The sequence below is a fragment of the Arvicanthis niloticus genome, chromosome 1 (assembly GCF_011762505.2).
Source record: "Arvicanthis niloticus isolate mArvNil1 chromosome 1, mArvNil1.pat.X, whole genome shotgun sequence".
NCBI lineage: Eukaryota > Metazoa > Chordata > Mammalia > Rodentia > Muridae > Arvicanthis > Arvicanthis niloticus.
Genome location: NC_047658.1, coordinates 43,165,419 through 43,309,597, shown reverse-complemented (window position 1 = coordinate 43,309,597; position 144,179 = coordinate 43,165,419). Strand labels below are relative to the sequence as shown.

The window sequence follows — 144,179 nt, the reverse complement described above, 5'->3', positions numbered from 1 at the left end:
GACTAATTTTATAACTCTATTTGTCAATCCCTCTTCTATATTGTCTGGGGATAGGTTTTTTCCCCTATTATAGAAACTAAAGTCTGGTTGTATGCCTGAGAAAGTCACCCTGGGATGTTCAAAGGCATGCTTGTGTGGTAGGCCCTGTGTATGATGTATGCTTTGTCGTACTTCTTAGAAAAAACATCTGTATGCAAGTTTATTCTCCTTGTGGCTGACAACATCCTGACACAGGGAGTTCTGTGCCAGGTGAGCATTGGCTCAGTGGGAACATAGTCCCTGCTGAGGTGTAGCCTCCATCCACTGTACAGATGATTGGTAATGAGTTGAATGGTGGGCTCTGAAGAGGTTCCTTAACTCAAATGGATTTAATTAGGGTTAAAAATAACACTGTTAGGATATAATGCCTACTTCAAGTACAATTAAACTACAAAGACCGTAAGTTAAAAAGTCATACATACTTACAAAGCACAGGAAGTACTCGGTGTAGTGCTGAGGATGTGTACCACAAGCTACATAACAGGTTCTCTGCTCATTTCCATGGTGATGTTTCTGCAAATGCTTCCAGGTAGGCAGAACATCTTGGTGCTTTTATTTTGGAGGGCTAAGGACAAACAAGGAAGAAAGAAAGCTGTCAACAGTCTATGATAAAGACTATCCTATAGAAGCAGTAGAAAGTCTACAAAACATACACAGTTAAATGAACAAAAGAAATACAAGAAAACTAAAAATGACATATCCAAAGAACCACAACTCTACTACAGGTTCCAAAAAGAATCAAAAAGGGTGAAAAGCCTAACAAAGATTTCAAAAGGCTGATTGTTTTTAAAATCTCAATGTGATATGAGATGATGGTGATGGTGGTGGTGATGATGATGATGATAAACAGCTAAATGAAATTAGGATAATTTATCAAAGAGATAGAATTTTCAAGAATAAATAGGGTAGAAACCAAGAAATTGAAGAGTTCAATATGTAAAGTTAAAGTTTTAGCCAACTGCCTGAACTAGACTAAATTGAAAAGAATAGCTAAGCCTGAATAAAGGTGGTTTGAAATATTAAATTCAGAAAGGAAAAAGGAAAGGATGCAGAAGTCATTGAAGATTTTACAAGAGCATCTAGTGATCACTAAATTACCCAGACATGCAGATGTAAATAGTGAGGGCACAGGAAACCTTTACAATGAAGTGAGAACAGAAAGCACTCCTAATCTCAAGAAAGAGATGGGCATCTGTATTGAGGATGCAAAGAGTGCAAGTGGACATGATAAGAGAAGCCCTTCAACTATAAAAGATTATACATAGTCAATATTTTAAAAATTTTAAATGTGTAAAAGAAAAATGCCAAATCACATTAATGGGATATTTCTCAGCAGAAACTCTTGGAAGGTCTAGACAAAACTGAAGGCAAAACTGAAAACTGAGGGAATTCGTGAGCTTAATACCAAATCCAGAAAAGATATGTGAAGACGTTCAGAAGTGAAAAAAGAGAGCTAACTTCTGTGTTAGCATGAGCATTTAAAGTTTAGATTCTACCAGAAGAATAGATATACATAAGGGAAGCCAAGCGTTAATACAGAAGCCATCAGAGCATGAAGATGAAATTGTGGAGCAAAAACAATCTTCAAACCATCTGTAAGACAGTCAATGAAAATGAAAGGCATAAGTCAATATCTTTTAATAAGGACCTTGGATGTAAATGGAAAAAAATGTGTCCAATTAAAATTACAGAGGACTTGGTTGACTGGAAAGCCAAAGATCCATAGCCTTTAATGAATTTCACCAGTAAAGATGTCTGCAGACTAAAAGAAACAGAATAGAATATGATGTCTCAAGTACATGAACTACCAAAGCAAGGGAGCATCTACATTTGTATCTAGAAAAAGACATTTAAGAAGGTTAACTGTATAATGAGTGGGGAACAAATCTCTCAGAAAGATATAGCTGTAAACCTATATGTGCCAAATGTCAGAGCTCTCAGATATATATATATATATATATATATATATATATATATATATATATATATATATCAGAATTTGATTTAAATGGAGACATAGGTGCCAGTACAATAATAATGATTTCAATATTCTGTTTTTAACAATCGACATATTATATAGACCAAAATCAATGAAGAAACACCAGAATTATACTATACTACAGTTCAAGGGCACTCAACCAGCTTTTACAGAACATTCCACTTAACAGCTACAGAATGAGCAATCTTTGAATCAGTGTGTAAAATGCCATTTTTGGGGAGGAGTAGCTAAAACAAGTCCTCAAAAACTAAAATATATACACATGTGCATACATGCATGCATACATACATACATACATAGATACAGTTGTAATCATGACTTACAAGATTTCTGATCACAATGGAATTAAATTGGAAGCCAATCACAATGGAAACTTTAAAATCTACACAAACAATATGTAGTATACACATAAGCAGAAAATATTATAAGCAGAAAAAAATCTCAGGCTTTACTTGAACCTCCAATCAAAGCTCTTTATAAATTTTCAGAAGTTTCGGATTTCCTTAACACTATTTTGTTAAAGCCAGTGTCTCACTTTCTCAGTCACCACCAACCTCAGAAGTTTAGAAACCAACTCTCATGCTAATAAAAGGATGTGGCTGGAAGGGCCCAAAGCAGGCCAGATGGTATTTTATATGTGTAGCGTACAATTAAGTATAAGCTACACATACAAAGTCTGAACACTGTGACTGAATGAACAGGCGGTCACTGAGAAACAGAAAGGCATACTGAAAGATTTGGTGGAATAAAAACCAAACTGTAGGTTTCAGTGAAGGCAGTACCAAAGGGTAATGCTATATAGCAGAAAGCCTTCATTAGTAAGAGTAAAAGGGGGTTTTACTTTGAACTTAAGAGCACTGTTTGTTCTTCCCGAGGACCTGAGTTTAGTTTCCAGTTCATATATTAACTCACAGCCACCAGCAACTTTAGCTCCAGAAAATTCGATGTTCTCTTCTACCTTCTGCAAGCACTTGACAGTACACACACACACACATACATACATACATACATACATACACACACTTTTTAATAAAAGACATAGAAAATGAAACGTAAAAAGTCTAGAAATGGTGAGCAGCCTTCTGAACACATAAACCTACCAAATTAAACTAAAAAAAAACAAACAAACAAAAACAGAAAACAAATAATCCAAACATGAGCTGTTCTCAAACCATCAATGAAATAGAAGAACAACCTCCAAACACTGACTTTTGCCCTCAACTTGATATGTTTTCATGGTGTTTCTCTGTGATAGATTTTTCTGTGGCTTCCTTCTGATCAAAAATATTGTCTTCTACTTTCTAAATTTTTAAATATTATCTGTATGATGCTTTCAGTCTGCATTTTTATATAATAGGAGAATATTGGTGAATAAAATCCACCAATTATAGGTACCAGCTTAATCAAAAATTACCCACATAAAGTGAAAACACAGTGGAATCCACTGCTGTGGGGACTGAGGGGATTCTGGAGGGTAATGATTCTAGCAGATTCTCTCCAGGAAGATTTGAACATTCCTCACCTGGCTTGTTCACAAAGCCTTCCCATACCCTTGGCTACAGAGTGAATGGAATTGGAGCCCCATTCCACAAATCAACTAATTCACTATAGCAGAAACTAATCCAGCTTTGTTTGCCTCTTCATCTCAAATATGGTGTCCACTCTCAGTTTATTCCTGAGGCCACCCATCAAGCAGGAAAGGAAGCTGAAATCATAACACCCAGGACTCTCGACTCTTAACTTCTTTCTGAGACCACCAAGCTAGTCAGCCTCACCCTAAAATAGTTCTTTTATCCAGGGGAGGCCAAGCCTAAAACCACTGCTAATTCTTCTTTTTTTTTTTTTTTTTTTTAATTTTTTTTATGAAGTTCTCAAAATTGTGCATGCTTATCTGAAGGCTATCTGGATTATTTGTGTCTCCAGGGAGAACATAATTGGAGTAGAAGTTTCCTAAAAACAAACTGTCTTGTAACTGTTTCAGTGTGTCCTGCTTTAGGGCAGGCCAGAAACATCCTTTTATAGCCTTGTGCTGATCCCTGCACCTCTGGAATTGGTGGTAACTGAGACAGAAGTAAGACCCTGGCTTTAAACAAACTACTGCTAAGGAAATTCGGAATTTCTGGACACTTCTGAAGAAGTCAATATGCGGCCCATCCAAAGTCAGAAATAATCCTGCTTAGATAGGACAAGACTAGAAGGTCCTTTGCATGCCTCTCCAAGTGGTACCATTAATGATGAATTAACTAAAAACATTCTCTTACTTTTCCCCATAGAAAGTAATGATATTTGAATAATGCTATGTCATGACTTTCTTAGGGCTAATAACTAATGAATATTAAATAACACCAGATCTGGAGCACGGGGGTCAGAGAAATAGCATTGGGTTGTTGGAACCAGAAACCAAAAGGAAGGAGGTGGAGGCAAAAGAGAACAAGAAGAAAAGACTGAGTAGCGCCTTAACCAGCAGGGCTAAGCTATTATTTCTGAAGATTGGGAGCTTGCTAAATGATCAGCATTAAATTATCACAAACAGAATCTGAAGAAATATTCACTTGAAAATTTTCACTTCTTATTCAGAGTTCTGCATAGAGATCGAAATGGCTTCTCGGGCAGCCATTTTCCATCTGAAAGGCAGATGTCAATTTTGCTTCTCTACAAGGTTTATCGATCATTTTTCCAAACAAATATAATTCAGAGAAAATTGAGTCAGCTTTGTTTCACTGGGTCGGTATTTTCCTTTTGGCCGTGGCATGCAGCTAAGACTGCGCATGGAGGTCTCAATTTTCACGTCATTGTGTCTTACTGTTGAGTGAGGTCTGGTGGGGTTGTGGGTTATCTGTGACAGGCGAATTCCCTTTCACTGGCTGGAGTACAGAATGTCCAGAACACATTATTTAAAATCAGCCTGGATTGATGATACACAGCTAGCTTTCTTTCTTTCTTTCTTTCTTTCTTTCTTTCTTTCTTTCTTTCTTTCTTTCTTTCTTTCTTTCCTTCCTTCTTTCTTTTTCATTTTTAAGAAAGCTATTTCCCGGGGAATATATTTTCTATATGACCTTCAGATGTTTGATTCCACTCTTGTTCTTTGATATTCTGTAATTTGTGTCAGAGGATTCTGTTTAAAATGGTTATCCATTGATTTGACTTTAGATAACTTCAAAGTCTCTCACTGATACTGAAGCTCATGAGTTCTGGTAGATTAGTTGGTCAATATGTCCCCGGACCCTCCTTTATCCACACTGCAGTCCTGGGATTACAGGCAGTCGCTACCAGTGTTCAGGATTTTTACTGGGTTCTTCAGATTAAACTCAGTCAGCTCTTCATAACTGAAAGGCAAGACCCCACTTTACCTTACCCATTGAACCAACTGCTCAGACTCTGACTTATTGTATAAGTGAAGCCTGTTCCTAAACATGTATGTAGCACATACTCCTCTTTTGCTTTTATTTTTCTCAGTAATGATCACATAATTTTGTTTTCTTCACTTTGATCATCTTGCACAATGACTGCCAGTCACCTGTGACACCCTCATACCTCACTATGCCTACAATGCTAGTGGATCTGTGCAGGATTGTCCTTACTAAACTGAGGTTGGGCCAATCTGAGTGGGTTTAGCAAGCTTACTGTGGGTGCTCAGTTAATTAAGATGGAGAGTGATAGAACCTACATTTTAATGACAAAGCCAAGTAGACTCAGCCTTCAGGCTTTTAGAAGACTTAAGACCTATGCTTACTGTTGCTGCTGCTGCAAATAACTAAATACAGGCATTATTCTTTGTTAAAATAATTATCTAAATAATGAATCCAATCAGCAGGTTCACTACCTGCCACACACACACACACACACAGTCTTTATATTTTAATATGCCTTATACAGTCCAATAGCTGGACCACTGCCTAACCTCTATGCGGTCACTCCTGAGTTATGACTTACTAATTCTACGTCTCAGCTTGGCTGCTGTGGACCCAGAGGGATGCCCAACTGGGATGTGCTTTCCTGGCTCCTTCACATGGTGGCCATGCCTCTCTGTCCTGCACTATTCTCAGGCATGGCATCTCTCCTCTCTTCCACACTTTCCTGGCATGGCAGATCTCCTTCCTCTTCCAACTCCTCCTCCTTCTCCCAAGCCAGGGAATCCTAAAATTCCACCTCTGTCTGCCCTGCCTAGCCATTGTCTGCCATATCTTTATTTACCAATCAGAACCAACTAGAATAGAAGCAGTGTTAGGCCAAGTTCACTATGATTCTTGGTGTGTATGTCAGTGGTTTTCTTGACTGATTCTGTATCTTCATTTTCTATTCCTTAATGTAAGTACCAATCAGAAGTCAGTTTTAATATATAATACCCAAGCCGCAAATGAATTAGCATGAAATCAGTGTGAATTGTTGGGGGGGGGGAGAAGGGGGAAACAAGACAGAAAGAAAGAGAGATGGGTTCTCTGACACATTCCATACATCCTCAAGTCCAAATTTTACTTTGTTCCTGTGGACCTAAATCATTAAGAACATAAGGATTTCCTCCATACTATTGGGAGTCCAGTTATTTCAAACTGTGATAGAGAATACAGAGCTTAGAAAAACGCAGAATCCCAGGCCTAGGCCACACCACACCTGCAGAATCCAAATCTGCATTTTAATAAGACCCCAGGTGACTCTGTGCTTGTTTAAGTTTAAGATGAGGGGAGAAAAGCCACCTGCTTTTCTTGGTTCTTTGTGAGTGCACGTTTGAACAGGCTGAACAAATGCTTTAAAGTATACAACAATAAATAGGGTTCTTTGACGAAGATATTATTTGTGATTGACTGTGTTTCACAAACAAGTGCATTCTGATGTCAACATCGCCCCCATTCTCTAAAGACTCCCAACATAGCCCCGGTGTCACCCAGCTGTGACAGCCTGAGTGATTTCAAACACCATTGATTGACATCCTAAACGGTGCTGCTCGGAAATGCCGTGCTGTGCAGAATCCTTCATCACAAGAACACATCTGCCTTAATAGCAAGAACAATCGGCAGCCCAAATGGGATACATTGCCTTCAGAAAGCAAACATTGCCTTTCCTCTTTTCAAAGCAAATCCTTATTTTTTTTTTTTTTTTTTTTGATACAAAGAGGAGTTTTCCACTTCTTCCCAAAAACTTGAGTGCCCCTCCTAGGCCAGCATTGTCCTTCCACAGGGTCCCTATGGTCTGAATGGTCTCTGGGTGAAAGGATTACGCAGATGATAAACTTACTTGCTACCAAGCAGTGGCCACATAGTAAAGATCATGTTGTGTAAATGGCTGACAGGAAAAACCCATGGCTATCATGTTACAGGAAAGAGCTGTCATTTATTTATTTATTTTCTTCCTCTTGTAACTAATTCCAAAAACAGACCCCTGCTTGGGAGTCACAGTACAAAAGAACAAGACAAATTCTTCAAAATTCTAATTGGGGAACAGTTGACTTAATTGGTGTCCATTTGGCAGACAATGGAAAAGGTTGCCCAGCTGGGCTGAGAAAGGACTCTGGGGGAATATAGCTTTGCAAGAAGCTCCAAAGCTCTGGGGACTGATTGTTTCCTGAGGTGAAACCTGGAGACCAGAGCTTGGATTAACTCTACAACTGTCAAGCTCCATTAGGGCCAATCAGGGGAGACAGAGCATGGGTTAAACACAGGAAACCGAGCTGACAATGGAGGCATATGTCTCTAGGAGCAGAGAAGAGGGACAGGCATAGAGATGTCTAATAACAAACCTAAACATTTTTCTTTCAGGTTCAGATGAAGCACTGATGGGTCAGAGATATTCCTCCTTTCAAGGTGTTAAATGTCAAATATTTGGAAACTAAGGGTTTTGTTTCATGGGCTTATTTTCCACAATCAGATGGCATGGAGGACATTTGCTAAGCATCTCAAGTCTAAGAAGAGCTTTGCTATTGGGGAGAAAGAACATAAGGGTTAACCGTCCAGATCAAAGAAAATCAGTTCTAGTCTCTATTGTCTGCTACTAGGCAGACCCTCTGAGCACTCTAGTGTTGGTTATCCATTTAAAAACTAATGTACTGCCATTCACTTGTGAGAACATTTCACTATCAACACTCCATTATCTTAAATCCTGCCTGAGTCTAAGAGACAGACCCTTTGTTCCATATGTCTCTTGTGTAACAGGTATGTACAAAACAGAATAAAGTGTGCCATAAATGTCTAATATGGCACAACCATGTATGAATTGCAATTTAAATATAAGTAATTGTAGTAAATAAAAATGTCACCAAGAATACTGGGAACAATATAGGGTGTTTTCTATCATTAGTTAAAATATAAACACCAATAAAAAGTCAGCTTAAATGCCAATATAAAGAAAGTCTAGAGAAAAATTGGGTTTTAATTTTTATTTTACACTACTTACGTGTGAAACATCTAGAAATATTTGAATTCTATTCATATGAATAAGGCATTCTTTGTCACTTTGAGCGCCAATGATTTCATCTTCCTCAGAGCCAGGGTATGTAAACACTATAAAAAATTCTGCTCACTCACTGACCATGCGCTTGTCAAAGGCAAGGGTGGTGTTGCCAGAGCATGCAGTGTCTGAAGAGAAAAAAACCAGATATGGTCACAGTAATTGGGGTACATACACTGTTGACTGAATTTGAACACTGTCCAAGAACACACTTCAGGTCAACTGGGGCAGACGATGGAGGCCTAACTATCCCAGCAGTGCATGCAGAAAGCCCTGGACAAAAATGACCACTAAAGTCTGAGGTAATGCCAAGTGGGAGGCAAGGTTCCCTTCTGTATCAGTTCTTCCAGAATCCATAAATTAACAAATTAAACATCCTTCTGTTACCTCCAAATAGAGCCCATGACAGGAAGTCATTTTGCTGTCACAAAGGCGGGCATTTGAAATCCCAGAGAGAACAAGCAAAGAGTTCTTTTGCTTTTTCTTGTTCACAGACTTTTCCTGAATTCTGAAAAAGAAGTCGGGAGCTTTAGACTGAAAACACAACACTAGTCTGCAACAACCTTGACCTTTAAAACGGAAGGTTGGCAAAATCCATTTTGATCTGAGTTCACCTGTCTGCCTCTCCTCTTCTGAAATGTCAATCTTACAGGAGAATTTGGTTTTGTGAGATATAAAAACCTTTATAGGCAAAATGGATATTTAAATGTAATATTTTTTTTTCTTTTTCTCGTAAATTGACCAGTAAAGGAACAGAAGTAGGTAGGTGTTCTTCTTTTCAGAGGGGGTGGTTCCCCTACTTTTATCCTGACAGTCTAGCTCTGAATTAAGAGAAGTACCTTCCCTGTCCCGTGAGAAGTAATTAATTCAAGAGAGGCTTTTCTTATTCGGGTCAAGATATTTTTAAAGCAGGTGATCTATTACTGATGATGATAAGAGATTAAGAAAAAAATAGATGAAAACCTGTGCGACTGAAGATGGATTAAAGTGAAAAATAAAAGCAGTTAACAGTAAAGAATAAAAGGATTCTGTGGCCCCATTCTGTCTTGCCTGTGCAACAGAGTCACCTGGTGTTTTCTTTTCTCTGAAAATTGGAAGCCAGAGCTCTTTTTTTTGTTGTCTGGAGGTCATATGGTTTAGGTTCTCCTGTTTTTTATCATGGTTTCTTGTCTCAGTATTAGAGCGAGCAATGCTGCCTTCTCTCATACGGAAGCAGTCCTTTGCATTTCTCTACAAACCTCCCTGTTCTTGTAGACCTGTCATGCATCCCTTACATGAGGCTTGCATCAGCACCAGGCACATCATTTTTGTGATTGGTGGATATATTCCTTCTAGCCTCCTACAAAGAATGACTTGGAGTGATTTCAAAATAAGCATTCGCCTCGGTGAATTCAGGTAGGGAAACAAAATCTGTTATTGACTAGTTTCATCTCACATAACATAATCTAATAATAACACTTATTCTCAGTGAGCATTTCAGTATACGTTATCCTTTTAGAGCAGAGTGTAGATGTGGTGCTTGAACACATTAGATACAACAGTTCATTTACCACTACAATGCTGTTCTAAAAGAAATCCACTACTTTTTTTTTTTTTTTGGAGGATCCAGTTCTCCTCCTTACATGAATAGGTTCTGAGTCTGTGACTATAGGATTTAAAATTTCTTAAACACTCATTTAGCTAACAATAAAATGACCACTCAGCTGTAGAGTTTGCTGTAGTTTTTCAGGTACTTGAGTGTTTAACAATAACTCTAAACCCGACTTATTTCTAGCAAATGGACAAGAGCACTGTCCTTCATGTGCCAATAAAGTTTCTCTTTACAGCTCATGGTTTGAGTGTTTATACTTTGAAATATCCCAAAACATGGATGATTTCCAGCAGCTAAGCAGCCAGAAGCCTGGGCATTTGGGAGAGGTGATAGAAGAGGTGACAAGTGGGTCATCAGTTTCAAAGTTGATGAGAAGCATGCTGGAGGCAGGCCCCACATTGACAGCACATCTCTACCGCACTCTTGTGTGTCTGCTGATACTGAGTCTCATGTAGTTTAAGATGGCTTCAAACTTACTCTGTACTTAAGAATGACCTTGAACTTCTGATCCTTCTGCCTTTACTTTCAAAGTCCTGGGACTTTAGGCATGCACCCTTATGCCTGGCTATAGTTTATGCTCTTAACATAAATATGACTTTACTCATCTACTGTGTGCTTACTTTGTTCTTGAATTATAAGAGAAAATATATATGAAGAAGACAGCCATTTTCAAAAGTCTTTAAAAAAATAATCTACCCTTTGCTGGTTTGAGTATAAAATGACTCCAATGATCATGTGTGACATGCTTGATCTCCAGCTAGTGGTGTTGGAAAGGTGATTGGATCCTGACTCGCTGACCTTATTAGTAGATTAATCCATTCATAGCTTCATAATCTGATGGCATAATTGAGAAGTAGTGGAAGTGAAGGTTGGGCCTCTTTGGAGGAAGCCATGGAGGGGCATGTTTTTAAAGAATAAGACTAGTGACTTTTCCCTCTCTAGCTCTGCTTCTTACATGATGCTTCTCATGAAACAAGCATCTTAACTCCATCCTGTTGTTTGGCCTCTGCCCCACCATACCCTTAAATGTAACACAGCCAGCTGACTGGAGACTGAAACTTCAATAACCATTATCGAAGTGCATCTTTCCTCTTTTAAGTTGTCTTCCTGGGTATTCACCAAAGGAAAACTAGATAACATACTACTCTGTGTTGTTGATGAAAGAGGAGATTAGCCAGAGTTCATCCCATGCAACCCCCATGAATGACCAGTTAATTTAAACATATTTCTCGAAAGCCTATATTATATGTGGTGCTGAGATAAACTTTTACTTAGTTGTAAACAAAGATTGTTCTCTTTCTCACAGACTCATACATTTCCTGGATCTCACAGACTTACACATTTCCTGGATTCCATCCCATATGGCTGTCTTAATGACTGGAGGAAATCCCAGGAGCTTATAGACTCATGTCAGAGGATGAAGGTCTTCTTCCTCTCTCTACTATATAGATCTCAATCCAGGGCACATTGGTGACTACTCGGTATTTTGAAAATAAGCTAAATGTGTTCAAGGCATGATGGCTCATGTCTATAATCACAGCACTTGGGACTCAGAATCAGGGGGTTTGCTGCAAGTTTGAGACTATCCTGGCCAATAAAAAGTCTATCCAGGTGGGGCTATCTAGTAAAATCCTGTTTGAAACAGAGAAACAAAGATGGGAAAAAAATGAACTGAATTTGTCAGCTTCCCAATCTAAAACCTCTGCATTTTTAAACTTTGAAATTATAAAGGCATTTTTTTCTATGTTTTTGTAAATACATCCTAAACTGCTTCCTTCCTGAGAAGTAGGTTAAATTCACCTAATGTGTTCCTCCTGTTTCCTTTTTATATACTACTGTTCACATTTCTCAACATGTCTCAACTTCTAAGTTAACTATTCCTGTTTTGACTAGGAAGACACCCTTCATCCCTCCATAGCTATGACTTCTGATATTGTGTCTACAATGTATTAACTAACTTATAAAAATACACTCATTTCTTTTCATAGCAGGAAATCGCACTCATACAGTTCAGAGAAGGTACACTTATGATTCTAAAGTGTCAAAAAATAATTGTAATATTCATCAGTAGGAGATGTCTACATACATTATTTTATATTTGTATAATGAAATAGTGTACAGTAATTTAAAACAATGAGGCAATACTTCAAATGAATCTCCGAGATTTTCTCCATAGAAAGCAAGGAATATGACCAATTGTATTTTTTTAAAGCTTGCATGATACTTGTATCTCATGTGCAGGTCTCTTGGAAGTCTCTGGTGAAATTTATAATGATGTTTCCTCTACTGAGGAAAGAAAAAGAGACCTAATTACAAGTCATCATGTATTCTATTGAAAGCGTGCCTCCTCATCCAGTGCACACATCAGCTGTTAAAACAAGGGGTCTTTTTTGTTTGTTTGTTTAATTTTGCCTGTTTTTAAAATATTTTCTTGTTTTTCCTAACTTCTAACTTACCCAACCAGAAAATATATGCTTGAAAAAGATTTACCAAAGCAGACATTTCTGAAACTGAAAAGCAGTTGCCTTAATCGTCATGGGTTTGTATTTTAACCCCTTTAAGGCAACACTGTTAGTTTGCTGGCACGTCTCTGCAGCCATCAATACCATCCAGCTCCAGAAATATTCATTTTCCTTAGGGTAAACTGTGTACATGCTCAATAAACCTCGCTCCTCCTTCCTCAGGCCTGCACAGTAACCACATGCCTCCCTTCTGTCTCCACCAATAGGACAGCTCTAAGGACCCTATGCCATGGTCTTACAGGACATTTCTTTTGAGGTGTGTGACTCCTATTACTAGGCATGCACAGAAGCTTCAAGAGTTGAATGTTGCATCATGTTTCAGAATTTACTTCCTTTGAGGGCCGAATAATATCCCATTATGTATAATATAAGCATCTTGCCTTGAATGGAGAATGAAGCTGGCCACGGTTCCTAGTAGATAAGTCCCTTTAGACTAGTGAAGGATAAGTGACTTGAGAGTCTCTATTTGTCCTGATGCCCTCTAGAATATCTATTTCTGTTGTAACAATTGCTTCTTTAAATTTGTTATTTAGCAGCACAATTATGGTAAGTGATTATTTCTCCTGATAAACTGTATCTCTCTCTGTCTCTCTCTGTCTCTCTGTCTCTGTCTCTCTCTCTCTCTCTCTCTCTCTTTCTCTCTCTCTCTCTCTCTGTGTGTGTGTGTGAGCATGCACGTGCGTGCACACGCACATGTACACACTAATAGAGGTACTCTCAGAGTCCAAAAAAGGTGTCAAATACTCTAGAGTTGTAGTTATAGGCAATTGTAAATTTCTCAATGTGGATACTGAAAATGTAACTGGGGTTCTCTGTGAGAATATGCCCTTTAACTGCTGAGCCATCTCTCCAGTTCCAGATGGATTCCTTCATGGTCTTTGTAAGCAGGAATACCTTAGGCTGTGATATATTTAAGTACATATGTTAATACCTTACAAGGATTTTAATGTAAGAAAATTCAGATATTCTAAACTAAGTGTACTATTTCATTGCAGTTTACTATTGCCAAAATTTAGCTGCTGCATTTTATAAATTCACTGTGCATATAAAAATTATATCATTGATTTAAATGAAGTGCATTTAGAAATGTACTTTCTTCTTTCTTTGTTACCATAATTATCATCATGATTATACATATTTTACCTGGAAAAGTCATGATGTTTTTAATGTATTGAGGTCAGAACTCTTTAAAGAAAAGAAGCTTTAAAGGTAAAATACACACACAGACAAACACACACACACACATATAGCAAGTGATTAACTGTGATAACAGTTGAATGTCAGAATACATTCAGTGTTGAGTCTGACATTGCTTTTAGGGAAGAAGCAATGAGGAATTTCTATGCCAATCTGTTCCCACACCAAATATTATGAATCAACTGTGTGTTGATCACTACTTGCTTTATTAGCTGTATTAAACACACAGAGAATCCCATATCTGCTGCCTCTGGAATAAGATTTCCAGTGAAGCATTTTATAGTTTTAATTTTTTGCATGTATTGAATGAAGTCCGCTTTAAGTGTGTTGTTAGTACAGAGAAAGGAGCCTCAGATAGTGAATCCAAGAAATGGATGTTTGAAATGGGACTCTGTGGCTCATGCCTTTGCAGAAAAACACCAGATCTGTGTGAATAGGGGAAATAAAGCAAAGAGGAATCCATATGGATTTCCAAAATGCAAATGAGCCTGCAAGGTGCCCAGCAGACAAGAGGGCCAAGAACATAGTAGGCATTAAGAAAAATTGGCTTTCTTTCCTTCTTTAGTGTTTTTCACATATGACTTTATGATGATATCATTTAAGTTACTTTTACTAAAATTGAAGATGTGTAAGAGCCCCCGAACACCACTTGCTTTTGCCAAATTCAGTTCTTTGCAGTGGAAGTTTCTACAGTTTTCTACATTGATTTATAACCTTTGAGAGGAAAAAAATCTTAATTCTCCATGGTTTCTGATCACTTAGGCTTTTGTGGACTGGGGTAACACAGCATGCCACATGTTTTCCTAACAAATTGCATTCGGACACTTTCCGACACTTTCATTATTTTAACTCAGGTAATAATTAGTCACTGTCAGACAAAGGACTTAGGTTGTGCAAATCAGAATAAATTTACCTTGCTGTAGCAGCAGTCACAAATGAAGCAATAAATTAGAAATACCAAATTGTTCCGGACTTAAGAGATCACAAATCAAAATCACTCCTTGAATCCCAGGAAGAGGCAGAAGATGGCCACAATCTCTTTGAGAGCTTAATTTTTCCATATCAACTTTTGAGTTGGATCAGTTTGTAACAAATCCCAGTGAGGGTTTTGGCTAGTCACGGCAATATCCTGGTACTTAGCTTCCACATTGTGTCTCAACAAACAGCATTTTCCTTTTATACATGAATGTTCCTGAAACACACTACACACACACACACACACTCTTACACATACACACACATGAGAGGGAGAGAGACAGAGACAGAGAGAGACAGAGTGACAGGAAAAAATAGGCATCAACAGAGACTGACATACTCACACATACACATGCACAAGAGAGAGAGATAGAGATTGAGAGACAGACAGAAAGACAAACAGACAGACACATACACATATACCACATCTTTGTGGATACAGACATACTTATATTATCACATATATATGAAAATATTAAGAATTAAGAAATGTATTTTTGAATAAACAAAATTTTGTTCTGTATAAATGTGGTCAAATTGGCAAAACTTGACAACATCTATAATTAGTCTAACATCTGTTCTCACAGGTGGATAATTTGCAAAGAGGTGTCACTGACAGGAGTTATGTCTATAAAGATGGCAGGATTACCCTATACAATGCATTCTCTTGGCCTACATTGTAACCAAGGTCAAGAAGTTGGAGCACAAGATATACTAATATATACTCCAAGATATACTTGGGAGGAAATGCCAGACTATACCATAGCATAGTCTAAGCTCTTGTTACTCAGAGAAGTTCTAGATCAGTGTGGGCATCCATGTAAGCTGACTTGCATCACCAATAGAATGGCCATGTAGTAGAAACAGGTTAGCTGTTCTTAGAATGGAGATAAAGAAGAGCTTTTGGACCCAAACGGATGTAACTAAAAATAAGCATGTTCTACTTGGAATGACATCTCATTTCTCCTTGTTACTGTTACCCACCAATGTTTTACTAAAATTTTTAGTTTTCTATTCTTTTCTTTTTTTTTTTTCCCAAGACAGGGTTTCTCTGTGTAGCCCTGGCTGTCCTGGAACTCACTCTGTAGAGCAGGCTGGCCTTGAACTCAAAAATCCGTCTGCCTCTGCCTCCCAAGTGCTGGGATTAAAGGCGTGTGCCACCACCGCCCAGCAAATTTTTAGTTTTCAAGAAACAAGTCTGTACCTTCCATGGAAAGAGAAAGTTTGAGACATTATATGATGAGTGTCACAGGTATGTATGAAACCAAATGAAGACAAACTAAGTCAATTTACTATTTTTCATCCTAAACAGAAGTAGGAAAAATCTCATGAAACACTTCTGCCTGATACACGGTGTTCATTCAAGAACTCCTTTCAACAGTGCCAGTGAGTAGGAGAGGCTTAGTGCTATTTTATGGCTAAGCTGGAAAGCTATGTCTACAATTGACCATCTGATGAAGTGTGTGGTTCATTCTTCCTGCTTTATTGGAGACAACCTCAGGGAGAAGCCCTACATTCACACTGTTTAATTGTGGTAATGTGTTTACTAAAAACATCCATGTGGTTTCCTGCTACCTACAAGTTATTTATATTATTATGATAAAATCCTGTAAGCTGGTAGCACATGAGTCATGGAAATATATTTCTTGAAAGTTCTAGAGTCTGCCTTTATGTCAGCATATTTAGTGTCTGGTGAGGGCTCTTGTCCTGTGTGTAAACTCTACCTTACCACTGCACAGTCACATGATAGAAAGGCCAAGGGAACCTTTGGAGGCTCTTTACTGTACTGCTACCATGATCATAACCCACAATCCAATCATTACCTTTCCTGTCCTAACACTATCACATTGGAGGTTAAAATTTCAACAGGAGATGCAAATGTTTACACCACAAAAGTTTCAAATACAATATTGTAGGAATTCAGAGTTCTGCCTCCTCACATTTCCTACAGGCTTCAGGCTCAGGGAGAAGGAGATACATGATAACATTCAAGTTCCAGTTCTGCCTGGAATCCCTCTAACTGAGTGGTTCCTGTAGGTCTAGAAACCTTTAGGGGTTGAATCCCTTTCATTCACAGGGATTGCCAAAGACCATCTGCATATCATATATTTATATTACAATTAATAACAACAACAAAATTACAGTTTTGAAATAACCCCAAAATAATGTTATGGCTGGAGGTCACCACAACATAAACTATGTTAAAGGGTTGTAGCATTAGGAAGGTTGAAAACTACTGCTCTAACTGGACATTTTGGGCATTTATATTTTAAATATTTATTTATCTGTATGCTAGTGAGTTTGAATGTGCGTATATGTACCTTGCGAGTACAGGAATGAAAGGAATCCTGAAGAGAGCATTGAATCTTCTGGACTTTGAGTTATAGGTATCTATGAGATGCCATGTATGTGCTGGGAACCAAACCTAGGTTTTTTGCTAAAGCAGTAAGCAGTAAGCTCTCCTAACTGCTGAGCCATCTATCTAGCCTCAAATCTGACTATTAAAATGGAAAGAGAACCCAAGCATCAGACCCATGGACATTGTTGGCTTAAAGGTCTCATCTTTAGGCTACTACATAGAAAGTATATTGCCGGGCAGTGGTGGCATACGCCTTTAATCCCAGCACTTGGGAGGCAGAGGCAGGCAGATTTCTGAGTTTGAGGCCAGCCTGGTCCACCAAGTGAGTTCCAGGACAGCCAAGGCTATACAGAGAAACCCTGTCTCGAAAAACAAAACAACAACAACAACAAAAAAAAAAAAAACCCAGAAAGTATATTAAAGCATAAATAATAATAAAACAACTATTGGCATGTTTTCCAACCTGTAAGATGGAGATAACGAGATTAAAACTATTGTTTCAGAAGTTATAAGAAAAACATTGTAATTTTATACAATTTATATGTTTACAAGTAATGTGTTAAAATATACATGTATAAAAAATATTGAGGCTTGAATCTGAATATCGACCCCCCCAGATAGAGTTATTAACAGGCTGGCAAGCGAAGGATGAGTAAGATTCTGCAAAGAGCCTTACCAACCTAAGACAAAAGTGCATTGCTTTTGATAATGCATATTCCATGATGGGTAAGAAAGTCATTTTTGTCAGAACAACCTAAGACAGGCTCAGTCTTGTAATGAAATAAAAAAGGAAGAAAGGCGAACAGCCTTTGGGGTTGCTTGGCAAGAATCTGACATGGGCCAAGGACAAGAAAATGGGCTGCTTGGCAGAAATATGTTATTGGCCAAGAACAAGGAACTAGGCTTCAGGCAGGGATCTAACATTAGGCTAGAACAAAGAAGTAATTTCAGGAAGGAATCTAAATCTTAAGCCAGAACAAAGAAGTAATTTCAGCTAGGAATCTAAATATTAGGCTAGAACAAAGAAATAATTTCAGGCAGGAATCTAAATTTTAGGCTAGAACAAGGAAATGGGCTTCAGACATGAAAATGACTTTGGGCTAGGACAGGGAAGTTGGCTCAGATATTTTGGTCATCCTGATAAGCCCTTAGAAACAGTGATCACAGGAGTGTTCACGGAATTTTGTTTATTGCCTTGTGTGTTCTTTGACTATTTGTGTTTATTGTCTTGCTTGTTCCTTGACTATTTGCACTTATTGTATTACTAGTCCCTCAACCTAGAACTGACCTGAATACTTGCATATAATTCATATGGTATAAAAATAAAAAGGAGAGGGGTAATGGAATACGGGGTTCTAGGGAGGGGAAAGGGGGAAATGGAATGACATCTGAAATGTAAATAAATAAAATATCCAATTAAAATATTGAGAAGAGAAATCTGGCTAACAAGACTATGGCAGGTATTGAAGAAGAGGGTGGTGATGATTGTTTCCTTTTCTTGTTTCTTTTCTGGGTTGTTCTGCGTACTTCAGGGATGCCAAAAATATGTATATGACAGACACCCCATCTGATTAAAAACTAAAACATTTTAATACAGCAAACATGTGATATCAGGATTATATTTTTCACTAGAGCAGTTAAATTAACACATTAATTGGTAAAAGTCATCTTGTGGTATACCACTTCAAAATGAAATGGTAGAAAAAAATCAGAGCTGCCTTGATATAAAAAACCATAGGGGAGCCAATCATCAAATAACTGGCATTTATAAACAAGATAAGAAGGGAGAATTAGATAAAAAGCAAAGAGATGATCTAGAAGCAAAATAATGTGTACGTATATGGAGAGGGGAGAAGGAGAGAGGAAGGGTGACAGACTTGAAGGAGTAAGAAAAGCTCACAGTGACTCTAAGAGTTTTTATGTACAAAGAGAAATTGACAAGGATGCCACCAACTACAGGATTTAGTTAAAACATTACTGTGTAATAATAAAGAATCTTGAAAATCTATACAAAGAAATGATGAACAGGTTACTTTTTTAAAACAAAAGAAAGAAAGAAAGGAAGGAAGGAAGGAAGGAAGGAAGGAAGGAAGGAAGGAAGGAAGGAAGAAAAGGAAGGAAGGAAGAAAGAAAGAAAGAAAGAAAGAAAGAAAGAAAGAAAGAAAGAAAAAAGCAAAAAGCTACAGGGCTCAGAGTTGGATAGTCCTCAGGAGGGAGATGAGGAAGCCTTTACTGAGTATGTGAAGTTCTGAGTAGATGTGTGCTGGTGGCATGAGGTGGCTCTCTCAAAGACCAAAACCTCAGACCTATGGAAAATTGCCAAAGCCCTACTCTAGGGTGAAGCTCAGAGGGAGGGCAAAGCCTTCCTCTGTTCTAAGAGCTGATGTTGACACATATGTGCAGAAAATGCTCAGTGTAGCTCTTTCTCCCAGATGTTTAAGGCCTGGAGACTGCTCCCCTACGGAGACTGCTCCTATGGGGATTAACTAAAGCTGTGTTCTTGATTCAGTTCTATAGACTAAAACCTGTTTCCCTGATCCACTGTATGCAACAACCATGCTAAGCTTCTGGGATGCAGTGGCTTCTCCATCCCAGAGCTCAGACCATCAGTCCCTGCTTTTCTGTGTGTCCCTGCATTTATCGATTCTTCATCCCCTCACTGCCCTAGTCAGGGTTCCAAGACCTAAGCCATGCAAAGATATGTCAGTCCTTGCATGCTGAACTCCAGATGATAATGGCTGGAGCCACAGGCCTAATTACGCAAAAATTTCCCAAGACCTGAGTCAAGTAATAATAATAATAATAATAATAATAATTCATAATTCCCCAAGGAAGATAAAACCGACAACTTCCACACACAACATACCTCAGAAATCCTCCCACTTACCTTCAACCATGAAGAATTACTTAATTAACTGGATAAGACGTGAAACCTAAGCTTGGTTACATATCTTGGGAAACACATTGAACAAGCAAAGTGGTCTGAAAAAAAATATAAAGGTGAAAATACATGCTATTAGTGATGTATTTTTGCATTTATTTCTCTAATGACAGTTTCCCATTTTAGTCCAGGCTAGACTGGAGTTCACTGTGTAGGCCATCGGTCCTCGCCTCTTTATGGCAGCCCTCTATTTTCAGTCCTGTGATAGCCAAGACCTGTCACACCTATCAGCTTCTGATTCATAAATGAGAAGTCTGTGAAGGCTGATTTTCTGCTTCAGTCATAATAACCAAGCTCGCAAACTATACCTTAGGGCTTTAGATGCTCTTACTAATGTTGGCAGATCATGGGTAGCTCAAAGGATCACTTGGTTTAGTAGGTAATATTGAAGCATACCTGTGAAGTCAGAGCCATGCCAGGATTTTCAAGTGTGCAGATCCATTCCTTCCCAACTTAACTGCAAATCTTTCCTCAAAGTCTTCTTGCACTGCAGCTAAGGTAGCTGGGTTTTGGTTGGCATCCTTTATTAACAGACACCTCTTAGAACCTTTTAAAAAACCAAAGTCTTATGAGAGTAAACTTAATGTCCTGCTCCTGATTGGTGTGTTTTTTTCTAGTTTACTCCCATTCCCATTCCCATTCCCATTCTGACAATCTAAATGTGCTCAATATCCAAAACTTGCTGAAGAAATAAATAGCCCTCCATCCTGCTCAAACACAGACCTATCTTACCTCTAGCAATTCCTTGTGGAATTCAGACTTTCTGAGGACAGTTACCAGAAATCCATGAGGTAATCAGAGGCCAATAAAATTCTTGCAAAAGCGGACAGTGCTTGACTAGTGAAGCTGCTTTGTGCCGAGCAAGCTGTCATTGGTAGTCAGAAGGGGTGACCCTCTTGGCTGGCAGAGTTTTCACAGAAGGCTTCACGAATAAAGTCAAATTTGAGCTAGAGCTGAAAAACTAGGAAAGTTTCCCTCACAAAGAAATGTGAGAAATGTCTTTTAAGTGGGGAGTTTAAAACTTAAAAGATCTCAGGAGAGAAAAAAATTTCACACACCTAGACATGCGTTGTAATAAAAGTTACAAATATTAGAAAAGTGAGGTTAGGTTCAGGGGCCAAGAATCAGAGAAGACAAGAAGCCACACTGAAGTGGGTAAGGGATACCCATGGGCCTGCAGCAGGCACACAGCTCTCTACCATTCTCAGCCACTCACTTTGAAACGGCTGGCTTCTCTCTTGTAAAGTATATAAGCCCAGTTTACTCAGACTCCTTCCAGTTATACTTCCAGAAGATTCTGGTTATGAATAATACTCTAGGCATATGATGTTAATTGACAACTTATACTTACCTTTCTATCACATTCTTAAATGGCAACTGGAGATTCCCTGTGCACATAGTAATCTTTTCTTATCTTAAATATCTTGTATTTATTATCTCTTCCATCTGAGTTTATGCTCACAATTTCTTGCACAGTCTTGCAAGCAGCTGAGTGTCTATGTGGTCAATCTCTCCTGTATGTTATTGGTGGAATCTTTTATTCTAAAACATAATAGCTGAATTTTAAAGCTGGAAGACACCTCTGGCACCTGTGCCAGCATTTTTCAACCTATCTTTCTTGGGACACTGACTGTTACATATATTCACAGAAAAATGTTTCCCATGAAGTATCAGATTGGCTCTACCCCTGTGCTTTCCTTTTATACCCATGATGCCTGGCTTCCTCCAAAAGGCAGAGCATTTTCAAAAGCCTGCTGAACTTATAAGTCAGGAATCCCCCAGTATCTCTTATCTTCTTCTGAGGAGAATACTTTGGAAAAGCTGAAATAATCCATTCACCCCAATTTTGTGAACATTTACAGATGAGATGAACTTAGAGAACTCTACTCTATGAAGGCTGAGGACGGTCAGTCTGTAAAGAGCTTGTCATACAAGGATGAAGAACATAGTTCAAACTCCCAGTACTCATGTAAAGCCAGATATAGTGATTCAGCCCAGCACTCCTACATTTGGGTGGGAAGGACCAGCTAGCCTGGCATAGGCAGTGTAAAACAACAAAGAGACCTATCTCAAACGAGGTGGGGAGTGAGGATAGTCACCCAAGGATGTCACCTGGCCTCTGAGTATGTACTATGACCTGTGCAGCCACACATGTACAACAGACAAAAGCAAACAAGAATTCACCGTAGCCTTTTCTGTTCAACCCAGGATATGGTCGGGTTCTGTTTAGGTTTTCCCATTGCATCTGCTCTTTGGAGAATGCTTTCATTTTAAATTATTTACTCAATAAGTTAGAAGGATTTGTTTCATAATTACTTCCCTTCTCTAGTGGTCTCTAATTTCCTTTGAGGGCAGAGGCCTGGCCCCTCTTGTATACTGTTCTCCGTAGTGCTCAGTCCACATCTGGAATATAGAGGGCACTCTGTAATGTTGAGTAACCAACTCACTAAGGCTATCAGAGCAATGGTTTGCGGGCTTGGTCTGTATTAAAGCCAGTTGCCCCTTCGGTTTTACCCAGGTACATTCAATTTAGATTGCTTCATTTCAGAGCAAGGTGATCCGAGTGACCCATAGTCAAACTGAGGACTCAGTTTTGAGAACCAGCTGAAGAAGTTGTATCAGCTATAGGCCGGTGTAGCTGGTGTGTATGCAGGGGAGGGGCAACTACATTATATTTTTATATGCTCATGATTATTGAGTCATTAAAAGAATGAAGAGTAAATTCCTAAGGTCTCTTGGGCTGCCAGTTCCATCTCCCTTGTTAGAGACTTATAGAATGTTGAGAGGCATAATTTGTATCATATTACCCAGGAGACATCAGCGGTCCCTTTTGTTTCTGGGACAACCTGATTATACACAACTTTGCATATGCATATTACTCCTCTCACTCTTTTGTTCTCCACTCCCTCAAAGCCACTACCCTAAGTCCTGCTCACCTATTGTCCTGGGGCCCCTGTAGTCCATTTCCTTTAGCTATGGCCATGATGGTATTTGAGTATTTCAGGAGGACCCATGGCTCTGGTCTCATGGGAGGATACATCCCAAATCTTGACAGTAGGAACACTGGGGATACACATGGGTCTCTGACTTTTACAAGTATTTGCTTATTTCTGTTAAATCACCCACGATGATATCTGCTTTAAGCAAGCATGAACTCTAGAAAAGACCAAATGGAGCAGTGCAGATGATAGTAGCACGCTAATGATGAAGACTTCCACTTAGTACTTTTTTTTTTTTTGAAGATTCTAATCACGGGAGCAACTCTGGAAATGTTTCTCTGTGCCATGCTGATTGGAAATATATATATATATATATATATATATATATATATATATATATATATATATATATCTTTTCCCTCTTTTCAGATTTCCACAATGCAAGTTAGGAGTTAAAGATTTGAAAGTCTTGCAACAACTAAACAAGCAGAAACTAAACCATCTGTTTTTTGATTCAGAGATTCCCACAAGTAATTTCCTGGGCAAATCCTTTCTTTGTATGTTTAGTTAATGTAGTGACTATTATCATCTGACAGACACTAGCATCCTGCAGAACATGCTTTGGCAAATGTCTCTAATAGCTGAGGTAAGGTGCCACAAGTGCGTTGCCTTTTACCCAAAAAGCTGTGCCAGTTATGATATGTCTTAGGCAGCCTTTGCCTCTTGAGCCAATTGTAATGAGATACAGTAGGTCATTGGGTATAGTAGCGGAGATGTTTGTGAGCTAAGAACCTTTTAGGTAATAATAGAAGGTAGGCAGGCCATGCCTTTACTTGTAGGAAAGGAATTCCTAGAGTTCCCAAGACCTGTCCTGAAACCCCTTTCCATGAATGTACTATAGCCTCACTCACTCTCCCACATGCTAGGTGACAGCCCCCCATTAGCCTCTGTCATTTGCAACATCCTTTATTGTTATACGCTGTCCTGTGACTTGTTACTAACATACCCAGCCTTTGGATATGTTGTATCTTCTGCGTGGAATGTAGTTAATCTAATTGTTCTTGTAGTCCCAAATCTAACATTATAGAGTCATCAGCTCTGCTTCATTGACCTGGTCTTTCCTTGTTCTTGGGTTACCATTCTTACTACAGAAATGTGGCTGGTGTGAGGCTGGCACCGAGAGGCAGAGCCAATGCAGCTTGCTGTGTTCTCCTCATGCTTAGTAGCTAAAGCAATGCAGTTTCTCTGTAGTTAACTAAAGAGCAACCTAGACCCTTCTATGTGACTCACAGTTGTCTTTTCTCTGTGCCATCATACATACCACCCACACCCTGACAACTTCATCTAACACTAACTTAGCTAGGGTGAAAATGTCCCATCCAAACTTGTATCAAATTGACCTGCTATCTTAATAGTATTATAAGGTGGGTCTTAAGAGGTCACTGGTCAGTGACAAAGGTACCAACTACAGGATCTGACAAAGGCTATTATAAAAGCGGTGTGCTAGTTGTCATGGGAATGATCTCTATGGGGAGCGCCATCACATCAGAAGTTACAGCTTTGAAACAAGAAATGGGAGATGCACATGCACCTCATTCAGCCTATTACAGACTTATTTAAATATGTATCTCAAGCATGGCAGCAGATAGCATGGTAGTTGACACATACAGGCTAGGCATAAACACTCAATAAATTTTGTGGACAGATACACTGACAAACTAACAAACTGATTGCATATAATTAAGTTACAGAATTATAGACAGGAACGAGATGTCTCTGTATGTCCCTGTAGGTAGCAACAAAATTAATCGTTGGTACTGAATCATTGAAGAGGCCTGGAGGAGGTGGGAATGAGCAGAGGATTGTGTCCCCTGACCCATGCCAAAAGTATGCAATAAAAAATGGCTTCACTGGACATCAGAGATCCTTAAGCTTAAATAGCACATGTATTATATCTTCCTATGTACATCTAAGAGCAGCTATGTGAAATAGTTTTGTTCTCTATTTTGAGAGATCAAAAGAGCAAGACAAAACAAATGACAGGTAACAATGTTATAAAATTATTTTTCTTGTATCTTTTTTTTTTTCCGAATGGGAATGTGTACGTGCTATGTTTGTGTATAAACATGGTTTTATGTATGGTGGATGAACAAATGTGTTCAGATGTGAGTATGTGCATGTGTGTATGCATGCACATGTGCGTGTGTGTGTGTGTGTGTGTGTGTGTGTGTGGAGTTGGCCTCAGAAGTTCACTCAGTCTCCACTTTGTATAAGGATGGTCTCTTCCTAAACCTGGAGCTCACCAGTCCAGCCAGCCAGCTTACCCCAGGGATGCCCTCTGTCTTGATCCCAAGTGCTGGTATTGCCTGTGGGCTATTATGCCTCCCCAGCTTTGACATGGGTTCTGGGTACCCCCTACTGTGGTCCTCACTTTGAGAAGCAAGTGTTTAATCTTCCTCTCCAACTACCAAAAACGGAAAACAGAAATTCTCTAACATTGTAAACACAGGTCTAAAGAATGCCAAATTACAGAATACACTAATCCTGTTTAAATGAGTTTATTGGACTTGAACATTTCAAAATACAAAGAAGGAAATTTCTCAAAAATCACTGGGAAGAAAATGCCTCCACAGGACTGGATAGAGTGTGAATAAAAATGGTGAAATACACACACACACACACACACACACACACACACACACACACACACGGTCCACAGAGCCACACTACCCAGGAGAGGAGAGGTAAGTGGGCAGCATGCGGTGAGCACTGCCCAAAGGCTGTGCTGTAAGGAGTTGCTCATCTCTCAGAAATTATGAGGGTGGTCTGTAGCAATTAAAGAGGCTGGCGTCCATTCGTTATCTCCCTAAACGGCTGAAGGAGCTGCTGGCTGCTGGCTGCTTTCCTCAGGAAGCTGCCAGCCATATTTGCAAACACAAATGCATATTTACTCTCTGATGAATAATGAAGGTTATTTATTGCGTGTGCTTGAAATAATGGTTGATTCTGGAGTGCCGTTCATAAAACCTGCATCAAAAAGTGTGTTATGGCCTGACGTTTTCATTGCAGTTCAAGTAAAATAGTCCTTGGAAATTGTCTTGCTTACCAAATTGCAATCATAAAGGCAGGGGTTCGGGCTGGAGGATCACTTTATATTGTGAACTTCTGGATAATATATAACATAACGAGTTTAATTGAATCATTCAGTTGGGTTTTTGCCCAGAAAAGTGGGAATTTAAATGCTGATACAGCTTTAGCTTCCAACAACACCAGTCAGCACTCCTTAGATTGGATGTAAATAATCCTATTTGCAGATCTGCAATATGATAGGAGGATGCTTGTCCGTCAACTTGCTAGCAAAGGTAATTAAATAATTCCATCATGTCTTAATATATATGAAAAAAATCATAGGCTCCAACATAATTGTTGATGTACATTTTGCCTCTACCTCCTAGAAGAAAGAACACTGAATATTTTTAGCAGCATTTATCTGACTTAGGAACTGAAGAAACAAAATAGAATATACAGAAAGAAAGAGGGAAGAGAGAGAAGAGGAAGACGGAGAAACAGGAAGGGGAGGAGGTGGAGGAAGGGAAAGGAGGGGTACAACGTGGAATAAGGAGAGAGGAGAATGACGAGGGAGGAGAAGGAGGAGGGGGGAGGAGGGGAGGAGGGGCAAGAGGAAAGGGAGAGAAAGAGAGAGAGAGAGAGAGAGAGAGAGAGAGAGAGAGAGAGAGAGAGAGAAAGCACACACCAGCTCAGAAGTTGCCATAGCAACAGAAGCATCTGCTTCTGACCTGTGTTTGGAGAAGTTTGCCCCAAACACAATCTGACCTGCTTGGGTTGTATGATTCTTCTTTCCTTGGGATTAGAGATCCAAATTTAGTTCAGATTCTACATTTTAAAGTTCATCTTGATTTAAATTCTGAACTTCTCAAGTCTTATTTCCTGAGCTCCGGGGCTTATCATAGCATTCCCAGAAAAATAAATCAGCCTCGAGGTCACTTAGAACATTATCATCAAGTCGACATACAACTGGAATGAAATGCAACTCAAAACAAAAAGACTGCTTCAGGTTAGCGGGCTCACGAGAGAACAGCGCTCTCAGTTGCTCAGCAAAGGCTCGGCATGCAGGCATGCAGGTTCGGTATAGGAAAGAGGACGCCCTGTGAAAAGACAGAAGGGGTAGTTGGCCACCGCCCCTTCCTCCAGAAATCCTGCTGCCTAGCAGGGTGAAGCTGCACTGGGGGCTCCCACTCCTGATTTTATAGCATATAAGGAACATTTCCTAATTGGCCTCAGGTTTGTTTACACTACTGAACTCAAGTCTTCCTGGCCTAGAGAAACAAGGGCCACAATCTTGGCCCTTTCTTCCTCGCATGGAACTTTCATTTTTCCAAGGGAGGTAAGCCACTATATGGCCTTCAGTTTTCCACCAAGTCCCCTTCTCTACTTATAATTACCTCCTGAATGCTGCACCACTGAAGCAGGTGATATTTAGAAAAACCACGGAGCAGTCAGGCTAACTACCTGGACTGCCCGCCATGTTCCCACACTAGAATCGGCCAGAGGCCAAGTGTGGCTCAGCTAGAAGCAGCCCTAAACTGACTAGACTGGCTGCTGTCACTGCCAGTCACCTCCATGGAGACCATGCCCTAAGCATGGCTCTTGGGCCAACCTTGCAACTCTCATGGATCTCTGTTAAGTCCCAGACAATACCCGCCATGTTTGCGATTCCTGGTAGAATGAAGACTCTTAATGCTTAAAGATTATCAAATATATTTATGTATTTGGAAATGCTCAATAAACAAGACGTCCACACAATAGAATTGTTACCCAATATCTAACCTTTTGATATGTTTAATTACTCTAGACTTCTAGAGACATGGACATCTGCCTCCGTATTTCTTCTCTCTTTCCCCCCTCTCCCCCACCCCGCTCCTCTCCCTTTCCTCTTCCTTTTCCTCCCAACTCCTCACTCCAGCTACCTCTTCTACTGCCCAATCACTGAGCCCCACTGCAAATACAATGTAGCAGGAAAAAATCCTGCTACACTCCATACCTGAGCCTTCCCCTACACCAACATGAAACTCATCATGGTTCTTCGCCTCAGACCAGCTTCTCCATCTGTTAGCTGTTTCTCTGGGTTCCATGCTTAATGTCAGATTTCAGATTTATATTTAATTTTCTATTGCCCTTCTGGTTTTTCCTCCAGTACAGTGACATGGGTTCATAGGATTTACTTCACTAACATGTCCAGAAATCTGACCTCTATGTCATCTGATGTTGCTTTTAGTTACCACCCCCCACCCATCTGAGGGTTTATTTCAAAGATTTCCAAGCTGACCTTTCTCTCCTTCCTTGCATAGCATATTTTTTTCATTGCTCCAGGGATATTGTCCTTCAAAACTGCCCATGATCTCCCTGAAGCAACGATGTCTGCTGCCTTGGTCTGACTAATGTCTTCTCTTTATACCCACAGAAGCTCCTCCCTGTCCTCTCCATATCTTCTGCTAGGGGTCATGATCTACTCTGCCTTTAGTTATTTAGGCAGGTAAAAGACTATGAAAAATCTCAAAGACCACAGAATACTAGAGGCTCATGGAGTACTAGAGTACATAGTGCCATCTTCATTGTATCAACCTAGAAGATCAAAACTCCACTAGGGGCTGGGTGTGGCCTTTGGATGAGCTCTGTAACCTCACCCATGGACTTCCATCTGGGCATTGAGGCTTTCAAAAGATGTCAGCCTTTTCAACTGCACTTCTAGATTGGTTGTTGGGTCTCTGTACAAGTGCAATCTTCCTTCTCAAAAAGACTCTCTTTCTAGATATAGATGTAGATTAGATAGATGATAGATAGATGATAGATAGATAGATAGATAGATAGATATCTCCTAAGAAACTTGTTAATAAAAATGACCACTCGTGTTAATCAGCTTTCTACCACTGCAACAAAACCTCTGAGGCAAACCAAGTTAGAAAGACAAAGGATTTATACTTTCTCGTGGTTTTGGAATTCTCAGTCTGTGGTCAGCAGCTCTTTCCATTTTGGGTCTATAGCAAAGCAGGAAGCACCTCATGCCAAAAGCAAGTGGCCAAGAAATGCAAGGCACCTTATATCCAGGAAGTAAAGAGGGAAGGAGGGAGCTGAGGTGCCAACCTCATTTCAAAGCTGTTTCTGGTGACCTTACTTCTTCCACTAGGGCCCTTTCTCCAAGGAGTCACCTCCCAATGGCACCCCAATGCTGGTGACAGGTCTCTGCGGGATAATGAAACAAACCGGAGTGCTACCTCCAAGTCTTTCCTACTTAGGTTTCTGCCTGTCTAGGTCATGACTGTGTTAGAGCAGAGATTGTACTAAGGCTTTCAAGCAGACATTTCCTGCTTTTAAACTTGCAAACAAGTGATATAATCTAACGGTTCTATAGCATCTAGCAACTTTGCCAGCTCTCTGGACACTTGATGTGATTGGAAAAGAACCTTTCAGAAGCATAGAGAGAACATGATTGGGGGTGGGGGGTGGTTGTGGAAGGTCTTGTTCTCAGGCTCTGAGATCAGATTGAAATGAAATGGTATAACTTTTCAAAAGACACAAAAATTGAACCACCAGTCTCTGTCACAGAAACCTCCAGAATCACTTCTAATTTTCAAACATGAGAATGATTGCCCCAAATCTACTTTATAGATCACTACAAATACAGCAGGCCCCACATTTGGTGTTCCTAAGGTGCATACCAAGTTTTCTTTAATTATAGACGCTTTGTGCTTCTATGAAAGTTTCATATTTGAATTTATGGAACTGTTATATTGAAATGGAATTGTGTTACACCTTTAAACCTCAAGTGGATACTAATATTTTATTAAATACAGCTGCCACCAGGCAATAAAATCTCCAAGGGGCCAAGCAAAGAGTGTGGTGCTTTTATATCTGTTTCTTCTCCTAGCGGCCATATGCTAGCAATCCTTGTGTGCTGTCTGCTCTTCGACATGTTCTCCAGCATAGGCTGGAGTTAGCCTAGAGCATTGCAGAGCACCTGCAGAATTTCAAAACACTTCACGCTGGATGTCACAAAGCAAAACCCCAAGATCTGCTTTCAAGCACAAATGCACTTACAGTTTGGTTAATGGGATAGACAGAAAGCTGCTGCAGAAGCCAAAAAAAGTTAATTTCATTGTACGAGTTTGAGAAATAGCAACAGACTTTTGAGGACAGACACTCTGCAGCCATAATTAGCTTTAAGATAAATCCAGTTGGTACGCATGCAGGTTTTCATTAGGCCACGCATCTTCTCTCCCATGTGCAATGTTTGAAAGGTTTACATTACATAAAATTAGGGCTGTATAAACTGTGTGCTTCATCTCCTTCTCCAATGTGATTGTGCCTCCCCTTGAACACAGTAGCCTAAATGATAGCCCCTATTGTATGCCATGCACGTCAATAAATGCCGAACATGAATGTGAATCGATATTGTGTTAGTATTGGGATTAAGCAAGCTATTTTCTCCTCCTTTTTTTTCCCCCTTCCAGGGAGATGAATATGAGTAAATAAAATGAGTGTTTGTCTGAAACTGTGTTGGGGGATTAGGCTTTGTGTTTTCCTTTTGAGGAACAGCATGCCAACTGGCAGGCCTTGGCTGGCTACCTGGGCCGCATGCATAGAGAAAGAACTGCTCATCCTTGCATCCTCTGAGGCCTGCTGTTTTGAAGGACGCTGGGAGGCGGGCCTCCTCTCGCCCAGAAATACCAGGTGCACTTTCTGCAGCAGGGAAAGGTTATGCTTCATATGACTTCGCTTTCTCTCTGCAAATTAAGGGACAATTTATGAGTGTCTAGACAGGAATTAATCGGAATAATATTGGCTGCTTTTGACCCGAGAGTGCTATTACAATAAAGTATATAGAACACAAATATAGGACAAAAATCATTTATATAGCCTATTATCATGCCAGCAAGCCGGAGAAAGCTTACAATAATAAAATGATTTACAAAAGAAAACACTAACAAAAACATATCTCGAATGATGGATGGCTTTAAAAAGCAAACTTAATCTGTTCCTGAAGTTAGAGTTAGAGAGTCTGTGTAAGTGCTTCCAAGATAAGACGATTCTCAGTGATGGGGAACCATAAAGGAGATTGGTGGCAAAGGACCCTCAGATCCAGGACAAAAAGAGTTTCTGCAATTTATATGAAGTCAGAATGCAAAAATCTCAAATGCCAGCAAAGACTAAACCTCTAGAATATATGTCACGATCTAAATGTGCTAAATGCTTGTCCAGTTGGAAACAGAAACCATGTCTGCAAAACGAGGCAAGGGAATGGTTATCGTTTTTTGATGAAAAATATAAAGGAAAGGGTTTTCCAAATGGATTTTTTTTTTTTTTTTAACAAAAAATCTCCCTAGAATTATTTTCAGAGATGTCTTCTTGAATTCACTGGGTGACGGTATAAAGCATTAAACAATTGCTAAAAGTAATTGTTAAATCATTTTATTTCTGATATGTCATTTAATATTGTTGTGTGTTTCCTATATTTAAGAAACTTTTTTTTGGTAATTACGAACATTGTTGGTTAATGATTTAGTTGGTTAAATTCAAGTGTTTTCTGTAGAGAGTTTCTGAGGTGATATGTATTTTATGGTTTTAAATTGTATTTCCTATTCATTGATTATTTAAGTAACACAATGTAGAAAATACACAGGAGTATTAACATGCTAACAAGACTTATACATTGTCTCCATGTCTGGAAATAATCAGTTAATATCCTGATATATTATTTTTTTTCATAATGGTAATTTTTTTTCAAGTTAACTCTAAATAAATTTTGAAGAAAAACAACAAAACAAAAGAACAAAAAAGAGGCACTATTGATTCCTATTTAAAAATTAAACTGAAGCCCATGCCAGTTAAAGCACAGGTAAGAATTATAGTTACTATAGAGTAGCTTAGTCTTTCCCAATATTACCAATCACGAGGATTATTGTAAAACCACTTTAATTGGATTGTCTTGGTTCCAGTTTACAAAAGAAAATAAATCTATATTTTAAAAATACCTAACATTGATGTGTGTATGTGTGTGTATGATTGTGTTTATGCAAAATTAGCTACCAGAATAATATAATATTTATCCATTTTCACACATACACATTCATATATAAAGGTATGAGTTGCATATGTACATACATTTTATATTATGCCTGATTTTTTTTTTTTTTTTTGGTAAGACTGTGTTTCTACTTTTCTATATATATCTGCCAAGCCAGGAAAGACAAAGCAGGTCACAGCCAGGAGATTACACTTCTGATTTTGCTCCAGGAGCCTGGACATTAGTGAGTTTAATCAGCTGAGCCCATGGCTGCAGAGCTGGCTAGCCTCCTTAGCTCACACCACGGAGCCAGCTCTCTGAGCCCGGGTAGTGATATTCTGCACTTTATTCTGTTGTGGATGGTTTCAAATAGTTCAGTTGTGAATTGCTGATCCTGAAGGTAAAGGAACAAGGTCAAAATCTTCAGGAAGAAAAAAAAATACAGAGCAAATAGAATGTGAACACTGTTAGGCTAAAAGCTTTAATTCAGACTTCTATCAATAATTTGCAGTTTCTTTGCCCTTTAAGCACATGAATTCATACCTAAGAATGGGAGTGAATCTCCATGCCATAACCCACAATGGTGATTCTTCTATCCCACGGCATTCACGGCACGCCTAGGAAAGCCTCCTACCTTCCTTTCAGTATCATACAGCGTTTCAAGGGCAGCTTTCTTTTTGTTACTTACTTTGCTATCCCTTTCCTTTAATGGTTTGGGTTAAAAACCTGCTCCATTCTTCTACCTGTGGAAAACTGAACTTTGCTTCCAAGCATGCTTCATTTAGGCTGGCTCTTACACTGACCTAGGAAATCAGTCAAATATTGTCTCCTTAAATTATATTCAAGCCACCATGATGAGCAGTTGGGTAGACACCCAACAGCCAATATGGACTTCCTTTCTTGCTTTTTCCTAATGCAGTTACATGATCAACCCCAAGCCCTCAGTAACAGTCTGACTCCATCACAGTTGTCTTAGTGAGTTTCCCAATGTCACCCACAGCCAGAGGTAGAAAACAACCCAAGGGGGAAAGCTGTTAGGTTACTTCTTAAAAATATTTTGCCTATTGGTATAAAGAATAGGTACTTTTCTATTTGGCCTTCACTTTCTGCCATGAATGAACTTACGTATGTCTGAGGTAGCTGGATCTGTAGCACCTATGTTATACATAAAAGACAATACTAAAGAAGGTTGAGTAGAATGTTAAATCTCAGTGACATGGTAGAGATTGTTGGATAACAGAAGCATCATCTATATCTGGGCTTTCTGCATGGATAGATAAAGAAATCTCTGTTACTTTAGCTCCGGCTTTCTTGACATTCTATTACTTTTGGCTGCTCCAAAGTGTACATGTATGAAACTCCTGTTTATATTCTTTGACTTACTGTTGCTGCTCGATAAGATCTCCATCACAGGTACACCTAGAGACTATGGACGGAGATAGAAACATGGTCTCTTCTGTACATATTTACACAGGGTGTTGAAATGCCCAGCAAAAAGTAAGAGAAATTAAAATATGCCTAGATGTTTCCTAAACGAGCTGAGAGGCTGTATTTATGTGACTATACCTTGGCTTCCAATATATTTAAAAATAATACTAATTATTATAATAGCAATAAATGTTGCCAGTTATTGCAGTTTTGCTCTCAGAAGGCTCATTACTGTGTCCTGACCTTGAATTACTTGATGTTCTTCTTACCACAGCCTTTAGAAGGAGAGACCCTTATCTCTAACAGACTAAGTGTGAGCTTTGCAAGATCAAGGAGGTCCCATTCACCTGCATACACTCATATACGCTCATTGCACTGTCTCTATAACGAAATCCCTAAGGATGGGTGCTTTAGGAGGGAAAAAAGAATTCTCTTAGTTTACAATTATGGATGTGGAAGGGCTTGTTGTGGCATCAGCTCCTTTCCTATTTAATGGCACCATACTGGCATGTGGGAGATAGGGAGATTAGGTGCTGGGGTGGGAGCCTGAGATGCTTCATATGCCTGCACTCTTTAATTACCACACCCAGGTGAGAACTCACCAGGTGCTACAATAGTTCCTTTCCAGGGCAGCACTTTCATAAACATCACCACCCTCTCTTAGACGTCCCTCTACTCCCACATTGAAGACCTAGCTTTCAACACCTGAACCTTTGGGACATATCCTTGAATCATACCCAGTTACTACAGTTCCCAGGGGTTTTCTTTCTTTCTTTCTTTCTTTCTTTCTTTCTTTCTTTCTTTCTTTCTTTCTTTCTTTTTTTTACTATCCCCCTTGTCAGCCTCAACAATTCTTATGCTCCCACAAGTTTGAACCACACCATCACTTCCCTGGAAAAGCCTTTAGCTTATCATGACCTCATGAGGTGATGATGCATGGCACAGCCTGCACATTTCCCTTTGCCATTCTTTCACATGGTTACATCATTTAATAGCATGTAATTATCCCCATCTTCCTCATCTGTGTGTATACACAAGTGTGTGCGTATGTGTCTAAATAGTGTGTGTGTGTGTGGGTGCATGCTCACGCACAGGAGAGCCTGGGGGACTTCTTTGTCTGTAAGGCCTGCCATATCAGCAACCAAGCATGACCCTTTTCTGGCACTAGCCATTCACAATGTCTTGCACCTTGCAGCTTGTCGAAGAGAAACTAAGACCCAGAAAATCTTGAGTGTGTCTGATTGTGACTGTGAAGCATCCACTGCAGTACCAGCAGTTACCTGTACACCTTTCCATAGTCCATCGGGGCTATGATTATGGACTCAGTCAACAGACATTGCTTATAACATGGAGGCTGTGGTCAGCCTAACTTGCTTCTTGTGACTTGTACAACTCACTGCCCATCTCCACCCGCCTTACCATAATACCGCAAAGCTACTAATATTGTAAAGCTTCCAAACCATCACTCTTTTGGTTTTCTTCTTTTAGCCATAGACTTGCCCCCTTTGAATTGTAGCTAGCACGGGGACACTTGAGTGAGAGCTCGACTCTCCAGATGTCCTTCCTTGCACTAGTGGGTATGTGCATGTTTTTGTTAACTCTGTCTAAGTTTTGTCTGCTCTGGGAAGTTTCATGCTTTCTTCCTTGTCCTCTCTGACCCCTCTTTCCTCATTCCTGTGGGCTGCTCTAACAAAGTCTCAGAACTGGTCAGCCAGGTTTGACAGCATACTCTGGAGTTTTGCTGTAGAGAATTGCTGTGAACTGGCTGAGCCGCAAGCCAGCCCCACAGAACAACAACCCGCCTCCTAGATTTTTCATCTCCCTGTGAAGTACCCCGTGAGAGATGTGGATGTTCATTTTATCTGAGCCATGGGATTTGCTTTATCATTCATTTCTCCATGCCTATTCATAGGTAAGAAACCTATACTTACTTTTAAATTATATTAAGAAGAAACCACTTAGTAACAACAACAGCAAAGCTTCGTGCCATTCTGGAAGAGCTTATCATGTATTTCTGTGCCAATATATACTACATAACTGTCCCTCAACTTTCCAGGTAGCCACTAGAGGAAGCATAGTGTGTGAGCCAAGAAAACTTACAGCTTTATCCATCATTGCAATACATAAGTATGGGTGATAATAAGTATTGGTAGTTTCTTCTCTGACATTCTCATTGCTTGCTGTCTAGACTCTCTAACAGGTTCTGCCACATGCTGGAACAGGGTGACCACATTCTCTGAATACTCAGATTAAAACTGCTAGCAAAACAGAGAGGCAAGGTCCAAAATTTCTTTACCTACTAATAACAGGTCTGGATTTTTTTTTTTTTTTTTTTTTTTTGGTAAGCCTTCTTCCTAACTGCACTGGTGGTGAGCACACCCATATTTGAAGATGACCTGACCGTAGCTGAAGGAGGTGAAACCATGAGATGGTGACATCTTACACTCAAGTGTGCCATGAGGATGCTCAGAGCAAACGGGACGCAAGGTGTAAGAGCAAACTAGAGTGGGAAGGACTAATACAGCCTGTGGAAATGAAAGAAGGAAGGGCAGGACTCACTCACAGGGAAAGGATTCCAGTCTTCATGGGTAGGATGACTGAACTTGGTGACCTCTTCCCAAACTGAAGACATGCTTGAATGAGAAGCAAACCTTTCATCCACATGAAACATACATAGCTACATGTAAAATAAAAACAACTTTATTATTCATCACAGAGAGCTTCCAGGATATGTTATGCACAAGACTTACTAGGCAATCTTAGTAGCTGCAGCCTGGACTAAGCACACCTTACTCCAGCTACATAAGAGTACTCAGCAAGAACACCAGCTTCCTCTAGAGAGCTCTTTCAGAACACAAACCACACAGACACATTTTAGTCTCAAAGTGTCTTTCAGAATAGCATGATGGTCCAAGTCCATTTTTAGAGATCTCAAGTTGATATAAACACACTGATATTTGTGTTCTCAACCCAGCATATGGAGAATGTCAAGAGTTGGCTGTTTACCAGATAAATAATTCAAGATGATGGACAAAAAAAAAAAAAAAAAAAATCAAAAAAGATGTCTCAAAATAGTCAAAGCTATTAGCTAAATCTGAACTGAGTATGAGGCAAACAAGAGTCGGTGAATTAAAAGAATTTGAAAAAATTCAGAGTCAAATGTGAGCATTCAAAAAGCAAACTGAGTTAGGAATATGCATATATTGGTAAATTTTAATGCATAGAAGCTAATGGGTTATCCATTGCATTTGCTTGTACTTACACTCTCCTGATGTGCAGCAGTCTTACAAACTGTTTGGAAATATGGAGGTGACTCCTACTTCAGTTTAGTTCGGTCACCAGGAAGTGAAGCAAGGATCAGAAGACAGGCATAGATGACAGAATTGCATGGAAGGGGAAAGAATATATGAAGTCATAAGGCACAGTGGAATAAGGCTGGTGGGTCAGAGAGAGATGGCAATCTTAAAGTATTCAGCATTGTCTTTTTTTATTAGCTCAGTTCATGATGAAAGCATCGAGATTTGTCATTCAGGATTCAGAATGCATCAACACTAAGGTTTTAAATTGACAGAGAGGTGTGTACTAATTAGACAGGTAGATGCTCAATCACAATATGAGAACAACTGACAAAGAGAACAGTCAAAGTATAACTTTGTCACGTAGTCAGTGTTTAACCATTAGCAATCATTAACATTTCCTTCTATGGGTCCTTGAGTCGGTGTATCATTTGCCAGGTAACATTCTGACTAGTCATCCCTTTTGTCTTCACAATCTTCTTAGAGCTGAAAGCTATATCACTGACTACCAAAACTGAAGAAATGAATATACAGGCACTTGGTGTGATGGCTATTTCTAGTTGTCACCTTGACTAAATCTGGGATGAACTACAATCCAGAAATGGAGGGCACACTTATCCAGATCTTGATGTTGGAAGACTCAGGCTTCTGACCCAGATATTGAAATGGAGATCTTGAGGCATGTGGCCATGAAAAGCTTAGGTCCAGGCAAAGTAGTACATGCCTTTAATCCCAGGAGACTGAACTGAGGCAAGCAGATCTCTGAGTTCAAGGCTAGTGTGGGGCAAAGCAGTTTCAAATCCAGGTGTGGTGGTACACACCTTTAATCTGGGCCACACCTTCTGCTGGAGGCCTACATACGAACATTGGAAGAAGAAAGACTAACTCTTCTTTACGAGCTTGCAATTACTTACCAGCACATCTGTTGGAACCTATTTCTTCAGGATTCCAGTTTATACAGAAGACCAACTGAAACAATTAGCCTCGTGGGACTGAGCAACAACTAGATTTTTGAACTTCCCATTCAGTTGCCCATTGTTGGGTTAGTTGGACTACAGACTGTGAAGTCATTACATTAGATTCCCTTAATATGTAGAGACTTTCCATAAGTTCTGTGACTCTAGAGAACCCTGGCTAATACACTTTGATAGTAAGGGTCAGGTAAGATCCCAGAGTGGGTACAGGGTTGGGAGAAGAACTTCTCTACAGCACCACCAAACATTTTGATACACACACACACACACACACACACACACATATATATATATATATACTATTATATATATACTATATATAAAATAGGAATACTATTTTTTTCAGAATGTAGTAATATATTCAGCACTTGTATATAGAAAATATATATACATACACACATACATATATATCTGTATATATACATATATATGTGTATATACATATATACACACATATATATATGTGTATATATGTATATACATATATGTGTATATATATACATATATATACACACATATATATACATATATATGTGTATATATATATGTGTATATATATGTATATATGTGTATATACATACACATATGTACATATGTGTATATATACATATGTGTATATATACATACACACATATACATATATGTATATATACACATATATGTATATACATATATATGTATATGTATATTATATATACATATATATGTATATATACGTATATATGTATATATACACACATACATATCTGTATATATATACATATATATCTGTATATATATACAGATATATATGTATCAGATATATATGTATGTGTGTATGTATGTATATTTTCTATATACAAGTGCTGAATATATTACTACATTCTGAAAAAAATAATATTCCTCTAATATGCAGTAACCACATAAACAGTATCTATTTGGAAAGTACCTCTTTCTTTCTCTCTTGACTGCAGAAACTCATGCTATATTCCTCCAAACACTACAAAAACATTATGCATCTGATTTTGAGTAATATAACTAACTCTTTGAATTCTTGAAAGAAACCCAGAGGCTTGGAATGACTTGCCTGGTTTATGACAGTTAAAGGAAGGCTGGACTATTGTTTAGTCTTCCCGTTGATCTTAACTTGAAGTTAGAAAGAAAACACATCACTCAAACTTATGGTGTGTGAACTAATGTCTTTCTTTTGCCAGCCCCTCTGTTCCTCATCCATTGAATGGAGGACTTCATGGCCTTTCCTTTCCCTCCAAAGAACTTGGAAAACACCATTTTGTTTCCAACACCATTCCTGAGCTGGCAGCACCTGTGTTTTGTCTCTATAAGCATGTGTCCATGTGTCCAGAAAGTGTTTCTTGAAGAACTAGAGAGTGAATTTGGTGACTCCAGGAGGAAATGCACCCTTAGCAGACATTCACATCAATTCACTATCCAAATCTAGATCCTCTTTAGAGCGAAGAGGGTGGTTGGCAAGAATTTTGCTGGGAGAACAGGAGGCCTAAGCTTGTCATGGAAAGAGATAACAGAGGGTTTTGTGGTCCAAGTGTTCTCGTCAGAGCAGGGAAACACTGACATTTTTTAGAAAAATACAATAATGGGATGAGTGTGTTGAAAGCAAGGGACATAGTCTATGCCTGTGTAGGAACGAATTTGAGAGGCTGTGAGTAACCACACAGTTAAACAGGGTTTAACGATGCTGGTGGCCAGATTACAGCAGAGTGGGGAGTGATGGATGTGGATGTCAGGCCTAGATATGAAGGGTGTAGTGAGGATAAAAACCAGCTCAACTGGAACTCCGTTGCATGGATTTAGAGGACTAAAGAGTGCAGAGAATAAGGAAGGATTCCTCCAATTTATCTACAAAGGCTGATCCTAATGTGATTCCCTAGAAACTGGCACAGGTGAGAACTTCTCCGGTCTTATACAAGTGGCATAGTCTACGAAGCATTCGTCTGACTCCACCCTTCACACACTCTCCTGTGGTCTCCTGCTCCCAGAATCCCTATCGTGCTTACTATTTTATTTTTCTTTACCGTATAAACCATGTATCACACATAAGCATGAGCACATACATGTGCGCGCATGCACACTCACACACACACAGACACACACACACACACCAATTAATCAGTAATCTAAAATACCACTGTGACTATGTAAGAAACTGCATGTGTTTGTGTAGTGCTATCCTATGTAAAAACAAGTTTGTGGGCTATTTACGGATTTAGAATTGGCTAAGGTAGGGGAGGAGCTTATAACGCTAACTGCCTATGGTTGCCCACTACTACCAACTACTACTGGGGACCCATGCTATACGAGTAAGAACAGCTGCTATACTCATGAACAACACAGTGGTTCAATCTGTTACTTTATTTACAATTTAAACTAGCCAGTCTCCCTTCCTATGTGCCTAGGAGCCTCAGCATAGCTAAGTTGGCCATGAGGCCACTTGAAGTTTACCCTTCAGGACAAGCAACTGTTGCTTGTCTGCCTGTCCTCCAACCGCTGAACCCCTGGCTTTAAAAAAACAAAAGAAAGCCTCCCCATTCTCCCTGTCAGAAGCAGCACTATCTTGTCTGCATCAAACTCTTCCATTAAGATCAATATTGCTACATTCTCCACCCCTAAATCATCCGAGAAGGTGGCCAAGCCACGGCATTATTTGTGAACTCGCTTGAAAGGGCACAAACGCTTTTCAGCTGCTTGCGATGTTATCCCCTTTCCTTAAATGGCAGCCTGGTGATGCGAAAAGGCATAGAAGGCACAGTCCGTTTCCAAAAGGTGCTTCACAAAGAAGGAGGGAGGTCTGTTGGCCTGTGAGACTCTGACTTATAAAATAATCCTTGCTTCAAACTCCCTGGTAAAAACACTGTGCATTAAGGTTTTGGCGACCAAAGGAGTGAGCCCAAAAACTCGGCATCTTAAGTTCCTTCAGAGGAACTGGGACGGGATGGGATTCACTTTGTTCCTCTTCCTATCAGATAGCATAATCTCCCCAAAGACTTCATTGGCAACTTCATCCTGCCAAGAGCGCTCAGAGCGGACACTGTCCTTGCCTCTCCGTCCTGAGAATCATGGTCCCGTGAGAAAGCACGTTCGCTTGCTTGGCTGTGGGAAACACCGCCGAGGAACACGCTTCCCAAATCTCCGCAGATGGAGTAACTGGAAGCCACACTCATGAGCTTCCTTGTTTATATTCTGCTCGGTAAAAATATCGGAAACCCAAAACAAGTCAGGAGCACGTGGGCACTGAATTATGTCAGCACAACCACTCAGTACAGAAGAATCACGGGATTTATTTTAATAGCTGAGAAAGATAGAGGTATGCGCAGTCTATTCTAGCTGCCAATTTATGATCTTTAAAAACATTTTTTAAATTGACTGGTCCTTAAATATATCCCACCTCATCTTGTTCGAGCCAAGTTTTACAGATGCTATCTTAAAAATCAATTCGAAGAGCAGCTATAAACTCAAAAGCTTCCTCCTGGAAGTGTATATGGCAGAATGCAATTTTGTTTAATTTTAATTGACAGAGATGTCAGCCTAAGAGAATATTTTAGAATATTAGTGGGAACAGTAAACTTATGCCTTGACATTTTTATGGTATAATGGTATAATTCCCTGGGAAAAAAAAATCTTCACTGCCAGGATTTACACTAAAGCAATACGTGTGATACCTTTTTTTTTTCTCCACTTCATAAAGGAATGAGAAATGTTATTACTAATTACACAATTTCTTTATTATCTGATGCTGTCACTAAAATCTTTTCTGGATTTCTAGCAAAGTTTAGGTCCTTCTGAAGCAATTAATTCTAGTAGAGGGACTGGAGTAAGAAAAATTGATTCCAACTTAAAGAAAAACTGGTCCTTCTCTTCCTTCTTGCTGGGGAGACCCAGGCCCAGGAGCCACAGAAACTACCTATGTGGATTTTCAAGATTAAAAACACAACGACATTTACCAGCTTTTCAGCAAGATGTGTGCAAAGATGGAAGGTTAATTTCTTATCTTTGAAGAGAAACACAGGCAAGAAAGTAAAGCAGGATTCCTTCAGGCTTTTAAACCTTCAAGTGAGGATTACAAAAATCGGTGTGAGCTTTTATTGTCCTCCATACATACTTCAGTCTCAGGAACTCGATACATCCTGTGCAGCGTGTTATCAATGCCTCTCGCCCCCAGTGTACACTGACCGAGCTCTCTTAAGCAGTATCTTTGATGCCTTGCACAAGTCTTAACACATAATAGATGCTCAGGAAAATGTGTGTTAATGTGAAGTGGCAAATAAAGATACCAGGATCATTGCAAATTAAGGTGTTACACAATTACACAGAAGAACCCCGAAGTGGTAAACCTTACCACTTAACATATTCCGTAGATTTCATTCAAATTCATAAAGCTTCCTTCATTGTTAAAGAGGGTATTGAGAAGCGGATGATGGCGTGGAATGTCGTGGAGGAAGACAAATCAACAACATCACATAGACTGCACATTCACAAGACACGCGTGCAAGGCTCAGCACGGCAAGTTGCCCAAAATAAATTCATAAGAAATAGGAATTAAAATAATAAACAGTAAACGCCTGGTGCTATGACATCATTATAAACTGCTAGGTAAAAAAAAAAAAAACAAAGGGAAAAAGATCAGTGATGAGAAAAAGTGAACATTGGGTGAGGTTAAGGATGAAGAGACATCTAAGAGGGTACGGAGAGTAGAGGGATATTTAGTGTGCGAGCACTGTGTGACCCCGCAGAACTTAGGGAGTCACATGGTCTGCTTGGAGAATGGAAAGGACTTTGGTGGTCTTTGAACATCAGGTTGACCTATGAGAGATGGGTGATCTAGTTTAAATGATATGTGTTGACTTCCCCTCATGGCTGGCTGTGCATGCCACAGTCCCTCATGAAAACGTCAGGACAAAAAGATAATGGCTTCTTTTCTTCCCATTTAAAACTGTCGGTCACTGAAGACTTAGCACTTCTCTCCCAGTAGAAACATTGAGATGTAACATAATACCTAAGAATTCTGAAACCAATGTCCAGTGTGTTTGACTTACATGTATTTAAAGAAATATCAGAGTGCCTATTGAATCTCTCTAGTAAACAGATCGAGTTTCCATCAGTGTCTAACAAATAGTGTTCTGGGTTGTACTGGTTTTGTAAGGAATTAACTGGTTCTTGCCCCTAAGGAGTTCTGCAGCCCTGGAAGTTGTAAACATGCTACAAAGGCTATTTTTCTCCCAGAGATTCATGGGGCACATTCACAGATAAAAGACTCCAAAAGACTCCAAGCATCCAGCAATCGAAAAAACAGTTTGTCTATATTTCATCCCAAATCTCAAAGATTGTGTTTGTCATGAAACCTCTGCAGTGTGTGTGTGTGTGTATGTGTGTGTGTGTGTGTGTCCCAAGCAGTACTTCAGATCATCCTAGGATCTGCTGAACTACACATACTACACAGTCTATCATCTCAAGTATTTCTCTGAATGAATATTTCCCTTAATTGAATGGAAGGGGAAACTCTTGCCTCTTCTTGATTGCTCTCAGAGGCTGCTGGTTGTAGCTGGCAAACCTCCTTGCTTCTCATCAGGGTCTTCAGCTCTGTATAGTCTTGTTTGCCTGTGGGCTTGCTGATATATATATATATATATATATATATATATATATATATATATATATGATACAAATGAATTTTGTTAATGGGTGTTGGGTGCTAAACAGAGGAACAAACGTAAGAGAGAAGAAGGTGAAGGTCACCTTGATGATGCCAAGGTTAAAGGAAAGAGAAGTGCATTTCTGCTGAAGTTACACTCCTGCTTAAGTGCTGTAGCTGACTTAAGGTGAATGGAATCTGTTCTACATCATCCATACATTTTCTCACCATTGATTCTTAAATAGTCAGTATTTACTCATTCCTGTCAAAAAATTCTGATCCAATTTGAGATGAAGGGTTGTAAAAAAAATCCCAGAAGTGCTCTGTGATAATCTGTCACTGCTACTATATTCAAATACCTGAGTCAGTATACTATATTAAGAAAAGAGGGCTATTTATTTACTAGAGAGTTCTGGAGACACTAGGGTATAGAACCAGCATCACCTAGACTCTAGTGAGGACCTTATGACCAGTGACATTGGAATGACAGGAGTGCTGAAGTAAATGAGATGTCCATGAGAAGGGAAGTAAGGGAGCCAGTGCTCAGGGAACGTTGAGTCTTATTCTTTTACACTACTCATCTTAAGGAACAAACTGGAACCTCACAAAAAGTACCTTAATTACATCAGAGAGCAATATGCCCTTTTTAGATTCCTTTTCAATACACTAGACTTTTCAAAAGTTTCACCATTCCTTAATCCTGCCACACTAGGGACCAAGCCTCCTATGCCCATACCCTGGGGAGTCATACTGATACCATATTGAAGCCATAATGCTTGATAGTAAAACCTTCCTGGGGAAATGAAGAGATTATTGACAAGCCAATGAGAGGTAGAATTACTTTAGAGACAAAAGACTAAGTTTGTCTTTTATCAGAAGAGACTATGTTTGTAATCATGGAAAACAGTTAAATAGCCAGTTTTGGGTTTTTTTTTTTTTTTTTTTTTTAATAACACCTTTACACAATGGTAAATTCTATGAAATTCTAAACTGCAAGGCCTTTCAAAGTCCTTGCCTGGGATAGAGAAAATGAGCCTTCTGTGTCAACATTTGCTTTCTGGACATCTGGTCCACCATCAGTAGATACCCAATTGGTCTTTTCATCAGGAGACAAGTGGTATGTGTGTGTGAGTCAAGGGCCATGGAGGGGAAACCTAGGGCGGTACAGCCGATGCTCCGGGAGTTGGGGGCCTGCAAATTTTAGGTCAGCTAAATCAGGACACAAAGCTCCAGCTGCGAAACCACACAGGCCCACATAGAGTTTCCCTGGCTCAATTGCTTCCCAGATTTCAATTTGTGGAAGAGAGGCTTCCATGAGGGAACTTTCTTCTTCTCCAATTACTGCCTTTTCACACTGGCAGGATAGAAAAGGTTTTCACCCCGCAACATTGCTCAGGATAAGTAATAAGTGTGGGATCTGTGAATTCAATCCCCGCTATTTCAAAGGATGCTGCATAGTAAAAATAATGCATAGTAAAAACACTGTAATGAAATCACTGCTTAATCTTCTGGGATTATCAAAGACATACTCCAAAAAGGTTCACCCTTATTCTGCATCGTCTGTCTGCTCAGGGTCACATAAGCTACGTGGACAACAGGGATGCTTCCTGTGGGTGGAAATTCTAAGGTGTCACTAGAATAAACATTATGGATGTCATACATCTCAGGGTGTAAGGTCATTATTAATGTTGTCTTCTTTTCACCTCCTGGACTCATTTGGGTTCTGCCTTTTTAATGGTAGCTTAGTATCATCTTTATTAAAATAAGCATCTCTTTGAAAGTTTGAAAAAATGGGACAGTAGCACTGGGTTCTGTTTTGGTTTTTTGTTTATTTGTTGTTTCTGTTTGTTTGTTTAAGTGAGATTGATCGTTCTGCCAATGGCAGGATGCCCACATTCTGGCCTTCAGCTTGCCCCTCTGCCCCTTGCTAATAGCAGCCAGCCTTGTTTGGCTGGAGCTTGGCAAACCTCTCCAACATTTTTGCCGCTCTATATTTCAGCCATGACTTTTGTCATATTTTGAAGAGTCACTTGCACCTGGCCAACCACTATGCGTGCCAAGTTCTAGCCCATTGAGATTTAAAATGGATTTGAATCGATTGGCCTATGAAATTAAGAATGCATTTAAAAAAAAAAAAAAAAAGGCCAGCCACTTGGAAAAAAAAAAAAAGCCATGTAGTATTTTCTCACAGAGTTGAAAATAAAACAGAGTTTTATGAAAGGCAGCATTTACCTTCCAGTAGTTTTAAAAACACATGTAACATTTTGGGAGGTTATATGCACAGAATAGGAAAGAAAACACAGCTGAGGACATGTGCCATGAAACAAAGTGGAATGCATTCTTCTCTTGGCCTCACATGGAAAAATATCAATATTTTTTATTATTGATATGAAAGCTTCAGATTAGGTGGGAGCAATGGTGTTTGCTGGGGTCACCAATTATTAGTTACCTTGTAGATAATACTTTTAGGTCTTCCTTTCCTCTGGAGATTTCTGCTTCCACTGCAATTATCCTTAACATCTTCCAATTCTTCTTTGATGCTTTCTGCTCAGCCAGGAGAAAGATAAACAGAGAAAGGCTATGCATTTTTCAACTCATCTACAAAACTCTAAGATGGCTGTAGCAGGCACCTGAGATAGCCATGTAATTGAGAGCTGGTTGCCCTCTCCTAAATGAAACGAAGCCCCAAATGTCAAATGTCTAGAATTTACAGCTAGACCACAGCATACTGGGGGTTGGGTAGGGAGATGGCTGGTCAGTAAGATACTGCAGGAAAGTAATGGTTGGGAACATCATGCAAGCAGGAGAGGACCTGAGTTTGTATCCTCAGCATGCACCTAGAAATCTGAACATGGCAGAGATATCTGTAACTTTGGCATTGTGAAGAAGGACAGGGGAGCACATGAGAAGAAAGAAAGCTCTGAAGAGGTTGCTTGCTTGTCATATAGTCTAGCCAACTGGTACATTCCAGAGTAAGGACTCTATCTCAGAAAAAAAAAGTGGAGTGTAATTGACACGCATTAATAAAATGTAGATTTGAAGGATTGAGGAAAGGCCTTACTGAGGTTCAGGATTTGCAGGAAGGTTTCAGTGTTGCTGCTCCTTCAAGAGGTGGGTGTGGCTGATCCAGAGAAAGCACTGGAGATGCCAAGGTTGGAGCAGTCTCAGTGGACCCCATCCTTCCATTCAAATATAGTGACCTAACATAATATTTCCATGCCATATAAAACACAATTCCAAAAGGAAATTGGGAAGACCCTACAACCAGATAAATAATAGGGGTAAGAGATGAGAGGGGAGAGAGGCAGAGATAGGGGAGAGAAGAGCAGAGGAGAGGAGGAGAGGTGTAAAGAGGAGAGAAAGAGAGCACCTGAGAGAGCATGACTGTGCAGTCCTGACAGTCCTAGAACTCACTGTCTAAAACAGACAGGCTGATGATGGTCGTCTTCCTTTGCCTCTAAGTCTTAGGATTACAGATGCAGGCCCCCATACAAATGAGCAGGCACCAGTTAAATCAAGGAAGTAAGATATGAAACACATAATAAAAATGAGATAGCCAATAGGTGTTGAAGGACTAGCCTCACACTCCTAGAATTCCCAGGTCATAATGGCATCACCTTCAGTCATTTGAGTCCATTGATAGATGCTTTGATCTAATTCTATTTAATATACATATTTAAGATGTTACATATAACTTTTACTGGGGGCAGATGCCAATCTACTGAGTGAAAGTGAAATAAATGGAAGGCTTTTTTATTTATTTTTTTTAAATAAAATGGATGGAAAGTAAACGTTTACTTTCCTCTTGTGGAATGACAGAGCAGCTGTGATGTGTTAAGATGGTGCTAGGTAGCTGACAATGAACTGTTACTGTGAAAATCTATCTTTGAGTCTTAGAGACACTTTGTCCAATTGTATGGAAACTTCTGAACAGACTGAGTTATTGGGAAAGTGCCCTTTGACTTTTTAAAAGATTTGTTTGAATTTTAAACATTTTCTGATGGATACAATGTAGAATGCGTTCTGAATGGTATTCTCACCTTAGTCCTACTAGAGTACAAGAAGGATTCCTCTTTTTAAATAAATAAATAAATAAATAAACCTTGCTCCCTAAAGAATAGTGCAAGAATGCACGCGCATGCTCTTTTGTGGTTTCTCTTTCTCTTGCTCCCTCCACTTCTAGGTCAACCTAGCCAAGTCAGACGTTCTCATTAATTATAAACCTACTTTGTCTTCAGGAAAAAAAAAATGAGGAGAAGAAGGAAATAATGAATAAAGTTTATGAAAAATATTACTGCTGTGTATCCTTTCATTTTATTTATCCTAGGGCTGGTTAACAAGTCCAGCTTTTAAATGGCGTTACATAAGTAGATACTACACAGAGGTGGATTTCACTTCAGATACACACAGATACATCTGAGGTAAAACCACAGATGTGGTCTTTACAGATGCTCCTGCCAGAGCAGTCCTTGGTCAAGTTATAAATGTGAACTGTTTATTCCTGCATTGAATCAAGAGACTAAGATGGATTTATTTTTGTAATGTCTGTGTGGGCTTTCACTTTGGGATAATGGTCTTTTGCATATGAGTTCATAGAAGGGACTGATAGAGCTTACAGAGCTTATAGAGATAACACTAGGATGCCCAGGGGAAAAAATATTTAAAATGCCCCACCCCCGAAAAATAAGAGTATAAATCCAGGTGGAGAGTCAGACTCTGGAGCAACAGTCTTCTGGTGAGCTCATCAGTTGGTATTCTGCTGAAAAACAGGTTTTCCCAGAAAGTAGACTGAATTAAAAGAACTCTAAAGGGGAATACACAAGCTTTTCTGTTCTTTCCAAGGGGTACAAGCTTAATCTCCATAGGGAAGTGATTTTCAATCTTTATGTATTTTGACCAATTTTTCCCCTTTCTGTGTCTTTTCAAATGCATTTCCACCTTTAAAACTCAATGTTTTTGTAAACTCTGTGTGTTTCACATTGCTGCCAAAGAATCAAGATCTGAGGGATGCTTTCTCACAAACAGAGATAAACAGCTGGGGTTGGCAGTGTCACTGGGAGCCTGCAGTGTCACTGCGAATTGTTCCAGTGTTATTTTTACAAGTGATATGTTTATTTTTGTCATCAGTTTAAGATTTGCTCTATGAGTCCCAGCTGAGAATCCCAGGCACTTCCTCAGTTCCCAAGAAATGGAGAACACCTGGCAAAAGATTCCCTCAAAGGAGGAAAAAAAAAAAACCACCCTAAACTCTCACCCCCAATACACACCAGCAAGATGCCTGAGAACCATGGCTTAGAGTCTAGTCTGAAAACAAACAATTACCAATCAAATAGTCTATTTCTGTCTGATCCTCCTTCACCTTCAGTCTTTGGTTGAAAACCAGCAGATAAAGAAATAGACATTCCTCAAAAAGTGCCCGCAAGCCATTAAAATCTCCAAAGTAAATAAAAAGTGGTACTGCCGAGCATGAATTGCAGCCGCTGAAATTCCAGGGAGAATCCTGATTTTAGCACCGCTGTACCAAATTTGTCATTTAGGGAAGCCCTTGTTCCCTTTATTGAGTTTCACTGTAGCGAACAATTTCTGCCTGCATCCCTCGTGTGTCCTTCTGGTTTATTATCTTTCACTGTGAATTGAGCCTCCACAATCAGTTTCACCAGAAGCCTAATTTCACTCACTGCTTATACATATGAGGAGACACCTCCCCCGCATCTCTGCCTCCCCTTCTCCCAATGTTCTTATCAAATGAAGAATTGTGGATAAGGGTTAGGTGCAGATAAACATGAGTGTAGCACTTCCAGAAAGGTCGTGACCCCCCCATAAGGTGCTTCTTGTTATGCCTGACCTTCAGATTTTCATCATCAGCCCGCCTGACAACTTAATAATGCAGAGGAGCAGGATTCATTTCGCCCCTCTGAGAAAGCCGGCACGGGACGCCCTTTTCCCTGATTATTTCCCTGCACTCCCGGCTGCCCTTTATAAGCCAACCAGAACTCCATCAATCATGCGCCTCTCTTCCCTCGCCTCCTCAGCCCCCAGCTCCAAAGGCTCTAAAGCTGCCCTGTTCCTTTTGTCTGGGGTTGGCGTGTGTATGCAGGGATCACCCCACCAAGGGGGTGGAGGGCGGTGAAAAGCACCTTTAGCAAATACTTGCTTCCTTTCCTGCCTCTGCTCCCGCAGGTAGCCCTGGGCACGGCTTCCTCTGATCTTCTCCTTTCTTTCCTCCCTCTCCTTTTTCTGTCTCTTCCCTGCTAGGAAGACCTTCCTCCCCCTTCCTTTCCCCTTCCTTCCCCCTCCTTCCCTCCTCCCCTCTCCTTCCCTTCTTCCCTACCTCCCTTCTTCCTGTCTTTCCACACTTTCTCCATTTCCATAACAGCCTGGGAGAGTCAGCTTCCTCTCTGTATCACTGCATCCACCATCACTCTTTGAGCTCTGAGGACTGAGAAGTGCCTGAGCATAAATAACCTGCGTGTACATTAGACTTGTTCTAGTTTGCAGTGCTGTTTCCTCCTGATTGTGGATTTAAAGCTCTGGAAGCAGGAAAGGAGAGAATGTGTTTCGTACCTTTTTTATCTGCAGGTTTTTTGTTTGTTTGTTTTTGTTTTGTTTTGTTTTCTGTTGTTTGTTTTTGTTTTCCTTGCATGTAAGATAGAGAAAACAGAGGTAAGACAGAAGGGCCTGGACAGAGAAGACAAGTGCTTGAGTGTGCCACGAGACACGCTGCTTTTCTTGGTGAGAGTAAAACCAACATGCAGAAGTTTCAAGAGAGTGTGCATGCTCACAGAAGACAAATTTAAAAATCGGAACCATGAACTAGTGGGTCTAAAAACTTGTTCAAAAAAATATGCCTCACCACTAACTCTGTCTTCTAGTAGCTGGGAGAACATAGTGTGAGCCTGAGAGTGGAGCCAAGTGTGTTGTCAGGGACCATGGCCCATGGCAGCTGCATTACCCTCTGAAGGGGATCAGCAGCTCCCCTAGGTCTGTAGCTCAGCTGGGTGAGGGCATGCCAGCCCAACCAGCAAGTGGATGCTCATCACAGGCTGCTGGGCAAGCAAAAAGGAGTGCCCTGCTCAGCTGGGTTCATGGTAAGGGGCCAGCCTCACTCCTAGAGCACTGGACTGGACTGAAAAATAATTTAAGATAGAAAAAGGGAAATGATATGCCATGGAAAATACCACAGAATTCCTTGGGGACCAAATACCTACTAAAAAAAATAATAAACGAAATCTTGAATCATCTTTGACAATACTCAAAGCTAAGAAGTAAATATGGAAAATGCACCTCACATCGCAGCTCTGGCTGAAGATCTGCATGTATTCTTAATGTTCCAGCCAAGTTCAAAACCTTATGTGAAAACACGGGAGAAATGATTCCTTCCCCTTCCCGAGTAACAGGCAGCTAACCAGGAAAGGTTCTCTAAACACGAGGACACATGTTATTGGGCTTGATAAGACTCCAAGAGCCCCACAACCTGCTATTAACTTCAAAAATGAAGGAAATATGTAGGGGAAACAAAAATGAAAGCTTCTGGTTTTATATCATACTTTTAAACACTAATTTCCAAAACTAAATTAAATTAGCTTTGTGTGACACACCTTAAAATTTTTAGCGTGTTTGTATAATTCTTGATGCTATATTACTTACTCATATTTTCAATTCTTGAGATTTACTTTTAGTTATCTGTGTGTCTCCCTGTGCTTATGTGGACATACAAATGTAGCTCCACAAAGTTCAAAAGAGGTTGTCAGATCCCTCGGGCTAGAGTTATGTGAGTCACATAATGTGAAGGCTAGGCAACAAAGTTTGGTCTTCTGGAAGAGCAGCAAACACTCTTGACTGCTATTTCTCCAGACCCACAAAGTAATGCTCTAAAAACAAACAAACAAACAAACAAACAAACAAAAAGAAGTAGAAGCTAGAGAGATGGCTGAGTTGTTACAAGCTTTGGTTACTCTTCCAAAGAACCTGGGTTTGATTCCTAGTACCCACATGTTAGCTCACAACCATTTTGACACCATTCCTCCAGGCTCTGATGTTCTCTTCCTGCCTCCATGGGTACTAACCATGCACATTGGTATATATATATATATATATATATATATATATATATATATATATGCAAACAGACATACATATGGGCAAACATCCATGCACATAAAAATAAAATTAAAAGACTCTATTTCAAACCAATAAAAGTAAAGAAATTCTTGTAATAACAGAGATCACTCTAGAAAACTAGAGATGAAAACCAACATACCACCAGCAAAACACATTTATTTAAGGACCTTGAAGACATGGAATTGTTACAGGAATAGATCTGGGTTTGGAGACCATCTGTTGAAGTTCTCAGATTGCTTTTTGTCCTGGGATAATGATTGTATGGAGGGGGTGGGGTCATATGCTTAGAAATAGAGAAGGAGAGAGGACCTCTGAGACGGGAGTGGCTGTTGATTTGGGGAAAGGGATTCTTAAGTCCATAGGTCACAAAACTAGGTCACAAAACTGACTCATAGGCTCATAACTGAGCATTGGATTTTCAAGTGTTTCCCAGACAGGCTCCATTTATTACATGTAGTCCAGGTGGGGAATGATTTCCAGTTCTTCTTGTCAACTGGCTTCTTTCATGTGTCAATCTTGGTACTGTGGTCTCAATCCCACTCTGTCACATGATAAACATTGTTCCATTCCCGGAGGCTGCAGGAAAAGTTTATATGCTAAGAGAGACAGTCCAGATGAGAAAAAGTCACCAAGGCAAGTGTAATAGAGGTCAAGGAATCTTACTTGAGTTTGATGCCTGCCAGAAATCCGGGTGAAGGTACCTATAGATATAAGGATGTATATACACTTTCAGGGAGAAACCAAACCTAAACATGATAACTTTTGCTATGGATGAATAGCATTATGGAATGAGAAGAGAGATTGGAGGTTTATTTTTTCATCTCCAACTCACCAGAAATTTATCCCTGGTTTAGAAGAAGGTGCTCTGCAGACTTCTGGGATGGAAAGGATACCAATGGTCCCGTGCATTGGTGAATCCGACATGCTACAAGATCAAGTGGTTTGACAATATGTAGCCAGTGGTACAATAATGACATGATAGATATGGGAGTGATTTTTTACCTTCTGGTTGAGTTCAAGGCTTGTTCCACAGGTAGGTACAAGAAACCTGCTCAAAAGTCCTGGTTGGAGGAACGAGAACTTACTATTTATTTTTTTTCTTTTTTGCTAAATATGCATGCTACATTCTACATATTTATGTTTTTACCTGTAATTTTGTGCTACTCTCAATATTGGTCAGAAAGGTTTCATTATTAAGGAACAGACTCAACTACTCAAAATGCTGAGTATAAGTAACTCTAAATGCCCAGCTGTGGGTGGACCATTTTCATCCATCTCTATCCATTCAAGGCTTGGGAACTTCCCTAAAGAGGAAGGAGGAAGAATGTAAAGGTTAGAAGATGGGAGGATGTTGGGAGCCGACTTTAGTAGAAAGCGGCTAGATCAACTTTGCAGCCATCTGGAACCATATACCCTGATGAAAGACTTGGTTTTCAAAAGCCTATAACAGCTGAAGCACACTCTGATAAATATCTTGTTTATCCTACATAGCTTGTTTTGCTGTTTAGTGACCTCAGCTGTATGCTGCACGTGGTAAAGTGTTTTCACCTGTGTTCTCCTGCTTGTGTATATAAATACCTCAGAATTCCCTTCAAAGGAGAGACTCAATAAAAGAGAGACTCAGTAAGAGAGACTTGAGAAAATAGAAGAGACTGAATCACACCCTGTCTTGTCTCCATTCTTCGCGTCTCTTGCCCCAAGAGCCACACTCTCTCTTGACCAGAGCACTTAGCCCCAAAAGTGTTGAGGAAAAGTGTTGAGGCAAAATGTGGGCCTCAACAGGAGGAAAGCAGTGAGATACTGACTTCTGGAGACAACATGGTTATTGTAAGTAACAACGCAGAACAGCTGTGGTTACTTGTGCAAGATCTGCACAAGAGCAAGCCAATAAAAATGCCAGCAAGGAAGGAGGTGGGACCCTCAATGCCTTACCCCATCAAAAGAGCTCTTGGCAGTTGATGGCTGTTGAGGTATAGATGTGGCTGGTGGATATCCCAATGATAGCCACATACCTTTGTACATGTGGGCAATACTAACTGGACTTGGGAGTTTTTAGTGGTAATAAAAAAGAGGACATAAAGCTGGGATAAAGGTATTGTGGGAACACCAGGAAGAGCTGGAGAGAGGATGGATATCATTAATATACATTGTATACATATATGGAACTTTCAAAGAATAAATAATATTATTAAAAAACTAAACCCTTCCTTTCGTAAGTTGCTTCAGCAAGGTATTTTGTCACATCAATATATCAATATATATATATATATATATATATATATATATATATATATATATAGTACCAAGTAAAAATATTTTTTTGGACAAATGAAAATGAATGGATGAGTAGAAAATGGCATTAGAAATACTTCTTACTACCTGGCTGTCTTAGTCAGGGTTTCTATTCCTGTACAAACTATTATGACCAAGAAACAAGTTGGGAAGGAAAGGGTTTATTCAGCTTACACTTCCACACTGTTCATCACCAAAGGAAGTCAGGACTGGAACTCAAGCAGATCGGGAAACAAGAGCTGATGCAGAGGCCATGGAGGGATGTTACTTACTGGCTTGCTTCCCCTGGCTTGCACAGCTTGCTTTCTTATAGAACCCAGGACTACCAGCCCAGGGATGACACCACCAACAAGGGGCCCTTTCACCCTTATCACTAATTGAGAAAATGTCTTGTAGATGGATCTCATGGAGGCATTTCTTCAAAGGAGGCTCCTTTCTCTGTAATAACTCCAGCTTGTATCAAGTTGACACACAAAACCAGCGAGTACACTGGGGGAATGTAAAAATGTATCTCAGGAAAGGATCCTGTATTTCTGTTTTGTTTTGTTTCTTGTTTTATGTTTAATTTTTGAGCTGGAGACATAGGTAAGCCATTAAAGACTAGGTTCACAACCAGTATATCAGGAACCTGGGCTAGTAGCCTGGACACTGAATATGACAGGAAGAGGATGCTGCTCACTGGCTAAGGATTCTGTTCACAGAGCACCAAGACTGGAATTTTCACTGTACAGTGATGAGAAGAAGAGAAAGCCATGATTCCATGAGAAAGAATCTGGCAGCCAGGGATATAGGCAGACTAGCAATCGTGAACTTCTTCCTGTGCAAGGATTTACTGGCTGTGAACAAAACTTGAGTGTCAATGGTAGACATTTACTATGTCTCTCCAGTCTAGGTAAAGACAGTGGTTACTTATTAGAGTCTACAGTTAAGTATGTAAGGGCCTAGAAATTTTTATATTTTTGTTTTTAAAAAAGTATATTAACTCAATAAAAGTGAAAAATGGAAAAAAAAATGAAAATCCTACCCATCATCTTTATTTGGCATTTTATGTTGACTTCTAGTTTTCTTGTATGCATATATAAAGAATAAATCCAAGGCTGAGGAGACAGCTTGATGTTAGAGAGTACTTCCTGCTCTTCTGGAGTTCCTGGGAGTTCCCAGCAGACACACTGCCTATAACGTTAGCATCTAGGGCTCAGACAGCATCTTCTGGTCTCAGCAGATACTTAAATATATACATAGATAGAAATAAATATTAAAAACCACAGCAGTTCTACATTTATAGTTTATATCAATATATCCTTAAATTTGTATTTTCCTTATGCACTGTGCTAATTAATAAATATTTTTGAAAAGTATCTTTAATTGGCCCTCTATTGAGACATTCTATAGACAGTAATTTAATTATGCTCTCTTTAGAGTAATTTAGATTTTTTTTTTCAGGACATAATTTATTGTTTAGATTTCCAAGAACTCTTGAATATTCCCCCTATATTGAAGAATTTCAGGGGACTGAAGAGATAGTAAGAATGCTTGCTGTTCTTTCTGAGGACTCAAGTTTGATTATCAGTCCCATGATAAGCAGTGCAGAACCATCACTAAGGCCAGCTCCAGAGGACCTGACACTCACATCTAGCCTTGTGAGCACCTACACACAGGAGCACATGCTCACACAGAGAATAAACTAAAACCTGAGGCTAGGAAAGGGATTTCCATTTTTGACTTTTGACTTTTGACTTTTCGTACAATTAAACCTGAAATCATTCTCTCTGGATCCCTTACAAAAAAGTGGAGTCATGCAATCCAGGCTATGCCCATTAGAACCCCCAGGACTGTTCCCATAGGATTAAAGTGGTTTGAAAGATAAGAGCTCTCTAGCAGCTTCATGGACTGCCTGGTGAGAGCTTCTGCTGAGTCACAAGCTCCTAGCACCTGGGATCTATCCATCCTGTGTGAATCCTGGGCTCTGTGACAAACAGAAGTGTGAGGTTCTCATAGGAACAGTCCCAGGGAACTGTCTGGAAGCCTTTAACCCTAATTTCAGGAACCCTTCCCCCACCCCCCTTCCCCAAACAAGTGAACGCTTAGGATAAAAATTCTTTTTGGTTTAAGCCAGTTCCATGGTTTCTGAGTTTTATTTGTCTGCTTAATCTTAGAACCCAAAGATTCAAAGTTGGTCCTAGAATTTTGTACCGGGATGAGTTGTATTTTTGTAGAGAATTTTTAAATCCAGGAATATGGCTTTGCTCAGGCAAGAAGATCACATCCAAAGACCTTCTAGATAAAGAGAAGGCTAGGCCGACTCTATGACAGGCTTCAGATTGGCAGTTCAGGAGACTAGGTCTAAATCTCTGTTCCCAAGAACTGGGCAAGTCCAGGCAAGTCCTGTAGAGTGAAAATTATAAAGGCCATTTTATGAGATATGTGTAGATTCTTTGCCCTTAGACCTGGGCAGAAAAGTGCAGATTCCAGAACGAGGAACTGAAAATAAGATTTCAGGCCTTCACTTCCCTGGAGCACATTCCGGATGGGAGGACATTATTCCCTGTATCAAGCCTCAGGCAGTAGGCCCACCTATGGGTGGAAGAGGCCCAAGGCAGGAAGACACATTCCTGACCATAAAAAATACAAGCCATCTAGGTAGGGCTGTGACTGGAAGAAATGAGAAATATTTTGTAATGATGGTATAGGGGACAGTGACTTGGTAAGACCACATTTTTTGAGAAGAATGAGTGTGCAGAGTGATTTTCACACGACTCTAGATCATTTGGGCTAGATTCCTCTGAAATGTTCCACTGTTCTTGGTTACCCCTCCCTCCTTTGGTCTTCCCAGTGCTATGTTCAAAATTTGTAAAACAACCAATCATGTATAACCGTGTGAAAATGCCTTCCTTTCCCCACCCCATGCTATAAAAGACCCCTTAGCCTGCCATTCGAGGCCAAACCTTGCTCTTGGAGCTAGAGAGCTTGTGGTTTGACTGCCGGCTAACTTCCCTAATAAAGCCTCTGCTGATTACATCCAGATATGGTTTCTTGTGATCTTTGGGTGGTCATGATTTCCTGAGACTTAAGGAAGGGTCTCCTGAGTATGAGGGTCTTCATTTGGGGGCTCATCCTGGATTTGCGACCACCCTAATCCAAGAACCACAATGGGAGGTGAAGGGACACCGTGGTTTTCTGTCTGGTTGTTGTGTGACCTTTTGTCTAAAGTGCCTGGTTTCTGGTTTTCATGTGCTGGGTTGTCTAAATCGTCTGATTTCTCGTGTGCCGTTTTGTCTAGGTTTGTCTAAGTTGTTTGGTTTCTAAGTTGTTGGTGCCCGTCTGTCTAAATTATTTGGTTTCTGAAAAGTGCACTTTCAGTTTGGACTAGCAGCTGTTTCTGTCTCATGAGGGGCAGTAAACCATTTTTGTCTCGAGAGGAGACAAATGAGTGATTAGCAGACGTGCTGGAGAGTCACTAGCTGCTGTACCCCCAGAGACATTTGGGGTTCATCTAGGTGCTGGAGAGGATGTGGAATCCCTCTTGGCTGGCACAGGGTTCATCTAGGTGTCAGAGAGGATGTGGAATCCCTCTCGGCTGACATTGGTGATTGAGATGGGTTTTTTGTTAGTCTTTTTGTGTGTGTTAACAATGAGACTGGAGAGAAAAGGTCAGAAATGGCCACCGTGGTTGTTATGCTCTCATGGCAGTGTGTCTATTTTTGGGTTGTTCATTGCTGGCGTGTTAGAAATCTGTTAGACTTGGTCCAGCATAGGCTGGCCAAGTCATCTAAATCTGTTAAACCTGAATCTGTGAAGACAGACCACGTTGTCTGGTTATTGGAGTCTTACTTGGAAGGCAGAGGCAGGAGGATTTCTGATGCCCTTCCTTATTGTGTAACTTGGTCTCTGTGCCCGTGGCAGGGGTGAAAACTGTCTGTATCACCTGGTTTATGTGCCACCCGTGAGAGGGGTGAGCTATTTGTGTTGTTTTTTGTGAGTGTGTGTCTTTTTTTGGCAAATCATCTGTGTGTTAGCCGTTAATCTACTGTGTTAAACATCTTGAGTTAAAAATATTTAACATGATCGCCGGCAGAGAAATGAAGCCGCCGGTGCAAGAGAACAGCTGCAGAGGGGCGGGCAGGTCCTTTAATAAGGGGCAGCCACCGCGGTTCGTGTTCGTCGTTCTTGTTTTGACAGCCTGCCTACTGCATGTAGGGTATGCTCCAGGTAACAGCACATGGAGGGCGCCCTTGCCCAGCCCGCACTTGGTGGGGGACAACTCGTGGTTCCTCAACACAGCGACAGCATGTGACAGCCACCTAGTTTGGTGTGTGGCTGTACTGGGCACCTCTGGGTCACTGTTGTAACAAATCATTGGCATTCCACCTGCTGCTTATGAAGATAGATAGAGCCCAGGTTGGGAAAAAAAAAAAAAAAAAAAAAAAAAAAAAAATGGCAGTGGAGCCAGGGCAACTAGACAAACAGGCCCAACAAGATTATTCACCTGAGAGTTATAATTATATTTTTTTATTAAAAAAGTAGTGAGTGAATAGTGCTGAGATTTTGAAAAAAAGGAAAAAATAAATAAGTAGCGCTGAGACAAGTCACATGATGTGACTCCAGCTTAGAAACGCTGAACTAACAAAACCGCCTACAGACAGGTCAGACAGGTCAGGCAGGTTGCCTGCTACAAGAAGTTAAGACTGTCCTGTGTCAGAGAGCCAAAAGAATAGGCCTCCATTTTGGTACAGATACAAATTTATAGTAAAAAGTAAGCTAGTTTTCAAAGCAATAGATAGACCAGGATCCCTCAGACACCTAGATAAACCTAGTGGAGGAATACCCTTCCCCCAGGTAAAAGCCTTTCTTCCACAAGACCCTTGTAGGTTCTGGTCCTCAGGAGTGAAGAACAAGAGAGGACACTGGAGAAAGAATGTTCCCTCAGACATGGAGACATGGGGACCCCATCAATTGATCAAGCTGTGGTCAACAGCAGGTTACAGAAGGTAAGGGACACCCAAAGGCCCACGCCAGATCCCGTTGATACATCTTGTGTAAGAACATGAGACTCCACTAATTTTCACCAAGGTACATGAGGTTAATCAGGGATCAGATGAGTTGCCCACAGCCTTTCTAGAAATTCTGTCAGTATAGACAAGGCTTCAGAGACTAGAGGAGAGAAATAGAGAAGATTAAAGGATTCAGTGTAAGTTACTGAGAAAGTCTAGAGGAAAAGAGTGGAGAAGAGGAATAGAGAAGAGTAGAGAAGGTTTAATATAAGTCTAGGAGAAAGTAATAGAGAAGAGTGGAGAAAGATTTAGTGTAAGTTGCTGTGAAAGTCTAGAAAAAAGGTTTAGTGTAAGATAAAAAGGTCTAGTGTAAGTTGCTGAGACTAGAGAGAGGTGAAGAAAGAGAAAGGTAACAGGAAAAGAATTTACAGAAAGCAGAGAAGAGGGACTCCAATCAAAAGGAGATAAACTCTTTGAAAAAGACCAGTGTGCACATTACAAGTAAAGGAGCCAGCTTCGGGGTCCAAGAGGGCCCTAACAAATAGAAGCCAGGGCCAGAAAATCCCAGGCCTTGAAAAACACCCCAAGTGGTGAAGATAATAGCTCTGTGTGAAGACAGAGACGGGGCAGCTTGGAGCCACCCAACTTTTGATAGACACAGGGTCTTCCTCCAGGCCAATGGGTCGAAATGTATTCATGGACTACCCAAAAATGGTGGACTAAGAGATGGGCTGGATATCCCATTCATTTATGGTCATCCTAGACTGCTCCTACTCCCTGTCAGGTTGAGACTTACTCCCTAGGATGGACATCCAGATACAACACTTCCTACCTGACGGGCTGCAACTAGCTGACAAGAATTCAACGGGTTGAGGAAAAGCTCCTCCTACTGACTCCAGCCAGGTGCCAAGGTAACCTGCTTTACAGACGGGAGCAGTTTTCTCCATGCGGGTCAGAGACAAGCCAGTGCTACTGTGGTGGACACAAATGTCATCTGGACTGACTCCCCACCCCTGAAATCATCAGTGCAGAGAGCAACCTTGGAACCTGGGCTGACAAGCAGGTATGCTTTTGCCACAGCCCATGTCCACAGGGCTATATTCCAAGAGAAAATTTTGTTGCCCAGGACACCAAAAGGGAGGAGACTCCGGCCTGAGGCAATAACCGTACAGATCAAGAGGCTTGATACAGGAGCCCTTTCCGGCTTTGGGGTCAAAGAGATGGCCTCACTTAAAAGACAGAGTAAGAGAAAGAACTCAGATTGCTAGCCATCCTGCCAGCTACTATCTAGAGGAAAAGAGACAATGGTGCACACAAGAAGGGAGAACTATACTCCCCAGAAAACAAAAGACTTACCAAGCTAAATGCACAGATGGACTCTTAAGATATGAGTGCAACCAAGCAGCCAAGAGATTTAAAGTATATAAGGGACCTCAGATTTTGAGCCAGAGAAATAAGAAGACTTAGAGTAGATAAGAAATACCTAGGAGAAAACAGCCTAGAATAGGGACCTTCCCGAGGTTTCAGGTGTCCTAGGTAATTAGATCAGATAGCAGTTTTAAGGTAAGTCACTGTCTCCAAAGCTCAGGACAGGTAGAGAGAACCCTAAAACTAAACTACCCTCGGGATCTGGCACTGGCTAGAGTGTCCCTTGTCCTTGTTCCACACCCAAAATGTTCCTTTTGTGTGAGAAATGATTTTTCAGGCTACTAAGAGACTTCCTGGTGCTGCTGACCATCCGACCTCCTTGAAATCCACCAACACGTGTGCCTGAACATCCAGACACCAGAACAACCTCCTGCTGTTTAGCTCAATGTCGCCTGCTATTCTACGAGGCCAAAGAACTTCGGGCCTTGACTCCTGAGACATCCCACCCTAGAGGCACAGAGGAAATGCTGCCTTAGAGGATGGGACTTAGGGTGTGTACACCCAAGGTTAAATGACAGCTTGTGATTCCAAGATTGAAGTTGAAATGTGAATCTAGAGTTATATAGATTTGGTTTTTTTTTTTTTTTTGCAATTTCTCTTTATTATATATGTGATTTTATGTGTATGTAGACAGCTATGTGCCACAAAATATGTAAAAGTCAGAGGACAACTTTGAAAGTGTGTTTCAAAGAAATAGAAATGTTTTGAGACCCCTAGCTAATAGAATAGAGCCCGAGAAGCCCTGCTAACAGATACTTAGATTCCTAAGATTAATAAATGGTGAGCTTGCAGTCAAAGATTATTGTGTACTTGTCCAGCTAGTTCCCGCAGGTACTCTTGAACTGAGTTTGAGATACACCCTAGACACTTCTGCAGAGAGCCTATTTTCCTTGACTCTAGCTGTTACATTGAGCCTAGGAGTGGCCACAGGTATAGAGACAGGTGTGGCTACATTGATACAGACACCTCATTATTTTCATCAGCTGAGAGCTGCCACTGATGTAGATTTGAGAGCCCTAGAACAGTCGGTAACAAAGTTAGAAGAGTCATTGACTTCCCTCTCAGAAGTTGCTACTAGACTTGCTGTTTCTTAAAGAAGTAAGTCTGTGTGCTGCTCTAAGAGAAAAATGTTACTTCTATGTAGACCATTCAGGAGTGACTAGAGAGTAAATTCAGAGAAAGGTTAGACCAGAGACAAAAGATAGAGAGGCACAGCAACGTTGGTTCAAGAGTTGGTTCAATCCTCCCTTGCTGGACCTCTTGTGATTTTATTCTTGCTTTTAACCATAGGCCCTTACATTTTAAATAAATTAATAACTTTTGTTAGAGAAAGGGTAAGTGCTGTTCAGCTTTTTGTGTTGCGCCACCAATATAGAGCTTTAGGTCAAGAAAATGATAATTATGATGACACTGGAGTTTAAACTTTTCTAAAGATCCAAATCGGAAAAAGTGGGGTGAGAATGGACTTATTAATAATTGCATTTTTATGATTAAAAACTGTCATTAGAGGAAATGGGGGATGTAGAGTGGAAAATTATAAAGGCCATTTTATGAGATATGTGTAGATTCTTTGCCCTTAGACCTGGGCAGAAAAGTGCAGATTCCAGAACGAGGAACTGAAAATAAAATTTCAGGCCTTCGCTTCCCCGGAGCACATTCCGGATGGGAGGACATTATTCCCTGAATCAAGCCTCAAGCAGTAGGCCCACCTATGGGTGGAAGAGGCCCAAGGCAGGAAGACACATTCCTGACCATAAAAAATACAAGCCATCTAGGTAGGGCTGTGACTGGAAGAAATGAGAAATATTTTGTAATGATGGTATAGGGGACAGTGACTTGGTAAGACCACATTTTTTGAGAAGAATGAGTGTGCAGAGTGATTTTCACACGACTCTAGATCATTTGGGCTAGATTCCTCTGAAATGTTCCACTGTTCTTGGTTACCCCTCCCTCCTTTGGTCTTCCCAGTGCTATGTTCAAAATTTGTAAAATAACCAATCATGTGTAACCACATGAAAATGTAACCAATCATGTATAACCACGTGAAAATGCCTTCCTTTCCCCACCCCATGCTATAAAAGACCCCTTAGCCCGCCATTCGAGGCCAAACCTTGCTCTTGGAGCTAGAGAGCTTGTGGTTTGACTGCCGGCTAACTTCCCTAATAAAGCCTCTGCTGATTACATCCAGATATGGTTTCTTGTGATCTTTGGGTGGTCATGATTTCCTGAGACTTGAGGAAGGGTCTCCTGAGTATGGGGGTCTTCAGTCCAGGCAAGTCCAGGCCTCAGAAGCTGCCCCACCACCTGGCCTGAGGCAAGGACAATGGTTCAGTAGCAGTTTCCACACTTCCTCAGTAACAGTTTTCAGATGTCTCCAGCAACAGTTTCCAGCTAGTATTCTGTCTAAACTCGACCTCCATAGTTACCTGGCAACAGCCAGGTATGCTCCTCCTCACAGTTACTTGGCAACCACCAGGTAGGCCTGGTCCACTATAAAAGGGGCTGCTTGCCCCCTCCTCACTTTCTTAATCTCTTACTCTCTTACCCTCTCTCTTACCCTCTTGCCTCTCTGTCCCCTCCCCCCTTCCTCTCTCCATGTGGTCATGGCTGGCCTCTACTTCTCTATGCCCGCTTCTCAGCTTCTGTCTCTCTCTCTCTCTCTCTCTCTCTCTCTCTCTCTCTCTCTCTCTTCCTCTACTACCCTCCTGGCTCCCCTCCCCATGCCCTCAATAAACTCTATTCTATACTATACCAGTGTGTGATTGGTCCCTCATGGGAAGAGATGCCTCTATATGGGCCAACTGAGACATCCCTTTCCCCATACCTCTCCACACACCCACAGAACATACTCTCTTTATCTCTTTATCTTTTTATAAACTCTTCACCCTAGGTTCCAGCAATGACTCTATAAAGTCCCTAGAGATAGAGCCAAGATTAAAAAGAGGTCATCTTTCCCTCCCCGGAATCCCCCTAATGTACTTTAAATTGGGCTCATGACCTTACTTATGGGTCTCTCCATCTTTGTAGATGTTAGATGGAAGCATACTGGACTTCTGCAGAATAAAACACCCATTGTGTTTATACACAATATGAGTCTGGGGTATCATTCTTGAGTGAATCATGAACCCTTACAGTATATATGATCTTTTTAAAATGCAAATTCACTCTGGATTACAGTATGATCTGGCTGAAATACAGACATCCCCTTAGTATATAAGTTTAATCCTTAACAATAAAAGTAAGCTTAATTTGTAGAAGGAATGTTTGAAAGTGACTTCTAGTTGAGAGGCAGACAAAGTAATAATTGGAGAAAGATTTGAAAAAATTAGTCAGAGATAGGATATGCTCAACTCACACAAAAACAGTAGAGGAAGAGGGGATATTTGAGAGAGAGAGAGAGAGAGAGAGAGAGAGAGAGAGAGAGAGAGAGAGAGAGGTGTGTGTGTGTGTGTGTGTGTGTGTGTGTACACATATGGCAATTTTACTGGGACTGTTTTATAGAGTTTGTATAGAGAGAACAATCTAGACAAAGGTGAAGACAGAATAAGCCAGAGAATGAGAAAGAGCCAGAAGATTAGAACATGTTGCCAAAGTTAGTTTGCCCAAGCAGAACAATTCAGTCAGAAGCAGAGAGAAGCCAGATTGAATTAGTCAGCATGAAAGATTAGATTGTACAAAGGCTATAAGCTTCCAGCCTAGGCCTAGGAATAGTTAGGGTAGAGAAAGAAATGCTCTGGGCTCATCCCAAGCACTGTATCTGTATGGCTTAGGTATGGCTCTCATCTTATCACTTAATCTGAGGAACTAAAAGCTACATTTACATGTTTTGATGCCAAAGTTTTCACTTTTAAGTTTCTTATGGAACACTGAATCCAATGATGTGATTACATTGTAGATTCTTGAAAAAGGTAGAAAATTCTGAAACAATTACCAACTTCATGTCAGAGTGGAAATGTACAAAGACCATTTTTGTAAAGTCTATGCATGTATATATGTTTATTGGCTGTGTGTCTATGTGCAGCTATGTTCAGCTACGTTTAAGCAAGTGGTCCATTTTATGGCTCTTTCTCTATCACTCTCCACTTTTTTGAGACAAGGTCTTAGGTAACTTTTTGTCTAGACCTGCTGGTCAGCCATCCACTGGGATCCCACTGGTCTCATATCCCTTCTCTGTAGGGCTCGGTTGCTTTCATATGACTGCTAGGGACCGGATCACAAGACCACATGCTTTCTCAGCAAGCATTTTAGTTCCTGAATGATATACCCAGCCCCAGAGAATCATCTTAATGTGTCCTCATTAACATTGGAATTAACAGCAAAAAAAAAAAAAAAACATTTATTAATAGACATGGTTATCCTTTCTTTGTATCTTACTTTGTCTCTTCTATGACTGAAGAGACTAATTTCAAATTTTTATTTGCTTTATATTTTTTGTGGTTGTTGTTTATCTGTCACTTAGGTTTATTGTTACTGGGATGATAGAATTTACTTATAAATGCTTAAATGTTTTTTCCAAATTAAGGTATATAACCTCTGTTGTAAATGTTGTGAAATATTTAATAACTTATTTTTGAAGTTTTAATTCTTGCTACAATGGGTTGAATATGTTGAAATTTGATACATTCACTATGATCTAATCCACTGACTTTTCTATTGATTTTTAATATGCAAGTATCTACAAAACTTTCCCTATCTAGAACATGTACCTCTATTTTCTGCCAAATAGATGTTCTCTTAATTCTTCTCTCATAATAAAGTTGCATACAGATGTTTAGGAAAAGCTTCAGGATGCTGGAAAGGTCAATCACTAGGACAAAGCTAGTTAATAGGTGCTGAGGAGGCCATTCAAGGGAATAGGGTCTCTGAATACCAGAAAAGGACATTTATTGGGACCCAGAAATCATTTTATTGCTTTAGATTACATATGTAATAGGCAGTTTCAATATTAATACACATCACTGAATTTCATTTCAGGATATATTTTGCTCCAAAGCCAATACATATGACTTGATTTCTTCAGAGCCTTTAATCTTCTTGAAAACAAACAGGAATAAGGAGGACCCTAGAATAAAAATAGCCCCCAAAGAACACAATCTATCTTCTCAACTTTCATCCATTCCAGTTTATACTTCAGCCCTCAGCATCGTGCTCTAGGTACAGATTGAACTGTAAGAACCTGCTGATATCTGTATATTTCTGGAACAACTTTAACACATCAAACTTTCACTTGACTCAATCTAATCTTTTGAGAGATGGTGAATGTTTTCATTGCTGAACAGCAAACCCAAGTCTCCATGCATGTTAGGTAAGTACTCTAACCTTGGCTAATGATAGGGTTCCATCTGCATACCTACTTATAGGAATGACAGCCATTGTCTCAATGCTGATGTCTAGACTACTACTCTTCCTGGCTGAAATGCCACCTTCAATTTTTTTCTTATTATTCTTTGATTATTTGAATTATTATCTAGATAATTTTAAGAGCACAGAAACAAAATTAAGTAGTCCCATTTCTAACAGGCTGACTTTATTCTTGGCCTTAGTTATTCACCCACAAAGCACCTTCTTGGTATTGGATATTAACTTTTTATAACAATGTTTGCATTGATGAATTCTGAAGCTTATGAGCTCTTATGAAGAAGCACCTTCCTTGTAATTATACCTATTAAAAATTACTGTCTCCTCTGGAGTCCCCTGTCATTATTTCCATGTAAACCATTTATATGTGCCTAAAGAATAGAAAGCTTGAGGAAGCACGTTTTGGTAAAGACTCCCAAGTTGTCATCTACTTTCTGGGACTCACTGATACAGTAGTAATATCTTGAAACTTCTTTGGGATGAAAACTGAGTATAATAATCTTTTGAGAGTCCTCAATAATGAGACTTGAGAAAAGAGGTATTTGTAGGACAAAGAGCAGAAAAACAATGAGCCAAAGGCTCAAAGTTATACAAAGTTATACAAACAAAGAATTCAGGAAGAAAAAAAAAAGCATGAGTTGTCCTTGAACCACAGACATATGAGAGCTGTGGACAGGAGACAGGAATCAGGCTTTAAATCCTAAACATGTTGTGAGATGTTGCTCACATGCAGAGCCCAGCTCAGACTTTTTAAAGATTTATTTTTTTTTTATTAAATATTTTATTTATATTTCAGATGTTATCCCCCTTTTTCCATTTCCCCTTTCACTCAGGAACCCCCTATCCCATCCTCCCTCCTCCTGATTCTATGAGGATATGCCCCACCCAACCCCCACTCCCACCTCCCCACCCTCGAATTCCCCCACACTGGGGCATCCAGCCTTCACAGGACCAAAGACCTCTTCTTCCACCTATGCCCAACAAGGCCATCCTCCCCTACATATGTAGCTGGAACCATAGGTCCCTTCCTATGTGCTCCCAGGCTGGTGGTTTAAACCCTGAAAACTCTGGTTGGTTAGTATTGTTGCTCTCCTCATGGGGCCACAAACCCTTTCAGATTCTTCAGTCTTCTCTCTCTCTCCTCCATTGGGAACCCCATGATCAGCTCAATGGTTAGCTGTGAGCATCTGACTCTGTATATTTCAGGCTTTGGCAGACCTCTAAGGAGACAGCTATATCACGCTCCTGTCATCATGCAATCCTGACATCTACATCAGCATCTACCTTTGGTGACTGCACAAGGGATGGATACCCAGATGGAACAGTCTCCAGACAGCCCTTCCTTTAGTTTCTGTCCCACACTTTGTCTCCATATTTGCTCCCATGAGTATTTTTTTTACTCCTTCTAAGGACCAAAGCACCCACACTTTGGTATTCCTTCTTCATGAGATTCATGTGGTCTGTGAGTTGTATCTTGGGTGTTTCGAGCTTTTGGCCTAACATCCAATTATCAGTGAGTACATACCATGTGTGCTCTTTTGTGACTGGGTTACCTCACTCAGTATGATATTTTCTAGTTCCATTCATTTGCCTAAGAATTTCATGAATTCATTGCTTTTAATAGCTGAGTAATACTCCATTGTGTAAACATACCACATTTTCTGTATCCATTCCTCTGTTGAAGGACATCTGGGTTCTTTCCAGCTTCTGGCTATTATAAATAAGGCTGCTATGAAAATAGTGAAGCATGTGTCCTTATTATATGCTGGAGCTTCTTCTGGGTATATGCCCAGGAGTGGTATAGCTGGGTCCTCAGGTAATGGTATGTCCAATTTTCTGTGGAACCACTAGATTGATTTCCAGAGTGGTTGTACCAGCTTGCAATCCCACCAACAACGGGGGAGTGTTCTTCTTTTTCCACATCCTCTCCAGCATCTGCTATCACCTGAGTTTTTGATCTCAGCCATTCTGATTGGTGTGAGATGGAATCTGGGGTTGTTTTGATTTGCATTTCCCTGATGACTAAGGATGCTGAACATTTCTTTAGGTGCTTCTTGGCCATTAGGCTTTCCTCAGTTGAGAATTCTTTGTTGAGCTCTGTACCCCATTTTTAATAGGGTTATTTGGTTGTCTGGAGTCTAATTTATTGAGTTCTTTGTATATATTAGATATTAGTCCTCTCAAAATGGCAACAAACAGATTGGGAAAAGATTTTTACCAATCCTACATCTGATAGAGGACAGCTAGATATCAGATAGAGGAGTGGAAGGCAGAAGAGAAGACCAGATTACTCACTGAGTAGTTAGGGATGCTGGGGGATGAAGAGAGAAGCAACATGTAAGAGGAAAACACAAACATTAGGGATTTCACAGCCTGATGGAAATTGTAAGGCATGGCAACTATAAAGAAAAAATAACAAAAACAAACAAAACAACAAAAACAAGCAAGCAAGCAAGCAAACAAACAAACAAAAAACTTATGAAGAAAAGGGAAATGGCAGAATATACATCCTGGAGTCTGCCTAGCAGTGACACCTTTCTTCTTTTGTCAAATAATTCCCCATCACAGCCCGGTTCTGTAATCTGCCTAGTGAGTATGTTTCAAATTTCATTCTCCACAAGATCATTAGATGGCAGAGAAGTTGACTGACTTAAATGGTGTTTAGGGGTCTGGGGGCCATACTTTTCTACTGGAAGCAGTGCTTTTTCTTTGACCTGTATGGGATTCAAACTCTCTAACTTAGTTTGTTCTTTTCCAGAGTGCGTATTGGGGTAGGGTGGAAGGATCTATCTATAGTTATTTTGGAAAGAGACACTCTCCCTTCTGTTCAGGAATTGTACTAGTATTCTTGAAAGAGAGTTAAGGGGATTATGAAGGACAAGAAAAACATGGGAATGAAGTGGTAGGTTCTGTTTCACCTAGTTAAAATTTTTACTTAAGCTATGTTTGATGAAAGTAGGGAATATGTGGATAAGAGCTAGAAGAAATCATCCTCCTTTGATTTTGCTTTATCAAATTTTTACCAGAAAGAATTTGAAGTAAGATAGGATAGTTGGGGACCCAGTTAGTGCTTCATGGCCTGACCAGAAATGTAACTTCTAGCATCTTCTTCAACTCATGGATGAAATAAAATGGAGAAGTTATCACTCTAGCAGAGCTTAAGAACTCTTGATACAGTGGTTCCATTAATAACCTGTGCACTTCCATCTTAGCTTCTGGAATGGATACAGGGCTTTCTTGGTACATAGCCTTCATGAATTTTGTCTACAGCATTGGTTCCTAACTTGTGGGTCGAGACCCCTTTGCAGATACTATGACCCTTTCACCAGGTAGCCTAAGACCATTGCAAAACACAAATATTTTCATTACAATTTTAAAAAGTAACAAAATTAAAGTCATAAAGTAGCAACAAAAATAACTTTATGGTTGGGGATGTAGTGGGGGGCACCACAACATGTGAAACTGAATTAAAGGTTCTAAGTATTAGAAAGGTTTGAAAAATGCTGGTCTAGGGTAATGTGTCATCGACAAGAGTAGAATCTGATTGTGAACTATTGAGAATGCTATACTCTGTGAAGACAGTAGTTCATTCCACAGTTGCTCTGTGTATGGACACTGCCTTATACATAAACAAAAGACCTAAAAATACCTCTTCCAGTGAATGAGGTGACAAGACTAGACCTTATCACATGTGAACCTTAGCCCTTTGAGCTATATCATAAGCTTTCTTCTTAGATTTTGTTTCTGGTAGGATAAGATAATTTTAATCCTTTCAGATGCTAAAAAGTATAATCAAGAACCATTATTATCTATAGTATCTTCTCTTATTTTCTATGCTTTGACTTTGATCAATCTGAAAATGTCAAGGTTCACCCTTGTTTCTTCCCCTGCCATAGAAGAGTCAATTTAATTTTTTTTTTAATAAAGGCAAAACTTTCCACTTTCCTAATTTGAAAGGTAGGGCTCTCCCCACATGGATATATGCAGCCACAAGTGAAAAGGAGGCGACATGGACCAGGTTAACCAACTTTTGCCTGGAAAGAGTATTCTAGGAAGGAAGGAGGCTTCTCTCCTTCTGTCTCCCTGAACACTGTTACAAGTGCTTTCTAGGGTGTACAATGAGGCCCTGACTTCAATAATTCCAGTCTCTGGCTTGGTGGAGGCTCTGCTTGGCTAGGTATCAATCGAGAAGCCTGACTAGATTAGGATGCAAAATATTTAACTTGCATATATTACAGAGAAGAGTTTGTTCATATTATGAAATGTAGAGATGAGCCATTGATATTCATTTCTAAATAAATCTGATTCTCGTTATTGGGAAGAGCAGGTTATTTTGGTAACTCAAGCAGGATGACCTAATTAAAACTTGCTATAAAAATTCAGCACGCGTTGTAGTACTTTACCTGTCTAAAGTAAACACAGACAAGCACAATTTATTTTACTGGAGCATCCCTCATGCAAAATTACTAGTGAGTCTATCACAACCAATTACAGACCACTGTATATGCAAATTATTACTCCTTCAATTATTTATAGGGAGCCATCAGTGTACACAGCCCTTTATAGAGCATCAAACATAGAAGACAAGGGCTCCGAATGAGGAGATCTGAATAAGAGCATATTCACGGTTAGGTGACAGACAAATGAAATGAATTTTTTTTTCTGCAGACAGCTGAAGAGGGAAATGAAAGAGCTTCCAATTTATTTTGTGAGGAAAGTGAAAAGAAGTCATTCACCTGATGAACAGAAAGCCCTGAAAAATTGGATGCATATAACACAGCCCCTTTCCTCAGCCCCTATCTCCCATTCCAATACCATAATATTATTTTACTATAAGTTATATCCCAGGCATTGTCTTAGTTTCACATCTAAACAGAGACTTTAGTTTCCAAAGCCAAGAATTAATAAATGGAAATATAGTACTTGTTACATAGCTAACAGTAAAAAATAAATATACAAGATATAAAAAAACACTCAAAATTAATAAGAAAATCACGTTTTACCTGCCCCTAACTCATATGCAAATTACATTAAAAAACACACACACAAAAATGTCCAAACACATATTCAGAGGATGTGTGACATCATCAAGAACCAGGGAAATGTCAAGATAAGTAAAGTGCTCTTTATCAACAGAGATTATGGTTTGATAATATGTTAGCAATGAGAAAGGGAGATAAAAACTCAAACATCTGGTTCAAATACCTGTTTTGGAGAAAACTAGATTTTTAAAAGCATATTTTTAGGGCTGAGTTTCCTCACTCAGGATATTTTCCTGTTCCATCCATTTGCTTGCAAAATTAATGATGTCCTCCTTAATAACTGAATAGTATTCCATTGTGCAAATGAACCACATTTTCTGTATCCATTGTTTTGTTTGTGGAGCACCTGTGATATGGTGGGGCACTTTTCAAGTATTTGTCCAAAAGTGGTATAGCTGGGTCTTCAGGTAGATCTATTTCCAATTTTCTGAGGAACCTCCAGATTGATTTCCAGAATGGTTGTACCAGTTGGCAATTCTAACAGCAATGGAGGAGTGTTCTTTCTCCACATCCTTGCCAGCATCTGCTATCACCTGAGTTTTTGATCCTAGCCATTCTGACTGGTATGAGGTGGAATCTCAGGGTTGTTTTGATTTGCAATTCCCTGATGATTAAGGACTTTGAACATGTTTTTAAGTGCTTCTCAGCCATTTCAGATTCCTTTGTTATGAATTCTCTGTTTAGCTCTATACCCCATTTTTGATTGGATGGTTTGGGTTTTTTGTTTTGTTTTTGTTTTGTATTGATGGTTACCTTCTTCAGTTCTTTAAATATTTTGTGTATTAGCCCTCTATCGGATGTAGAGTCAGTGAAGATTTTTACCCCAATGTGTAGGTTACTGATTTGTCCTATTGACTATGTCCTTTGCCTTACAGAAGCTTTCAAGTTTTATAAGGTCCCATTTATCAATTCTTGATCTTAGAGCTTGAGCCACTGGCATTCTATTTAGAAAATTTCACCCAGTGCCAATGAGTTTGAGGCTCTTTCCCACTTTCTCTTCTATTAGAATCAGTATATCTGGTTTTATGTCAAGGTCCTACTCTTGAGATCATTCACACACTGAGCCACCGACCAGGCAGTATACAGGATCTGGTCCAAGGCCCCAGACACATATATAGCAGAGGATAGCCTCATCTGACCTCAGTAAGAAAAGACATTCCTAACCCTAGAGAAATTTGAGGCCCCAGGAAGTGGGGACTCTTGGTGGAGGTGAGGGGGACATCCTCTTGGAGACAGGGGGAGGAAGAATGGGATAAAGAATTGTGGGAGGGAGACTGGGAGGGAAGCAATGGCTGGACTATAAAAAATAATAAAAGTAGTTAAAAACCATTTTTAAAATGAGTATCTTAGCTGTTATCATCCAAGAAATATTCTCAGGCTTCTATAAAAAATATATTTAGCAACACTGTAAAACATGATTATGGCAGGTAGTGGTGGTCCATACCTTTTAATCCCAGAACTTAGAAGGAAGAAGCAATCCAATCACAGTGAGTTTGAGGCCAGCCTAGTCTGCAGAGCCAGTTCTAGGACAGCCAGGGTTGCACACATAAACCCTTTGTCAAGAAAAATATTTTTAAAAATAAAAATAAAAAAGAATTGCTAGGTCAATGAAAAATACCCTGTATAATACTTTAATGGTAAATGCAGTTTTATGTCTGTTGAGCCTCACACAACTTTCTAAGAGTGAGTGAACCTTACTACACTGTAGACTTTGCAAGCAATGCTGTGACAGTATATCTCATCAGTATTAGTTCACCAATCCTTAATAAAAATGAAACATACTAATTCAAGATATCAGTAACTAAGGAAAGTAGGCCAAAGGAGGGTTAACAGGCAAATACTCTGCTAGCCTAAGAATCTGTGGGTTTGTAAGTCTAGAAAGTTGCTCTAAAAGAAAAACATATTATTTTCTTTAAAAACATCTGAAAAGAAGAAATCTTAATACTAACTGAGATAAAGATATGGCGGTCACATCAGAAAGTCAATGCTGAGAGGATGATCTAGGAAAGGGATACACACGTGTGCATGTGTGTATGCACACATGATGTAAACCACCATGACAAATATTTCTTGTTCTTCTCTGTGTGCTTTTCTTTCTACTCTTTAGATGTGGAAGTGCCTTTTCTACAATTAAAGAGGAAATTGTGGGCCAATGAAGTGGCTTGGGAACTAAGGGGCTTGCAGCCGAATCTAACAATCTGGGTTCTATCCTAGAAGCCACATGGTATAAGAAGAGAATTGACTTCTGAAAATCATTCTCTGCTCTCTACATGTGTGCCATGATGTGTACACATACATACACACACACATATGCAAAACACTATGTGTGTATATGTAGTGTATATGTATATATTTATGTGTAAGTGCATATATGTACACACACACATATATATCTTTCATTTTAAGTGAGTATTCTGAAATCTTTAAGACCTTCCTTATGTTTTTTTCATTTTCAAGTCACCTTAAAGTCAGATATATTCATTTCAATGATATTATCTTAATGGATATCACATACTTTTGCCAACTAATCTCACTATTATTTGTAGCAAACCAAAACTCCATTTGAATAAAACAATAGGTAAATTTAGTATGAAGAGTTTGCCTTGGCTTGGAGTCGCAGCTTGAGTCTGTGTCACTGTGCTTACAAGGCTGAGGCAAGAAAAATGTCACTAGTTCCTGGTATGCAAGGCTACATAGTGAGTTTCCAGTCAGCCTGGTCTACAGTGAGAGCCTATGATCCCCTAAAGCAAACCTGAATTGAAAACAAAACCAAAACAATCAAGCACCTAAAAAGACCTCTTGTTCAGTTACTCTAAGAATTTAAACGTTGAACAAAATCAAGAACAAAATGAACTCATCCGTCATAACTCATGAATTTTCTACAATACATTCTTATTGTCTTTCCTAACCCTGCACGCACGCGCGCGCACACACACACACACACACACACACACACACACACACACAGCAACTGGTCCATATTACTGAGAATTTGAGATGTTCTAATTACAACAATGTGCTTTGCTATTTTCCTTCCCTTCTCTTCCCTTTTATCATTCTTGGATCAAGCACAGCTCTTGCTCCCCTCTCTTCCCTGCTTCCTCATATACAGTCTGAATTGCTTCTCAACCTCCAAGTCCTGTGTCTAACCTGTGCAGGGCCATACAACAAAGCTTCCCAACAAATTAGATGGCACTTCAGCACTTCAGGGAGTTGATGGATACTGTATAAACAGCCCTAAGATTAAAGTTCAAAAACTAATGACACCTCTTCAATATTAGGGATTCTGAGATACTGAAGTTCACATATACTCGTCGTCATCATCTGATATCCAAGAACTTTGGAATGGGACCAAAAGAATGTTGAGAGATCTAGGCCATTGCAAATTGACTTGGTATGGCTAGATCATTCCCCAAACTAAAGAAAACCAGCACACTGTCACATGGGCAGCAAGCATCTTATGCTTGACTTTCCAGCCATTACTCGTGGTGGGGGTGGGCCGGGTGACAGAGGCAGAGAAACATTCAGACCTGACAAGTGAGGAGACACTGTCTCACAAGGAGCAGTATTTCCTCAGATTCAAGTAGGTTTACTGAGAAATGCTCTTTGCCCCAAAACTCCACTTACACCAGCAGATGTATTCCCCTATTTGTATTTCAGTAACTCTGGTAAAATTGATAAAAAAAAAAAAAAATGAAAGCTGTTGTAGAAGGAAGAGGACTTTCAGCTGAGGTTTCTTGTCAAGAGCTTAAGAGATACCTTGGAATTTCAAGAGAAGAGAAAGAAATTGTAAGCAATAGAATTATGGTACCTTGGGGGGAGCTTTGTGATACTAGATGCTTAAACTTCAGTGAATATCAAAAATTCTATTAATTATTGATAAAATATCTAACCATGAACATTGACTTAGGGTAATTTTAAAGATTTAATAGTAAGGTTAGATACTTCACCAAAAAAAGTTTACTTTGAAAATTTTAGTGAAATGCATAAGTAAGAATTTAGATGTGTGGTTTGAGAACTTTGTTTAAATAATAGGCTTTTTGAATTAGCATAGTAGTAGAACAATACAGTAGCTTGGGAAAATATTTTTTCTAGTTTTCATAGTTTCAAATCAAATGATGCAACAAACTAGATCAATAAGAATAAAATAATGAAGGGAAGTCATGAAGAATTTTTAAAAAATGTAAGATGAACTTATGAAAAATCATAACAGCATATTTAGAACCATTTTGATTGGTTAGATTTGTTTAGTTATAAGGTAGTATATCTTTTCATTGAAAAAACTAATTTCTATGTTGGGACACAAGAATCTTTTTTCTTCCCTATCTCCAGTCTTGTCCCTTTAGTAATCAGTACTAACAATGTGAAATGTACTTACAAATCTTGTCTTGATAACCAACAAAAATGTTTTAAATATTTTAATATCAACCTTTGAATTTCTTGAACATGTTATCCAACTATGTACCTTTCATGAAGACATAAATGGATGAATTAATAAGTGGTTACAACTTAGCCATGATGAACTATCTTGAAACAAGATTTTGCATCTTATCCATTTTTACACAATTATGAATGAAAATGGGGTAGTATAAACATAGCCAGTCCACTTTTCATGAATTGTTAAATCATTATAGAATGATGACCTTAGACAGTAGTCCTAAAATGATTTCTTAGGATGGGAAATGAATGAGAAAAGTAATCAATGAAATGAATAAAGAGGAATGAGTAAAGAAGAATGAATAAGAAAGAATGAAATGAATATGGAAAAGATGTAATACATGCAAAACAGTAAAAGGAGAGGATAGATGGGAGAAGAGAAGCACAAGATAAAAGTAAAAGAAGACCGTGTACATCAGTGCTTATTGAAGCATTAATTACTAGAACTGTGCTTCAGACTCAATCTTGAGGATCAAACAGGAGAGACATGGGTAAAGAAAATGTGGTATATATAAGGTTGAGTTGGTTTTTAGCTCTAAAAGACAAAATTCTGTTGTCTACAGAAGTGGATAAAAGTGGAGATAAGTCTACTAAATGACTTATGTCATTGTTGGAAAGACACATATCACATGATCTCTCATTTGCGAGCCAAGTACATATACAGTCATGTGACATGAAAGGGAAAGTAAAACTCCCTAGAGGAACAAAAAGATTAGTGGGAGGGGAGGAGTGGAAACAGGCGGGCAGGAGCATATGAGGGATATGCTGAAAGAACATGACGTAATGTAGCACTGAGTCTAGTGGAAAAAATATGAAAAAGAACAGAACAATTTTTAAAAGACCTCTGAAGAGGAAATCCCCTAATTAGAGAACACACATACCAGCAAATAATTGGGATGGAAACCCCAGACAACAGCACATCCTAAATCCTCATTGATTTCTCTCAATAGCAACTTTGCCTCCTTTCCATCTTCCTCTAGGTAGTTGCATACAACTTGCTTCATATTTGTCCATATCATTTCTTCCTCACCAGTTTTGTTTTTAACTTCTATTTTGTTATGGAGGCGATTTGCCTGCATGTATATACATCCACCAGGTATGTGTGTGTGTGTATGTTGCCTATGGAAGCCAGAAGAGAATATCAGATACCCTAGAACTGAGCCACAATGTGCATGCTCGAAATCGAAGTCATGTCCTCTGCAGATGTAGCAAGTGGTCTTAAAGCTAAACCATCATTCTAGTCTCCTTTAGCAGCTAAAATATCGACTTCTCTGCTTAATCAGCATCAATGACATAAACATAAGTATATAATAGATTGAATTAATTCTCCCTGAAATTCAGCTTTGATCTGACACCTTCCACTTCCTGTTCAGTATTTGTTCCCTGCAGGAAGGTAGTAGCTTTTTCATGATAGAACCTGAGGATTGAAGTAGGGCCTTGTAGATGCAATGAGTAATCACGTATGCACAGGTGAAGCTTTGACACGGTGCTATGGGTTCTAAGTCAAAAATCCTCATGATTACAAAGCATGACTCCCTCAGTACTGAATCTCTTGTTGACTAATATTTCACATTAATTTCTACTATGAACAAATAGTAGAAAACAACCAGAGGAGATAATTATCTATGCAATGTAGAAAAGTATAAAAATAAAACACAGAAAACAATTATAAATTTAAGTAAAAATAATTATGTAACAATAAGAAATGTAATAAAGGCAATAAGCTCCCCCCCCAAAAAAACCTGTTTCCTGAAAAGAAAATAATGTTAGAAAAGCCACATTCTGGGAATAAAAATGAAAGCATCTTGACAAATCCTGAGACAATAAAATAATTAAAGATTGACATTATAGATCTGTTTGTTTTAAATATGTGAACGGACCAGAGTTTCAACACTGTCATATAAGTTCAAATAAAATTAAGCATGAAAGGAAAACTGTTTCCTAATCTTATATATCATTATAACACTCTTAGTAACTAAAATGGAATTCTATTGGTCTATAAATTCAGGCTTTTTAAAATGAGCTCATTGACAGACATTGAGAATCTAACAACATTGCTAGAATTAATTTTGATAATAAATAATCAAAACCTAAAAACATTTGATATTTTTCATTCAGTTATTATTTTATTATTTATTTATTTATTTATTTATTTACTTATTTATTTTGCTTGTTGACAAAGTGAGATCTCATTATGTAGCCCAGACTGGCTTCAAAGTCATTACATAGTCCAAAGTGGCCTCAATTCCACATCTTTCTTCTTCTGCTTCCCCAGTGCTGTGATTACAAATATGTGCCACCAGACCCGGCTATTCACATTCATTCATAAAGTAATTTAATTTATCTAAAATAGGTTATTGTAAAGAATGTCTCTTTTGAAAATTATAAAATTTAGGCAAAAATCTATATAACAACAAAATGTCTACTATTCCTTTGATCTGCTTAAACTTTATCTTTATTCAGATTAATGTATATTTTCAGAACTTGTTATATGAGATGGACTTATGGAAAACAAAATTTTAAGTTTAAAGAAAAAAATTTCAAGTATAGATAAATGATGAGGATAAAGCTTTACATAATTCTTGCCTCTTTAAACACAATTATCTGGGTTGCGAATTATCTGGGTTAAGAGCACAAAAAGTTAGGTACAGAGCAGTAGTGACAAGAAACAGCATGACACACTATGATGTGTTATGATATCACAAAATATGATGTAATGATGTAGAAAGAAGAAGGAATGAAGTCTAATTGTTCACATAGGATAGATCCTAAGATGAGACCCAAGATAAAACTGTTGAGTTAACAATTTTGCCTAGCATAATCTCAAATTAGTGTCAGACAGCCTTTCTCAACTTATTCATCTCTCTGCACAGGTCAGTTGTAGTTAGAGCATATAAATTCATCTAGATCCTAGAAAACAACATGTCTAAATTTTAGGTTTGTTCAAAGAAAGACTTGTTGTTTGCGAGGTATAATCAAAAGGTAGCAATTTATTGGAGCTGAGCATTAACATGAGACTGCAGTGAAACACAATAAAGAAAAAGATTGAACTAGGAACTGAGAAAAATATTCAAATGTATAGATAGTGCTAACATTAGTATAAATACTGAGAGATGCAACCAATAAAATCACAGGGTTAGAAATTATTTCGATAACACTTTTACTGGAGTTGAATTATCTGTATATTTATCCAATTTTTAGCTCATTAATTTCTTATGTGTAAGAGGCATATAGTCTATTACATATGTAGTGCATATGTAAATGTACACACAAGAATACACACACACATGAGATGTAGCAGTTGGCACACAGAGAGAAAAGATATAAGAGTTGGCATAGAGATAAAATGTAATAAATGAAGATTAGAATCACAGTTTTATGGATCAGAGATAATGAAGACAAGGAAATTAAAACACACCATCCAGAAAAAGTTAAAACACCAAAGGCATCCATTATATGCATACGACAGACCTGAAACTTGCAAGGCTTGGAAGTTCAAGTTGGAGAACAGACAGGCCTTTCCCACCCATGAGGAGAAGTACGCTTAAAAGCATATTCCATACATATTTTAACTGAGGTATTATTGAAATCTGTAAGAACCAGGGATTTTCATTATTGAAAATGAATAAAAAATAAGGTATTACTGCTGCAAGAGCAATTTGGATTAATTTTACTGAAAGAAAGGAAAAAAATTAAGATTTGCGTTACTAGTCGAATACCATCCCGTGTTTAAGAGATATAAAGTGGATGGATTCAAACTCAATGAAGAGGTGCCTATATGAATACAGAAATTATATGAAAGATATGATATTCATTCAAGTTTAATCCCTGACAGTCTATAATTATAACATCAATTTCTCAATGGAAAGAAGCTTTATAGTGCATGCTACCCCCCCCCAAAAAAAACCCTCCATACTTAAAGAAAAACATAATCTAGAGATTCAGCATTAAATTATTACGATTGTGGAGTCAATTTTCTTAGCTAAAGAACACAAGGATGTAATAACTCTATTTTGCCCCCCCCCCCCAAAGCAGAATACTTTGGAAGAGAACTACTAGCTCTTTGTGACATACCACCTGGGATCATCCTGTAAAAAGGAAGGAGAGATTTACCTTGACTGACAATTTGAGAGGTCTTAGTTCAGTTCACTGTCTCTTGGTCCTGTCACTCTAAGTCTCTGGGGAGGCCATTGGGAACATGTGCCAGGAGCTGCTGAATTCATGGTGCCCAGGAAACAAAAACAGAGGGTGAGTTGGGATCCCATGAGCTCTAGCAGGGTCAAGCTTACAGTGCCCTAACTGCTTTCCAGGAAGCTCTACTCCCTAAAACTTCACCAGGTTCCAAGAGCACCAAGCCCCTCAAATGCCCGAGGAGCAAGTAATTGACACTAAACTTTTGCAGACTATTAAAGTTTCAGAACGTAGCGAAAGATGTATTTTTAAAACATAGATATACATTCTCATCAGCTCATTAGTATTATGTATATGTATTTTAAGCATTTTGTATATTATTACATTGTACACAATATACATATATAATATGCTATACATATTATTATGTGTGAATGATTCTAACATATATTTGAAGTTTTAAAAAATATATACATTTTATGGTAAGTTTCGTAAAACGGCCCAATCCAATTTAAATATTCACTATATCTCACTCATTAATCGCCTCAATGTTCTTTCACTGAGCCTAATTATCTCCTGCAAGTGAAGCTACAAGACAAGCGACAGTGTTATTTATATATGGGATGTACCTTGGACCACTTTCCCATCAAGCCCAGACATGCTCTTAGTATCTCTCTCACCACAGGACTTCTAGCAGCCAGTTCTGTTTGGTGAGAAGCAGTATGCTATGTGAATTTCTGGATATGTGCCATCAAGGACCTTTCCATCTAGTTGGAGACAGGACATGCTGCATAAACGTTTAGGAAAGTCAGTTTGGATAATTTCAAAAAAATATCCCTGATCATTAGATCAGGGACAATGTAAATTCAGGGATCTGGTTTACCATAAACTCTTTTAGGTTGGCTTAGAATTTAAAGGGGAATATAAAAATAAATTTAGGAGATGGGTTCACCCTTTGCTGATTATTATACAAAGTAGTATTTCCTTTTAAAACTACTGATAACACTTTTTAAATTCCCACAGAAACATCCAATTCTGCTTTATTTTATTTTGACTTAAATAAATATATCTTCCTTGATGCATGCATTCAATGAATTTTCAACTTTAGATGTGATTCCCTTCTGCTTGTCTTTCTAGGTAGAGTTGACATTTTCCAGTCTATCACCTTTTATCCCCTTGAGAATTTTATTTGTCATTCTCTGTTCAAGTGGCAAGAGTGTAGATACTCCCTTTAAAAGAGTCAATGATTACAGTGACAATAACTTCCCCTAAATATGACAACCACAAGTCCAGTACACTGTCCAGGATATGATGTTCCATCACTTTTCTTTGCATGTGTCTTCCATCATGAATTAATCATATTTATTTTTATTTAATACACCCTTATTAGGTACAAAACATCCACAAGATTCTCTTCAAACCATCATTGTCCAAAGGTGGATAACAAATTGCCTTTACTCTCAAAGACTAAAATGTTTGATGCAGATAATTGCTTCAGAAAGAATATTTGAAAAAGAAAATTAGCAAAACTTAGTGGCATCTATGTAAAGTGCCTTGAACAGGAAAAAAAAAAATCAAGAAAGCTTCCTGGAGGCTGAGGTAACCACCTGCAAATGGAAGACTGAAATGATGTCCGGGTAAAGGGAGAACTTCTGACTCCTACCTCTCCCTCCCCACACTCTTTTTTTTTTTTTCTTCAAAGAAAACAGCATATTGCTTTACTTACCTAGATGGTGCCTTAAATCAAAGGCTGAAAATACATATCAGTGAGTTTTTGCCCGCAACATACCACTAATGAAGTTTTAGCTTCTAACCAATAGGCACCCATATTTCAAAACTCTGGTGTCAAATCCTCAGTATATGATATGTGCCTCTGGAGCATATGCACGAGACTAGAGGACCATACTAGACAGAGAACATCAAGTGACTAACCTGCCTTAGTCCTTTCTTCAGTTCTTATCTGCAGCATTGTATCACCTGAAAGATTCACAGTATCCACATCTTCATGGGAGACATGTATATTCTCAATAGGACCTGCTGAATGAGAAAAACCATGGTTCTAAGTCTGATGGACTGTTCTTGACAGTCTTGATAGTCTTAGGAAATTTTGCTATGCTTAAAGCTTGAAAACAACCTTCCAGATGGATGTCAAATCATACCAAAAAGTGATCACCAGTTCCCCAAAGGAATGAATAGCATTTTCCAGGAAAGGAGAATAGAAGGGGCAACTAACTAACTAACTGACTAACTAACTCTCTCTCTCTCTCTCTCTCTCTCTATATATATATATATATATATATATATTATATCTCTCTATATATATAGATATATAAAATATATAAATACATATTTATATATTTATAAATATATAAAATATTTATAAATATATAAAATATATATATAAATATAAATATATAAATATATAAATATCTATATATATTTTTATTATATATAGATATAATAAAATCAGAGGATAATATCACATCAGATCTCTCCTTTACAATTGCAGCAATCAGACACCTAGTTTTATTCATGAATATATTATGATATTATGTGAGGAGATATAATACTATGTTGGAAATTCATGCTGCTTCTGTAGCAACTCTACTAAGAGAATTAAGTAAAGTTAAGCTACAACTTTCAAATCCCAGGGCCTTGCGTTTAAAGTTACAGGCTTCAATGTATATCATTCTGTTCTAAGAGATGTATTTTACACTAAAATTTATCTATGCTAAAGAAATATAAAAATCTATAGTTTGCCATTGTATCATTTTAATATTCACCTTAATGACAATATAAAAATTCCACTTTCCTAAGAACAGTCGTAACATAAATACACTGTAATAAGACACTTTAATTTCAGTAGGAGGGAAAAGTGCTCAGCTATCACTCTAGTGCAGTAGATAAGAGCTCCACACTTGGTCTTCAGGGCGGCTTTTCACTACATTAGCAAAACTAAATATTAACATAAGAAGTGCATGATGGAAAATCTTTAGCATTATATGAACAATTCACTCAACCAGTATATTGATCTTTACACCACCTAAAACTAAATGCATTGGAAGTAATTCTCAACAGTTTCCTTCAATTTTATACATTTCTAGATACTTTATAGAGGACAATCTTATTAAACATTCATACATCTATTGAGAATTTAGGTAGGAAATGAGTGGGGATCCCTACACAGAATTTCATGACTACACATGGTATTTCAAGTTCACTACCTTTTTAGGTAGGCAAAGATTTCTCTTTTATTTTGATTCTGTACTTAAACTAGTACTGGTTCTCATGCTAAGTATTATCATACCAGCACATATTTTTCTTGGGTGAAATAGTTGATAGGGAATCTAAAGGTCTTGGAAGAACCGATCGTTCACACTGTAAGTGGGAAAAGAATTTGTGTCATGCAGAACATGGGGAGAATAGTTAGTGAGCAACTGAGCAAAAGCAATGGCTATGGCTAGGAAACACATAGAAAATTCTGGGTAAGAAAACAATACTAAAATTACAATTATAAAGCTATGTAAGGTGCTTCCTAGGGTATATACACAGACATGCACAGACATTCACAGACACAGACAGACAGACAGACACACACACGGGGGTGGGGGGAGGATGTGGGGTAGGGGGAGAACATTCACAAGGAGTAGAGAGCAAGCACTTTTGAGAGTTTAACTGTGATATAAAATACTACAGCTAGTCAAGGAACAAGCAAGACAATAAACACAAATAGTCAAAGAACACACAAGGCAATAAACAAAATTCCGTGAACACTCCTGTGATCACTGTTTCTGAGGGCTTATCTGGATGACCAAAATATCTGAGCCAACTTCCCTGTCCTAGCCCAAAGTCATTTTCATGTCTGAAGCCCATTTCCTTGTTCTAGCCTAAAATTTAGATTTCTGCCTGAAATTAGTTCTTTGTTCTTGTTCCTTGACTATTTGCATCTATTATATTGCTAGAACTGACCTTAATACTTACATGTAATTAAAATGGTATAAAAGAGAAAATGAGAAGGGGAAATGGGATAGGGGGTTGTAGGGAGGAGAAACAGGGAAAGGAGATGACATCTGAAATGTAAATAAATAAAAAAAATCCAATTTAAAAAAAAAAGAAAAAATACTACAGCTAGTTAACATTCTATATTCAAGGGAACAGTCACACATTGCATATGAAAAGCCTTCTAAGACTGACTGGGTATTGAAACAACTGTCTGTGAAAGGTAAAATAATATGTGGTACGAATCCTACATTTTAGACTATTTTTAAAATATTCAAAATTCTCCAGAGAAATTTTGATATTGATAGTTCTCACAGTTCTAGGTTCTTCGGTACTTACAAAAACAGGAAAAATAGGAAACTCTACACAGAAAAGATAGTTACCAAACTCCTACAAATGACCTAGATTTTAAAAAGCTGAAACAGATACTTTAATAAAATTTCATAAGTATTCTCTATAAATAAAAAGTATATACTTTAAAATGAAGAGAAAACTTAATTTTGAATAGAAGATTAAATCTTATTTAGAAATGACAATAATAAAATTTTAAAATAGTACCCGATATTTTAAAAGATTTACATAGGCTTAGTAATAAATTTAAAAGTAAAGAAGTACTTCCTCATCTGTGTTTACTGCTGTTTATAATAGTCAAAAATTGGCAACAATTTACACATATATCAACTCTTGAATAGGTGATGAAATGTAGCACATTTATATAGTGGAATATTATTAAGCAGTTAACAAAAATGAAATTATGAAATTTACAAGTCAATTATTGGAACTGGAAACAATCATCCAAAGTTAAAAAAAAAAAAAAAAACATAGCCAAGAAAGACAAAGATTATGTTTCTCAAAGGTTATGCTTGTTTCTCTCATATGAGGATGCCAGCTTTTAAGGTTTAGATATGTATGTTCCATTTATAAGACCCACAGAGGTTATACAGCTAAGAGAAGGGAAGACCCACAGATGTTATAAGCTACTAAGAGCGGGAGAAGGGAATATTTTAAGAAAGGGAAACAGAATATAGTGTTATAAAGGGATAAATGATAAATTTAAAAAAGAAAGACTAACATAGCCGGGCGGTGGTGGCGTACGCCTTTAATCCCAGCACTTGGGAGGCAGAGGCAGGCGGATTTCTGAGTTCGAGGCCAGCCTGGTCTACAAAGTGAGTTCCAGGACAGCCAGGACTACACAGAGAAACCCTGTCTCAAAAAACCAAAAAAACAAAAAACAAAAAAAAAAAAAAACAAAAAAAAAAAAAAAGAAAGAAAGAAAGAAAGAAAGAAAGAAAGAAAGACTAAATGAGACGGAGGGTGTGACGGCAGAGATGTGAACACAGGAAGGGATAACTAGCATCAAAGGCCATTTGAAAATCTCATATGGAATCTACTACCATATCATGGGAAAGAGACTCAATACTCGAAATGAGCTACCAAGTAAAACCGTCTGAATCAGAAATGGGTTACATTTTTTCTTAGTTGTTGGCCAACAGATTCCCTGCTACACACACACACACACACACACACACACACACACACACAGTCCCACATGCATGCACCTTATGGGCTATTGCCATATCTATTGGTAACCCTACACATGTCTGCACTGTGAGACTCGAGGATCTATTTTAAAGAAGGGGCAGAAAGATCAGAAGTGTCAGAGGTGGTAAATGATTTCAAGGAAACATCCTTTTCCAAACACAGCAGGGCAGACGTAGATGGAAGCTCACAGAGACTGTGATACTATGCTGGCTTAGTTAAGGTTATTTTTGCTGTGATGAAACACCATGACTAAAACAACATGGAAAGTGACATAGTGTTTTATTGTTGTGAAGCAACACAATGACCACTGCAATTTTTAGAATGAAAATAATTTAATTGAATCATTGGCTTACAGTTCAGTGATCTAGTCCATTATTGTCATGTGCAGGAAGCATGGTGGCATTCGAGCAGATATGGTGTTGGAGAGGTAGCTGAGAGTCCTCCATCAAGACCCACAGGTATCAGGAATTGACACACTAGCCAGGCTTGAGCATCTGAGACCTCAAAGCCTACCCCTTAGTAACACATCTACTCCAGCTAAGCTACACCAACTCTAACAAGGCCACACCTTCTAAGACTGCCACTTTCTCTGAGTCCATGGGGCCAATTTTATTCAGACCACCACAGAAAAGAAAGATGCAGCTTATGTTTGCACGCCAGTTCATCATCAAAGGAAGGAAAGCCAGGAACTGAAGCAGAACAGGAACCTGAGGGTACAAGTTGGTGCTGAAGTCACAGAGGAGTGATGCTTACTTGCTCGTTCCTCGTGGCTTGCTCATCCTGCTTTCTTACAGATTCCAGGACCATAAACCTAGGATTGCACCACTCATAATGGGCTGGACCTTCCCCTATAAATCACTAATTAAGAAAATGCCCTACAGGTGTGTCTTCAGCTAAATCTTACAGAAGCATTTTCTCAATTGAGGCTCTTTCCTGTCTCTAGTGCGTGTCAAGCTGACATAAAACTAGCCAGTACATGTACAGTACAATACAGCTACAGCAGAAGACAAGCACAAGATCAAAGCACACAAAATCCCAGCATGGAGCAGGTGAAGTATACATGAAGTTCTACCCTAGTCAAGGAGCTTTGGGAAATTGAGAGCTATTGGGAGGGGCTATGTCGGGTTTTTTTTTCCAATACCATTTTACGGTATACACCAAACTCTGGTGCTGTAGATTTCATAAAAAGCATACTACTGCACTTAAAAATGGGAATTAGCATTGAGCTAGTAACAGAGAATTATTTTAAAACCCTACTTTCTTTAATACATTGATCATCAGGACAAAAAATAAACACAGAAATATCAGAATTAAATGGCATCATATACTGAATGGATGGACCCAAGAGATATGTACAAAATATATCACTAAAACACCCAAAAAATATATAGATTGTGCTTAACAGCTAATGGAAGATTTTCTAAAATGGACCACAAAATAGTCACAAAAATGAATCTGAACCAATGTACAAAACTGAAAGAACTCCTTGTATTCTATCTCAAAGCTTAATGTCAAAAATAAATGAATCTTTAGTCATTTCATAAACAGGTAGAGATTAAATGTCATCACTAAATGAAGAATGAATCATGGAAGAAGTGAAGAAAAATTTAAATTCGTGGAATTAAATGAAAAACTAAAGCACAATGCAATGACAAAAACCAAAGGGATGCAATCAGAACAGTCCAAAGGGTAATTTAGCTTTGAGATAGAATACAAGGAATTCTTTCAGTGTTTTTGAATTGGTTCTGATTCATATTTTGTTCTAAGTACCTACATTTAAAAGTCAGAAAGACTATAAACTAATTACATAATGATGCAACTTAAGATGTTAGAAAACAAAACTAACTCAGGCCCATGGATGTAAAGAAAATTTTTAAAATTAGATTAATAAATCAAGAAAAGGAAGATGATGTAAACCATCAATGAGTCTAAGAGCTCATTCTTTTAGAAAATAAAAAAAAATCCACAGGCCCCTGTCTCAACTAGCCAAAATAAAGAAAGAGAGGCTGCGAATCACCAAAATCAGAACCGAATGAGGGAACAGTACAATAAGCAGCAATGAAATTCAGAATGTTGAAAGTACTACTAAATTAATATTAAAACCTATACTCTATTAATGTGAAAGAAAACTAAAAGAAATGGACAAATTTCTAGTCCGATCTGAACAATATAAAATTAAAGCAACCCGAGATCAACAACTTAAACAGACCCATAGCAAATATATTTCTCATTCAAAGCACCATACTTACCAGTAGATTTGATAATCTGCTTATGTTTATGAAGGTAATAATAAAATTAATAAAGTTTAATATAAAGTGATTTTAGATTTATTTATAGTTATCTAGAAACCCCTAAGGTAGTCAACTTGGGAATAGATTAACTGTGTTATGTCCAGGAAGAGAAATTGTACATAGTACTTAAAATGACTGAAATATCAATACTTGTGACAAGGTGGATTGATCTCAAATGTCCTGTATGGCTGGATCTGTGTAACATTTAACCACACAGAATTTTCAAATGGAGAACAGCTGTGAAGGGACAATTGTAAAGAAGGAAATGTGCTAACTCCAGGACCATGAGCAGTGGCTGGAAGAAACCATTGAGACCAGCTCTGTACCTGGATGTGGTAGTGGTGGAATTATCTGACCATTAGTCAGATACAAAATAGCATGCTAAAGAAAGGGAATTTTGTGTAATCTAAATTCCAAGCTAACGTTTACAACTTTATGGACATTATAGCTAGTACAGAATGATGGTGTTTCAAGATGGGCAGGTAAAACTGTAAAAGAAATATGAATGAGGCTCAAATAAATGGTCTACAACATAATAAACACATTACAATGAACTGCATATGTATAACATAGAGCATTTTAGTCAAACACATTCTTCCAATCCTATGTCTCATCATCCTTGTAGAGAACTGTCCTTATCTTTACAAATTTAATATTATCCTGTCTCCATTCAAATTTGTAGCATGTGAAGCAATAATATTCAGTACAATTATTGGTGGAACGAAGTTTTACTTTTGCATTTCCTGAGTTTGCGGTTGACTTTCTCCTCTCTTGTTATCCTCCTTGTAGACCTCTATATTTTTCATTTTGTTTAGGTTAGATTTTTTTTATAAGTCTATTGTATTTTCTCAATTGTTCTCATTATTTATACTGTTTTCTCAGATTTCCTTGATCTAAAAGTATTTATTTTGTGTTGACCTTAGACAGATATTATTACTGTAACTATAAGAGTTCAACACAGCATTTTGCTTATATTAAATTATGCATGTGATTACTTATTATGAGACTATATAATTTTGTTTTCTCTCCTAATACAGCAAGTATGTTGCTCCATTGCCCCTTTGCCTACATAGTATAAGATGAGATGTCTGCTGTAATGCTTATACATTCCTCACATAATGATTATTTTATATCTTTGTGGCTGATTTTGATATTAATTTAGATTTTCCTCAACATGACTATGAAATGCCAGTTTTATTTAACATTTCCCCTATTCTATGATTGTAGTGCTTTGGGTCTTCTAAGATTCTTTAATATACAGTTTAGAGATTTTATTAATTTTGAAAAAGTCTTAGCATTTTCTTTGGTAAATATTTTCTCTGGCAAATATTTTCCTTATTTAACTTCAGATAGACAATTATATTTGTGTATATACTTTGATACAGTGATTGTATCAAATGATACTTGATTTTCTCTTTCCAATTCCTATGTATAATGCTGTTTGGTAGTTTTTAAGTTAAGTTAGCTAATCTCATTGTACATATCTAGTCAGCTACTAAACAGTTACTAGAAGTCTATACTTCTATTTGGCATTAAGATTCTGAAGTATTTGAACTTCTTGTGCTTTCTTTGCATTGTTTATCATTATTCTAAACCCTCTTAACGTGCTTTTCACAGTTACTTTAACTCTATGCGATCATTAGCTTTTTATTTATTAATTATTAATCCTTGGAAATGGGTAACTATATTTTCCCTTGTATCTTCATATGTTTCATAATTTTATTTAATAACAGATATTATCTGTAAATTTAAAAATTTGAAGTGAGGCCCGTAACTGATGATGTGTTTTCTCTGACCTTTCAGTGACATGCAAGAAGCCAGATTTGCCTTTTTTCCTATATTCCTTGGGGCAGTATAGAGTGCTAAGAATAACTGGGATCATCAGACTCAAGGAAATTCTGTACTTTGTGCTTACAGAAAATACTGCAAGCGGGATGGGACTTAGAAACAGCACAGCCATTTGCACTTTGTGTATTATTGGCTGGCTTGGAGCAAGCTTGCATAAGACAGAAATTGAACAGAGAGTCAATAGAGTCATGGAGTTCAATGGAAGATTATTACTTCATGTTTGATAGAGGGCTTAGGGTGATGCTGTAGAGCTGCACTGTCCTATGTCCACCTTAACATTTTAGCAGTTCCTGCATATAATTGCAACAGAGTAATCCTCCCTTAGTAAACTTCTGCTGGATTTTGCACAACACTTGGCTCACTGTTGAGAAAAACAGTGATTATTGCCTCTCTTAATACAAACTCAATCATAACCAAGCCTACTACCACCATGTATGTATATGTGTGTGTATGTGTATACATACATATGCATACATATTCATATACATCATATACACATATACATACACATCATATACATATTCATATACATCATATACATATTCATATACATCATATACATATTCATATACATCATATACACATATACATACACATCATATACATATACTTATGAAAATAAAATGGAGAGTAAGTACAAATACCCATTACCTCCAGTATCCCCAGTTATTCCGAACTGTCACTCATCTTTACTGACACTTTAGGAATTTATAGAAAACTTAACTCCTTTATTTTTATCTGCCTTGTAGAATCTTTTCTTTTACCTTTGATTAGCCAAAGTTTAAAGGAAAAATAAAAGCAGATGTATTCAATAGAGATTTTGAATTATCTATCTGCCTGCCTAGTAACCTTAACTCTTTGATGGAATTAAAGAAAAATAATTTTTATTTTGCAGATTTGTGAGCTGTTCATACTTAGGATGGGAGTGGCTTTTCTACATGACTGTTCACATTGTAGATTATTAGATGGACTCTTCTCCCAAGTTTGTCTTCAAATGCTGTGATTTTCTTTTTGAAAAATACAAAGAAACAAAAAATAGAAACAAAGTATTTATTTTCACTATAAGAAAACATAAATATGTTAATGTAGAACATGATAGGTAAGTCTAGCATTCTTACCTTAAAATGAGACAATTAAACACATGAAAGACTGTTGGCTTTTACAAAAGAAAAATATATTGGGGAATATATACATTTTAGAAAGTATAAAATGAACAAAAACAAAACTCATTATGCTATTCTTCTATTGTTCAATGCTATAAAATTTAAGTTAGATATAAAAATCAGGGACTTTGTCTAGAAGACTGCCCACTGCCTACCTACTCAACATAGTACTTGAAGTTCTAGCCAGAGCAATTTGACAACAAAAAAGGATCAAAGCGATACAAATTGGAAAGGAGGAAATCAAGTTATCACCATTTGCAGAAGATATGATAGTATACATAACTGACCCCAAAAATTCTACCAGAGAGCTCCTACAGCTGATAAACAACTTTAGCAAAGTGGCTGGATATAAAGTTAACTCAAACAAATCAGTAGCCTTCCTCTACTCAAAGAATAAAAGGGATAAAAAGGAAAACAGGGAAACAACACCTGTCACAATAATCACAAATAATATAAAATACCTTGGTGTGACTCTGACCAAGCAAATGAAAGATCTATAAGACAAGAGCTTCAAGTCTCTGAAGAAACAAATCGAAGATCTCAGAAAATGGAAAGATCTCTCATGCTCATGGATTGGTGGGATGTAAAAATGGCCATCTTGCCAAAAGCAATCTACAGATTCAATGCAGTCTCCATGAAAATTCCAACCCAATTTTTCATAGAGTTAGAAAGAGCAATTTGAAAATTTATTGGAATAACAAAAAAAAACCCTCAGGATAGCAAAAACTATTCTCAACAATAAAAGAACTTCTGGGGGGAATCACCATCTATATTACAGCAATAGTGATCAAAACTGTATGGTATTGGTACAGAGACAGGCAAGAAGATCAATGGAATAAAATTGAAGACCCAGAAATGAACCCACATACCTATGGTCACTTGACCTTTGACAAAGGAGCTAAAACCATCTGGTGGAAAAAGGACAGCATTTTCAACAAATGGTGCTGGTTCAACTGGAGTTCAGCATGTAGAAGAATGCAAATCAATCCATTCTTATCTCCTTGTACAAAGCTCAAGTCCAAGTGAATAAAGGACTTTCACATAAAACCAGATACACTAAAACTAATAGAGGAGAAAGTGGGGAAGAGCCTTGAACACAGGGCACAAGGGAAATTTTCCTGAACAGAATACCAGTGGCTTATGCTCTAAGATCAAGAATTGACAAATGAGACCTCATAAAATTGCAAAGCTTTCTTAAGGCAAAGGACACTGTTAATAGGACAAATAGCAACCAACAGATTGGGAAAAGATCTTTATCAATCCTACATCCAATAGAGGGCTAATATCCAATATATACAAAGAACTCAAGAAGATAGATTCCAGAGAATCAAATAACCTTATTAAAAATGGGGTAGAGAGCTAAACAAAGAATTTTCAACTGAGGAATATAGAATTGCTGAGAAGCATCTAAAGAAATGCTCAACATCCTTAGTTATCAGAAAAACGCAAATCAAAACAACCCTGAGATTCCACCTCACATCAGTCAGAATGGCTAAGTTCAAAAACTCAGGTGACAGCAGATGATGGCGAGAATATGGAGAAAGAAGAACACTCCTCCACTGTTGGTGGGATTGTAAGCTGGTACAATCACTATGGAAATTAGTCTGGCAGCTCCTCAGAAAACTGGACATAGCATTACCTGTGGACCCAGTTATACCACTCCTGGGCATAGACCCAAATTATTCTCCAACATATAACAAGGGCACATGCTCCACACATATTCATAGCAGCCTTATTTATAATAATCAGAAGCTGGAAAGAACTCAGATGTCCGACAGAGGAATGGATATTAAAAATGTGGTATATTTACACAATGGAGTACTACTCATCTATTAAAAACAACAAATTCATAAAATTCTTAGGCAAATGGATGGAACTAGAAAATCTCAACCTGAGTGAAATAACCCAATCACAAAAGAACACACATGGTATGCACTCACTGAAAAGTGGATATTAGCCCAAAAGCTTGGAATACCCAAGATATAATTCACAGACTGTATGAAGCTCAAGAAGAAGGAAGACCAAAGTGTGGGTGCTTCAGTCCTTCTTAGAAAGGGGAACAAAATAATCATGGGAACAAATACAGAGACAAAGTGTGGAACAGAGACTGAAAGAAAGGCCATCCAGAGACTGCCCCAACTGGGGATTCATCCCATATAAAATCACCAAACCCAGACATTACTATGGATACCAAGTGCATACTGACAGAAGCCTGATATGGCTGTCCCCTGAGAGGCTCTGCCAGACCTTGACAAATACAGAGGTGGATACTTGCAGCCAACCATTGAACTGAGCAGAGTCCCCAATGGAGGAGTTAGAGAAAGGATTGAAGAAGCTGAAGGGGTTTGCATCCCCATAGGAAGAACAACAATACCAACTAACCAGACCCCCCACCCCACCCCCAGAGCTCCCAGGGACTAAACCACCAACCAAGGATTACACATGGTTGGGCCCATGGCTCTAGCCATATATGTAGCAGAGGATGGCTTTGTAGGGCATCAGTGGGAGGAGAGGCCCTTGGTCTTGTGAAAGCTTGATTTCCCAGTGTAGGGGAATTGAAGGCTGGGGAGGTGGGAGTTTGTGGGTTGGTGGGGAAACACCCTCACAGAAGCAGGGGGATGGGGAGGAGATAAGGAATTTCTGAGGGGAAACCAGGAAAGTGGATAACATTTGAAATGTAAAGAAAGACAATATCCAATTAAAAATACACATACGCACACACACACACACACCATGGTATGTATGCTGAATGATATTATATGGTTTTATAGCATTATCAGTACTATAATTTTTAAATATTATAGGTACATATTTAAAGTGATTTTTTAAGGAGGTACATTATGAAATATTAAGAAATAAATATATTCAGGTGCCTCTGACTTGACTTATATTCAAATTATCAGCCTATTCTAACTATAAAGAATGAAACACATGTGAAAATGTATATACAGTTTGCCTATCTAAAGGCTATTACAGTATTAAAAATGCAAACATTTTTATGGGATCTGCAGGTATAAGTTTATTTAGAGATTTTTTTCTTCACTTTCTTTTGTAGGATCAATTGCTTGCATCTTTATAATTAATATGAGTAATTTCTAAATAACACAATTTATTATCCTCTACATCATTTATTATTCTTTACAAATTAATGAAGTTTAAAGAGAAATTTTCAGAAGATTTATTATTTGATATAAAGAAATGACCTCTGAATTATAACTTGAGAAAAATGGGGTCTTAACAAGCCATGGGTAGAAGTTTCACACTTAGTACAGGATTGCAGTGACTTCCATAAAGTTAATAACATTTGGCTTTTTGTTGTTTGTTTAGTGTGTGTGTGTGTGTGTGTGTGTATTTATCTTTACTGAAATAAACACAAACAAAAAACAGAAAAGCAATAATAGTAAAATTATTTGTTCCTTTAAAAAACTTTCTAACCACAGAGGCAAAAAGTAGAAAGTTCAGTCTCAAACATTTTTGTAAATATGTACAGGGTAGAAGTTTGCTGGGGAGATGGATTGAGTTTGAACCCAGAACTTGCATAAATTCCAGTAGTGGCAGTGCATACTTAGGTTCCCAATGTGAGGAGGCGGAGACAAGAGATGTGTGGAGCTTGCTGCCCAAACAGTCTAAATTAGTGAACTCCAGGTTCAGTAAGAGACAGTCTCCCAAGTAAGGCAAAGGACAGTTGAGGAAGAGCCCTGAGCCAACATCTCGCCCTCATATGTGCATGTATACACACATATATGGACTCAGGCACAACCATATGTGTATGAGAGAATCCAACAAATAAATGAAAATTTTTAACCAGATGAATATAGTGTAAAAGGGATTTTTCCTCTACAACCTTGATGTGAAGGAAGATAAGGGACCTATGAGAAAACTAATTCTGTCACGTGAATACACTCTTTGAAATTCACTCACTGGTGTCCCCACACTACCCAGATGAAATATAAATGAGACAGCCTGCTTAACACAAATTCAGAAGACTGCTCCAGCTCCACCTTTCACATCTGTCCTCCAGGCCCTCCCCTCAGTGCCCTATGTCTTGAACTAGGTAAAGGCAGCTAGCCACTCACAAAGAGCTTACCTAGATTTCTGTTCTGGAGTCACTGCCATCCTACAGACCTACTGATCAAGACAGGCATTTCTAATGAGCTCACTAGAGTTTGAAAGAGACAACTCTGAAAGATGGTTAACTACCTGGAAGAAAACCCGAATCTGACTTACCCACCGTCGTGGAAGAACATGTTGTGTATGTACTGTGGCAGCTGTTCGTGCCCCATTCCCAGTGCATCGCTGATAGTGCCCCTATCCATCTTGTATCCTTGTTATCAGGCACCTCACATGTCTGTACCTGCTGTTCACAGATAAAGCTCATGGTTTTGAAATAAGTAGCTGTATCAGTCTGCTTACACTCCCACAATAACTCAGTGTTTGTTTTCTTACTGTGGAAGAACATGGATGAAATGATTCCATAAACCTCTGAATCATCTCATTCTTTAAATTATAGAAGGGAAATATAGGATCTCCTGGTAGGGGTGAGAGTGGGATTGGGGGTGGCCACTGGAGTTTTAAGAGATTTAAAATTAATAATATAGAATCAGGTCAGGTGAAACTGTTTTCACATGAAGTCCTTTTTTAATAGTTATGTTTTCTGAAATTAACTGTACTTTCTCTTTTCAATTTCAATTTAAAATGCAAATAATTAATTATTTAAGTTCCTAGTGATTATACTGAGTTTTTTTTTTTTTAAGGCAAAAAAATCTTTTACTAAAAGAAAGGCCAATGTAGTGACCTATTTAGAAGACAAAAGTATAATACATAGTTATAAAAACTAAACTTCAACGTTAAAATCTTTTATTATTTTACATTTTTCAATTTCTTTATTATTATCATTATTATTATTATTATTATTATTATCATTATTAACTTCATTCATTTACATCTCAAATGATATCCCACTTCCTGGTTACCCTCTCCACCAACCCCTCATCCTATGATATCCCACTTCCCGCTTACCCCTCTATCACCCCCATATCCCACATCTGCCCTTCTCCCTCCCTTTTGACTGTATGAGAGTGCTCCTCCACCCACCCACACTCTTCTGCCCCACTGTTCCCACATCCCCCTACTCTGGGACATCAACCCCCCCCAAGACCAAGGACCTCCTCTCCCATTGCCGCTGGGCAAGGCCATCTTCTGCTACACATGTATCCGGAGCCATGGATCCATCTAGGTACACTCCTTGGTTTTGTGGTCTAGTCTCTGGTCAGGCCAGCCTATGATACTCTTCCAATGGGGTTGCAATCTGCCTCCACTCCTCCAGTCCTTCTGCCAGCTTCCCTACCAGGTTCTCCGAGTTCAGTCTGATGGTTGGCTGTAAGCATCACATCTGCATGTGTCAGGTGCTGGCCGGACCTCCCCAGGAACGGCCACACTTGGTTCCTGTCCCTAGATGCCTCTTGACCATCGCAACAGTGTTGGGTTTTGTGTCTGCAGACATGATGTATCCCCAGGTGGGGCTGTTCCCCCGTAGGCCCTTCCTTCAGTTCCTGTTCCATTTTTTGTCCCTGTTCTTCCTTTGAACAGGAACATTTCTGGGTTAAAAAAACTTTGATATGGGTGGATGGCCCCATCCCTGGACCAGGGGCCATGTCTATCTACTGAAGTTGGTCTTCACAGGTTCTCTCTCCCCGTTCTTTGTGCATATGGCTAAAGCCAATGTTTCTTTGGTGTCTGAGAATCTCCAGTGACTATTCCCAGTTCCTCATCCTCTCTGCTACCTATTTTTATTTGATTTCCTGACCCTCTGTTCTTCTCTTCTGGCAAGATGTTGTGGGTAAATAAATTCTTCTACCTAACCAGCAAACACTCAATTCATCATGAATAGGATTCTTTTCTCTACTTACCTGATGAGTTGGTCTAAACATGGACTGTGTATGTCCTTTTAAGGAATATGGACCCGGGACTCAATTCACTCATTTGGTGAAATCACTGAGTTTATTTCATGAGCTGGGAGAAGGCTTTGGAAGCAGCATTTGATTAAGAGGTCCTGAGTTTGAGACCCTTACAATAATGAAGAAAGCCAAGTGTGTCTGAGGGTTCACTTATAACCTGAGTCCTTGGAAGAAGGAAGCCAAGAGGGTCTTTCAGCCCTGATGGCTGCTTGCCTTGCTCCAGGTTCTATAATAGATACTGTCACAGTGAATGAGTTAGAGAGTAATAAAGCAGGACTTCTGACATCTTCTACTGGACTCTAAGCAGAGGCATACACATGTACACAGATCATATGTGCATGACATGTACACACACAACAAAGAGTAAAATTGGGAAAACTAAAGACATGACACAATTACACTTACAGTCTTGGGTGTTACAGGGAATTACTGCTCGTGACAATTCACAACGCAAAACTGGATCATGAAACTGGCAGCTTGTCAACCACTGTGTTCCGTTATGGCTACACATATATGTCACATGGTAAGTTTTGTAGATGTAATTTAAAGCTTCAGTTGATATTGACAGAGGTCTTGACTTACCTATTTATCTAATTCTGTTTTTTTTCTACTTATTTATTTACTTATTGTAGACAGGGGATGTGAACACATGCCACTATCAGGGCAGAGGACAACTTGAGGGAGTTGGTTCTCACCTTCTACCATGTTGGTTCCTAGATTTGAGCTCAAGTTTGATCCTTTAGCCACTGAGTCATCCAGCTTGCCGATATTGACTTAAGTCTTAACCATAGAAGAATGTCTTTCCTCCTAAATGCTTATTGATACAATATATCTGTTTATTTAAATTAATTCATTCAAATCCATACTTATTCTGTAGGCTTGTAGTAGCCTTTTGCAAGGGTATCATTCATGATATGGGTTTTATAAGATGATGGCACAGTACATGTAAAAGAGGAGTATGAGCCCAGAAGATGAAATTTGAAAGTCATCCATTAGTATTCAAACAAAATCTAAATATTTTTCTAAAACATCGCTTTGTTTTTTTAACTTAGGCTAACACACAAAGTATTAGGCTTCACTGTGGCATTTTGTAATATACGTGTTTTGATTGATCTTGTCACTCCCAGGATCAATTTGCATCCTTTCCCCTTTCAAATCACATGGGTTCTGTTGCCCCGCACGGCTCCCCTAATAACACCTCATTGGTCCAAGCTGCCTGCTTAGTTATAATAGGGAGAATAGAGGGAAAAAATCAGAGTTAAATAAATAGTGTTTTGTTGATTCTTTGACTGAAGTGTATCTGAAAGGATGACTCAACAAGTGAAGCTATATTAAAAATACACTTTTTCATGTAGTATGTTTTGATTTTATATTTCTACTCTTCCAGGTCATTCCATTCATGCTGCACATCCCTGGCCACCCAAATTCACATTTTCTCTCTCCAGAAATAAAATAAAGCAAAATAAAATAAACAGACAAAAAATCCCAATACAATAAGAAGTACCCCCAAAAACCTGGAATCTGTTTTGTGTTGTGCAACTACTCTCTCCCCCGCCCCCATATAGGGCCTGCACTGGGGGATAGTTGATATACCCAGTGACATGCCATTGGATAAAATTGATTTTACATTCCCTAACAGGGTGTGGATCCTTGTGTTAAGTACTGTGGCAAGAAGACCCTCATGACTTTTTTCACAAGGGTTGAGCAATGCATTGTTTGATGGGTGGAGCAATAAGTCATTAGCAGTCATCTTATTGCTATGTTTTTATTTTTAGCAGAAAAATATTATTCGGTTTTCACCTTGGCCTCATGACTTATCTAATCCCAGGTTTTTTAGTCACCTTAGCACTGTCAGGTAATGGGTCCCATCTTATGGAGTGGGCTTTAAACCCAATTAAAAAAATTTTTGGTTACTACCAAAGCATCTGTGCCACTACTGCAGAGAATAACTTAACAGCAGGCAAGTCAGTATTTTAGATCAGAGTAGTGGGTTAACATTGAAGATTGTTTCTCTTATCTAGTAACAGGAAAAGTGCTTTCCAGCATGGTGAGTGCTAAAAGGGACTGACATTTGTTTGTTTTTTAAAGGAATCTAGTTTGTAAATATAACAACTTCTCCTTAGTAGCCACTAAAGATGGGAAAAAGTGGAAGCAATAAGAGATGATATGGAAAATACCTTTATATAATCCAGTCTTTACCAAAGACTCCAGCATCTTATCACTCAAAAGAATGCAGAGACCTCATCCTATGATGCCACAATATCTGCACTTGATTCCATTCTGAGTCCAAAACTTCTAATTTTTTAACTTGATTATGTTTTTAAAATTATTAAATAATAAATTGAGCTGAATTATTATTTTTAAATAATCAAATAGGGGAATGCAGCTTCAACTGTTTACTTTAGTAAGAGAGCTGTCTCAGTTTTAGCCACTATATATTAACAGTTTCATTCTGAATATCTCCATACTCCCTTACTTAGGTTCACTGAGATTCTATTGTTAAAGATCTTTAGCTGCTTTAAATGCTTTCTCTCTACTTAAAAAGCTTCAGGCTACCACATTACCAATGGCTATGCTTTTGTCTCAGGTCTGCTTTTGTCCTTTAGAAAATTTTATTTGCTTCACTGTTATTCATTTTACACTAAGAATTTCTGTAATAAATATTTTATTGTGTTGTGAAAAAAATTTGACTGCTATCTAAGAACTTGTTTGGTACTTTCATGAGATATAGCTGAGAATTGCTTTAAGTCACCACAGATGTGACTTATCTCATTTGTTATCTTTTAAGAAATCTAAAATCTGATTGGATTACAGGCTGCTGTTCTTGGTTACTCTCTATCACATGTTAGTAAGATCTCATTGTAGAAAAATCACTTGCTGGAGTCAGAAACATGAGAAACCAAGACGGTACTGACCTGGAAGCTTTAGCCCTGCTGGCTAGCTGTAATGTTTCTGGAAGGTGGTGTGTATGCTCCAAGAGGAGAAAGGTACTCACTGGTCTCACCCATCTTTGAATCCTGGAAGATACAATAATGACTTGTCTGGCAAGATGTACCCACTGAGAATATGTAACAGCTTTCTGATAGGATTTAAGATCTGCTCCATTGAATGAAATCCATACCTGGCATTCTGGTAGGTACATAGACAGATATAGATCTGAGACAATGTGGGAATGGGTAACACTGATCAGAATATATTGTGCGAAAGTCCCAAGATATTAATATAAATACTATTTTGAACACAAATAAAATCTGGTTTGTATCATTGTTTTATCGTTTAAAAGACTAATTTTTTCAAACTATCCTTTTAAATCTTTCTTGAGCCTTTGTTTTGCTCAGTGTTGGGTATGGAAATGGGAAACTGTAGAGAAAGAAATGAGGTGGCCTAATGTAAGGGTACAATATACTTCACATTATATCTCATTTGTCTCCATGGAGGTACTTAGTAAATAAATAACATGAAATAGAAGGGATCAGACATGTGGGTAATAGCAAGTGATCTGTTTTATTAATCAATTTTCTTGTAAATGAAAGAAAGGTAAAAGTCAGAGAAGAATAATTTTAATATACATTCTCCTACAGTTGTTAAAGTGTATTTTAGGACCCTGAAAGGACTCAAACTTTCTGAATGCTCTATGAGAAACTGTGAAGAATGGAGACTCGGCCAAAGTTGTGTGGACAACTGTATAAATACCAAGTACAAATGATTGATAAATAAAGCTGCTGGGCTTCTTTACATCCTCAATAATTCCCAGCCCCTTCTGCTCTGTTGACGACGGGCAGATATGTCTGATTTTCAAATTTTCATTTTATCAAATTTTGTCCCCATATATTCAAGGCTCTGTTGGCAGGTGCATATATGTTAGGGTTGTTATATTGTTGTTTCTAGTATTAACTTTTTTTCTCATGTGATGCTGTGTTTTTACTCTCAGTGTTTTCTCTTGTGACAAACTCTGAAATGTATAGAGCTGCTCTGGTTTTCTCTTGAGCAACATTTGTCTGGTAGCCTTCTCTACCCTTTCAAGATTTTATGTGGAAAGACCCTGAATATTTAAGAGGAAATGCTCAAAATACATAGAAAATGTAGTTTAATATTTTTACATTGACATGATTATAGAAGTCTTGGAAATAATAACAAAAAGAAGACTGCACGCTAAAATAACACAGACCCCAAACTTCTTTCTATACAGTTAGAAGTTTTGGCCCTTTGCCATTGATGTTAGGAGCAAAGGTCCATGGAAAGTCTAAAAACTAAAAACAAGGGTAGTTACTAAACAAGAAGTTTGGACTTGGGGACCACTGAAGTAGTGAAGGCATTCTTAAAGCAGAACAAAGCCAAAGCACTCATTAATTCAAGAGTCCTAGGTAGTTCAAGAGAGAGGGTGGGAGGAGGAACTTGGAAGTTGGTGGATGTTCCTACAATAGAAATTGACAACTTATTTGCACATAGCTGAAGGAGATAAGAAAGTACAGCCTAAAACATAAGAACTACTAAGAGTGGACCAGCTCAACCAGAAACAGTGACCTGTGGGAAGAAGAGAAGGCAGAGAGAGAAACCAGTGTAGACTTAACTGTTTTCAAAGAGCTGTGGAGGCAGCAGCTGTACAACATCCACAGAAATAAGGCATAGGATAGAAGGCAAAATCTTGGGAAGGTTGTAACACTGCTAGGCTGGGGCACTTAAACTGAAACAGTCATAACATGTTGGCAGCTAAGACATTAGGCAGAGCTTGGGGAATCTGTGGAAGATAGGGAGGAAGGAATGTAGGAGTCAGAGGAATCGAGGACACCACAAAACCCCCCACAGAATCCATTAACCTGGGCTCACAGGGACCCAGGGACTGAATTGTACTGTTTCATTAAACAATATTTAACAACTCTAAGCCCCTACAGAAATGAGAGTTTCTATCGGTACACTCTCTTGTTTACTGGTTCAAGCACAGGCAAAGAAGATTTGATACAACTAACTATAAGCTGTCAATGAGTAAAGCATCATCTAATGGATTCATCTAACGTGGTCACATTTTTAATGGATCTCCAATGGTGTCACATTTGTCAGATTCAAATCTATAGCCACGGGTATTAAAGATGTGTAAATTTATGGACACAATCCATTGCATGTGTAGTTGGCCATAACCCAGGCCATTTTCATCCTGACTCCATAACTATTGGCCTAAAATATACTTAGATCTTACAATATATAGCAAGGAAATTCTTATGTAATTGATATTCTAGGAAAAAAATCCTAGGAAACAGAAGTACATGGGTACTTCCCCAGGTTATGTTTTTATGGAATTGCAACACCAATTCTGAAGAAAAATATCTAAAATATCAAATATACAGACAGTATTGAATTCAACCACAAATTTATTTGAAAAAAAAATCAAAGGAAATTTGCAATAACAAGATCATTAACAGACTTCTGCATTTATATTACTATATTTTACTATATTTTCCTGTGTTTGAGAGGTCCACATTTTTAAGATTTAAATTCAATATCCACAGCAGAAGCAGATAAATTGCTGTTGTATGGCTCTGTCTAAGTCCACATACTTTTGCTTATCAAACTTATAATTAGGTTGTGTACGCTCAGAGGTATAGCGTTGTTGGGAGATGTGCAGGCATTTTCAAAAGGATAGAAAACAAATAACATCCTTTGGAGTGATTTAACTTATTTTTTAAGCTCATGGGTGCTCCTGAAGCAATTCTAGAACTCAAATCCTTCTAGGTGGAATGTGAGAACAACTCAGACAGTCTCAAAAGATGCTATAAGTCCTGTGCAATGGCAGTCTATCAGTAAATATTATAAAATATTACACTTAACAATTGATTTTTAAAGTAGTTGTTATCAATGAAGAATTTCTTTTTATCCTGACCAATCAAACTCATTCAACATAGGGCTAGAGAAAACTCACATGTTTCTTCCTTATCGTAAGTAGATAAACAAGATCTCACTATACGACTTGATTTCAGGCTTTCTCGGACTGTTTCTCTGTGTTGAGGAAATAAACTGGAGATATGCTTTCCATCACCTTCAGTCACGTAGACAAGAATGCAAACATTCCTTTTAAAATCAAATAAAAATGAGCAGGGGAAATTAAACCGGAGATGTATAGCTTGCTTTCAAAGTCACAGAACATCAGCATGGAGGCTCTCAAGAGTGCGAGCACACTGTTATGGTCCTTTGTCTATATTTTAGTTGCACATCACAGCACTGATATGTAGGACCATCCCTACAGCTAAACCACAAATTTATTCTGAAGAATTCTGGGCCCTTCTTTTTAGTCTTTTTGTTTGTTTGGTTGGTTGGTTGGTTGGTTTGGTTTTTTGAGTAGCCATGGCTGTCCTGGAATTCACTCTGTAGACCAGGCTGGCCTTGAACTCAGAAATCCACCTGCCTCTGCCTCCCAAGTGCTGGGATTAAAGGCGTGTGCCACCACTGCCAGGCTCTCCTTAGTCTTAAGAGCATCTCAGATCAACTTATAGGGATGAAGAATGGTGTTTCCACATAGTCTATTTGTTACAACTTTGCTGTGACAAGATAGTTTTCCTTAAATCTCATCTTCTTGGGAGAAAGTTTTCCAATTGTAGCTTTTGATCTTCAGACTACTTAAGAAGAATATTAAGTAGAATGTAAGATTAAAGTATAATTGGGAGTGACATGAGCATACAAATAGATTCATATACTGAATAGTTTTAGGAAAAAGTGAGGCTTGGGGGTTGTAAAAATATACATCTATTTTAGGAATTTAAAGTTAATAACAAGTATTTAGTTATTTCTGAGAAAAAAATAGAAAGCACACAATGAAGACCACTTATAACTTCACAGTTCAGTTTTTAGCACTTTTTTTCCTACCCATCCAATCTATTTTAAACAGAATAATGCAGACCATCAAAAATTTGCTTTAAAGAGAACACTAACTTGCCAATTTTGTAACAACTGAATATTATTTTATTACATTTTGTATTGTTATCCACTACAAATTCTAATGAAATACAAAAGGCCAAGTAGATGTTTTGACCTCAGATGCTTATTTTTGTTTAGTTTTTAGATCTTATCAATATTAGTGCAATTTTCCTCACAAAACAACTCAGTTCCCATTTTCCTGGTAAAGTTCAACTTGTATATTAGGAACATATTTTGCACACATAAAATAAATAATCCCACTTTGTAGTCATTCCCAGGTAATTATGAGGAAGAAACTATTCTGTTTAGATAAAGGAAAAGTCCTCAGTTATTGGTGGAGAATATATACTGCAAAGTGCCCAGAGACTACATATAGAATTAGAATGTTCTATACTAATATATTTTATGGCTATTGATTGAATTTCTCATTGGTTATCTTTCTTTGTACCTAAAAATATTTATTAAACTAATAGAAAAATATTCAGTAAGGAGTTTTTTTTAAGAAAATGCTGGCATCCTCATTACTGGCTCCTTCATTCACTCTCCATGAGACAGTAGCCAAAATGTTTAAATTCTACTTATTTTCAATCTCTTTGTATCCAATTATCAGTTGATTCTTGCTGGAAAATAAGACCCACAGACAGCCCAAGCTAGGCATAAGCATGTATAATTCATTTGTCATTGGGCCACGAGACACCTTGTTCCTTTAACTTTGCAGATCTTGCAGCAGGCTAGCCACAGCCCCTCTTTGCTGCTTTGCTTACTTAAGATGTAGCTGGCTGTCCTGCACTCTCTTTAGTATGCAGGGAGCACAGAGATGGAGATAAAAGGCAAAATGTCTATCTTTGAGTCCTCTGCAATAGCGAATAAGTTATCAACCCACTAACATGCATGTCTGAATAGACTCCTTTGGCAACAGTGAGATGTTATCTCCCATGACATGCGAATTCCTCCCTCATGTCAATCCAGGAAAGTACTAAAGAACCAACGCTCGGGTAAAATGAACGTGCAACACCACTGGGACTCTGAGAGCATCATATTTTCCCCTAGCTCCTTTTAAACACATTCTCCAGTCGAATCCTTGATATCCATATAAATTAGCCAGTCTGAAGCATTGCCTGGGAAGCCTTCCTTTAATCTCATAGAGGAGGCACTGGGAATAGACTTTGCTTGATGCTCATGGGCTTTTTATCTCTCTCTCTTTTCCTCTCCCACTTTGCTCTCCTCCGTCTTACTTGGCACATAGAAATGTAACTTTAAAACATGTTGGCTGGATACTTGGCAGCTGTGTTTGTGAAATACATACATACATACATACATACATACATACGTATGTATGTATATGAGTGTGTGTGTGTGTGTGTGTGTGTACATATATGTGTATGTGTGTATATAAACTTGGCCATCCCATAATTCACAAGGGAGTAACACATGACAAGCATAAGCTGATAAATTCGTTATCCATAAAATAATAGTAATGTTGGAAAGCCACAAGTTGATAGATGCTTTAATATGATATGAAAATATAAGGCTCATTTGTTTCCCTTTTACAAACAAGAATCCTGGGACACAGTAATCCTATACAACAGAAGTTGTAGATTGCTATTGAATATACATTTTTAAAACTCTGAACTCACACCTTTAGACCTCTTTCTATTGTTTATTCACTCATCAGCCATTCTACAATATACACACTTCTTTCCTCACCATATTGCAGAACAGTTACCATTGCTACTCCTGTGTTTAGACAGCATGCACTATAAGACCAGCGACTAGGCACAAGATGGTGATCTTGTGTAAGATAGCCATCTGCCCATGGTATTCAGCAGGGTGAAAAATTTTCATGCTTCTATATGACAGTAGCATGATCTTAACCTTAAGGATGTAAGTGAAATGGTGCATCTTCATTTTGTCTCTTGAACCTACATATCTTGTTAGGTATGATAAATGGTGCAGTAAACCATGGCACCAGACCTTGAAAACAATGAAGTGAAATGTGCTATCATGATTGGAAAATTAGTTTCCATCAATCACGTGCTACTTTACATCTTCTGCAGGCATAAAAATAAATAAAATCTAGGACCAAGAAATCAGAACAATTAAAATAGTTATTTCAAGAAATGTTATTATCTCCATAACTTAACTTACAGATACATGGCTAGCAACACTGTTATCCAAATCAACCAATGATCAATATATCCATCACTAAGAGATAGAAAAGTAGATGTAATGCAAAAAAGTGAGGACTCTACAAAACCATTTAAATCATCCTAATATTACTGTAGAATACATTTTAAAGATCTTAACCATACATAAGGGTGTTTTTTTTTTTTTTTTTTTTTTTTTTTGCTCAGTGGTATAATTAATACAAAATAAATATTTAGAGTGTTGTCTCCTGAACAGTTTGCACTGTAAACAGAAAAAAAAAAAAAACAGAACTCATACAAGTGACTAAAAATAAAAAATGGTATCAAAATCCAGGAGCAGGTATTTTGCATAAAAGTTAGAGAATAAGAGGAGTCCACAGTTCAAAGCATATTAGTTCAGCTCAGGAAGAGCTCTTTAGGGAAAAGAGATGAGCTTGAATTTGAAGAAATGAAATTGCAAACATATGATGGAGAGGCAGGATCAAGATTGAAAAACACCAAGTTCAAAGGATTGGAGTGTCGCACTATGTAAAAGACATTTACGTAGGCATTTAGGTTTGCAATGGAGGGGGGTCAAATATTGATCCTAGTAACCAAATTTTTATATTTGATGCCAGAAATTGTTTACACAGCATTAACTTCAAGTAAGAAAGTTGATTGGAATCAAAAAAGTTATGATAAGTCTGCATGAATTCAGAAGTAGCCAATCAATATAATGTATTGCAAGGGGTTGTTGAAGACATAGTAAAAGTTTGGTACAGAAAAGTTCTTTCTTAGAAGCAAGGACTTCCTTTCAAAAATATGCTATTAGTCCAGGCACCAGGCAGGAGGAAAGGGCTTTTCTATATCTACTTTACTCTGAAATGTCATCAAACAAAGTTGATGACACTCCCTTTATCCACTCTTTATCCACTCTGTCCGTGGAGATTCATGACACTGAGAGATGATGTAAACACTGCAATTTCATAGGCTGTTATTACAATTTGAAGTCTTGTCTTAGGGTTCTGTATTGGAGATATTGGAAATATAGATGTTAATGCTTATAAAGCAAAAACAAAACAGAACAGCTCATTAAATACAGGGAAAATACTCAAAGGCAAATATGTCTGAATTAGTTTCGTATCCCAAACATGGTTGTATTACACATGAGAAGACAAGATTCATAATTCTCTCTCCCTCCTCCTCTCTCTCTCTCAAACACACACACACACACACACACACACACACACACACACATTTGCTTAGAGCTTTTCCAGTTAAAAATGTTGTGCCAGTACTCATAAATTGGTATAGGGCAGAGTAAGTTCCCATCCTCAGCATTGCACTGTGTCCTTTCTCCCTTTCTCTATTTGATCTGGCATGGGAACTTCTAGTTCCAGTGAATGAGTCATTTGGGACAAGAAAATTAATTTATTTGAGCAGATGTATATAACCGTTGCTCAGAATAGAATCACAAAACAGGCCAGTATTTACATAAGGACCCTATAATTGATGACCTTTTATAGTTTTGTGTGAAGAGTCCAAGGAACTGAGAAAAAAAAGCTACATGGGAAATATCAACATGATTAGAAATCCAGGCTCCTTTCTTGAATACCAGTTCTGTAGCGTGACACACAATGAACCCAGACCAGAAAAGCAGACACAGAATTCTTTGGCAGAACAATATATTCTTTTCTCTAAATGAGTAGAAATCTTGCTAATATCTCATCAAAACTATGGCATTTAACTTTGCTAATTACAAATGTGTAATCCCACTTTTTACAATCATTGAACATATCTGAGTTTTAAAATTAAACCAAATCTTGTCTTGAGGTTGCCCCCAATGGCTCCATACTATTTATATTAAAACAAATCTTTTCCACACTGTGACATTTCCAAACTTCTGACTATAGCTAGCTCTTTTGCACAAAATGAAGAGTACTCAGTTTCAAAAAGTCATGCCTAAGTAAGAGTTTTATTTTATGGATCAAAGGCTTTCCAGAGAATAAGACATTTCACTTTTGCAAAGTTACAGATTCTATTCTGCACCCAAAAGGGGAAGGAGACCCATAATATTGACTTAGAATCCTTAAAGGCAATGGGTAGAGTTTTCAAAAAAATGTGGAAAAAATGAAAAAGAATAAAATGAAAGAGAGTTCTCTGGTTATAAAACGGGACCATGATAAACTGATAAAAGTTCTAGAAACAGTACAATTACTCAAAAAGGAGCTACTTTGAAGAGAAAGTGTTTTTATTTTGAAGAACTGGAAGAACGAAACAGTTTTATTGTAAGAATCTAAGATAACATGAAGAGGTAACTTTAATGATATAGAATTAAAGGTGGGTGGTAGTGTTGTATTTTGGATGCAGAGGCAGATAAACTCTGAGTTCAAGAGCACCAGGACTACACAGAGTAATCCTATCTCAAAACAAACAAACAAACAAACAAACAAACAAACAAATAAGTAAATACAAAATGTAAATAAAGGAGATGAGGAAGAGAAAAACCTATAGAGAAACTCAGAGCAGTTAGTTTTCATTGGGTAAAAAGGAATAGGGAGAGTCTATTCCTGAGGAGATTGTCATGACAAAAAAACGAAACAAAACAAAACAAAAACAACAACAACAACAAAAAACAAACAAAAAACCAGAGAAAGAAATTTGCTGAAATCTCAGAGTAACGAGGTTATGGACTAAGATGAGATACCAACTAAACAATGCTGAGTTGAAGACCCCAGGCACATAGATCCTTGTTACATATTTATGCATCCATCAGTAGGGAACTCGGTGTCTCCTTTTTGAAAACCTACCCTCAAAGAGATAAATAGTAAATGAATAACCTGATTTACATCAAAAGCAGAAACTGGCCCTTCAGGAAACCCATGCCTCAGTACACAACATTGAGAAGTTACTTATACGCTCTCGAGCTTTTTGGTGCTCTGCAAGTCCCATGACACTGTCAATTTTGTTGTGGGGCTGGAGATGTCTTAGAGCCTGAGAGGGCTTTGTGACCTGTTTGCAGGTTGTTGACACTCACTACTAGAGAAAGCACTCTGAAAAATAAGGTGTCTGGAGAAAATTAATTACAGGGTGAAAGGAACACACTGAAGAGGCTAATGTGTACTTTTGAAAGGAGATTCATGGTCATGACTGTGAAAACCATCTTAGTTTTAAATGTTTACAGTGTGGGGATTATTTATAAGCTAAGTACATTAGAAGGAAGCTAGGGATTCCAAGAAGTTGGTTGAGACTGTTCTAGAATAGGTTTTGCTTTCTTTTTCAGTCGATGAATGGGACTTTCAGACAATTAAAATAACGTTATGACAAAGTCAAGGATGGTCAATTATATTGGTCTCAAAGGTTTGCATGGCTTTTGTTGTATTGAGTAGTCAAATGGTTTCCCACTGTGATCCAGCTCTGAGGTTGTCTTAGTCTCTAGCCACCATTCAGGTTATCTGTTTCCTCCTCCTCCTCCTCTTCCTCCTCCTCCTCCTCCTCCTCCTCCTCCTCCTCCTCCTCCTCCTCCTCCTCCTCCTTCTTCTTCTTCTTCTTCTTTTCCTCTATGTCTGTCTAGCTAATTTAACCTGCCTGAAGAAGATACAAAAAGAACCCAATCTACTAGCAACTGGCTCAATCACAGTCATTGACTAATCTTATGGGACCAAACACTTCTACTTTTCATCTCAAAAGACATTTGTTATAATTGTGTGCATGGTGTATTTGCAGATGACAACTGAGTCAGTTCGTTCCTTCTCCCTTTGTTTGGGTTCTAGGGTCAAATTTAGGTTGGCATGCTTCTGCAGCAAGGAGCTGAACCTGGCCAAGCCTTTACTTAATCTCGTGAAACTGTGAACATCAGAAATAATTAGTGATAGAATAGTATAGAGCTTATCAGACAGGAAGAGGGAAACTACAGAATGGAACATTTTGTATGGCATTCTATAAAGCAGCTAAGTACATTAAAATAAATATTTGTATAACTTATTTGCAATGTTACTTATGAACACTGTGGATTTTTGAAAGATGAATTAAAAATTAAGGAAAACACACTTCTAAATGACCTCCAACCCATTTATCATGGATATATGATATTTACTCTGAGTGATTTTTTTTCCTAAAACATATCTTAATATTTAGTTCCATATATGTAGTTCTTTTACATTAAATGTCTTTTCATAAAATTATTATTTCTCTTAGTAGACGCCACATTTTTTCTCCCATTTCTACCATGAAGCCCTGTATAATCTGTGAGGTCTATGCCTGTTTCCAGAAGAAAGAAGCATTGAATGATGCAGGAGATGACCTGTCTGATTATTCAGAATATATTTGTGTTCACCATTCTGTTATTCATTCTTTTGCCCATATATGCTTTATCTTTGCAAGTAGACTGTAGTGACAGTGGAGACTGGAATTGTCTCTTAGACTAATCATATTTCCTATGGCAAGATAGCTGTTCTGTGCATATGATTGATGTAGAATAAAATATTCAGTTGATGGATCTCTTAGGCCTTAGACTCTGGTAAGGACATAGTCCCTACCCTTGGACTCTCACACTGAGAAGATTACTTAGTTTAACTGGCCTTAGATGAATACAGATTCAAGGCAGAATCACCTGGACTTTCACCCATGAAATCTTGTGACTTGCATGCTGTAAACCTTTTAGACTCTTTCAGTGTTAGCATCATAAATTACCCAGTTCTTCTTAATACCAATTACCATTAGTTGATCCCTAAAACACTTGCATTAGTTGACCTCAAACTCCAGTGAGCTCATATCAGAACCTGAGTTATTATCCCTCCTTTTTATATTCTTTTCAATTTCCTAAAGGAAAAGTAGCCTAAGGGTAGCCTTCCTCTGAGGTGACAGTATAATATAATGACATTCAGGTCACAGTGTCATGAGCCATTGTCCAGAAAGTGATAACCCTCATGTCTGACTATCCATTTGTGAACACTGAGGTTGAATTCAATCGGGCCAAATGGAAAGTGGCCAGCCAGGATCAGATATTTGCTACAAAGGGTCCACTCAAAGCTATTTTAAGCAACCTGAAGATACAAAAACATCCTAAAGTGGCGGACAGAAGTCACTGTGATGCTGTCCCTCCTGTAGAATCATTTCCTGTGGCTGTCACAATTTGTTTGTTATCTTCCTCTGTTTGCAGCATCTTAAAAAAAAAAAAAAAAAAAAAAAGAATCGGCTTGGCTTTTCTCTCTCGCCCCCCTCCCTCCCTTAGGGCCTCAGCTTGTGTCTGCACATAAGTCCAGGGTCTTGGGTGTCAAATGTCAGGCCTTGTACTGAGCTGTCAAAGAGAAGAATGGCTGTGATGATTGATGACTGGGAGGCCTGAAACCCAAACCTCCGCAGCAAATGCTTCTTTTACAAAAAAGCTGGGGCTACCCACCGTGCCTATGCGCAGGGTCACTTCGCATACCATTACACCCGCTGCCCCAGGCTCCCAACAAGTCAGGCCATTCACACTCAGCCCTGCCCATTTCTCTCCCTCCACCCTTTCTCTTGCTACCCTCGGAAGGATGCCCAAATGTTGGAATTCTCAATCCCAATCAAATAAAAGAGAGGCCTGAAAAGATGCCCTTTCCTCCCGTTTGTCTTCGGGCTACATTTGTTCTGCAAGCCATGGACTGGAGCTTTCTGGAGCTCAAGTCAGATGACAAGATTATTAATGGGAGTAGGGCAATGTCATATCTGATTTCATGCATATTCATGAAGGGAGCCACACAGCTGGGACCATACTTTATGGAGAGGGAAAATAAAGAGTATCCTACCCCCAACCCTAGGCATGAAAAATGCCATTGTGGAGATGAGGGGCCTGATGGAGGAACGTTTTAGTGACTGTAGCCTCTATTTTGAAAAGAAGGGAATAGAATTTGCAGAAGCAATAACCACACCCAAATAAGCTTCTTCAACTCCTCTGGCTAGCCTCAGCGACTCAACACTGATGGGGAACTTCCTGATACAGTCAACCATTCACCTAAACACTCTTGAGGTCAAACCCACAGAAAAGTACCCTTAGCAAATATTTTCAACCACATTCGAGTGCTAAGATTAAAACTAAAGTGAAGAGAAGGAAAAAAGAGAAAATCAAGAATATTTTCTTATAGTGGTTAGAATATAGTTTATCTTCCCAATAAAAGATAAATATGTTAGGTCTGGATTAGGTAATAAAATCATAACAGGGTTAAACCTTATCTGGGTTAAATCTCATTTTATTCCCAAAGAAATAATCTGCAATGTTAATTCTGTAGCCCAAATACTCAGCAAATGGTTCTCTGGAATAAAAGCACTAAAAACACCCTACATAATGTTACATAGCATGGTGTCTGCACTAAGTCTATGACTGTAGGAAAAATAAGTCAAAAAAGTGTGTTGTGCATTCTATGGGGAAAGAGCAGTCTGAGGAATGGATAGAACACCTGTTGGAAAGGCAGCTCTCCTGGGCCAGAGTTACACAGCCATAGAGAGACACATCCTAGATAGCCCTAAACATAAAAGGGGGATATACATCTCGTTTCCTCTTTCCCCATCGACTCACTCATTCTTTTATTCATTAATTTGGCTGTGCAAATCCATCATCATTAAAGGCCTTAATGAGTCTTCTGTATAACAAAGGACCTACCTGCACTTCCACCTCAGCTGTCAATTCTGTAACAGGTGGATTTTAAGGCACAGTTCTTCATAAAAGGAGGTCCCACTTATATTCAATAAGAACGTTCTTTTCATTGTTGTTTGCCTTCTTCTTCTTCTTCTTCTTCTTCTTCTTCTTCTTCTTCTTCTTCTTCTTCTTCTTCTTCTTCTTCTTCTTCCTCCTCCTCCTCCTCCTTCTCCTTCTCTTCTTCCTCCTCCCCTTCTTCTTCCTCCTCCTTCTTCTCCTTCTCCTTCTCTCTTCTTCCTCCTCCTCCTCCCCTTCTTCTTCCTCCTCCTCCTCCTTCTCCTTCTCCTTCTCTTCTTCTTCCTCCTCCTCCCCTTCTTCTTCCTTCTCCTCCTCTACCTCCTCCTCTTCCTCTGCTTCCTCCTCTTCCTCTGCCCCCTACTCCTTAATTTTTAGTGGGGCATTAGAAACTGAATCCAGGGTCTCACACATGTGACACCAGCATTCTATCCTTGAGGTCATCTCCAGTCCCCTAGAATAGACCTTATCAATAAGGTACATGCCTATGTTCAATGTCTCTCACCTCACCTTGTCTAAGAGTCTAGGTGTCTGGGTTATGCTTATAGCATAGACCTAAATGTTGACTGGTACATGGATTTCCAGTGCTTATATTTCTGCAAATTTATACCCATTAATTAATTCATGTGCATGTGAAATAACATAAGCAAAGTCATTTGTTGTACCGTTATTGATACTAGCATAGCAATTTGTATTAAAAATTAAGCCCAATATCAATCCATAGGCAAATGATTAAGTTATGGGCTATTGTCAAGAAACTATAAGGATTCTGACATACTTCACTATCCTAGGATGTTTTTTTTTTTCTAAAATATTGAGAATGGACATTATTCCTGAAATTTTAAGTAGTTATAAATGGAGATTATTCCTAAAATGTTAAGTAAGTGTTAGTCATTAGCATGCTGGAACTTTTGTATACTTGTGACATTTAATATCCTGGTAAAGAAGATACATTTCTTCCTGTTTGCCATTCCCCACAAAATGACAAAGGACAAGTGAATCCTGAGATCATGAGACATTCCTTCCCAGACATCTAGCTTCTTGTTTTCAGCTAACCTGATCTCAAAAATATTGAGTCAGACTCAATGGAGAGTCAATAGGCTGATAATATGATAACAACTGCTCATATTATTGTTTTGATAACCTTCATAATTAAACTTCAGCATTGCTTATTGGTCAGTACTGAGGACTGTAAGAACATCAGAATGCACATAGTAGGTCTGCTCATTCTCGTAGCCTTGGAAAATGACTTTTCCCCGTTCCTCTCATAAGCAGGTCATGTGTCAGAAGGATAAGTCATTTCAAACAATGAAGAGCATCTTGGGAATCCAAAATTCAAAAACCATAAGCTCAATGCTTGGAGTACATAAAGGTAATGGATTTTTCCTTGAATTTCATAAAAAACATAGGTAGTGCAGTTAGTCAAATTAAATAGTTTACATTAAACTCTGATTAATAAATATTAAATGTTTAATAGAATCCTTATAATGCATTAGGTTTTATGGAATGCTAATAATACATTAGATTTTTACATAAAACATACCATAAAATATATTAAATTTAAATATTTATGTCTTATAATAAAGGGAAATCTTGGGGGAAATGTGTTCTGGAATCTCCATCTCTGACCCTGTTTTCGTTCTCCCTTATTATTAGGTTTTTTTTTTTTTGGTTTTTTTTTTTTTTTTTTTTTTTGAAACAGAAAGCAAGGCAGCAGAAAAGAAATAGCGTATATGTGTGTAGAATCTCACCAGGCATTGCTCTAAGCTTGGGAGTAAGTAAACAGAAAATACAGAACCTGAAGGAAGAGTTAAGAGGCTAACTCCGCTGCCTATTGTCAGTTCTGCATTGAAAGCAAGTAGGGTTAAAGGCTGCTCTGGGCTTCAAGGTTATTGCTAAGGATGGAGTGACTATGAAGCACTCAGTAGCCAGCTAGCAGCCACCATCTGCCAGGACAGCTTACAGTGGCAGACTCTAGGTAGGCAGAGGAGAAAACGCAACTTCACAATAGAGAAACGGAGTCACCCAGTCACTCTGAATTGCAGTGAAGGTGCAGAGGAAGCCAACCGGGCAGACTACAATACTGAAGGCTGAGTTCAAATCATGAAGAGAAGGCCTGGAAATTAAGGCAGCCTGTGGCCCAACCCAGGGAGCCCCAAAGCTGCAAACTCAATATCGCCTGCATATTAAAAACACCTGGGGAGCTTTTAAAAACATACCAATGGAGGCCGCACCCCGATTTAATTAAACCAGAAACTCAGGAGGTCAGAGGCCAGAAACTGATATTTTTAAGAGTGTGCTGACTTATGTTTGAGGTTAGAGTTAAACCAAGGTGCTGTGGAGGCATAGGCACCTGACTAGAAAGAATAAGAGAAGTATCAAATACCTCCAGAGATGTCCCTGGTGTGCAATCCCCATTCTCCCATCTGGGATTGTATTTGCAATATAACTGTGACCGACTCTATGACTTTAACTTCAGCATTTTTGCTCCACCAAATGTGTACCTGAAGCACCTGCTGTACCTGCAGCTCCTGTAGCTACTGAGCACAAGATAGCAGACAGGAACAGATTGTGAACAAAACTGCACCTGCATGTTCAGTTGAAAGTATTAACCAAAGACCAATGTTTCACAGGCTTAGTGGCCAGCCTGTGGTGCTGTTGGGAGATGATGGAGACATCTTTTAAAAATGGGACCTACAGGGAGGTAAAGTCACTGACTTGCATGTCATAGCCTTCAGTGATTGACTCACGCCCTCATGGAAAGCGCCACATCCATGCTCATGTGGGTAGCCCTGGTTAAATTCTGTGGGAAAAAAAAAAAAAAAAAAGACAGAGTAGTGGGAAGGGGATTAGCTATTGGGTGGGAAGACGGACCCAATTGCTCAAATGGAGGTAATAAGATAGATGGAGAAATGAGTTTGATCAGAATATACATCAAATTGTAAAAGATTTAAAAATAAGAAACTAGCAAGAGAAAGTTAAGCCTTTAGAGGTTTGTTTTGAAGAAGTGGGATTTCCATCTCTCTCTCTCTCTCTCTCTCTCTCTCTCTCTCTCTCTCTCTCTCTCTCTCTCTCTCTCTCTTCCCCCCCCCTTTGGATTTGTGATGGTGACAGAAAAATGACTGATACAGCAGTGGCACATGAAAAGAGTGCAAGTGTGACTGACCATTTTAAGCACTCTGCATGTGGCCCCCTGAGCCTCCCTCCACCCAACTAGGCATTTCCTCAATGTATCTTCCAGTTTTCTCCTTCACACCTCCCATGTTTACGGTACAATATGCCCCACATGGTAAACATCTGCTTGTTGTGCAAATGCCAATAGGTTCCCCATTTGGTGGCTTTCATTCCTCTCCAACAACAACAAGAACAAAAAATTCCCAAAGTAAGCTATTTTAAAAGAAAATGCTATTATCACAGCATATTCTTTCCAAAACATAATAATCAAATAATGAAATGGTAGTTTCTCAGCAACATGTATAAGAATAATTCAAAATTTAGATTCCGAATACCATCATTTTACTAGATGCTCTTGGGTTCAGGTGATGGCTTTTAATACCGAATTGGTTCATTTTATATACAAATGAATTATCACCAGTCATTAATTTTGTTTATAGCCAAGAAGTATTTTAATAATTTTTGTGACATGTCTAAGTTCTTCATATTTTCTATACAAAGAAGTAATAAAAATCTAGATACAATAAAGCAAAGGTTCTTGAAAACTATGTTGCCTAACATGTGTGTACCTATTCCAGTCAACTCAGTTTCTATAAGCAAAGTTATGTCTTAGTTTATACTGTGGACAGATCAAGTCTGGTCCGGGTATAGCACAGCTACTGAGTTGAGAGGCATGGCCATACCATGCACAGAAGTCAGTGTTGTACAGCACTTTTCCCCATTTGTCAGCCTATACTTATTTCTCATCCTCCTCTCCCTCTCCCTCCCCTCCCGCTCCTCCTCCTCCTTCTCCTTCTCTTCATTCTCTCTCTCTCTCTCTCTCTCTCTCTCTCTCTCTCTCTCTCTCTCTCTCCCCTCCCCCAAGGTTTCCTAGTCCTAACCTTACCCTAACCCTGAGGTTTCCTGGGCATGATACGAATGCCCTAGTTATGACTACTCAGTCAACAGCCACGTATGATCAGCTCTCTGGCCAGTTATGAGTCCCTATGATGCTTCCCACTGCAGCAAGAAGATTTGCTGTAAGCTGACAGCAACACTAATCTATAGGAATAAATTCAATTATTAAAAGGCAATTCGATGGGAACACCATGTCTGTTTAGCAGAAGGCTCACAAACCTACCTGTTTATCCATATATCTAGCAATTTTTTTGCTTTTAGTTTCTCCTGGTATATTTGATTTAGTGGCTGACATTAAGGCTCTCAGCCTAGAGCCCTTCCTTTTTCATTTATAATTAGATAGATCTTTATTTGTCTGATTTATCTCAGGATCTTAAAAGGAATATTGTTTTTTATCACACGTGCTCCAAATCATTTCTATACACTGTTTGTTGAGAATACAAATTTTTATATGATTTCATTAAAAATTTTGTCTATTTTTTCTTACAATTCCATTCCTCACCCATAAATTATGTAGAAGTATGATGCTTTGATGCTTAATTTCAAACACTTAGCTTTTGCTCTACTCTTAAATTGGTCTGTGTAAGCAATTAACAATAAATCATTAAAATGGTTGCATCTTTATCCACCTTTTCTGGTCTCTTAGCCCATGGTCTCTTTGCTTTTATGTTTTACATTTTCTGTCTCCATTTGAATTATTTGCTATCTCAAATATGTTGTAATTTGTTGGTGGGTAATTTGGTGAAATCTGCATGAGCTAAGTTTAGTGGTGATTTCGACACATACACACTTAATCTTCTATAGCAACATTGTGACACTTCATACCCAAGTCACTCCTTTCTATACAACACTGATCTTCATCCAATATGCAATATATATATATATATATATATATATATATATATATATTGCTTTAAAGAGATAAATGGTATTTTGTTCAAAGGGTAGAATTTGGCATCACAGAGGAGAAGTTGAATAAGCACGTAACAATACCATTGGCTCAAAGCAGGCGCTCCAGGGTTAGGATGAAAAAACTAAATTACCACTTAATTTTAGTAGAAAAGGGCTGTGGAACTCATGTGAAGTCTGAGCACTTCCCTTCTAGGACATAGACCCTCTTGGGTGTATGTAGCCAGGTGACACATTGCTAATGAACTACTAGCAACATTTGTATCCACTCCCATCAACACTATCAGATGGTGTCTAAGATGTGAATATTAAGAATGGAATCCAGAGCTTGATAAAGCCATTGTCCTTCTTCTTCCTGTCTGGTACCTTCTTTTTCTTTAACTTTGGGAATTTCACAGATGACATGAGACAGAGTTACTGTGCATTTGTAAATGTGCATCAGCTTCTAGAATGATGCTTTGTGTTTGATCCAAAGATGGCATTTGCAGTGGTCTGTGGAGAGGGTCTAGTTAGTAAAACTATGCCTGCATAATAGCAGGTAAGACAGAAACTTAAAATCCTCAATAATGTATCAAGGTAAAAGGAGGTTACTACATGGATAGGAAGGAGAGCTAAGACATGTTTATTGAGTCTTTTGAACAGACAGGCCATTCAATCCTGTTACAACAACATCCAAACTTCATAAAAATCTACTCAAAGGGATAATAGAAGAATCTACACTAAATGCTAAACAATGAAGAGTGAGCAAATGAAAAGAGATGTCCAAGATCACACACCTATTAATCAGCAGAGTCAAGTCAAGTACTTGCTGGAGGACCTTCAAGGGAGATGCCCGGAGGTGATTGTGTCTGGTATTGATTGCTCCCCAAATTGGAAATCTTAATAAAGGAGCCAAGAATCTTCTAGACATAGTCAAAGCAAAATGTGATATTTTTAAATGTATTGGAAAATGAGGGGTTATCCCAAAAGCTGTTGCCTGTCCATGGGATACATTCTCCTAGCTGGGCTGCCTTGTCTGCTCTTAGTGGGAGAAGATGTGCCTAGCCCCAAAGAGACTTGATATACCCAGAGAGGACCTTCTCAGAGGAGAAGGGAAGACGAGTGGGGGAAGGGATTGTGGCAAAGGAAGGAGGGGGCAGCAATGGAAATGTAAAATAGATAGATAGATAGATAGATAGATAGATAGATAGATAGATAGATTAATAGATAGATAAATAGATAGATAAATAGATAGATAAATAGATAGATAGATAGATAGATAGATAGATAGATAGATAGATAGATAGATAGAAAAAAATAAAATAAAACTGTGTTCTCAGTGTTTTTATGTTGTCATTAAATGGATAGAGCTTTGTCAACTCTATGAGTTAAGGTTTTATCACTGCTCACCACAGATTTTTTAGTTACAGAAGCAGGCTGCGGAAAACCTTCCTGATGTACATCTTTAGGGAAGTGTCATGTTCCTACATTAGTCTGACATCAGTAAGGGGTAAATATAGGGTAGGAAGACAAATTAAGCAGTAGCAGGCGTGTCTTATACATGTTTCACCTAAATAATCTATTGTTAATCTGAATACCTTTAAATGAAAAATGGCCTGAAAACCAATTCAAACAAATAGAACAAGAATCCATTGGCCCATTTATTGGAATTTCCAAGAGAATGAACAAGCTAAATGTCCTGTCAAGTCCATAGACTCAGGGCACATAATCAGGGATTGTCCCCTTCATCTATCACCACTCATTTTGTTTGATTAAAATCTATTTTATAAAAGATAGTTCTATATAAATAAGATAGGTGTTGTGTCTTCCAGTGAGTATGATAAGTCTATGAGTTGTTCCTTGTCCTTCCTTCGGTCATAGGTTCATTCTGAACAAGTAATGGGATAATAGGTGTAAGGCTTTGAGTATAGGCCCACTTTGGTCAACACTGTGATCAGAGCATGGATAAAGAATGGAATTACATAAGAAAAAGCCTCCTGCATAGGGAAGAATGATTCACCCAATAAAGAGATGATCGATCACTGTGCAGAAATAGTCTGCCCATTTCTTCCTTCTTATAAAAAGTATATTTTGTGAGGATCTCATACTGTTATTCCAGAAAACAACTAACATATAACTTTGACAGTTTTATATGGCACACATCTTGGAATGCCTTTCTTAAAACCTCTGGACAATTCAGTCCCAAGAACTACATCTGATACTGTAAAATCTATAAGTAAGAAGTCGTTGAAAGCTTTTATGGAAATCCAACAGGTAATTCTACTCAAACACCTATTGATTATGACAGGACCAATTGAAAGGAAGAATCTCTTACTGGATATAGTTCAAGGATGCTAAGAGTATACCTAGCCCTCACTCAAATCCACTGCACCGGCCACAACATTTAACCAAGTACATAGCTATGCATTGGCACTCAGTAAGTCCACATTGTTTGCAGATTTATTCCTGGTAAAAATCAGTTGTTTACATAATTATCCTTGTGCATCAAAACCCCAAGATAATTGACAGGCCACTAAGGAGCCCTGAAGACCCTGGTTAACAGACCTTGGCCTAATTCTGGAATAACTGACACTAAATTAGGTTGATGTTGTAAATCTGGATTTGAACATCTGTACTCAGAAATAAAACGTATGAATCAACAATAAAATGTTTTGCATAATAACTGCTCCATGACCCCCTGCTCTTCTCTCATTTCTTTCTTATCATCAGTGTTAAGGCTCTTTCTGTGTTTGGAACTTGAGATAAGCTCAGTGCAAAATAGGGAACAGAAAGGAATGCTGCATTTGCTCACTTATATGTGGGAGCTAAAAGCTTCACTTTGCAGAAGCCAAGTGTAAAATAGCTAGAGGTTGCTAGAAGGGTACAAGATGAGACGGATGTAGACTGGATAAGAGATATAAAAACACACATCATAGGCCAGGTAAGCGCCATCACTTCGCTGAACTTCAGTGAAGAGAGGTCACAGCACCATATTGTATAATTTATTTTTAAAACTATTAATAAAGAACTTGGAGATTCAGAAAACAAAGAAATGTTTAAAGAGATAGAAACCCTAAATGCCCAATTTAATATTTATATATTACATATAAATTATCACAGCATATTCCATAAATGTAAGCACCTTTAAAAGTTTACTTGAGTGGCATATTTCAGAGGCAGAGCATTTGCCTAGCACTGGCGTGTCGCTGACATCATAGGAACACTTCTCAAACTGAGGTTTGGTAACAGGCTAGGGAAAGGCACAGCTGTTAGAACCGGAGGAAAAACCTGAAATAAAAAAGGGCTGTAAAAGTGTGACACCATCACCTTAACCAGTTCAAGAGATGGTCCTGTCAGCGTGAATTACCTTGACAGACCGGCTAGAAGAGCCTCTTCTGTCCCACTTAACACTCTTCAGTGAAATAAGAGAGAAGAATAAATACTCTTAGAATACCCAACGGGAACTGGATATGTTGGAGGGAAGTAAGTTGAGATGCAAGGAAGACTAAATGAGGAAGAATAGCCAGAAGCCATCCCTATGGACCAGAATTTCTAGCCTCTTTAGGCTTGTAGCTTCCTTTCACAGCAACATAAACTCTTAAATTCTTGGGATGTTTTATCCATGTTTTTTTTTTTAATTTACATGATACAATATAATTTTTTAAGTCAAATAAATATTTCATTTTGGATGAGGCTATTGCTCGCATTAACAAAAGATGTATTTAATATGACTTCTAATGATGTCTCTACTATAAATTTAGTAACCACACAACAAAGAGAGTATCCTAGGTAAGATTCTGGGGACAGATTAAGAGCAAAGGCAATAATTAGGAAGAGAAACTACTTACAAGACATCAAAGGTATTGGAAATGCTTCAGAAGGATTTTCAAAATGTCGTTGGGGAGTATTCACTTTGAAATAGTAGACCATGGCCATTCCAAGTGCCTGGATCCGTACAGCCTTGCTGGGAGGTTATGTGGGCTTGGCTGGGTGCTTCTTTTCCACCAGAGTCATTTCCTGAAGATATAACCACATCCTGTAGATGTAGCCACTAATATTCAAGTAGGTGGGTGACTGAGTGCCTTCCTTCTGCAAGATAAACCCTGTGTGGTTCAACATCAGATCAGCTCTAGATCTAAGAACATGATTCAGGAGATAAGTGCCACTGTTGTCTACATTGTTTCAGTATCCTGGCCCATACTTGATAAGCTTAGATGAGTCAGACAGATAACCAGAAGCTCTCACATCATTGTACCCATGGGCCCCAGGCAGAAAAATGACAGAAGTAAAATCTATGATTGCTGGAATCAGATAGAAGTGTTATTGTTCTGTGATGCTACCCATCAGTTTTACTCTCTGATCTTTCTTGTTTTCCTCATTACATTCAGTTGTTGACTTCAAAGACTCTCCCAGATGAACTTCCTATATGCAACTATCCCTCTCTTTCTGTTCCTGGTAAAATGAACTTGGAATAGTTGAAGTCAGGAGATTTTCAGTGAGATAGGATTTAAGAACTGAATCACAGTTCTCTTGCATATGACTATAAATAGCACCCTTCTTGATAAGTAAGTTATGGGCAATTCATAACTCTAGTGAAGACCTTTAGTGACATACCAACTGAAACGAATGCTTTAGCAATATAATGTGTCAAGTGGGTGACATTAGGAAAATTGTAATTATAAAAACAAGGGATGCCATATGGAGATAATAAAGAATTTGTAGATGTTAAAGGTTATTGATGAATAGTTAAAAGTCCAAAGTGAAAGCCATATACTCTCGGACAACTAAAAAAGAGGCTCTCTTCTGTAGTTGGAGGAACATTATGAGCACTAACCTGAGACCAAACCATCTTAGTAAGGAGCTCTCAATATTGAATATTTTTTAAAAGATCTTCTATTTTTTCTTTTCACATTTATTTTAACTTATGTATATGAGTGCTCTGCCTGCAGGTATGTCTGTTTGCCACATGCATGTGTGTGCTGGGTATAGAACTTGGGTTGTTTGCAATAACAAGTGCTCTTAACCACTCAGCTGTCTCCAGCCTCTCACCCCTATATACTGGGTCTCTGTGACAGAAATACTAGCAAAATGTGCAGAAGGTGGGAGAGGAAGAGGAAGAAGAAGGGGAGGAGGAGGGGGAAGAGGAGGAGGAAGAAGAGGAAAAGGAAGAGGGGAGGGGGGAAAAGGGAAAATGAAAGGGAAGAAGAAGGGAAAGAGAAATGGAAAGGGGAAGGGGAAAGGGAAGGGGAAAGAAAAGGACAAGGAGAAGGAGATCTCAGATGCAGAAAGATCCTATGACTAGGATGGGGAAATATGTGGTTTTGCATTCAGAATGCTCAATCTTTAGTTCCACTGACTGTTTCAGAGCCTGTGGAAGTGGCTGTGTCCTTCCCACTGTGAGTTACAGCTCCCCTCTTTTGTGAAGACTATGTAGTCCTCTGCCTTGCAGACCAGGGTGTGTCTCCATCAGGCTCTGCTCCCTGGTTCACCTCTGGCCACCAGGCCAATGACTGTAAATACAGCTTTCATATTACCTCTCTGGAAAATTGCAGCCCTTGAAAGGAGAAGAGAATTTGCTACAGAATGTAGTCAGCATGGCCCATTAGAGCTGGCAGACTATATACAGGAGGAATTCAAAAGGTACTAAAATAAGTGGAGCAAAATATGAGTTTGGATAAAGAGACCTTACTAAAGTGAGAGTGCTGTAGGCATTCAAGAGACGGCACTCTGCATATCCCTGATGGTGATTTTAAAACACTGGAAGGTGTCTTTTAGAAGCTCGGGGAAATCAATGACCCACAGGAGCTTAAGTAGAAATGATAGGACAAGAATTGTCATTACAGACTGTGTAAGTCAGGGTTCTCTAGAGAAACAAAAATGACTGTGTGTGTGTGTGTGTGTGTGTGTGTGTGTGTGTGTGTGTGTGTGTTATGTATTCATATATATGATTTATTAGGATGGTTTACAGGTTGTGGTCCAAATAGTCTAGCAATGACTGTCCATCAGAAGAAGATCTGAAAATCCAATAGTTCAGTCTACAAGGCTGAATGTCTTTAGTACACACTGGGATCCTGAAGAAGTAGGCTCTACTGCCAGTAAAATAATGGACTTGCTAACAAGAGTAAGAACAAGCAGGCAAAGAGAACAAGCTTCCTTCTTCCTTGTCCTTTATACAGTCTGCCAGGAAGAAGGTATAGCCCAGATTAAAGGTTCCTTTTCCCGCTTCAAAACATCTAGATTAAAAGTAAGTCTTCCTACTTCAAATGATTTAATTAAGAAAAAAAAAATCCTCACAGGTGTGCCTAGCTACTTCAGTTTTAGTCAATTCCAGATGTAGTCAAGTTGACAGCCATCACACAAACAGTATAAAAGAGAGATAAAGGCACAGAAAACTGGACTTGTAGAATTCTGTTCTATATAAGACTGAAAATCCCACCTACTGATGGCTCAGTTAGATAGAGAGGATCAGACATCATGTCACTTATCAAGCTGACATCAGTACACTGAAGGAGAGGCACCCTCAACCCTGATATGCTCAAAGGAATCCAGGAGTGCCTACCTGCACAATAGTGGGAGGAGTTGATGTGGAAATAAGTTTAAGGATGGAATGGCATGACAACCTTCAGACACTCAAGATGTTGCAGGCAGCATGGACTGCTCCAGGATGACCATAAGGGGACTAATGGAATCCACTATTTCTAGGAGAAGATGGGCAAACAGTAAAAGTACTTCTCACTATAGGTATACGTATGAAAATTTTTGGAATAATTTTATGGTGGCAACTTCAATAAACTGTCACAGATCCTCATCCATTTCTTGGATATGATTCAGCTTCCATGTCAGAGGCAACTACTTGAAGGAAAGATTAATTTTCCAAGAACAATTACAATAGAAATACCACACGAAATTAATACTACTGAATTGTGGATTGTTGTGATATTCTCATGTCTTTTACAAATGCATTCACGCACTTGGGTGGCAAAAGAAAATCCTCCAACACTGAAACTTTTAAACATGGTAACTCAATTGGTTCTGACATTCCAACTATCCAAAGCCTTACCTTAGACCCCTCCTTATTGTCACCGTGTGGCAAGAGTGTAAAATAGATGAAGTGTCAGTGTAACCTACCATGTGACCAAAAGGATGCAAGCTTTGGTTACATTCCTTCCCTCCCCCAGAAGGCACCTTGTCATTCAGGGCAAGAGATAGGCAGACAGTACTATAGAGGTTTTACAGTCAGAGGAAATACCAAGAGAAAAATAAGTAAAGACAGGAACCCCATCATCTGGGATCTTTGGCAATGATCATTATGTGGGTATAGCAGCTGCATCAATGAGGGGAGGAGAATAAACTCAGTAAGCACTGAGTGGTTCTTATGTTGCTAACCTTGATGATAAATGGCCAAGCGCAGCTGCCATAGTCTGAGAAGCCCATGGTAGCCAGGAGCTCATATGCTTCAGATATGACACCTATTATCACCTTGTCTCTTCGAGAAGCCTCCTGCACTAACAACAGCTCCCATGATGACATGTCCCCTTACTCCATCACCCTTTCTAACATTGTGTTTGAGTAGCTGGTTTTACCTTCCAATACTTTCCACATACTCTGATAAGATGAATAGATCTATGAGACTCTGTGAAGCTCACTGAACAGTTACATTTACACTGCCTATTAAGGTGGACATTACAGTAATGTTTGAGGCTTCCTCAATCATTAGTCCTTTCTTCAATCAATAGTCTATGAGTATAAAATAAATAAGTCAAATTAATGAGCATTTTTCTTACATAGCATATTGTCCCAGGTATTCTGGGTTAAGCCTGTCTAAATCACAAAGTTGAAGCTATCCATGCACAGTGTGATCATGCCCTGGGAGTTTCAGAAACTTACCACTGGAAGCTCCAGTTTTGAAGGGGTAATAGTTTAGAGATTTTAGTTATTAACTCAAAGTAGAAATTTGAACATATCTGAATGATATCTTCAAATACAAGGACCATTTGGAAAACTTGGGGGAATCCAAGTGTAAGCTGCTGGGGACAAGAATCATAGAAGGAATCACCAGCAGAACAAAGAGTGATCAAATTTCCTACACTGTGCCAGATGGAAGATACTGGAGATGGGAGACTAGAGCATGTTGGGATATGGATGCTTTGAAATTGCTGCAGTCATTTGGAGAAGAGGTGCTAGTAGTGTAGACTGAAAGCAGAATTGGGGTCTGCAGAATTTGGGGGGATCCTGACACAACACTAAAGGGACATTTGAAAGCTTACTGGGTGTGACAAACAGGGGAGGAGGCATAGAAAACCTTGTCTTTGACTATTGCTACTCTCACAGTATAATTCTCATTAATATATTAATAGAAGTAATGTGAGCTAAAAACCTAAGTTTCATCAGCCTAACATGTGTGTTTGCATGCATGTGCACACATGCAAGTTGCAAGTGTGTGTATGCGTGCATGCATGCACGCACATGTGTGCAAGTGTGTATGTTATATTTGTTGTATCTCAGGCAATATACAGAAAATAGAAATCAACACAAACTTTGAAAATATCATTATTTTACCTTATTGTGTAAAAAGAGTCATGTAATCAATATCTTTAAAAATAACCTCTTAATGTGAATTAGTTCAAACTTCCTAATAAACTCTTAAAACTTGTCTTTAAATTTCCAGTCATCATTCCAAACTTAACAGAAAAAAAAATGAAGCTATAAAAAGAGAATGTGAACAAAATTTTGAGGTGATCCCAAGCTATAGAACACAGTAGCATCTCATTTGGGAAATATTATCAAGAAAACATTCCACACCAGTTTTCTGTACTTTACACTGCTACTTCATTTCTTCAATCAGCGGAGTCCTGGGTAATTTAAGGCAGTAAAAAAAAAAAAGGTCGTTCTTTTTCTCAGGCTGATAAACCAAAGAGAAATCCTGTGACAGAGATCATAACCGTGTGAAGAACAGGATGGGGAGATCAGAACAGAGGAAATAGCATGTTAATGACATTCAATATTCTCCCTGGGTCGAGCCATCAGCATTTTTATTGCCACTATTTCTCAGCATACACTATTAGAATTTATTGAGTCAATCTGTCTCCATCACCTGTGATATAATATATTTTATTCAATAAGATATGGAATAATATTTATCTTTCAACTCCAATGACTGGATTTCAGGATAATAACTCCACATCATCCACGCATTACAAGAGTAGGAGGGATTGTACATTTTAATATCTGACCAGAGGGTTGTCATTTCGGCATCTCTGGATTTGATGGAAAGAAATGCACAGATGTCAATCCAAGAAATTACTCAGAATCAACAGTTGTGGGGAAAGGAGGCATCAAACTGTATTTAACGCTTATGCATGAAAAAGCATATCGCAAGGATTTGTGGAAGCAGAGATTCTGAAATGGATCCCATGACGTGTTTCCAGTAGGTTCTCTATATCAGAAATGAAGTTAAGATTCATGACTAAGGTGACTCAACTCATAAGACATACAGGGAAAAAATAGTTTATTTTGTTGTTATGCCTCAAGGAGCCCTCATTTGAAATTTGAGAGATGGGAATCTATAAGCCCTGTTTTCAAGATGTCTGCCTGACTCTGGTACATTCATTCTACCCAGTGAACTACTCTAGCTACTTGGAAAAACTATATTGGTGGAGGCTCGGTGGCTCTTTGGAGGAAGGTGGCAGATTTAAGAATACGTACAATTGAATTGACCACATTCGCAACTTTCTTCACAGGTTCAGGCCCCTGTTAATCAATCTATGTAATTTTGAAAATCAACTCTTTCCCCCCTACTTTTGTGTTTTAATATTTATTTCCTATCCATTTTTTCCTGTTCCCCCCCCCCCAGAAGTGTGACAAAGTGCTGTCATAGCCCTGATGGGATGGAGGTTCTATTGTGTGATTTCACCTCAGAAAGGAATGGGTACAGAGCTCCTGCTGGTAAAAAGCATTAATTCCTGGCCATGAGTCTCGCTCACTGGGAAGTCCTTTCTCCCAACACAGAGTAGGGTCAGAATGGAAGCCACTTCCTATCAACCAGTTTACTGCTTGACTGCCTCAAACCCTTTCAACCTGCGCGAAGGGGTCAGGCTGCAGGTAAAACAGACACCTCTGACTTTCAGCAAGCGAATGAATGCCACATCAGCACATTTAATGTCAGCACCATGTTTGCCCAGTTCTGCCATCTTCACAGCTTCCTGCCTCTTTTCTACTTCAGTTTCCTTCTCCTTTGTTTCATCGCACTTACACAAATGTACAAAGTTGGAGTCTTTCCTTCACCACTTGAACAACATGCATGCTTATTTATGTATTTATTTATTTGCATTCTTGAATATTAGAAGCAAGTGAGTAAAAACTTGGTTGTTTGAGCCCTCGTACTTGATTTTGAATGGCAGTCACATTCCAATAAATGGTAGTTTGATCGGAAGTCAATGCACTTCTGTGAGCTGCGGTCCCTGGCTCACTCATGCCCCATCTCACCGGTCATGATAACAGCAAACAAGAGGTTATATGTGCTGCCTCTGCATCGTACTCACAGTAGGTGCTTTGCCTTTCTCTGTGAATTAAAATGAAACAACAAATCATTCACAGTGCACCGTCTTCTCAAAATAAAACACAGCAGAGGGGTGCTTGTTGGTTCATTTATTTACTTACTACTGCACAGGAAGGGGGAGCCAGGAGGGAGGAAGCCTGGTTAGGAGAGATCATGCTTTAACCCTGTGGGGAATAACTCTAAGTATGTTTTCTGTATCCTACTTATATCTCCTTAGTGTCCCCATTTTAAAAGCACGGCTTGTCTTTACTTTGGCACCATGCAGGACGGTAACAATAGGATTAAAAGAACTGTATCTGGTTTAAGATTTGTTGGGGAGCTTTAGCAAAGCCAAAATTGGGTGTTGTATTGGGAGCTTAGCAGGAGAGTCCTTGGCACAGGAAACCTCAGCCTCAAATCCTTGGCTGTGTTCCATAGATTTGAGGTCGCCCTGTGGTGTGTGTGCCTTTGTATATTGGTGTTAGGGAGGAGGTGCTGGGAATGAGATGAAGCTGTGGAAGGGTGGGGAGTGTGGGGACATTTGACAGAGATGGGTAGCTTTGAACCTGATTCTGATTTTTTTTTTCTCAGACAACAGAGCTGGGCTGGGTTGTTTGCAAATGTTATTTCTATCCATCTAAGCAGGTCTCACTTGGCACACAGCCTTCAAACCACAAGGCACTTGACATCAGCATGGATTGGGGAGAATTTGTGTTTCAAGGAAACTAGATGAGGACACATACAAATATACATATATGTTATTTTATATATTCAACATAGTATAAAGTATACACAGCAGTCACAACTTATTAACTAGTACATGAGAGTTTATCTTTTTAGCTTCTATGTAGATTTTTATCTTAGGTCCAGAGAAGACTACCCTTGATATAGTCTGAAGTAACATCAATTCCCTTTGAAAAACTGTTTTCAGCCTGTAGGTTGTGACCCCTTTACAAATGCATATCAGATATCCTGCCTATCAGCTATTTACAATACCATTTATAATAGTAGCAAATGTTTAGTTATGAAGGATCAATGAAATAATTTTATGGCTAGGGATCACCACAACATGAAGAACTGTATTAAAGGGTCACAGCATTAGGAAGCTTGAAAACTACTGCAATTGAAGAATGTAAAAGTCACCTTGGAATTGGGCATGCCTTTGGAGTTTTTTTTTTTTTTTTTTTTTTTTTTTTTTTTTTTTTTTTTTTTTTTTTTTTTTGGAGCTTCTCTCCCACTCAATATAGGTACCTTCTCTTGGATCATATGTCAACATTTGATCATTCTGGGGTTCTAAACCCCACATGGTGCTCTCTCTTTTATAAATGAAAATGAAGAATCCAGTGAAGCAGAAAAATAAAAGTTGCTCATACCCTTCTGACAGAATAGTAGTTCATTACATTTTTACTTGGTTTATTGCAAATCTATGAAAAGGCAGGTGGGCAGTGGGGTGTTAAAGGAAATACCATGAACAGAGGCAAATACTGAACATCTGAGCTCTTATGCCAGGGAAAGAAGCAAAGAAACTCTCAGATACCCACATACAGTGGTACCTGCTAATGGTGAAACTCTCAGAAGGAAAACATGGCATTTTTCCATGAAGAAATAGAAATAGGAGCGGGTGTTACTGGGTGGAACAGAGAAGCCCTCTGAGCAGGTAAGATAGCTAAGCAGAGAAGGGAAGGACCAGGCATGACTTGAGAGAAAAATGTATGTTTGAAGCAAAAATATAGCTAGCGAGCTGGTTTTTAGAGGGTTATCTCAAGGGACATCATGGCCTCAGATTCAAAAACAAGGTTAAAGGAAGACAGGTCAGTGAGGTAGGATCTGAATTGTATGGGAAGCCAGGAAGCAAGGAAGAACTGATCTTTTATATTGGGACTTTTTCTTCAGTATAATTTGAGGCCAATGATGTCTTTGAACCTGAGAGCACTGTTTTCTGTCTCATAATTTACTAAATTTCCCTAACCACTCCATGCAGAATTGACTGAGAGTGAGCATTTGTGTATAAAATCTTGTCTTAGCTCCTTAGTACACTGCAGTATGAGTGTTGAGAAGAACAAAAAACTATATCATGTAGCCCACTCTTCTCTAGTTGGCTCTAGGTGATGTCGCAAACTTTGAGTCTTAGACTTTCCATACATAAATTGGGGGGGGGGGGGAGACTGTGTGCCCACAAGACTATTCTGAGGATGTAATAAAGAGCCCATGTGGAATGTGTGGGATCTTCCCAGAAAATCATAAGCATTCTAGATCTGTCAAATCTGCCGTGTTCCTCAACTACAGAATCTTAAACCTAGTTCTTTAATAATAGTTTGCCTATGTCACTGGCAAGATACTGAGTCATTAAAATGATATGGTGTACCACTTCCAACAGTTCCCAGCAGGACTCACGGCCCAGCAAGAGTAGGAGACGGAAAGAATATCCGTCATACAGATACACAGCTAGTGAACCATAGTTCTCACCAATTGCCAAGGGAGTGGGACAGTTGTATCTGGAAGGAAAAAGTCTTGAAGAAATGTGGTGGCTCCAGGCTGTGGGTGTTCTGGGGTACTAGGGAAGATATTTTGTTTTTAGCCTTTATAAAGTACAAACCAGGTCCTAGTGGAAAGTTCTTTCAGTCAGAAAATGTTCCTCTCTATTTTTCTTAATTGATGGAATGTACTGATGTATTTCAGGTGTCACAGACAGGCATTTCCATCATCAGTGTTTATTATTTGAACAAACACATCTCTAACTCTTTTAGTTACATATGAAGAAACTATATGCAGGGATCAAATGGTCAGAGAAGACAGAGAATAGAGAAAGTCTGAAATCATAAAAGTGAAATAAGAGTAGCCATTGTCCAACACCAGAAACCAGAGTTTAATGAACTACAGTGGATCAGACAGAGCCACAGGGCATCATAGAAACTTCTACAAAAAAAAACATTTTACAGAGCAGACAGTGATGAGAACAGCCAAAAGATACTTTAGTTTCGTAGATGGACATTAACCGTGACTGGGTCAAAATCACCACTCGTAGTTCTTACTCACACAAACTTAAAAAGGCTGTGTGCTTTGGGGCTGTGGTCCACTCCCTAATAGGTATCTAAAAAAATCCATTTTCTAACTATATTTGTTAATAAATCTTAGTAAAGCATGAATTATAAAGAAATGTGATGTCTTGACTAAAAGAAATCAATAATGCTTTTAAACACTAGCTCATTAGTATTAAAGATTATTCCCATTTTTCATTATATTGAAAAAGAAAGAAAATGATAACCATATAAATGCATGCCAGCCATTCAACTAACATGATGTTGAATGTATTGTCTAAAAAAATTAAAGTGCCCCATACAAATCAGGTATTATTTATTTATTTACCACATTTCTCAAGGCATTCTTCACCCACATACACATACATAATTTTATCCAAAGGCTTCCTGACACAGCTTATAAAATATGCATACAACACACTAAGACAAAAAAATAGATAAATAAGAGAATCAGAGAGACATGTCTGATTGTTAAATATAGTCTGTCATATATACAATAAAGGGAACAGTTAATGTAGGGTGCTATTTTGTCATTGTTACTTTTTTCTTCTAGCCTAAAAGTAGACAATATGGGTGACTGTTAAGAGATCTGTGATACTTGCCTAAGTAGTTCATTTGAGAAATGATTAATATTTAACAACTCTCAAGTTTGGTATGACTGAATGCATAAGGAAAATTCTGGAAATCATTGGCCCATCTTTTAGACCATTTACACATAGTTTTCATGAGTCCACATCAAAACTGCAAAAGCATAGAGCAAGCACAAAGCAGTCAAGATACTTTCTATGTGATTCAGTCCAAATAAATTCATATATGCTCACACATATTTACACATGTTCACAAATCTACATACCCTTGTGTTTCAACATATGTGACTTTGTAAAACAAAACAAAGAATGTTCCTGAAGCAATGAAGGGAAGAGGTTACTGCACTTATTATTTCTTGCAATGTGCTGGCAAGCACCAGCAAAAGATAACTACACAAGTTAACACTAAGTGTGACAGGCAGCTCGCCTTCACCTCTGACCACACCCCTAAGGGAACTGTAATAAGTCTTGAATTCCTTCCAGATAAAGGTTCAGTGGGAAGGTGGCCACATCCTCTGGGGACAGGAACTAGATGAATTCAGATCATGTTATTTATTTTATACGAGACGCAAATTTGAAAAGTGACCCAGGGACAACTCATGCCTTAGTCAAGCCAAGCAGCCTAGTAGTCAGGAGTCCCTTGAGAGAAGAAAAGACAATTTTTCAAGACATTTTAGAATTTCTGCAGGTATATTTAGTTGTTCTGTGTGCCTTTTCCTTCTAGAGTGCAGCGATTTCCTTTTCTTTTTCTGTGAGGTCTTTGAGGGAGTACCTTTCACTAACAAACCATGAATATAAAATATGAAACCGAGATCGCCTACCGCAGAGTAGAAGCCAAACATCACTAAAAAGGATTACTTTCTTTCACTGTCTAGAAATTTTTCATGGAAGACCTTGGCTGGCCTTTTGATATAAAAACATCCTAACAAGTATTACACAGGAGTTTTAAATTAGAGCTCGCTGTCACTGAGACAGTTATAAACTGTTAAATATGTCCTCTCCATGCTAAGCTCCTGTGAAGTATTCACACAGCCGTGGCCGGGACACTCTTTCTGACAGGCAGCAGGGTGAGATCACAGGGAGATTTGAAAGCTGTGTACGCTGGTGTGCAGGTGGCTTCCTTGTGTGTGACTGTTCACATGTATGATCATGTGGGGGGGGGGGGGTTTGTCAGAATAAGCACCTTTTTCCTGCTTGTCAAATAATATTCTCTCCACTAAAACTTCTAGTAGAAATGGATGTTGTACCCTTGAGTGGTGCCTAGTGAATTCAGAGACTGAATTTCAAACTTACTGGTAGGAGTAAATGTTCTTGGGTTTGTGGTGTGTGTATGGTATGTGTATGTGTTGTGTGAGGAGATGGTATGTGTGAAAGAGAGAAAAAAGGAGAGATGTGGTATTTGAGATGTGGTGTGGTATGTATATGTATGTGTGTGTGTGTATGTGTGTGTGTGGTGTGTGATGTGCTATGGGGTATGTGTGTGTGTATGTGTGATGTGTGTGGAGAGGATGTGTGTGGTGTTTGAGATGTGATGTGGGTGTGTGGTATTTGAGACGTGGTGTGGTATGTGTGCATGTGTGTGGTATGTGTTTGTGTATGTTTATGTGTGGTGTGTGTGATGTGCTGTGGAGTATGTGCATGTGTGTATGGTATGGTATGTGTCTGTGTGTGTGGTGTAATGTGATGTGCTGTAGAGTATGTGTGTGTATGTATATGTATGATGTGGGGGTAATATGGTATGGGGTATGTGGTATGTGTATATGTGTAGTGTGTGTGAGAGATATGCGTATGTAGAATGTGTGTGTATGTGTGGTATATGGTGTGTGCCATGTGGTGTGGGGTGTATGTGTGTATATGTGTGTGGTATGTGTAAGGGGTGTGTGTGTGTGTATGTGTGTTTGTGTGTGTGTGTTGGTGGTATGGGTGTAGTATGTAGTGTGTGGTATGTATATGTGTGTGTGTCTGTGTGAGGGGTATGGGATGTGTACATCTCTGTGGTGTGTGTGTGTGTGTGTGTGTGTGTGTGTGTACTTGGAGGTCCAAGGACAACCTTGAATGTCACTTCTCAAGCACTATCTGAAGCAATGGGACCTGAGGTTCACCAAGTACCTAACTAGGCTGTTGAGATAGCCCCAGGAATCTGCCTCTCTCCCCCTTCTCAGCATTGAATTATAAGCATACAGTTACCATTCATGGCTATTTTCTACAAATTCTGGGATAAAATCAGGTCCCCATGCTTGCAATGCAAGCTCTGTACCAACTAAAGTATATCATACTCACAACCACTGGGACTTAATTTCCCCTGAACTCTCTTAAAAACATTGCACTTTCTGAAAAAGCAAGAACGTCCAAACTTTATGCTTCAGTTTTTTATATTTTCCAACCAAATCATCTGCTAGCGTTCTGCAGGTTGCATAATGCATGTTGCCTCCTGCTATCTGGCCAGTAGAATTGTAATTAGTACATAATGATAGTTTATATGGCCACTTTAGCCACAAAGAAAAGAACAGCTCTGTTACAGTCGATGAAGTATTTCTAGCTACGCTCAGGACTAGGATGGGCTTATTAAACACTTGGGTAAGCAATAACAAACCTATATTGATTAGGAAACTCTATAGATCTCTTTTATATGCTGCTTCAAAAAAACAGGAAAAAAAAAAAAAAAAACCCTGGTGAAGTTGAAAAATCACTAGGGATCTTATTTGCATATACTAATGGAAACTGACTCCTGCCCAGGCCAGTAGACTAAGGCAACACAAACCCTCCCTCCATGGAAAAAAACAAAAAAAAGGAATGAGCCTGAGCCAAAGCAACAACAAAACAGGTCTCAAAGCAAGAGGGTTCCCATGGAATAATGGTTTTTGACCAAAAGAGTGAACATATTTACTATTTATATATATTTTCATAAATATATATAAATATAAAATATATTAAATATATAATATGAAATATATATTCAATATATAATATAAAATATATATTAAATATATAATATATATTAGATATATATAATATAAAATATATTATATATATTTTACGTATATTTAATACATAGTATGCCTTGAGAACCAGGGCCCAGCTTGGCACGCTGTTTGCATATAAAGGTTTCATAAGTAGCTTAAAGGTCACAAGAAAGAAAGAATTAATTAATTATTATTTAATTAACCGAGCTGACAACACAAGCTCTCATACTCCAAATTGATAAATTTGCCCTCTTCGCACTGAGTCAAAACTAGAGGCCGCCTGGGTGAGCATTGGGTTTTCACTATTTTTAAAATTTTATAATTTGACACTTCTCTGACCTTTCTCCCCAGATTAAACATTTTAGCAGAACAGCATGTCTTTTCTCTACAGACATTACAGAGACCATCCATTTTCCCAGCTTTGTTCTGGTTAGGCCCCATGTCCTGCGACCAGCCAATAGCACCATTGGACTTAAACTGCCAGCCAGTTATCCTCACAAGGGAAGCAAAGGAACATAGATGTCCATGGCAGCAGATGGCAATAGAAGTCCCAGCTAGTCTCCTCGGGGAGAGGGAGCTGTGGTGCCAGCAATGGTGTCCAAGGGACAGAAGACAGGGCACGTGGTTTATGTGGGGTTATGTGCTGTGCTGTCTGTTTTCATGGGGACAGGCACAGTGTCCTTCCACACCTGACCCTGGCTGCTGTCCACAGCTTCTGCTTCCTGCACTTGCCTTTCCATTCTTCCTGATCCTCTAACTTTTGTAAAAATGTGTTTCCTGTTGAAATTCTCTAGAGATAATTTGTTGCCTTCACTAAAATGTCTGCTCTGGTGATACTTTAATTTTCTTACGCCTGCCTCAATGTTACCGAGCTGGCTGTATTTGGAAGGACAAGGTAGACATCAGTATTTTGAGTTTGGACAATGGCTTGAAGGCACTGTAATTGCTAAGCCAAGTGTCCCACATAAACCCAGTTCAGGGACACATAGTGGATAAATCCCACTGCTCTATGCCCACTGTTTTCAAGACCTCCTATTCTTTGTCCCAGTGAGAGGAAGATGTCTGTCTTGCAGTAGTTTCCATCATATCTTGAGACCACCCTTCAAGGAAAAATGTTTAAAGAAACAACCAAAAAGATGAAACTAAATCCCTAAGGATGCTAAGTGGTTAAAAGTGTATAGAGTGTTCTTGCAGGAAACCCAAGTTCAGTTCCCAACACCCACATCAGGTGTCTCACAAATACCTGTGTAAATCCAGGTTGAGGATATCCAGCTCCATTTTCTGGCCTCCATAGACACTCATGCATATGTTTAAAATGTTAGATTATAATTGAAGAGTGATACCCAACATTTTCCTTTGACATTGAAATACACACAAACACACACAGAGACAAAGAAATAAACCTATTTAAGTATATATTATATAAATATATAAAATATATAATATAGATATATAAATATATATTATATAAATGTATAATATATATATATATATATATATATATTGTATTATATATGCTTCCTTTGTGAGCATAACTTACTCACAGTTTAAGTCCAGTGATGCTATTGGCTGGCTCCAGGACATGGGGCCTAACTGGAACAAAGCTGGGAAAATGAATTGTCTCTGCAATGCCTGTAGAGAAAAAGGATAGTGTCCCACTAAGATGTTTATCCTGGAGAGAAAAGTCAAATATACATACAGAATATACACCACATCCTTCCACTTCTTTTTGTGGCTTCTATTTATTTCAGTACCAAATATTCACACTACAATATTTATTCATTCACACATTTATTTATTTGTTCCTGAATTTGCCATGTTTTTTCCCCAATGGAATTTAATAAGCAAACAAGGAAGCAGATAAAAGCTATGTTATCCCTCATTCCCACAAGGTCACATGTGGGTATGTGCTCTGAAGGACCCCTCTAAGTACCCTGAATATAACAGGAGGCAGAATCTGACCTGATGAGGAGTATCTACCAAGACTGTCCTGAAGACATGGTCCAGGAACTGACGGCTGTTTAGGTGAAGGATGTTGGATGCAGTTTGTGTAAGTTGCTGCCATAGCACATTGTCAAATTTAGCAGGTCACAATGACACTGATATCTTATAGTTTGGCAAACTGAAAGTTTAAAATGTGTCTCACTGAGCTAAAATCAAGATGTCAACTGAGCTGGTAACCTCTTGGAGACTTTAAGACATAGTCCGTTGTTCTGCCTTTTCAAATGTTTAGAGGCTTTTTAGGCTATGTAGGGTCATAGCTCCTTCCTTCATCCTCAAAGCTAGTATCTGCATTTCTGCTTTGTGTCTCACTTTCTCCCAAACAAAACTTGTAGCTTCTCATCCTTTGCCTCCCACTGTCAACTTCTGGACTCCATTTCCCACTCAACATCTTGATTACACTGGGTCCAACTAGATAATTCATGATAATTCCTTCATTTCCAAACCCTCAGCTTCATATGTAACAGGACTTATTGGTTCCAAAGATTAAGAAGAATATAAAGATACTCTGGGGAAAAGGGAGAAAGCTGTACAAAGGCAGATTCACATAATAAAACAAGTCAAGTAGAGAAAACTGGGAAGAGTGTATCTATAGAGGCTAAAGGGAAACAAAAAGAAAGAAAGAAGGAAAAAATAAAAAAAGCTTCACTGATTGACAGGTTTGTTTTTTACCTAGTAAAAACAAGAATTCATAATCTGATTTTCAGCATAACTATCAACACAATACTGGTGTATGAAAGGAAGGAATAAAAGAGAATATTAAGAATATTAAGAATTATCCAGGCAATGTTGGAGGAAATGATAAGCAATCAGATTCTGGGGCACTTTTAAAGGATGTGAACTTGGACTCTTCAAAATTAAGGATCTCATTCACATTCCCTTTTAGAAAAAAATATGTATTTTAAGCATGTGTGTACATGTCTTGAGTGTATGTATGTATATCATATGCTTGCAGGTGCCCTCCAAGGCCAGACGAGGGCATCAAATAACCTAGTACCAAATCTACAGGTGGTTATGTACTATCCTAGATGGATGGCATCTAGGACCCCTGAGCCATTTTCCAGCTATCATACTCCTCATCTCTGGATCACTGTACTATGAGCCATCCAAACTGTGACAAGAAACTTCTGAACAGAAGTCGGATTTCAACATCAAGGTTAGCCAGGAACTTACATAAGCTGGAGGAAATAAAACCAAGCACTTAAAATAGTAATGCTATTCTATTTTAAAAACAAGTTAATTTTTGAAACAACTCTATCTGAAATAAGCAAAAAATCATCAGTTTAAGTTTTTAAAACAAGCAAATAGACAAAGGCCACTCTGTGGTGGATTCTCCCCAGTGTTTGCACAACCCAAATTCACATTCACCAAAAATGTAAACTTATTACTACAGTCGTGAAAGACAATCTTTTATGTCTGCCATCTAGTTCACTATGCTTACATATGCCTCGGCAAAAACAATCTAATCATTTTCTATCAAGTCCAAGTGTTAGCTTAAGTTACTCTTGATCAGGTAAAATTTTGCAAGGATTCAAGGCACTTTCAGAGAAAAGTCCACCATCGTTTTTAAGATCCTAAATTATTCTTCAGAGATAAAACTACCATAGTCACTACCAATTTGGGGTCTTATATGAATTTCTTATTTCTTATGTTTATATTAGCCAGTTTTATTTAAGGATTATCTCCAATTCCCAGGGCTGCTCTAACTGCCTCTTGTGCATTTAAGAAACATTAGTAAGTGTTGCTGCACATGTGACGCTGAGTTTGTGGAGACCCCAGGAGGACTTTTAGGAGTCCTCCCCTCCCACCCCAAATTTTAGGAATTAAACTCAAGTTGTCAAGCTTTCCTGGCAAAGGCTTTTACCTACTACACCATCTCAACAGCCCTGGAAGACGCTTTTATTTGCTCAATATACGTAAGTGATGACATTAATATAATATAAAATGTCTTAGAAGAGCAAAATCACCAATTGCAAGTTTAAATTATTGCAAACCTAAATCTGTTCCCATGGATTTCTAGAAACAAATTACTCTCCAGGTCTTCCCAAAGACAGACACTAACACTTCGGTGTTGGTGTACTCTGCAGAAAACACTGTTACCTTTCAATAGAACCTGTTCCCTCTGTAGAAACTAACTTCAAACCTTGCCATTGAAACCTACTGGTGACCACTGTTGCCAGTGGCCATCAAAGCAACAGATCTGGAGAGGCCGACTCCATTAATTCCCATAGCTCTATGGATAAATATTCTAATGATATATCTAGAAGCAATTTCCTCCTTCAAATTCTCTCTTCCCTTGGAAAAACAGCATACTAGCCTCCTACTGACACATTCACCTCCTTCAGTTCACCTGTTGAATGTCTAAAGATCCACTGTCTTAATCCCAAGATTCTTTGATTTATGGTGTATATTTCCTTTGAACATGCTATCACCCTAAAGCATATCTTCATAGGATATTTGCAATGCCCTTAAATATGTAGCTCTTTGTACAAATTCTTTTTCTGAACCTACTTCTTTTCTATATGCTTATGCCAATGACCCTCCATCAGACAGGTGAATCAGAAATACAGTTACCCTTTCTCTCATCTCTTTCTGTTCTATTAACCAGTCTCATTTACATTATTTCCTAGTCATGTGCTACAACCATTAGGCTTTCTTTATATGAGTTATTCTCTTACCGCATACCATACTATGACCTAATAGGCCCCCAAATGTATTTCATTCTCTTGTAAATAGTATCCATCCTTTACTTCCCCCCTGCAACTTCGCATATGCTGGACTCATCATTTAATTTGCTTGAATTTTTAATTCTCAGCTGTAGAAATATACACTCAAAGGAGATGCAAGGTTTTTTTTCATTTCAAATTAATTTTCTCCATTCTATGTGGTTGTCAGCCCTTACTCTTTGCCTCTCATTACTTAGTATGAAATTTAAGATTTATTTAAGGGATAATTTGTTTAATGTCTGTTTTCTCCACTAGGCTATAATTTGCATTAGAGAAAGACTCCATTTGACTCATTTCATACATCAGCAGTATGAACAGAATTGGGCATATAATGACAACTACAAACATATTTCTTTAATGAATGAATAGATTGGTTGACTCAAATAATCATAATACGATTTAAGCTACATAATGGGTCAACAAACATCTCCCCTAAAGTTCAGATAATAAACACTTTGCAGACAGGGCAATTGCAATGATTCACTGTAACACTATCATATGAAAATAGCTATGGATAGTCTGTAAGCAAGTGGTTCTGGCTGCATCCCAACATAAAAAAAAAAAAAAAAAAAAAACCAGCCTGCATTTCACTTCATGAGTTTAGTTTAATGACCTTCCATCTAAGCTGTTGAGTTTTTATTAAATGCCACAATAAGGCTATTCTTTTGGGTTATTTCCCCAATATTAACAAAGTTTAAATGTGTTCCTATTACAAAATGGTAAATTTAGCATTTACCTTTATAATAATTTCAGTTAAATATGGAGACTCTCATAGTTTCTTCCTAAAACCAAAGTAACTTCTTTGCTTTTATTTTCTTCCCCAAATGACCACATCTAGTGGTTTACCCAAATAAAGGAAGCACATTTTCAAGGCACTAAATGCTTTTCTTGCAGACAGTGAGGTAGCAGATGCTCACAAATGGCCTGCCTCTGAGGACACTAAAGTAGGTGAAAATTCATTTTCAGTAACATCGTTGGTCATGCTCCTTCTCATCTTCAGGGTTAAGAATTGCACTTACCCAGTACACGGTCAAATGGATTGCTTTGCCTAAGGAAATAGGCTTCAGTGTTGAGGTCAATTCTAAGCAGGTGTTTTCAGAATCATAAGATCCTGTCTTTCTCTTGTCTTTGGTGGCCAACAGTGTCCTAGAGAGAGACTGATGGACTGTGCCGGTGCCAAAGTAAAGAGTTTAAAGCACATAGAAGATCTACAGTATGAAATGGATGTCTACAATGGATGTGTGAAAAATGTTTTAGTACTGAAATTACGCACTCTATTGCATCTCATCTCAATCTATTCTGACTAAGACGATAGACAACTTTTCCTCTCAAGTAAAATTAAGAATCATTTTTCACTTTTTGCAAAGATACTTAGTTGATGTAGAATAAGAATTTTTACTGATTTGGTAAAGTTCTTAGTTATAATTGGCAATAATATAGTGAGAATAAAGGGAAGTGATGGACAAGCTGTAGATTATCAAGAACAGGACATATCTAAAAGTCATAAGTAGCAAACTTATGTAGCTTGAAATAGTTTATAGTTTCTCACAAGGTATAGATTTACCAGTTTTTTTTTTTTTAAACCTTGGCATACCTGGTATAGTTTCCCAGAGTTTCTACATAGAAAGGATTTACTGAAGCTGACTTTGGAATGACCCCCACCTCCTTAAGCACAGCACCCATTACCTAGCTTTCTAGAGATGTTTTCAATCAGACAATCTGTACATGTGCTACCCACACCTTTTTGAGCATCGCTTTCGCAGCTCCACGTCAGCCTTAATACTTATTTGACCTCCAGCCCATATCCTTAGAAAACAAAGTTCTTGAAATCAGTTACGGGCTTATGTATCTTTGTACCCTCAACTCATAACACAATGTTTACAGTAGAGCATGTTGTCACAATGTATTGATCAAATTCGTAGCTGCACATCAATTTCTGAAATTAGAAGCTTCCATTAAGTTAAAAAAAATTAACAAAGATCTAAGCATCATATTTACTTTGAATGAATGAAATTGTCCATCCCTATAAATATTAATCAAATGCAAATGTGTAATGAAAATAATGCGTAGGGAAGATGCACTAAAGAAACCAGGCTGGAGAAGCCACAAGTCCTCACATATGATGTCAACACGTTCTCACCATTACAAGGTATTTTTGGCATGCAACTAAACTGCAAAGGGTGTGTGCATTTTATTTTTTTTAAAGCTAAAATCTTAGGGGAAGTTTCATTCCTGGCACTTAGTAGCAGTGGGACACTTGTTTCAGGCAAGCATGGCTAAGGTCCATCCAAATCTCAGGAAGGGAAAGTTAAAGCTGATGTCTGTGAGCTCGGAACATTGATATCCATCACACAGATAATATCCCTTTTCCAAACCTACTGTATTTCACATCCCTGACCCTCTTCCACCCTCACCCTTGGCCCATTACACTTTATTCCTTTCTTGCAGATGGATGACGGAGGGAGAGGTAATTCATGTGCCATCTTCAGATCGTGCATAGCATGTGCCCCCCTTCAAGGTGAACTTTGCTAAGTCCTGGCCTTCCTACAAGATGTGCAGACCTGGTCAACAGCTTGTAAAAGAAATATCCAAATGATAACGGAGTGTGACCAATTGAGCTAAGATCAGGGAGCTAACACCCACATTTGGCATTTGTTTATCTGTTTATCTTTTAATGTATTTTTTGAAACAGTTTTGAGACATATGTAAGACTATGGACAGTGGGAACACTGTGGTGACGTGTTTTGGTCACCAATTTCATTTCTTTACAGAAGTAAGTGGTGAAGCTGGGTTAATTTATTTTGATAAACACAGATTTAAGTGGACCCTTTAATCCTACGTTACTTTTGTAACCTCCGTATTTTAATCAAAGTGGCTCTGTTCTCACTTCCAGCATTTTACTTGAGATTGCCATTTACAGAGTATTCTGAATTCATCTTCATTCTTCCTGGTAGTCTAGGGGCTTATCTGTCTTATGTAGGCGTGTTTGTTTGTTTGTTTGTTTGTTTTTCAAGACTGGGTTGTTTCTCTGTGTAGTCCTGCCTGTCCTGGAACTCACTCTATAGACCAGGCTGGCCTCGAACTCAGAAATCTGCCTGCCTCTGCCTCTCTGCCTCTGCCTCTCTGCCTCTGCCTCTCTGCCTCTGCCTCTCTGCCTCTGCCTCTCTGCCTCTGCCTCTCTGCCTCTGCCTCTCTGCCTCTGCCTCTCTGCCTCTGCCTCTCTGCCTCTGCCTGCCTCTGCCTCTGCCTCTGCCTCTGCCTCTGCCTCTGCCTCTGCCTCTCTGCCTCTCTCTCTGCCTCTCTGCCTCTCTCTCTGCCTCTCTGCCTCTCTCTCTGCCTCTCTCTCTGCCTCTCTCTCTCTGCCTCTCTGCCTCTCTGCCTCTCTGCCTCTCTCTGCCTCTCTGCCTCTCTCTGCCTCTCTGCCTCTCTGCCTCTCTCTGCCTCTCTGCCTCTCTGCCTCTCTGCCTCTCTGCCTCTCTGCCTCTCTGCCTCTCTGCCTCTCTGCCTCTCTGCCTCTCTGCCTCTCTGCCTCTCTGCCTCTCTGCCTCTCTGCCTCTCTGCCTCTCTGCCTCTCTGCCTCTCTCTCTGCCTCTCTGCCTCTCTGCCTCTGCCAAGTGCTGGGATTAAAGGTGTGTGCCACCACTGCCCAGATTACATGGGACTTCTTAACAAGAAAAGCACAATATCTTGTAATAAATAAATTAATGAACGCAGTCAAAGGAACTTGCCCAAGGTGTGTATGTGTTTTATTCTGCGGTGAATGTCTGTTGTCCATTGTCATTTGTATCTAATGTGAGCCTTTCCACAGTGCTAGTCTCTAATCTCTTTGCTTCTAAGGAACTTAAGAGGAGAATATATTGAGTGTGAGGCTCTCTGGACTTCATGGGCAAAGTAAATATTTTCTCACAGGAGAAAAGATCATAGACTCATCAAAATTTCCAAAGTTCATCTCTTCTTTTGTTTCATTAATTAGAAACAAGGCTAAGTGCATATCCTGAAGCTTTTGTGTGACCTATTGGCCCTTTGCACTGGGTCCAGTCACAAAAATAATTGTTTGTCCTATGTTAGTCTCTGAAAACAACTGTGTGTTTTTAGAAGCAAACATGTTTGATCATGAATCATGATAAGTCCATATAACCCCATCAATGAAGAGCTAGTGATGTGTTTGCTCTTCTCAGTTTAATGTATGACATAATTGTATACCAATAACAATGAGTTATCTTTCATTAAAATATAATAGAATAGAATGTGTGTGTGTGTGTGTGTGTGAGAGAGAGAGAGAGAGAGAGAGAGAGAGAGAGAGAGAGAGAGAGAAGTGTTGGGACACTGGTTTCTATATTTCTATGACTCTATAATACATATGCTTCAGCTCTCCTGTTGTAGTAGTCTAGAATCTCTGGAGATTTGCTCTAAGATGATAATAACTCACATGGTTAAGGAAGCTAAGAAGTCCAAACACGTCAGATGGAAGACTGGAGACCTAGACCAGCTACTGATTCCACTTCTAGTTCAAGTTTAAAGCAGGAGACAAAAATTTTGATGCTGTAGTTCAAATACATTTAGGCAAAGAAACAATGGTTTTGACTCATCCTTCTATTCTATTCAGGTCTCTGATGGCTTGGATTGATGGAAGCCATTCACAGTGGAAAGGAGGACCTCCTATTGAACCAAACTGTCACTCTCATGGATACATCCTATGTAATCAAGATCTAGGCACCATATATTCCAATCAAGTAGATACACAGATTTAACTATCATACTCACAATATTATTGCTAGTCAGATATTTTATTTTGTGTTTGGGCAGCCCAATTATGTCTAATAGTTATCCATAGAAAGACTTGGTTCTTGATAGAACTTTGAAATTTTTAACAAATGAAAGAGGAGGGGAAGCTTGCTTTTGAGAACAAGGTAGTGAGCCCTATATCATCGTATAGAAAAGAGCCTGTGGGAAGAACACATAGTTATTATTAATGTGACACCTGGAAGCCTATATAGGATCTACGCTAAATGATGCATGCATTTCTCCATGGTTTTGATTTTTGACATTAACAATAACTATACTCACTGAGTATTGTGGATAGTTGCTTAAAGAAGAGCTAAGCTCCATTTTCTGTATTTTTCAAGATGACTGGATTGTAGCTAATTAAGGAAAAAAAATACATCTGTAGTCCATTAACATGACTAAAAATTGAAGTTACTTTCTATTTTGTTGATGGGGTTGAACCAGTTGTTTGGATTTTTTTTTTGAGCAAATAAATAAATTCACCTGCAAACAGTCATATGAATTATATTTAATTATGGTAATTATTTTAGCATGCTTTGCTATGATTTCTTTCTATAAAAGAAAGTTAATCAACTCAGAGGACAAGGTCACTTGTCCAGAATTGTACAGGAATGTTGGTGTTACCACCTACAGCACAAAACAGAAACTCTGAAAATATGTGTGTGTAGATGTATTTATAGACTACTTTGTTCTGTGTAAATGTCAAATCTTTGATATTCCTCTTCATATCTCGTTCTCATCCTGAATTTAAGTTGGATTTCCTTCCCATGGGGATAATAAGAAAGATTTAGAGTTTAACATACACTTGACAGCCAGACCTTTCCCCAAAAGACAATTTT

General features: G+C 38.6%; 1 long non-coding RNA gene across 3 annotated transcripts; it reads right to left on the bottom strand.

The window, feature by feature from the left end:
* Positions 1 to 51,696: 51,696 nt before the first annotated feature.
* On the bottom strand, positions 51,697 to 120,670 carry LOC143443250 (uncharacterized). 3 transcript variants are annotated; one of them, XR_013112078.1, is made up of 5 exons: positions 120,552 to 120,670; positions 98,943 to 99,044; positions 81,160 to 81,261; positions 79,210 to 79,306; positions 51,697 to 52,124 (listed from the first exon to the last, which is right to left on the bottom strand). It is a non-coding gene; the product is annotated as an uncharacterized LOC143443250 (long non-coding RNA). The 3 variants fall into 3 exon arrangements; XR_013112073.1 differs by lacking the exon at positions 98,943 to 99,044 and having other exon boundaries at positions 79,210 to 79,309; positions 81,160 to 81,264; XR_013112062.1 differs by lacking the exon at positions 98,943 to 99,044 and having other exon boundaries at positions 81,160 to 81,264.
* Positions 120,671 to 144,179: the final 23,509 nt, after the last annotated feature.